This window comes from Microcebus murinus, chromosome 5 (assembly GCF_040939455.1).
Source record: "Microcebus murinus isolate Inina chromosome 5, M.murinus_Inina_mat1.0, whole genome shotgun sequence".
In the NCBI taxonomy this organism is placed as follows: domain Eukaryota; kingdom Metazoa; phylum Chordata; class Mammalia; order Primates; family Cheirogaleidae; genus Microcebus; species Microcebus murinus.
This window is the reverse complement of record NC_134108.1, coordinates 93,362,150-93,474,465: the sequence shown is the minus strand read 5'-3', so window position 1 is coordinate 93,474,465 and position 112,316 is coordinate 93,362,150. Positions and strand designations below refer to the sequence as shown.

Sequence of the window (112,316 nt, the reverse complement as noted above, 5' to 3'; positions counted from 1 at the left end):
AGAGAATTCTTCCTGCTTGACTGCCTTCAAATTGCAACATGGGCCTCTTTCTGCCTTCAGACTCAACCTGAAACATTAATTCTTCCTGGGTCTCCAGCCTGCTGGCCTTCAGACTGGAGCAACACCATCAGTTCCCTGGTTCTCAGGCCTTTGGATTTGGATTGGAATTACACCCTCAGCTCTCCTGGGTCTCCAGCTTGCCAACTCACCCTGCAGATCTTGGGACTTGTCAGCCTCTGTAATTGTGAGCCAGTTCCTTGTACTAATAAATCTTTGTCTCTCTCTCTATATATATATACAAATACACACACACACACGCATCCTATTGGTTCTCCTTCTCTGGAGAACCCTGACTAATACAGACATAGAATGATTAAAAGCAGGAAGGAGGAATGATGGCATTTCCTACAAGCGTCATTTGGGGTGTTGGAAATGAGCACACATTATTGCTGTTGCTGCTAGCCAACCGCCTCACCACTACCCATCTCTCCACCTCAGTATTGTAGGGAAATATTCCATATGTGTTTCAAACTGTGGTTCTAGGCCCATTAGTAGACCTGCATTAAAAAAAAAAGAAATATAATAGAAAATATCAGTGCGGTACTAAGGGTATGTTTTTTTTTTTTTTTCATGAAGCTTCTGTTTCAACTGAGCCTGTATTTATTGGATCATGATGTATAATAAAACGTATTTGTTGGTGTGGGCTGTAGTAAAAAAAAAAAAAAGAGAGAGAGATTTAATAAACATTCCTTTTAGAGATCCTGGCTTTGATATAGGAGGGAAAGAGTAATAGCAGTTACTGGTTCTCTAATGAGCTATGACTGGCTTTTTAGAACCAAGGCTGCTCTTTGGTTGAAGTCAGCCACCAAGTTCATCTTTAAAAATGCTATCTCTGCCAGGCGCAGTGGCTCACGCCTGTAATCCTAGCACTCTGGGAGGCTGAGGTGGGCAGATCCCTCAAGGTCAGGAGTTCGAGACCAACCTGAGTAAGAGCAAGACCCCCATCTCTACTAAAAATAGAAGAAATTAATTGGCCAACTAAAAATATATATAGAAAAATCTAGCCGGGCATGGTGGCGCATGCCTATAGTCCCAGCTACTCAGGAGGCTGAGGCAGAAGGATTGCTTGAGCCCAGGAGTTTGAGGTTGCTGTTAGCTAGGCTGACGCCACGGCACTCTAGCCTGGGCAAGAGACTGAGACTCTGTCTCAAAAAAATAAAAATATAAATAAAAATGCTATCTCAAATTCCTCCCTGCCACCCAAAAGGTGGCATGAATGAGGAAAGAGTGATAAGGGATCCAGCATGCCTGGGCCCTCTCAGAACTGCTGGGGAACTTCCCTTGGCTTCCCCTTCCCTAATGAGCTAAGCTACCTCCAGCTTATTAAAAGGGTTATAAATGTATTATGTTGACCCCTTTTCTGCTCTAGGCTATTATTGTAAGAACCTATGTTTTATTTTACTCCCATTCATAACCATTTTTTTAAAGTCTCATTTTCAAGTCCAGATGCTCCTTGACTCACAACAGGGTCACATCCTGATAAACCCATCGTAGGTCAAAAATATCACAAGTCAAAAATGTATTCGATACCCTGATAAACCCATTGCAAAGTAGAAAAATCATTAAGCTCAACCACTGGAAGTTGGGGACCATCTGTATTTATGCTATTTAATTATTTTTTTAGAGACAGGGTCCCACTCTGCTGCTCAGGCTGGGGTGCAGTGGGGCAATCATAGCTCACTGCAGCCTTGAACTCCTAGGCTCAAGTGATCCTCCTGCCTCAGCTTCCTGAGTAACTAGAACTACAGGTACGTGCCACTATTTTAGAAATGGAGTCTTGCTATGTTGCCCAGGCTAGTCTTGAACTCCTGGCCTCAAGCTGTCCTCCTACCTTGGCCTCCCAAAGCGCCAAAGTGGATTACAGGTGTGAGCCGCCATGCCTGGCCAAGAGTGTCTTGTGTTTAAGTTTATTTCAGTCTAAAAATTACTAAACTCTCTCCTGCCTGCCCCAGGCTTAGAAGCCTGTAGTGAAGTGTGTGTGTTAGGGCAGATATAGTGGGCTGTTTCCTCTTTCCTTTTGTCTTCTGCTCCCTTTGTCCCTATTCGGCCACGTCGCTGTCTCTAGCCCTTGTAGGCTCTGGGAAAGGTTAATGGGTAGAAGCCAGAGAAAAAGGCAAAGTCTTATTTCTGTAGCCGGTAATGTCATAATCTGGGTGGGGCTCTCTGAGTGATATATGCCCAAAAGCTGCCTTTTTCTCTCCCTTAAAGCACTCTTTTTTTTGTGAGTGTTTAGAAAAACACTTTTCCACAGGGAACCCAGTGTACCATTCTTAAATGTGGATGGTCCAGTCTCCTCCTGACTGCCCCACCTCTAATAGTGTGCCCCACCCCTCAAGTTCCTTCTAACCCTCTCAGGAGGTCCTCTTGGATGGGGGCCCTTTCAGGTCCACACACCCTTCCAGGGTGTGCAGTCGACGTGCCCAGTGTTCTCACCCACATAGCTCTCTGGGCCATGCAGTTAGGCAGCTCAATCCCTTTCCTTGAGACTCACTTTAGCTGAGAACTAGGCATCCCAAGTCTTGTGCTGTCCAAACTCTGGGAGCCACGTGTCAAGTCCAAGTCTGTTATAGCACCCCCTCACTTACCTTGCAGAGCCACGGCACTCTGACTGCCCCTTTCAAGAAATCCACACTCACCAATATTTTCTTCGTCACCCCTGCCTCCCATGGAAGAGTGGCTTCGGGACCCTCCTCCACAGATCTTTCACAAATCTGCAGCAATCGGCAGCATGTAGAGATACTTGCCAATTTTTGTCCTCAGCCCAAACGGAGAATTAGGAAAGTCTCATTTAATATACTCTTACCCACCCTTTGAAAGCCAAGTGCTCATAGCCCTTTTAACTTCGGTTCTGACCACTGATCTTTTATTTTCCTATGTCTTTTCCACAAGACTAAATATAGATATCTTTCTATTGACTATAATGGGGACCAGTATTAAAAAGTCAGCCCCACTGTAATTGTTAGCAGTGTCTCAGAGAGAGCTCTCTTGAATGAGTTTGGCTCTATTCACACCTGTTCCTTAGGCTTGCTGCCTGCCCCTCACCATGCATCCCTTTCAATTTTACCCAAGATTGAGAAAATGAGAGCTGACAGCACCATCACCAGGTATAAAAGCAACTTCATGAAAGACCAAAGCCAGCAGGTCATCTATGTGGTATCCGTGCACTCACCACTCACCTGAGAGTTTATATGTAATACATGGCAGCAAGTGTAGGAACCAGAGCAAGTCAGAGCAGGTCACTTTCCCTACTAACATCCTAACTGGCAGTGTAGCCATTAGATGCCACTAACTGCTTATGCTATAGTCACAGCTGGCAGACATCTGGAGTCCGGGACTCAGGTGGTGGAAGACAGCTTAGCCTGCAGCAAGCAATACTGTAGTAGGCAGAAATGACCGTCACTTCAAATTGGCCACCAGGGAGTTAGAGAGAGAATGAATTAGCATTACCTATTAGTGTTTGCAGTGGAGACGCACTGGTAGCTGCAGCTATCAGATCTAACTGAAGGACTTGTCTAAGGCTCTTCAGGGTGACTTATGGCTCCAGGGCTAGTAAAATCTGCCTTGTGGGTGAAGACTGGCTGTTGCCTGAGCCACTACTCAGAGCCCTGGGCCTGTACCCTGTCTGCACCACCAGGGGGCCTTGAAAATACCTTTAAGGTGTGTCAAACCCATGATCTATCCGCATTGAGGTATTTGGGACCAACAGACACAGACTTCTCTAAATGTTTCCAGAGAATCAAGGGTCACTTGGGTAAGTGACTCTTGAATATCCTGCTGGCACATGAGTATGATCAGGTTCATTAAACAAATAAGATCAATTTATTGAGGGCTGTATATGAACTTAACATTCAATATCTCTAAGTTTTACCACCACCATGCCCTGCAAAACAAAAATAAAACCCCTATGTGTCGCAGATAAGCAAACAGGCTCGGAAAGATTCGCTGCTCCGGGTCACCTACCCAAGTGTGCACCAAAACCTTCCCTCCGTTAGTACCACTCACCTTCACCGCAAGTAAATGTTCCCTCTTTAATTCCCACACCCTGTGAGTGTCGTTGGTTAACTGTCACCTGTAACTGCACTCATCTCTTGAGCTCTCTCCAAATATGGTTCCGGAAATGCAGCAGACAGCTATGGGCAAGCAGGCCATCTAAGTGACACCAGCAATCCCCACTGCCTGCCATCGTTATAATATTTAGATGTGTTACGGTCAACAACGCATTTGGTGGCTTTACACACAAACTAACCCCATCTCCTCCAAGCCAAATGACTCCACGGTGGAGCAGGCATCGAGGAGGATGCGCTTCTTTCTGGAGCTTCCTAACCACAAACTTCACGCTAAGAAAACCCCTTTTCCCACTTTACTGTTACAGAGTCAAATAAAAACATTGCATATGACTATCCAGCACTTGATGTAACTGACCCTCCACCTTTAATTCCAATTCCCTAATCCACATCACCACATTTCTATCTCAAGATCTGTAAGAAATGACTATGAAAAATATTAGACACAGAACTGATGCAAACTCATTTTTCAAGTGGAACCAAACATAAGCATCCCGATTAAAAAGCACTACTGTATAAAAGCTTGTCAAGGAATTACATCAGAGACAATTATTCTGATAATTCTATGCCTTTTATTCAGTTATTTCAGAAAATATTTGATCATTTGTTTCAAAATGTACATTTAAAAAATCCATACAAAATTGCAGTTTGTTTTTAAAACCAGACAGAAAACAGTGGAAAAATGATTTGTGAAAAAAAGTTCTCCCAAAGTAAAAAGACATCCCTCCCCCCCCCTCAACCCTTTTACATGAAAGCATAAATATGGCAGGTACAAATTTTCCTTGAGTTCCTTGTTGTAATTTGGTCCATAACATGAACAGGCTAAAGTAGAAAAACACAGAGACAATCTGTCCACATTTGCATTATGAGTTGCTCAGGGCACCAGCAGCCTCAGCTCACCCTTCAGATGTTTATTAAACAGAGGAACTGAAATATGAGGTTTACAGTCTCATCACATACACACTCAAGGAAACGGTGCTTCTATCACAGCCAGGTCCTATCAGGTGAACAGGGCTATCCACCTGTGGCTGATTCTCAGGAAAAAAAAAAAAATCTCCTTCCTCTCCACGTGAACAAGCAGCTCTGGAATGCTTTCAGGCAGAGTGACAGTGATGTCATGGGCATCACTACAGATCTTACTCCTGCACACTGACTTATGCCCCATCATAAGGATGGGTTTTTCCTCTTCAATAGAATTAAAAAAAAAAAAAAGAAATACATGGACTTCTAAGATGATGCTACATGTTCTACAAGAGTGCCACAGAAACCCACCCAGGGCCACGAGAATGACAGCAACAAAAGCAAAGTGGCTGACATTTCTTCTGTAAAGGGATGACGACTACCCCTCCCGTGGGTCCCATCTCTCCCCCACTCGCAGGGAAAACTGTCAGGGACAGAAAGGCCTGTGGAAGAGACCACCGGCTGGGAGAGTTATTGCACAACCCGGTAGAGTGAGGAAAAGGCAGGCAGGCAAAGGGGCAGGGGCAGAGGGTTGCTGCTACTAACACAAGGTAACACTGAATCAGGAGCTCACACAGGTCTGCAACAGCCAGACTAGACCACCTGTCGAATGCGTCAGCTACGAGTTAACACTCAAGACTGGGAAGTAAAAGTAAACACCTTTATCGTAGAAACTTTGGGTTGAATGGGAAGCAGAACAGATCGGAAGAGGGTCATGGTTATGTATTCGATCTGGGATGGAGGGGGACTGGAAGAGCAGGGTTTGCCGTGTGGGGCCAGAGGCACAAGGGTGAGATGGGGTGTCAGGGGGGTGGTGGTTCTGGAAGTCTCTGAGCTTCCCTAATAGGAACGAGGCACAGGTGTCTGCGGTTGGGCCACCTCACCGGCTCCTACAGCCACCAGCAGGCCACAAGAGAACTGACACACGAGGGAGAAACCGGGAACAACACTGAGAACACTCCAGACCCTAATGCAACGGGAAGGGGAGGGTGTCAGAAACGAATGAGGCAAAACTGTCACGATCCGCGTCCCTTTTATATGTAACCGTACTGAGGTGTGGTGTCCTCAGCTGCATATGACAAACAGCTCTAGAGCCCTGGCGGCTGGGGGCTGGCCGCGAAGCACAAGCGAAGACCACACGGCAGAGTAAGGCACTTACTATACACACACGTGCACGCACACACAAAGGATCTGCTCAGGACAAAAACTCTGTGGAGCAAAAGGCCGCAGGGAGCCTGCAAATCCGAATGCTTTTCTTCTTCACAGCTCTGCTTAATCCGGGCACCTCCGCACGGGAGTGAGGCAGCCCTCCCTGGGGAGGAGCGGCCTTTCTCAGCCCTTGGGGAGGTGCCAGGGGTAGGGCAAGGAGGGAGAAGCCGGTAAAGTCTCCCTCACGGGGACAACCGCGGGCCAGAGAGGGATTGGGACTGCATTCAGGCCTCCAAGTCATCGACAATGTCCTAATGCTCCAGTAACCCCCGCAGCCCTCTCCTGCCACAAGGCTGCACGCAGAAGGCCGCAGGCGGGAGGAAGAACGGCAGGGCGGTCTGTCGTCCAGACTCCCAGGCTCTCAGCACTCTCCCCGGTGACCGAGAACAGAGCCTCAGAGGATCAAGGAAGGAAGCCCGTTCACCTGGGACACGGAGGCCCAGCTATGTCCAGACTCCCCCACTTCCTCTCACACCAGGCCCAGGAAACCCAGACTGTGGAGGCCGAAGCACATGAAGGAAGCCCAAACCCAGGCCTCCCCCAAGCCGCTTCTGACTAAAGCCACCGGGGAACACAGCTGTTACGTCGGGAGGGGACGCGCTCTCTGACCCTGCCTCTTAATTCACTGCTTCGGAAAAAAAAAAAAAAGGTCAAAGGGGGTATTGAGGAAGGAGGTCCCAGAAGCAAGCGCAGAAGCACACACCTGTCCCAGGCAGCAGAGGTGTTTAAGGTGCCTGGGATGCTAGTCATGACAAGCACCTGTGAGGGGACCATAGCACAGACGCCTATGTTGGCTTCTCGGATGTTGGGAAGTCCAGCCTAGGGACAAGAACAGACAAGGTTCTCAGCAGCCGCATAGGTCCGGTGGCCCCGGCCCGCGCCAGGTGAGAAGTGACTCACACGGGGAGCGGCGGCAACTCCCCTCCTGGCTCGGCCCGCTCCCCTTTCGCCCAGAACCATCCCCTGCCTTCAAGAGGAACACATGAAACCTATTAATAGTGCGGCTGGCAGAGCCTGGAAGGTAAAAATAGCTTTCCCAGCACTGAAGCTCGGAGGAGGGGGCCCGGCGGCACGGGACTCCCCCGTCCGGCAGGGCAGCCTCCCTGTCCTGCCACTGCCACCTGTGGCCTCCCCACACGCGCCGGCCGGCCGGGGATGTCTCGAGGCCGCAGGTGCTGAGGTAGGTTACATCTCTTCTCCTGCGCTTGGCGAACGGTGCTGAGCCGGCCTCTCAGACTCGGAAGAGTATGGCAAGGGCCTTCGTAAGTGGCCTGGCACTTTGGGGACAGGCGCTCATGCATGAAACAGAAGAAAGTAGCCAAAGTCACCTAAATTAGAACAAGCGGGCCCAACAGGCTCACAGGCTGACGTGGACCTGCTTCAGCTCTGGCAACGTGGTTCGCGTCAACCTGCCAAAGACCTGGCTCTGCTGTGAGACAAATGTGCCCGAGAGGCTGGTCGGGAGGTGACAAAGGAGCCCTATCTACCACTTAACCCCACACAGAATGTCCCTGAAGCCCAGGCTAGTGAGATGCCAGCCTTACTCATGGTCTCAGGGTTTTTTTTGTTGTTGTTCTGTTTCGTTTTTTTACATAGGACAAACCCTGAACACACCCTGGTCCACTGAGAAGCAGAGCCGGCCTAAGCCCGCCCCAGACACTGGCTTGGTGGGATCACACCCAAGGCACAATATACTGGCAGCACTGGAAGCCTGCAGACTTAGGAACACGAAGCCAGGTCGTCTATGGCACCCATAGAGGTGTCCTGGGACACAGCCACGAAAACCTACACACGAGAACCGAGGCTGCTTGAGGGCAAGACGTCAGCGGCTTTGCTCACCACCTGCCCCGCGCCCGGCACATGGCGAGCACACGGTACGTGCCTGGGAGAGGGAGAGGCCTCCGGCAGGAAGCAGGTGAGGCCCAGCCAATGACACAGCCGAGAGGGGACCCAGGCTAACGGGGGAGCAAGGTGGGCTTAGTAGGCTGTTGGCTGAACATTCCTTCCATTAGCAGATCCCAGGCAGGGGAGGGAGTACGATCTCAACGTCAGCCTGTGTCAGGGCTGTGTGACTGAAATGGCCGAGTGGTTTGGTTCCTGATCTGCTCTGCTGTGTTGATACCAAGCTACGAGCTACCCCTTTCCCCAAAGTTCTGCCCTGCCGCCTAGAGAACTGTCAGAGAAGGAGAGGGAGGGATGGGAGAAACGCGCATGTTCGCAAACACTGTCCCACTCCCTAAGGGAAATCAAAAGAGGCCCAGGGTATTTCTTCCCACTTCTGCAACCTTACCTTGGACAGAGAGATGGTCTGCAATGGTCTTAGGAAACAAATCCCTCAGTTGCTGGAAAGTTAAAAAATTTATCTATGACGTAAGAGGGAGTTGCTTTGATGAAAAGATTCATTTCCTCCCTTTTTGGATAAAAATCCAAGGTTTGGTTTCTACTGGACGCCAGAAAGAGGACGGGTACACCAATGACACTAGCATTCCCGTGCCCGCCAAGAACGGCTCCCCTTCGCCTCAGCTCAGAGTTCCGAGGTTCTTAACCAGGACCTTTTAAAGTCTACCCCCCTTCTGCAAGTCCTTTCAAGGCACCATAAGGACTCGGAGGCCTTGTCTTCAGGGGGAAAGGAGGGGAAAAGATGTGTTTGGGAGGGGGGCAAAAAGACTCCTATCATCTAGCTAGCAGAGTGACCCGGAGTCAGTCCTGGCTTCGCGCCTTCCAAGATGCTAGAGGTGCGCTCGACAAACACCAGCAAATGACAAAAACGATTCCAAAGAACACTCAGCTGGTGAGGCCAGAGTGAGAATAGCCCAGGCGACCGCCCCCGTGATTGATACCGGGGGCTGTCACGGGGCTGGAGCCCTTGGGGCTTAGTGTTTCCGCAGCTAGAGACGGCGGGGCCAAGGCAGCGAGCTTGGCCCCAGACGGGGCGGCCGGTTCGGAGCTCAGGCCCAGCGCTGTCTCTCTGGCAGGCCTGCGCACCGCCGCCGTTTGGTTTGGTTTTGCATGCTGGTGAACGGCTGAGAAAGCAACTACAGCTGGGGCAGCTGAAGAAAGGCCTCGGTGGACTTCCCCGTCGTCCTTTCTGCCGCCATGACCTTTTCTAGAAGAGCTGCTGCTCACGCGCTTTGCTCTCGCTCCCCACGGCGGGCAGACCTGTCCTCCTTCGGCGCTTCCCCCCAACAGAGCAGCAGCCAGCAGGGCTGGTTGCCGGTCCCTGCCCGGCCGTGGCAAGTCACGAGACCCAACGGAGTCAACGCCGTCCTTCTGGATCCAGTCGAGTTGTCAGGTCCCAAGGCCAAATGCCTTGGCGTCTGCAGCCAGCGGCGGCTGCCGCGCCTGGCGACGGGCGGAACTGGCATCTCGGATCTCGCCGGCTAATCAGCACCAAGGAGACGACGATCCGGGACGGCAGGGTGCTCTCCTCTTCCTGCCCCTCCACAAGGGGACACCGAGGCACCTGCCACTGGGCCCCAGCTGGAGGCTCCTTGGCACGAGGCTTCCAGACGGACAGGTCCCGGGGCCTGACGGACAGGACTGCAATCTCAGCTCCCTCCCGCCGTAAAAATCAGACACGGAAAAATTGCACGACCGGGTGAAACGAGAAAGTGAAAGAGAAAGCAGCAGCCATGAAGGAAGAGAAAGAAGAGGCAAAGAGACAGACGGCCTTGAGAACCCGGGCTTCTAGGAGGCCCAGCTCAGGGCAGGGCTGAGGACTCGAGGTGGCCCGAGGGAGGGAAAGAGAAAGAGTTTTGGCTTTATTGAGAATGGCGTACGGACGAAGAAGAGACAGCCAGGAAGCAAGAAGAAGAAACCCCTCACTGAGAGACGGGCCTCTGCCATTGAGACGAGCACCAGGAGCAGGAGGGCGGAGGCAGGGAGGGGCCGGGGCTCCTTGTCCCCTGCTGCACCCCCACCAGGAGGATTCCTGTTCTCAGCACTTTGGCCTTAAGGAGACTTGAGTTTCTTAGTCCGTGGGGAGGTTCCATTCTCTGCCTTCACCACTCCATTTTCGTGGTAACCTGGGAGGTGGAGAGAGACAAACACATGTGGCGTTCCCATGCAACGGCGGCAGCAGCGGGGAGGTGGGCGGGCAGGCAGCCCTGCCTCTGCTCGGGGACAAGCCGGGGGGACACTGGGCCACAGCTCCCACAGCACAGGAAGGCCAGCAGGCAGCTCCCGGTCAGTTCCTGCTTTCCCCAGTGTCCTGGACAGGTGGCCTTGTTTGAGGGGCTCGGGCTCTGTCCTTCAGCAGGAGGGGCCTGGGGGCGGCACACAGGAAAACTGAGAAGCAGGGAGGGGCCTGCCCGCCCGGGCCCGAGGCTGGGGCTGCACGCCCACTCAGCTCACTCACAGCCGCCAGTACCCCCAGTTCCTCTCGGGCCCCTGCAGGGCACCAGCCCATTTCAGTAACTCCCAGGAACGGTGGCAACAGAAGCAACAGGGTACACGAGGCTACGGGGACAAGGCCTCACTCAGATGCCTGACACCCATCTGGCAGAAAAATTGTGCTCTCTTTCCATTGTTGTTAAAAATACCTCCGCGTGCTTTCTCAAAGCCGAAGAGGTGCGTGCGGCTGCAGCCTCATGCCCTGCACCTCCCCCGCCAGCCAGGCCCGACTCCTCGTCACACCCAGTGGCGCACGTGTCTGATTCAGACACACATGAGCCCTTGCCAAGCAGGTGGCTGCCTGCAGGAAGGCAGGTGAGTCAAAGAACAGAGCCTGGTGCAGACAGGACCGGCAGGCGGGACCGACAGCGCAGGGCTGGCAGTGCCTGGGCACTTGGAGGGGGCAGGTGTGTGCAGGGGCCAGAGGAGAAGTGGGTGTCCCAGGCTGCTGCCCACCTAGCCCTGCGGCACCGTGAGTCACTCCTGAAGGCAGAGGAGGAGCCAGCAGGCTGGGAGGCAGGGGCAGGCTGGGATACGGAGCAAAGGGCAGGTGAGGACAGAGCGGCTGTGCAGCACGGAGAACGGGCGCCAGCAGCAGCAGCAGCAGAACTTGGCCGGGGTCCAGAAGCCACCCTGAGGACATGTTTCCCGCCAGAGCTCCCCACCCAGCCACTGCCCTGCCCCGCAGTGGCCAGGGCTCCCAGCCGAGTCAGGGCCAGTCCCGCCCACCATCTGTCCCTGGCCCACACCCAGCCACGTGCCAGTCAGAGAGCCAGGAGCCCCAGGCCCGGGAAGGAGCTGGGGAGGAGGAGCCCGCAGGACTGGTCTGGGGAGCATCCGAGGAGGAGAGGAGCCTGGCTCCTCCCCGCCCGTCCCAGACAGACCTCGCCTGGCTCTGCTCTCTGCCAAGGGCCCTGGCACTCACCACATTCCCTCTTGACGGGCCTGGCTGGTAGTCTGGGGGCAGCTGGGACTCTCCGCTTGGCGCTCTGCTCGTTCCAGTATTCCCGCCAGTGCCGCAGCTGGGAGTGGATGAAGCGCCACATGAGCCAGGCCTGGGCGGCACACACCAGCAGCAGCACGCACAGCCTGCGGGTGGGGGCAGGGAGGTGGGCTTGAGGATGGGCTCATGGCCTTGGGGGACCAGGGCCCGGGACCCTGCTGCTGTGTGGCCCATCATCTTGGGCCTCCCCACCACCATCGCCAGGAAGAAGAGCGTGAGCTTCGGCCAGTCTCTAGCTCTAGCACACTTCAGGTGTGGGGACGAGACGGGCCAGGGAGACACGAAGGAAATGGCGACAGGCGTGCGTCCGGCTCCTCGCCACGCTACTCCCGTGCTGAGGGAGGGGTCCTTTGTGTGTGTCTCCTCTGTGTCCACAGCACAGAGCAAAGCTGAGGCGAGCCCCACAGATACTGGTGGAATTCAAATGAACTGCAGCACGGTGTAGCTGGAATAATTCCCGGAGAGTGGCTTCTCACCTAGCTTGTCCCTTAAAAGCAGAACCACCCCAGACAAGTCACCCTCCCGGGCCTGTGGGCCTTAAAGAATCATCATGGCTTCCTCACTATCTTCCTCACCCGGAGGGAGGGCTCTGGGAACATGGTTTTAAAGAGCCCACGTGTGGCTGTAACAATCAACTGAGGCACTGGACGTGACACCTTGGTGACACCACAAAGCACTGATGAATGTAAAGGAATTTGCACTTGGCACGAGCCCCGGACTGCAGTCTGAGCACACCGGGGCCAGAAGTGAAGATGGCCTTGAAGGAAGAAGGCTGGTACCTCTTCTCTCCTCGGGCCTCGTGCCCAGAGATTTCCAGCCAAACATCAACATGCGGGAGGCTCAGACGCCCGCCACCTCCTGACCTTCTTCGGGAGTCGCGCCAAGTTCAGGGGGCTCCGGGCAGGGCTCGGGGAGCCCTGACCAACCACCTCGGGCTTCTGCCCATCAACTCACCGGCAAGGCAAAGTGTTGAAGTTCCCTTTCTCGGGGTCAAAGGCCTGGTTCTCCATGCGAGCCAGTCCGAAGCCGATGGCCAGCACGGCGAGGGTGAGGATGAAGAGGCGGGTGACCCCAAACACGGCAGCCCAGGCGTTGAATCTGCTCAATGGCAGGAGAGAAAGTCAGCCTTTAGGGCCCTTGGAGGAACCTTCACCCACTTCAGAAGGGACCCCAAATGGGAAGAGGATTCGAGGGTGGCATTGGAGAGTGCATGAGGGATGAGACAGCTAGAATAATATGCTCCAGGAAAAAAAAAAAATAGGGCACCGCCTGCAGGTGAGCGGGCAGTGTGCACCCAGGGAGGGACCCTCCGACCTCCAGGCCTCTGGGGAGGCCGCTGCCCAGGCCAGGGCAGGCCAGCTTCCTGCAGCCCCACTTACAGCTTCTCGTTGTTTTCATCTGCGAAGTAGAAGAGTCGAGCCATGTGGAAGAGGAACTCAGTCGAGTACTGCAGCAACAGCAAGATCAGGCCCAGGCGGCTGAGGCTGGGGGGAAAAGACTGGCCTTACACTCCCCCCAAGATGCCACGCAGGTGCCCCTGCACCTGGGCTCAGGCTGTCCCCTGTGCCTGGGCTCTGCTTTCCCCTCCCACTTTCCCTGGCTGGCCCTGTGTCGCCCTTTAGGATGCAGTTTAGCTGTCACTCCCTTCGGAATTTTCCTAGTATGACCCACTGGCCTTTTACCTGTCCTGTCTGGGTCAGGTGCCCCCTGCCTACTCCCATAGTGAACCTGGCTTAGGCTCTTGGCAGCGCTTAGCACCACCTAGGTTGGGACCAAGCACAGAAAAGTGCTCATGGCAAGTCTTCTGAGCTTGGAATATAGAACTATGACGTGTTCCTACTTGTACACTCTCCCCTGCACGTGACACATGAGCACCCCACTCAAGGGCAGAGCTGGCACCACGACGCAGCCTTCGACCCTCAGAGACCCATGTAGGACTGAAGCTGCTACGAGCCTCCAGAGACAGAGAACAGAGCTGAGCACTCCCTCCCTCCCTGCCTCTATTAATCCGAGTCAGTCGCTCTCCCGGGACGCCTGCTGGGAGAACCTAGGAGACAAGCGCCACCGGATCTCCAGGCACTTTAGCAAAAAGCTATATATAGCAAGTGCTCAAAATGCCAGGCGAGAGAAAGTGAAGTACAAGGTGTTCCCCTGCACCACATGGATAAGGCTCAGGAAAAGTCCAAGTTATCAATGGCATAGCTCATGCATCAAGATGCTTCTTTTCCTAAGAGACTCTCAAGGCCAAACACTACAGCAACTCTTTCCACTTCTAGAACCACCGAGAAGCAACTTACTCTCCATTTCGTTATAAACCAAAGGGAAGGGAATTCCAGAGTCACAAGCTCTAGTGGCACATGCCACTGGACACCTCAAGGCAGGAGCCAGCCTGGGGATACCTGCAACCCCCAAAGCCGCAATTCAAAGGCCAACATCCATCGGAAGTCTTCTCGGGTTAAAGAAGTCACCCTTCTGGGTTCCCATAGCAGGTGACAGACACCTGCCTACCCCACTAAACTGTCCTTTCTTAGGTCTGTAACTGTCTCGCCCACCTAGGCTGAGAATGAACCACTGAAGGTAAAGGAATCGTCCATTATCCATCTCCGTTTTCCCAAGTCTTAGCACGGTACTCGGCACACGTGGGGTGCCCAGTAAATGCCTGCCAAGCAAATGCCTGTGTGGATAACTGCATGGACGTAAAAGGGCAAGGAAGTCTGGCTGGCTCCAGGTCGCACTCACTTTAAGAGGTATGCTCCAGCGATGTGCACCAGGTACAGGCAGATGTACTGGAGCTGGCGGGGGATTTCCTCCTGAAAACAAGAGAAACGCACGGTAAAGCTGCTCCTTCTCCAACCGGAGATGCGGGAACAGAGGGGACACGTGCAGGGGGTGCGAGAGGAGGCCGAGCCAGCCTACCCTCCTCAGGGCTGGGCTGCTGCAACACACGGTCCCATGTCACACCGTGCACCGGGCCACTGAAAATTTCAAGGGCATTCAGGTCCACTCCTGGATTCTAGCAGCTTCGGGGCTGGTGTCAGAGCGCGAGGATTGGGTTGAGAAAGAAGGGACAGGCACTGGGGAAGAGGGCTTTGGAAATAATTCAGAGGGAAACTATAAAGAAGTTTTTTTAAAGATGGCAGGGATGGCAAAACCCTTCTCTATCCAGAAGATGAGAGTTAGATTTCCCCCTCAGAGCCACATGCCTGGCGGAGGCGGCAGGCGAGAGACTGACACTGGTGGCCTGCCCTCACGGGGTCGACGGGGCGCTTCTCCAGGGGCTGACTGAGCAATTTACTCAACAGCCCGCAACACGTTCCCATCACAACCCGCCACTCGGTGCTTCCAGAGGAGAGGGAGGGGAGGAACCATCGGGAAAAGCAGGAGGGGAGTGGAAACGAACGAATGGCCTCCCAGAGTGGGAAGGAGAAGTGAGCACTCACCTTCCGTACCTTCTGGAAGTACAGCTCAGGCAGCGCGTGCAGCCAGTAGGCCAGCTGGCACAGGTAGAAAAACTTCACCTGGAAGCTGGAGACAGGGTGGCGGGTCACATGGGCAGGACAGAGAAAAATGCCGAGCACAGGAGGGAAAGGCACAGGCCACTCCGTGTGGGACAAGCTGGGCCAGGAGTGAGGGAGTGAGCCCAGCAATCACCCACCCTGAGCCCGGGGACCCTGGCTTCCCTCCTGGCCTGTGCCCTTGCTCCACATACAAGACCGGCTGAAGGGACATAGCAAGTCCAGGGATAGACACAAAAATGGCTAAAAGAGTGCCAAGAAGGGCTTCTTCAACCTCCAAGAAGGAGCTGATTACAGAGCACTGTTGACAGAGATGGTGGCCACGAAATATGCTAAGAAGCAATGAATGGCTCTAAGTAGCTAGGGCACCATCTAACTCAGCTCAGCATCCTTTGCCATTGTTGCTCTTAAAGGTCTTAGAAAGGCAAAGGGTGGCCTCCTGAGGGAGATGGGCCCAGGTGTCACCCTCCTGGCATCCTGGCAGCACCAAGAGAGGCAGGGGACGCCGCCTCTGACAGGGCTCGGCCACGGCTGGCCGGAGGGAGGATGTGCGTGAACGTAAGTGGGTTGCTGAGATGGTACAGAGCCCCGAGGACTTTATGGAGATGTTCTGCTTCTCTATCTGTCTCACGCAGTTTAGGGACCTCTGTGGCAAGAGTCAGTACAGATGACATCTCATCTGGGGCTTCTCCAGTCAAGCATGCTGGGAGAAAGTGGCTCCCAGACCAGCCTGCCATGCACGACACCTTGCCCCAGTAGGCTCAGGGAACGATCCTGTCCTCAGGCCAGCTGGCCCACCGTGGTCTGGCCACATTCTGGGACGGGAAGACAGTGGGCCAGCTCGTTCCTCCCTGGGGACTGAGTCATGAGAGTACTCACGGGAGGTACACATGCGGGTAGTCTTCCCAGAGGCTCCTCGGGTTCGTTAAGTATCCTTCCTGTGGCGGGGAAGAAGACAGACCACTCAGAGATGTGGACAGGACACCCACAGGGGCCCTGGGACCAGTCCGGGGGTCAGGGACACACCCAGCCCCCAACGGCTAGAAAGAGAAAAGGAACAGGAAGTGTGAAAATGAAGGACCCTTCTGCATGGGACTCCCTGGTGCTTGGCTAGTTTCTTTATTGTAGAGTCATGTTGGAGTAGGAAGAGCCGTGCTCTGGGGTCAGAAGACCTGTGTCTGAATGTGAGTCCAACACGTACTAGGTGCATCCTCTGAGCACGGTAATTAGTCTCCCTACGCTTCAGTTGGCTCATCTATAAAATGAGGATAAAAATACCTATTGTCACAAAGTTATTGCTGGAAATGAATGTGATAGTTTATTTGACAGTGTCTAGTACTGTGCCTGGCATGCAGAAAATGCTTGCAGGATGTATAAGCAAATAGACTCTAGAATCATCACCCACTGCAAAAATGGGAAAGACTTAGTTTGGCTTTTCTCATTACCATGAATAAAAGGAATCGCAGGGCCTCAAAGGCCTCACTGTGCACCTGGACTCTGATACCTGTCACACTGCATCATTGCCAGTCACCTCCATTACTCTGCAACTGCATTCACACCACCATCTTGTCCTTCCCTGCCTTAGATCTCTAGTGTCTAGTGCAACGCCTTGTACATGGTGACGGAGGTACCCTAAAAACCCTCCCATCACAAAACATCCAGAAATGCTAGATGGAATCCAACAAATATTGTTTTAAATGCAAAGCCTGCTCACAATAAGAAAGGGAAACCCCCTGGGGCCCAAAGGGAGAGAAGCCCAAAGCCAGAGCAGTAAGGTGACACAGTAGCAGCCCAGAAGGTGCTACTCCCGGGGCCCACGTGGGAACAGAAGATGATGCCTTGGGTGGTGGAACCTAAGACCTTGTATAAAATCAGGACCCTTGAAAGGCTACAGTCTTGAAGAAGGGGTAGACTAGAATGTATTCGCTGACCAACACAGGAGAGTGAAGATGTCTGCTCAGCCTGTGCTTGGGGTAAAAACAAAATCATATACCCTAAAAAACAGCAACCTCATATTCACCCAGAGCTTGGAGTTCAACTACCTACCACCTGTGTGGTCCAGGAAAGAGCAAGCTAAGAAATTAGTATTAGTAGTGTTGTGGGCCAGTGATACTCTAGGGCAGGCATCCTCAAACTACGGCCCTTGGGCCACATGTGGGTGTTTTTGCCCGTTTGTTTTTTTTACTTCAAAATAAGATATGTGCAGTGTGCATAGGAATATGTTCATAGTTGTTTTTTTTTTTTTAACTATAGTCCGGCCCTCCAATGGTCTGAGGGACAGTGAACTGGCCCCCTGTTTAAAAAGTTTGAGGACCCCTACTCTAGGGATATACCCTCATCCAGATGTATAGGATTCCCATAGATAAAACCTTGCAAAAGATGAATTTACAATCCAAGATTACAAGACACGGGAAGACACAATCCACTATAAGCAAGATCAGCTGACACTATAAGAGTCCAGTAAAAATTTGTTGGTTGAATAAATGAATGAAGGATGAATGCTTTAGGCAATTTCTCTCTTCTGAAGAAAAGGTTCCTATTTGTCACTTGGAGAAGGCAGAGGTTAGATTAGTATGACTTCATTTTAAGAAACAGGGAAATGAAGGCATTGACAGGAAAGATCTCCTGAAAGGAGATGGTTTTCCAGTAGCACAGCTGAAATCTGAGCGGGACCACCAATCTCCTGGTCCAATAACTTCAGGCCAGCTTGCGTCAGTAAAGCAGAAAATCGACTGCAGTGGTGGCTTTGATGAAAAGGCTGAGAACCTCACACGGCCACACTGTGGTTGAGGGCAGGGGTTCTGCAGTGCTCAGGAAAAGGAGAAAGCCAACACATCTTGGTGAGAAGCAGTCTAGATCACTGTCTACCGGATCTTTCAGTTTTATTTCCCAGTGAGGGCTGATCCACCCACCTTAGAGTCACTAAATGACCTTTGCCATGTCAGTATGCATTTTATAGGTACAGTCCACAGCCCAAATCCCATAACCCTGGGCTTCCATCAGCGAGACGACCTGACTGATGGGTTCAATCAGACACTGCGTAGTCATGGAAACTTAGACTGGAAGGAAAAGGTGTCAACTTCAAACCTGTATGGCCTCATCTCTAGTCCCACTAGCGCTGCCCTCCTCCCTTGGCAGCACACAGATTGAGGTGCAGAGGTGGAAGGCTCTGGTGGTAGCGGTGAGCTCCTCCAAACACCTTCCCCCTGCCACTCCCACGCCTGCCTCCGCCAGATCTCTGGCTCGAGGCTGCTCATTCCAGGGAAGTCAGAGAGGCGAGAATGTCTCTTCCTGGAGGAAGCAGCACCGTAGTTAGCACAAAAAAAAAAATGGTACTTCTGGGACTGAGGTGGGAGAGGAATTTCTGCCCAAAAAAAGGCCAAGAGAAGCAGTACCGAGAAACGTTGAAAGCCCAGACAATCCTGTGATTTTAAACAGGAACAGTCCTCGGTTTGGCCTCTTTACTTAGGAGACAAAGAGGTCAGAACTTGGAAGCCAGTAAGCAAAGAAAACTCCCCAGAAAAATGCTGCCTGCTTGCGAATGTCTAGTCCCCTGGGACTGGGGGAGGCGGGGGTGGAGGGGGAGAGCGGGGGAGCCAGAGGAAAAGTGACTCACTACTCTGAGAACAGCCTTTTCCAGACCTCTGTCCAGGCAGCTGTCTTCGGGCAGACCGGGGTCAGGGCACCCTGAGCTGGGGCACGCAAAGCACCTGAGTTCACAGGGGGCCGGGTGTGGCCCAGGGAGCACCTGGAACCCACCCTGAATCCCATCCACCGACAGGCCTCGGCAGATGGTGTGGAGGAGCTTTGGAAATCCTTTGTTCTCTTCTGATCCTACAAATCGACCCACGAGCTCAGCAAGGCCTGGACAAGCTGGAAACATCCCTCCTGTTTCCCCAGCAGCCTTCCTTTCTCGTGCACAAAGAAAGAGAGCCACAAACCCAGCAGAATTCAGATACCACACAGCGGCCGGCTACCTAGATTCAGACACACCTTATGTCCTCTGTCCATCAGAAACAACCATGCACTCAAAATCTGCTCTAAAGCAACTAGTCTGTTGGTAGAAACCAGTCCTCGTACAGGGACCAGCATTAAAGACCGGTCCTCTGTTGGGTTCTCACTGAGCAGTGGATTTTAGGTTCCAAAATATGAAGTCCGACATCTCAAGGAAGTCAGATAGGGGAGACCAAACGCCCACCCACCCTGCTGTCTCCAGTGGAGTTTTTCCCCCCTAAACAGTGAATAGTAGATCAAAGGTAGATTAAAAGTTGGAAGTTGACATTCTTACAAAACTATTGGTTGGTCCAGCCACACTCCCATCACTGTATCTGTGTGTATACAGGGGACATCCGAACCAAACACCAAAATAAAACTGGTATTTCTGGTGGGAGGGATCTGGGGTAGATGTTTGCTTTTTTTTTTTCTTTTCTTTTTTAAGACAGAGTCTCACTTTGTTGCCCAGGCTAGAGTGAGTGCCGTGGCTTCAGCCTAGCTCACAGCAACCTTAAACTCCTGGGCTCAAGCAATCCTCCTGCCTCAGCCTCCCAAGTAGCTGGGACTACAGGCATGTGCCACCATGCCCGCTTAAGTTTTTTTTCTATATATATTAGTTTTGCCAGTTAATTTCTTTCTATTTATAGTAGAGACGGGGTCTCACTCTTGCTCAGGCTGGTTTCGAACTCCTGACCTCGAGCAATCCGCCCGCCTCGGCCTCCCAGAGTGCTAGGGTTACAGGCGTGAGCCACCGCGCCCGCCCTGCTTTTTTTTTTTTAACTTCTCTGTACTGTTAGCTTTTTAAAAAAAGGATCCTCTATGATGTTTATAAAAATAATTCATTACTTAAAAAACTGTTGGAGGCTGAAGAAAAGATGCATTTGCAGTCCATTCATTCATTCTCATAGCAAATATTTAGTGAGCATTTAGTACATGCCAGGCACTGTTCTAGGACTACAGCAGCGAGCACGGTGCCTGCTAGCAAGCAGCTCGGGGTCTCCCGGGAGAGACAGACACGGAGCATGTGCACACGAACAGGAAACACACCAGTAACGGGCACAGTGCAGAAAATGCAAATGGGGGCGTTCTCTGAGGAGGTGACATGTAGGTGGAGACTTTGGATGGCAAGAAGGGACTGGCCAGCCATAGGGTGTCAGGGAACAGAGCTCCTGAGCAGAGGAACCGCCAGTGCAAAGCCCAGGAGGCAGGGACAGCCAGGAGTGTGAGAGGAGCAGAGGTAGAACGGGGGCTGCAGCCAGCCAGGTGAGATTGCAAGGCTGGCAGGGCCCAGACAGCGAGCAAGGAGGAAAAAAAATGATTTCGGCTATTAAGCCAGGAAATGTGTGGTTTTATTTATGTTTTAAAAAGCTCCATCTGGCTGAGCAGAAAATGGACTGGGGTGGGAGGGTGCAAGAGTGGAAACAGCCTCCTTTTGGGAAAAAAGATACTTCGTGGCCCAGGCAAGAGATGCTGGTGGCTTGGACTACAGGTCAGGGTTTCTCAGCCTTGGTGCTAGGGACACCTGGGGCCAGATCGTGTTTTGTTGTGGGGTTTGTCCTGTGCATTATAGGACATTTAGTAGCATCCCCAGCCTCTACACACTAGATGATAGCAGCATAGTGCCAAATGTGGGGTTTGTCCTGTGCATTATAGGACATTTAGTAGCATCCTCAGCCTCTACACACTAGATGACAGCAGCATAGTGCCAAATGTCCCCTGGGGAGCAAAATCTCCCCAGGTGGAGGGCCACCGGGCTGGGGGAAATAGCACGGGCAGAAAGTGGCAGGCAGACGCTCAATGTGTTTCGGAGGTAGAGCTGCCAGCCCCGCTGATGAACGGACTGACTTCGGGGGGGAGAGAAACAGGAATCATGAAATATTTGCATTATAACAGAAAAATATGATTAAAAAAAAATCAGCTATTTTTACTCCTTTTACAGAACTCCCTCTCTTTTTTTCCATCCACTTTCCTCCCAGGCAGAATGGTGCAGCTGGAGGGGGTGAGGACAGGAGTCAAATGGTGTGATCGGAAGCTGGTGTCCCGGGAGCCTCCCGGGGTCCCCTGGTCCCTGTTTCCTGTGTGTCTGTCGAGTGGGGGACCGGCTCTCCCCAGAGTGAAAGACTGTTGCACGCTTCCCAAGAAAGGTCTACGTGCTCTGGCCAACTCGCATCATCACTGTCAAGTCCTTGAAGGACCAGAGAAGTGACTGGAGCAGTGAGCGTTTCCCACTCTGGACAGGGGGGTTAAGTCACTTGGCCCTGGCCTCCGAATCTGGTGGCCATGTGTCGCAGCTGGGGTGGAATGTCCGGGGGCGAGGGTGAAAGGGTAAGAGTGATTCAGAGATGAGGCAATGCTTCGCCTGCAAGTTCATGTAGATGTCGCTGGCATCCTGAGACCATTCATTCTGCCTCAGAGCAGCGTAGGGCTCCCGAGGTGGGAATGAGCCCGAGATCAGGGGCTGGGAGAGAGGCCGGAAACCCAGGAGTACAGAGCGGTGTGCGCCCCAAGCAGTGGCGGGGACAAGTACTCACACTGTGTAAGTCCCCCCTCCCAGGGACGGTGTACCGAGGTCCCCCTGTTTGAGGGGACAGAGAAGTCTAGGTCCCTCGTTTCAAATTCCTAGTGTTCTGCTTAGGAAAACTGTTCTGCGATAAAATGATAACAGGAGTAAAAGCGATATCCAAAAGGACATGCTGACCCCTGCTCTGGGAATACAGACTCGATGTTCAGCTCTGGAGACAGACAGTTCCTCACGACGAGAGAACCCGTCACTGTCCCTGAGCGAAGACGAAGAAGGTGAGGGGTCTGCAGTGGGCCGAGAAGGGAATCTCACAGAGGTCACGGGGTTGCCCAGTTCTCCAAGCCCAGGGCCTAGATTTCCCCCGGGACCAGGCGGCAGAAGAGGTGCTCCAGGTGGGGGTGGGTGCTAATTAAACGCTTCCTAGCAGGACAGGCAGGGTCTTGTTACAGCGAACCCCAAAGGACCGTCCGCATTCCTTTGTACAAAGGAATTTTGCTGTATCAAAGGTTGCCTGACATAAGAGTCCTATTGTGTAGGAAGGGGAGGTAGATAAATCAGAGCTCCGGTCCTGCAGGCGTTTGTTGGAGCGGCAGCGACTCTCACCGGATCTGATGCGTGGACAGGGCACGGCTGGCCTTGTCTATGGAAGGCCAAGGCAGTAAAACAGAACGTGCGCTGGACTGGAACCAGACCCCCGAGTCCAAGCTATCCCTGCTACCTCAAAACCCCGTGACCAGGGTCACACTGCAAAATTTGAGCTTGGAACTCTTTATAACATGGGTAGCAGAATGAACTGAACGTTTATCTTATGGTATAGTGACTGTAGAAAGAACTTGTAAAACAATACAGTGTCATGTAGACACAGGGCATCGTTATTGCAGTATCGCCTAATAATTATAACAAGTGTTTACTGTTGGACAAGACGACTCTCTCTGGCTATAAAATAGCATCTATACCATTTGACCTCTCCCTGCAATACCATGAGGATACAAAAATAGTTCCAATTTCTAAGAAACTGAAGGTTCTAAGAAATGTGCTCCTTTCTCTTTTTTTTCCCACCTGCTAAGCCCTTCCCAGTCATTTTATCCACAATCCAAGAGAGACCTGCCTCTCGGCCCGGGCTCCCCGACCCCCTCAGCTGCCCGCAGGCTTGCTCACCGTCACCACCACGTAGAAGCACCAAATCACCGAGCTGAGATGAAACATGACCAGCTGTCCAGATTCATTGAACTTGCTGTGTTTGACCTTGGAGAGATGAAGCCGTTTGCTGATTTTCTAAAGAATAGAGAAAGCCCCTTATGTTAATGTATGACTATATCCATGCCCGGCAGATTTCAAGCTACTGTTTTGTCCCCACAAAAGGGCTGAACATCGTTGGAAGGTTGAAGCCAGCCATAATCTAGGTTTATTTAATGTACGCCGACTGTGTGCACATAGAAGTTAATTTAAGGCAAGCATTTTTAAAAAGCGGCAAGATGAATATCTTTAGCTTATGTGCAAAGAAAACAGCCCCCAATCATGCTGTGTGTGACAGACCCATAAGGACACTGTCTCGTCATATTTCCGACAGCTTTTTCCTCGTGCAAGAAGTCCTGCTGTCCCATGTGCTGTTCAGAGAAGGCTGAGAGAGGGGGCAGAAACTAAAGCGTGGTGAGGGAAGTCCAGTCAACAGGACCAAACAGGAGATGTAAACTAGGGGACCAAACGGACTCAGGGCTGCAGTTTCCTCCAAGGTCCTCGGAGGACCTCCACCCAGGGCATCTCCCCAGCTTCGGGTTTCAGAATCAGGGCGGGTCACTTACGTCTAGTATGTACTCCTGAACCACAGCGTGCAAGATGATGGCAATGAAGATGTAGAACAAGATTGTCACCAGGTCCTTCGGGCCGTAGTGGTAGTGCACGGTCTCGCCATCTGAGGAGGCAATCAGAGTCCGTCAGCGTCCCGGGGTGTGGGGAGCAGAAGATGCCAAGGCATGCCACACATCTGCTGTAGCGCTACACTTGGAAGGTTTTGGCCCCAGAATCCTCTGTCCAACCTCTGGTCCCCTTCCTCAGGAAGCATCGACTGGGAGGCTGGGGAGAAGCAAGCGCACCGCTGTACCATGATGACAGTGTGTCTCCCAAGTCGGGGCTAGGGGCCCTGACAGTGGTTAGGGGCCAGGGATCAGAGATAACCAGTCATCATCCCTGGCTCCATCACTCCCCGACTGGGCGACTACGGATAAGTGACTAACTTCTCTGGGCCTCAATCTCCTCCCCTGTAAAACGAGACTCTAGTTACACGTCAATGAGAAGGCACAGCTTAAGGGTTAAGAGTGTGGACCCAGGCCGGGCGCGGTGGCTCACGCCTGTGATCCTAGCACTCTGGGAGGCCGAGGCGGAGGACTGCTCAAGGTCAGGAGTTCGAGACCAGCCTGAGCAAGAAGCTTGAGATTCCCATCTCTGCTAAAAAAAAATAGAAATAAATTAGCTGGACAACTAAAAATATATAGAAAAAAACTAGCCGGGCATGGTGGCGCATGCCTGTAGTTCCAGCTTCTCGGGAGGCTGAGGCAGGAGGATCTCTTGAGCCCAGGAGTTTGAGGTTGCTGTGAGCTAGGCTGATGCCACGGCACTCTAGCCCGGGCAACAGAGTAAGACTCTTGTCTCAAATAAATAAATAAATAAAAAAGTGTGGATGCAGAAGCTGGACTGCCTGAATTTGTATCACAGCTCTGTCCTTTACTTCCTATGTGACTTTGAGGCACCTCTACGTTGTGATCTCTCTGTGCCTCAGTTTCCTCATCTGAGTTCCTGTATCATAGGGCTATTGTGAAAATTAGATGAATTAATAAACACAAAATGCTTAGAACAGGGTCTGGCACACAGTAAGTATTTGCTATTATTTTTGCTACAGGGATTTGCTATTATTTTTGTTGTTGGGCTATTGTGAGGAATAAATGAGATAATTTGCCTATCCCAGTGCCTATGACTTTATAGTAAAGCATGCAAGAAATGGTGGTGTACTGCAAGACTATTCAATATTATAGTCATAAATTAGACAGAATCCCAGATACAGAAATCTCATGACCCTCTACTGCTGTTGCCTCCTTCTCCACGGCCAGAGGGGAACCTGCACCCCGATCTGGTTGGCAGGCGGCAGGGCTGCAGGGGCCTGGCAGACGCCTGCCTGGGCCTGGGCTGCTCTGCAAACCACCCCTCCCCCAGGCACGCTGGCTGCCTTTCCAGCTGAGCTGCTCTCGCCCTGAGTCACACACGCGTGAGTCATCTCTGTGCTGGGATGCGTTTACCAGAAGGTAGGCCAGGGGTGGTTTGTTTCAGGGTGGCCAGGGAACACAGTGCATCTGACTGGGTCACTCTGGGAGTCACCCCTCACCTCGGCCCCCCTGGACCGGGAGACTGTGGAGCGTGGGGCAGTGGTGAGCGGGCAGGAGGAGGTGGCGAGGACAGAGAGAACATGAACTTTGAAACCAGACAGACTTTCCTTTTTCCTCTCCCTCCGCCTTTGCATAAAGACCTTACTCTGTGAGAGGCCCTGGGCTAGCTGTTGAAACAGGGAGATAAAAGACCTGCCCCTGGCTGCAAAGCATGCAGCACAGCAGGGAGACAGAACAAACAGTCAAGGATTACACCACAGTCAGGCTGGAGCCCCCCAGAGGTGAGCGCAGAGAGTGGGCAGGTGGAGCCTGACTCTGGCTGAGCAGGAGGTGCGGGGTGACGGGTCAGGCCGGCCTCAGAACTCGGGGAGAGGCCGGGCAGTCGGGGGCAACCCGGGCAGAGCGGGCAGCATTCAGCCAGGATGCAGGGAATGGGGCTGGGGTGCCGGGGTTGGCGGGGCAGGTAGTCATGGCAGGTGACGAGGCTGTTGCTGATGGCCTTGCGAGCCATGTGGAAGGGTGTGGACTTTATCCTGAAGGCAATGTGGAAAACATCGAAGAACTCAAACTAAACAGGAAAATGATGAAATCTGTGTTTTGGAAAGTTTTCTCCGGCAACAGTGGACACACTTGGAGGTGAGGACACCAGTCAGGAAGCCAGCCCCGCGAGCCAGGTGAGGAGCCTCGGGGCCTGCACTGGGGCAGGAACTGATAACCCAGCCACAGACCCACCCGGACCCAAGGAAGGACTGAGATCTCGGAGGAGAAGACAGGAAGGTGAGGAGAAGGACGAGGGACCCAGCCTCCGACTCCTCTCTACCGCCTGTGAAGCTGGGATACTTTCTTTGCTTTCTTCATAAAGGAGGATCAAAGGAGACTAATTAGATGGTAGCATATTTTGAAGCTATAAAATAACTAAACACATGCAAAGTTTCATCATCAAGGCCATCATCATTAGGCAAAATGGGATTTGGACTCAACCAACCAAGCACGGTCCAAGAATCAGTGAAATAACACCTGTCAAGACTTATTATCCATCTTAAAGCCCTTTGAAGGTCACTTGCCATTTTTTTTTTTTTTTACCCCAGATACGATGGGGTCCCAAGAGAGGTGACCATAGCCTTAAGTCCTTCTTGACATAAGAATGAATGTGTGAGTAAATCCATTCTGTGTTCCTTCGCTGTTGAGTGCAGCAAGCACATGTGTTCATCAGCCAACAAACCATGTGCAGGGTTCTGTTCTGGGGCTGGGGAGATGGCCGTGAGCCATGTGGGCACAGCCCCGGCCTGCCTGGAGCTCAGCAGGTCCACATCAAATCCTCATCTACTTAAAACCAGTGGCCAAAGAATAACAGCTCAACAACAACAACAACAAAAACCAAGCAACTTAATTAAAAAATGGGCAAAGGTCTTGAATGGATCTTCCTCCAAAGAAGAACTCAAATGGCCAAAAAGGACATGGAAAGATGCTAATCATGAGGCAGATGCTAATCAAAACCACAATGACTTATCTCCACACACCCATTAGGATGGCTACCATAAAGGAAAACAGAAAAACACGGAAAATAACAACTGTTACAGAGGATGTGGCAAAACTGCAGCCTTTCTTTGTGCATTGCTGGTGGGAATGTACAATAGTACAGCCGCTATATAAAACAGTACGCTGGTGCCTCAAAAACTTAAAAATGGAATTACCATATAACCCAGCCATTCTACCTCCTGGTATACACTGAAAAGAATTGAGAGCAGGATCTCAGGGAAATATCTGTACCTCCACATTTGCAGCAGCACTATTCACAACAGCCAAAAGGTGGGAGCACCCCAGTGTACACAGACTGGTGAATAAACAAACCAAATGTGGTCTATACACACAATGCAATATTATTCAGCCTTAAAAGGAAGAAAACTCTGGCATACGCTACAACATGAACCTTGATGAGGACATTACACTAAGCGAAATGAGTCAGTCGCAAAAAGACAAATACTAAATGATTCCACTTACATGAGTTACCTAGAGCAGCCAAATGTATAGAGACAGAAAGTAGAAGGGTGGTGGCCAGGGGCTGGGGGTCGGGGGAAATGGAGAAATTGCCGTTTAATGGGTACTAAGTTTTCAGTTTCGCAGGATGGAAAAAGTACAGGAGGTTGGCTGTACGATAAGGCGAATGTACTTATTAACACTACTGAACTATATACGCTTCCAGCGGTTGAGACGGTACATCTTACGGGTATTTTATCACAATTTTAAAAGCAACAACAAATAACCCAGCACCCGGATGTGACAATGCTCTGAAGTGGACCGAAGACTGGTGGAAGAACCGGGAGGTTGGGATCCTACAGAGGCAGGAGGTCAGGAAGGGCCTTACGGTGACGGCAGGACGTGTGGAATATGTCCTAAAGGCAGTGAAAGCTCCGGGAGGAACTTGGTCACATAGTTATAAAGATCTGTCTTCCTGCCACATGGAGAAGGGGTTAGAGGAGCAAGGGTGGAAGCCTGGGGAGAGCAGTTAGGCGGCGCCGTGGGTGTTCCGGGAGAGGGGGCATGGCGGGTGTCCTGCCCCAGGACAGCGGCAGAGCGAAGGAGAGAAGACAAATGCACCGCGTGGATTTGGGCGAGGGGATCAGAAGACCCAGGACCGGCTGGGGGCATGATTCTCAAGTTCCTTCTGTAATCTAATCTGGTATTCTGTAGCCCTCCTTCAGAGTTTCGGCATTCTTCAACGTGCATTATCTTGTTTGATCCCTGTAAACATCTCATGAGATAAACATCCAAGCAAAGTGGATGAGGAAACAGCATTCAGAGAGCTAAGCGACAGGGTCCATTGCTGGGGTTTCCTAGTTTCTGGGGCCCCAGCCCGGCCACCAAATGCTACCTCGAGGTCAACAGCACTCCTCACCCCACCCCGTCAGCTTTATGACTGGTACTATGCCACCCTTTGGATCTCTTTCTCCTATAATTGTAACGAACATCATCGTACACAAATACTCAAAAGCTGTACCCCAATTTACACAAATTCTCTCTATTGCTTCCCCCTCCTCATCTGCTATCTTCCTACTTTGGATCACAGCAGGGAAGTAAACTGGGGTGGTCTTTTCTGTTTTCCATAGAGCTATGCACGTTTGTGTTCTTCTAGGCACCTATAAACAAAAATCACTGATGCTTTCGATTTTTTTTTTCTTTTTAAACTGTTGGCTCACCAATTCTTATCAAAACCCTCTCAATGCCCAAGAGAGAGCTCCTACTCCTTAGGGTCACTCCTGTCTTGCATGGACCTTCAAAAAGAACAGCAACAGTTTGGTAATAACCTATTACAATTGTTTAGAAGTATTAAGTTCAGCACGTCTCTAGGCTGTTAGACCAGAGAGGTGACTCAGACTGCGAGTCACAGCAAAATGCCTTCAGGGACCAGGTGGGTAACACACGTGAGCCCAGGGGTCCAGGTGCTTTAAGATACATTCTTCTTTCAAGGCAGAATTTTTTCTTCTTCTTTTTTTTTTTTTTGAGACAGAGTCTCGCTTTGTTGCCCAGGCTAGAGTGAGTGCCGTGGCGTCAGCCTAGCTCACAGCAACCTCACACTCCTGGGCTCAAGCGATCCTGCTGCCTCAGCCTCCCGAGTAGCTGGGACTACAGGCATGTGCCACCATGCCTGGCTAATTTTTTCTATATATATTAGTTGGCCAATTAATTTCTTTCTATTTATAGTAGAGACGGGTCTCGCTCTTACTCAGGCTGGTTTCGAACTCCTGCCCTCGAGCAATGGGCCTGCCTCGGCCTCCCAGAGTGCTAGGATTACAGGCATGACCCACTGCGCCTGGCCACTGAGACAGAATCTCACTGTGTTACCCGGCTAGAGTGCTGTGGCGTCAGCCTAGCTCACAGCAGCCTCAAACTCCTGGGCTCAAGCAATCCTGCCTCAGCCTCCCCAGTAGCTGGGACTACAGACATGCGCCACCATGCCCAGCTAGTTTTTTCTATATATTTTAGCTGTCCAATTAATTTCTTTCTATTTTTAGTAGAGACGGGGTCTCGCTCTTGCTCATGCTGGTCTCGAACTCCTGATCTTGAGCGATCTTCCTGCCTCGGCCTCCCAGAGTGCTAGGATTGCAGGCGTGAGCCACCACGCCTGGCCAAAATGCAGAATTAAGCAGGTAATATTCTTCACTTCCACAGGTAAATACGCTTCCAGTTGTGCACTGCCCTCAGGGTCTACCTTGCACATCTCCACTGTGAGAAACAAGTTCAAGAAACATCCACTTTCTTTTTAACCTCACTAAAGGAAATACAACAACTAAAACTGGGATAAACAGTGAGTGACAAGGAGCTTCAGTGTCAGGGGCACACTAGAGGTAAGAAACAACTGTGGAAAACTCTAGAGCATACGTGTCCCGTAGGGTTAAGGTAGGGAGCGGGGAAGCAGCGGCTCCCCAGCCACTATGGCCCCAGGAGAGGTGCATGCAGCCCAGTGTGGCCACATGCCCGGTATTTCAAAAGCAAAGAGAGAAATCTTTACACAAAATCATCTGATTCTAAAATGCGGGTGACTAATTCAAAATTTGTAAAAGCCCTGTGTGAGCCAACACCAAAGCAGCCAAAGAAAACACATGTGCAGGCCAACTCTGACCACGGGCCGCCCGTTTGCAACCTCCAACCTACACGACCCCTGACCCCTTTCCAACACCAATATTCTAGGAGTCTTCTGCCCATACAGCCCCGTGGAGCATGTCCACGTGCTCTAGGGTAGGAATGCTTCTAGTTTTCGAAGAAAGCACCTTCAATAATGACCTTCCCAGTGTACACGGGCTATCCCACCTCCCATTGAAAGTGACCCTTGCTTTGCTTATCTGTGATCACAGTTTAAAAAGAGACCTGGAAAATAAATAAATAAATAAGAAGCCCGGAAAAATCAATAAGAGTGTCGGTTGTTTTGACAACCTCGGTTAGCAGCTGTCCGTTTTTGGGAGTCACATTCTCCTTGACCTCTGTTTTGTTTCCTATGACTAATAGATATTTTCCTGTTTCCTTCTGATGTCACCTGTAAGCAGCTTCTCCTGTGTGCCTTTGCATTTTTCCAACACTGTCCGGATACTACCGTGCAGTCTGTGACATCCTCTGCATGACCTGAGCCAGTGTCCATGCGTTACTGCCATCCCATCTGCTCTGAAGACTCTAGAGTTTGGGGCATCTGCCCATGAAGCTACCTCCTTTGCCCAAAAAACTTGCTGTTTAAAGAGCACCACTATACTCCTTGGCTCTTCTTTCTCTCCCAGTTTCTTTCCTAATTCCTGCAAATCTGGATTTGCAAAACTTACTTCTATTGGTTTCTGTGCTTACAGCCAACTCTGTTTTCACATTATTTTGATGTTTTTACACTATATATAAAATCCAGAACTTAAGATATGAAAAAAACTGGCCTAAACAAAATCAAGAGGCAAATGATCACCTGGGGGGAAATATTTACAATTCAGATCAAAGACAATGGGGTACCCTTCCTAATATGTAAAAAGCTCCTAGAATTTGAGGATAAAAAGGTTTTTAAAAACTCTGCAGAAAAATGGGCAAAGGCTATAAACAGATAATTCACAGAAAAAAAGAAACACAGATGGCCCTTATACATTTAAAAAGATGCTCAGCTTTTCACAGAAGAAAGATGCAAATTAAAACTACACTGAAATACCATTTTATACCTATCAGATTGGCAAAAATCCAAGGCTTGACAATATACTCCTGCTGAGGCTGTGTGGGGAAGCAGACTCTCTCCTACACGCTGCTGGTGGGAATGCAAAACAGTACCACCTCTTTGGAGGGCAATCTGGCAATTTCTATTGAGATTACAAATGCACCAACCCTTTGATGCAGCAATTCTACTTCCAGGAATTTATCCTGTGGCTGGTACCTACCACTATCAAAATGACACGTGTACAAGGTTATGCACTACAGTGCTGTTTTTCCAGACTAAACTAATGGAAACAACCCGAGATGTTCTCATCTACAAGGAACTGGTAAATAAACTGTCGTTATAATACACCAGGTTTACTCAACGTCAGCATCGCCTGTGAGGTTGGAAATGCACATTCCTGGGCCCTACCCAGGCCTGCTAGATCAGACACCTGGAGTAGGGGACCCAGGAATCCGGGTAACAACAAACACTTCCAGGTGATTCTGACCCTGCTAAAATTTTAAAAGCACTGATGAAAAATGGAGCTGCTTAAAAACACTAGCAGGAAATGAAATCAAGCAAGGGTAAAACTAATCGGGAGGCTCAGGAATGAGAACAGTGGCACCTTTGAGGGGGGCATTGACTGGAGGAGCTCAGGGAAGCTGGGGTGCTGTACCTTGATCCCAGCTTTGGCTGCATGAATGTGCACATATGTAAAAATCCACCAATGTGTGCATTTGACTGCATGTGTTATACCTCAATATAATATCTGAAGAAATGATGCCTTCTACATATTGACATGAGATAATGTCCAGGATACATTATTTAGTGGAAAAGAGGCAAGGTACAGAAGAGAACATATAGCATTCCATTTCTTATGTAAGAAAGGGAGGGAAAGAAAAATGTGTACTTGTATTTGCATAAAGCAACGCTGGAAGGGCAAGAAAGAAATTCCAAAAGGGGACCCAAGAATGATTGCCCACAGGGGTGGAGGTGTGAAGGGAAGGGACAGGGTGGGAACAAGACTCTCACTCCACAGCCAAGGCCTGGAAGGGGCATGAAGAAGCCGGGAAGCGGGAAATGCTGTTATCTTGGTCTAGGCTCACCTTGATCTAGGTTAGATCTGTACAGACCATCTGTTTTTTTGTACACATTTATATTTGAAGCATGTGAGCGTATTTTCTATTAAAAAAATAACTTTTTAAATGAATAAATCTCCAAATTCTTCCCGCTTTCTTTGGATAAATAAAACAAAGTGGTGTCTTCTCCACCTTGTTGATCTGTTTTTTCTTCCATGGGGGTATGAAAAAAATAGGAAGCTCATTTCTGGAGCTGCCACTTGCCTAGCATGTGACCCTGGGCCTCTCTGCCTCATTACTCCTTCTAGACAATGGGGATAAAACCATCCACCTTTCCTTCACAAAGCTATAGGAACAAAACAGATAAGTGACTAATAAGCTATAAAGTGCTATGCAAATAGATGAACTCATTACGACCATCTCTAGCAGAAAGGATCAGAAGCTAAAGGAAGAGAAGAGTCACTTGCTCTGGGCCATGCACTGCTCTGAGCACGTCTCACAGTGACATCATTTACTCCTCCCAGCGATCCTGGTATTAATCCTGTTTACTGGCAGGGCAGCTGAGGCTCAGAGACAAGCAGTCCCTGTGCTCCCGGGACCTGGAGCTAGTTAGGAGTGGGGCCAGGCAGGGCTCTACCACGCTGCCGATGCCAGGAGCCAAGCCCATCGTCTACCCACCAGGCTTCTCTGCTTCCTTGACTCCCCTTCAAACCACACACAGGATGCATTTGTTAAAGCCTGAAGGCCTGTCCTACCTCCTGAGGTGGCCAGGAAAAGACAGCCACAGGACCAGCATGGGACACGCAGCCCCAAAGGGCAACATTGTGACCTCCAGCCCTGCCCCATCTCCCCAGGACGCTCCCTCTCTGGCCTCCCAACCTGGAAGACATGGCCAGGGGCACTTTCACTACAAGTACCACCGAGGTTCTCAGACACATGAGTGTGCACAATACCCTGTTATGGGTTGAACTGCTCCCCACCACTACAAAAAAAAAAAAAGATACGTTGGAGCCCTAACCCCTAGTACCTGATAATGTGATCTTATTTGAGGATAAAGTCTTTTTTTCTTTTTTTGAGACAGAATCTCACTCTACTGCCCAGGCTATAGTGCCGTGGCATCAGCCTAGCTCACAGCAACCTCAAACTCCTGAGCTCAAGCTATCCTCTTGCCTCAGCCTCCCAAGTAGCTGGGACTACAGGCATGAGCCACCATGCCCGGCTGATTCTATATATATATATGTATTTTTTTTTTAGTTGGCCAATTAATTTATTTCTATTTTTAGTAAAGACAGGGTCTCATTCTTGCTCAGGCTGGTCTTGAACTCCTGAGCTCAAGCAATCCTCCTGTCTCAGCCTCCCGAGTAGCTGGGACTACAGGCATGAGCCACCATGCCTGGCTAATTGTATATATATATATATATTTTTTTTTTTAGTTGGCCAATTAATTTATTTCTATTTTTAGTAGAGACAGGTCTCATTCTTGCTCAGGCTGGTTCTGAACTCCTGACCTCAAGCAATCCGCCCGCCTCGGCCTCCCAGAGTGCTAGGATTACAGGCGTGAGCCACCACACCCAGCCGAGGATAGAGTCTTTACAGAGATAAACGAAACTGAGGTCATGAGGCTGGGACCCGTTCCAATATGACTGGTGGCCTTATAAAAAGGGAGAAATTTTGGACACAGAGACAGAAACACACAGAAGGAGACACAGGGAGAAGCCGGCCATCCGCAGGCTGAAGGGAGAGACCTAGAACAGATCCTTCCCTCACAGCCCTCAGAAGGAACCAACCCTGCGTACTCCTTGATTTCAGATTTCTGGGCCTCCAGAACTGCGAGAGACAACGCATTTCTGTCGTTTCAGCCACCCAGCGCGTGGCACTTTGCCGTGGCAGCCCTACCACACGAACACACACACACACCGAGAGAATTACAGATCTAACCGACAGATCTTCAGAGGTACCATTTGAACCATGTAATGCGTGTTTTGGAATCCATTTTCTCCAGTTTTACAGTAAGGCAGAAAGGCAAAAGGCATTTTTACGACGCTAAAAAGATGTAGCAAAGATGAGAAAAGAGTGAAAGAGAATTCGGTAAGAGAAGCTCCTAGCTTCTGAACTGTTTCCATGACGCACCACTCCTTTTTGTAAGGCTGCAACCCTCCCTGTGGCCTTGAATAAAGAAATATAACAAGAATTCCTGGATGCCAGGCGCATACCGCAGAGTCCACTGTCATTTACCGATCTGTAGCTTCTCCAGGAGGCTGCCACACGGGGAGAACGCATACAGCTGGGGTAAGGCGTGAACTTGTTTTCTTTTATTACTCATTGAGAGCCACAGAGGAAAAATAATCCCTCAGGGATCAAATGCAAAAAAAAAAAATCTAAAATTAGGGCTTTTTAAAAAAATACTTGCCTAAAAATAGCCATTTCAGCAAACCCATTATTAAATTAAGGACAAAAAATTATTTCAGTAAGAATGATTGATTAGGGAAAAAAATGATCTTAGCTAGATAGGAGAAAAGATTTGATCAGGTGAAATTCAAGTAAAAAGGTGGTGTGGGGCCAGCGGAGGGGGAGGAGCAAAGACTGGAAGAGAAAAGGGGCTCAGCTCAGCAGTTTGAAGACCTGGGTGTGCAGGCTCTGGCCACCATTCCCACTGATCGCAGGCCTCTGGTGGGTCAACAATGAGCCACAGCAACTCCACGGTTCTGCTCATTCAGATCTCTAGAAGCTCCACACCGAATGGGGTAAATTCCCTGGGGCATGACTGGGAATTACACAAAGTCAAGCTGAGGCTGGAAGGGGACGCTTCCAGGTTGCATGGATGTGCTCCGTGTGTGAACACATTGACTCACTGAGCCGAACACTGAGGATCTCTCCACCTGCTGCACATCCGTTACACTCCATAAGTTTAATAAGTTTTAGTTTTTGAAAGACAAATCTGGGGCTAGCAACAAGTCCTAGGACAGAGGCTCCCCATGCTTTTTTAGATGGCCAACCAATATGTCAGGGACACTGGGGGCTCTGGTTTATTTTTCTCCTATTCTTACAGACAGGACGTTCGGGCCAGAGGGGCTCCTGGTGGCTGTTTGGCCCCACGGGGCCAGGACAGAGCCAAGTCTCTGCCTCCCTGGTTGGGACCCCCCTCTATCCACCACCCTTTAGGCACACTCAGCCTTTCTAAAGCGTTCTGGGCCCTGGTGCTGCACGGGGTGTTAGCAGCCAGAACCATCTTTTGCCCTTACTGCTGCACCCTTAGAAACATTAATCAGCTCTTCAAGCCACAGGTCCCTTGGCTGTAAAAGGATCAGGCCATACTAGATAAGTGTCAAGTCTCCTCCAGCTACATGGGCCCCGGCTCCAGGTTAGGTAGCTTTCATCTGTAATCGAGTACGCTTCCATCTCCCAACCCACTGCTGCCCACCTGTCTTTTCCTTTTCTTGTCCCCCATGAGCTCATCTTACAAACAGGGGCTCGGTTTGATATGTGATGCCAATCTTTCAAGTCTATGACACAAGCAGGAGACAACACCCATTCCTGACGACCAGCAAAGGGAACAAGAACCACTTTGAGCCCCTGGACAAAAGCCTTCGGCTGAATGAGGCTTTAAAACCATCTGTCTGAGACTGTTTATATGGGCAGCATATCTCATCCTAGAAGGGGCTGGGAGAACAATGGGCGAGCTATGGTATAGGAGGCTCCCAGGCTTTTCATCTCTGGCTGCAAAAATCCAACAAAGCAGACGGCAGTAATAAAACCAACCGGGATTCACAGCGCCAGGGGATGGATCCTTGTCGCCTTTGATCCCTGCAAAACAGACCCTTCTCTTGAAGAGGTCCCTGAACCTCAGCCTCTAGGTGGGCGGCAACAGGCGACATCAGGAACGTTCAGATTTAGGAACGTCAACGCTGCCTTGTCGCCTTACGAACACGTGTGTACACGACCTCTCACGGAGCTGCAGCCCCAGCTGGAAACCAGCTCTAGCCAGTGAAACTCCCCACCCCACCCCCGCCCCTCCCCAGACCAGATGTTCATAGAAAAACCAAAACCCGAAGAGGACAGAAAGATGCAAATGTGTCACTGGGTTTAGGGGTTTTGCGATCTAACCTCTGAGGCTGCAAGCGCAGGATTATTTGAAAGCCTAACTGAAGCCTTTCACCCACCTAACTTAAAGCTGTGCTTTCTCCGGCTTTGATAGGCACAGGAATCAGCTGAGGATCTTGCTAAAATGTAGGTTTTGATGCAGGAGGTGTGTGGTGGGGCCAGAGAGCCTGTATTTCTAACAGGGTCCCAAGTGGTGCCAATGGCATTAGTCTCTGGCTAATGAGCAGCAAGCACTTGGGCGGACGCCTAGAGCTTCCCGTCTCAGGAACCGCGGGAGTTTAGGGGGTGACCATCGCCCTCAATTTTGCAGATAGCGGATGGAGACTCAGACGTTAAGCAGGTTTGCCCAGTACAAATTAGTAGCCCCCAAATCCTTGTGAATAAATGCTTAGCCCGTTTGGGCTCACCTGTTCTAGACGAGAAAGGAAGTCAGCAGGCCTTGAGTCTGCCTGGGGGAAGAATCAAGCTTCCATCATTTTCTGACCTTGTATAAGTCTACATATTTCTGACCCTAATCCTAGATACTTTGTGCTATTTTAATCAGAAAGAAAACTCAAGAGTGGCTAATAGTAAGACCAGAAAACTGATATTTTATTCCATGCCAGAGCTGGGAAGGGTGTATGGTTGCTAGATAAGATATGGGGGGAGTAGTTAAATTTGAATTTCAGATAAACAATGAATAATTTTCTAGTATAATTCGGTGCCATGCATAATTTGAGAATACTTATACTAAAAAATAAATAAATAAATAAAAGCATTCATTCATTGCTTAACTAAGGATCGAACTGGCAATCCTGGATTTGTATTTGCGAAGTCTAGCAACCCTAACAGGATGGCAGGTAGGGAGAAGGGGAGAAGGGAGTTGGCAAAAAGGAATATTTCTTGCTTCATCACTGCTGACCTTCAAGAAAGCCACAAGGACGCCGGTGGGGCAGGCGTCCCACCAGCAGGCACAGACTGATCGCTGCCCTTCCATGTCCATCTCTCTCAATGGAGCTTAATTTTCTTAGCTAGCTGATTATAATGAAACAAAATCACAAATTTAAAGCTGGTGTTAGCAGCTGAATTGTGCCCCTTGCCTAATTCGTATGTTGATGTCCTGACTCCCAGCCTCTCAGAATGGGACCTTATTTGGAAACAGGGTCTTTGCAGAGGTAACAGCTAGTTCAGATGAAGTCACAGTGGAAGTGGGATGGGCCTCTAATCCAACATGACTGTGTCCTTATAAAATAGAGAACTCTGGACACGGGGACTGACATGCACACAGAGGCCATGTGAAGACTGGCCGTGTGGTGCCGTACACCAGGGAACTACCAGAGCCAGGAGAGAAGCCTGCAGCACACGCTTCCCCCTCCCTGCTGGCACCATGATTCCAGACTTCCAGCCTCTGGAACTGCAGGACAATACATTTCTGTTGTCTAAGCTACTCGGTTGGTGGTACTTTCGTTACAACAGCTCTAGGACACTAATACTAGCAGCTGGGATGAAGGGATAGAGAAGAAGAGGAGGGAGTTGCAGGACAATGAGGCAGCAGGGAAAAGCCCCATCCATATCACCTATTAGCGACATCCCTTAGAACTCAGAAACCTCAGCTGAGAAGACACAGGGATTGAGAAATGACAAAGCACTTTGTATGAAAACAGTCACTGCTCTACTAAAATTCGATTGTAAATGTTGAGCTGAGCAAGTCACACATTATTGAAAGGAGAAACCTCAGAAGTCAGAATTTACCCTGGTTACACAAAAAAGGATACATTTCCAAGAGCAGAATATCATCTAAAGAGATTTTTCAAGAGGGTTTTAAAAATCACAACCTTAACAGACCTTGTTATTGTCAAGTGTTTTTTCCCATGAGAAGTCTGCTTTCCTCCAGTCTTTACAAACCAAACATTACCATATTGGGTTAGTGATTAAGGAGCTCGAAACAAAATTAAGCAGGCTATTCTGATTTCGTTGTCTCGGTTTTTTTTGCTTGTCATATTTCGAATAGCCCCAAATGGCAAGATTTAAATAAAAGATAGGCTATTTCATAATACTTTGTCCTCACTTTCTACAGTAACTGAAACCCCCTCAATTTAGCATGGACTTGAATGTACCTTTACCTTTAGCCAGGCCTGTCCTGGGCCTGAAGGAGGAGTCCAGGAGCAGAATTCCACAGTCCTACCCTGGGAAAACGCCAAACCTAGTTGGCTGCAGTCATGCTGGCCCACGTTCAGCTGCCAGAACACACTGAGGTGTCTGTTTCTCACCTGACAGCCTTTGCACATGCTGATCCCCTGTGCCCGGAATGTTCTTCCCTCCACCCTGATCCTTTCCATGCCCACAGCACAACACAACCCTCCACGCACTCAGCTCAAAAGTCACCTCCTCGGAAACCTCTGCTGTCACCGCCCTTTCATTTCTCCTCATCACATAATCTTGTACGTTCCCTCCACCACCCTATCACAGCTGTAATTACTAACTGTTTACTTGTTTACTATCTGCCCCTCCCTAATAACGGTAAGCAAGGTTCCTGAAGTCAGAGATCAGACGAGTTCTGTAAACGACACCCAGGCCCCGGCCCACAACAGGCACACAAATATTTGTCAAGATCGATCAATTAATTAATTAAACAAATGAAGGCTTGATATGATTGACAGGGGCACATGCCAAGACACAGTGGGAGCTCCCAGTGCCCAGAGGCTCTGAGCTCAGTCCGCAAGCGCGCAGTCTACGCTTGGCATCCTGATCGGGAGACAGATGCTGGGGGACATCACCGGTCTGCTCATGTCTCTGGGAAAGTTTCAAACTCAAAAAAAAAAATCAACCCTCTGATCACGATCTGGCTTCACGAACAGGCCCTTCCTGTAATAAAAGGATGTCCAGTCGCGTGCACATCGACTGTTGGGGTCCCCAGGATGACACTTTCTCATGGTAAATTAATAAAGCAGCGTTGTCACGATCTGGTGTCCCGTGTAAGTTGACTTCGGGGAGAAGTGTAATGATAACACCAGCACAATGTTTGACGTGATAACTGGCGATTTCTTGTATATATTCATAAACTGGCATTCTGACATTAAAACAAGAGAAAGCCTGTGCATTTTATATTTACAAAAAAAACTAAAAACCTTAGGATTTATGGATCATAAGTATTAGATGACACAGGGTACTTTGGCAGTACGTACATAAAACCTTTAAAATGTATGTACTACTTAATCCAGAAATCCTACTAACAGGAATTTATCCTAAGAAAATAATCAAAAATGAATATAAAAATTTAGCCATAAGAATGTTCACTGGAATACTATTTATAATAAAAACCAGAAACTTAAAAATCCAAATAGGTTAATTAAAAAATGTGTGGTAATCCCTATTAGGAAATACTCTGCAGCTTTTCACAATGTCTTGTATAATAATTGATGACATCATGATATTCTAATAGCAAAAAAATGTATATTATGAATCAATACCCCAAAATGTTTTAACTATAGTTTTTGCTGGGTGGTGGAGTCATGTGTGATTATTTTCCTATATTTTTTTCTGTGTTTTATAATTTTTCTCTAAGAATTATGAATCGCTTATATAAATATATTTTTTAAAAATAAATTTTAACTAGTTACAAAAGGATAAACACTATATAATTTCACTTATATGAGGTACCTAGGGTAGACAAATTCATAGAGACAGAAAACAGACTGGAGGTTGCCAGGGGCTGGGGCTGGGGCAGGGGATGGGGAGTTAGTGCCCAGTGGGTACAGAGTTTCAGTTCTGCAAGATGGAAGAGTTCCAGAGAAGGATGGTGGAGATGATAGCACCACAATGCTAATGCATTTAATGCCACCAAACTGTACACTTAAAAATGGCTAAGATGGCCAATTTTATCTTATTGCATATTTTACAATTTTAAAAAACTAAAAAAAAACAAAAAACTTAAACCAGTAAATCATAAATATAGCTGGATCTAGAGATGACTCAGTTATTAGGATTTTCAAGAGACAGAAGTAAATCAGCCTACATTTGACCTTGGACCACAGGGCACTGAGCCACATCATCCGTGGCATCCACCAGTGTGGAGTGTGCCACTAGATAAATAGCCATCTGCCTGTTTTCTGACTACTGGTGCTGACCTCGTGTTTCCTGGGTCACCTCCAGTCTCTTCCTTCATGGCCTAGAGTTTTCTTCCTCTCTTGCCCATGTTTGACTCTCAGATGAAGAAACTGAATTGGCTGCCCCAGAGGCATGGCTTTCCTGGAGCCTGGCCACAGTGACTGCAGGGGACAGGTGGGCCCAGAAGAGATCTGTGGCTATGTCCTCCATGGGCCACAGGTTCAGGGACTTGCTCCCAGAGCCTTTCAGCTAGTAGCTGGTGGAGCCAAAGAGAAGAATTCTACCTTAAACTCAAGACGACTGACCTCTCTAAAAGAAGACCTCCAAAGAATGAAGAGGAAAACTAAATCCAGCAAACGAAATCCTTCCTTTGTTCATCAAGAAGGCACCCAGGGCTTTGCCACTGAGAAAGGAGGGATGCCTGGGTCCTGGGGGTGGGGCCTGAGAACCCCATGGCTGCAGACCCACTGTCCAAGGGCTGGACGTGGCCTGCAGGTGTGTTGGTTTGGCCCACACTGTGTTGGTCTGCACAATGTTTGCAAAACTTCTGTTAGTTGCAACACTGAAAAATCAGGGTATTTCTACCTAAAGAGATTTTTTTTTCAATTCTCTTAGGGAAAAAAAAATGAAAGCTCTTAGCCACACTGAGATTACTTATGTGACAACAACAGGCTGGAGGTGAGCAGAGGCTACCCTTTAGATGGGCCCTCTCCCCAGTCCAGTCCCACTATTTACCTACCTGGCCCTGCTGTTTCTGGAGTCATAGCCCCTCAACTGGACTGGGAAGTGCTTGGGAGGAGCATGTGGTACCTGGCGTGATGCTAGCTGGGGCCCCCTGTGAGGTCTTGGAAATACTCAGTGACTGCAGCCAGCCTACGGCGTCAGAGTGAGGGTCTGGCGTTCAGGGTCAGGAGTAAACACCAGGTACAGACATGAGTCCAGTGTCTGTCCCCCGGCCAGGTTTCCACGCACCATCAAAATGCAACATCTGGGCCGGACGCAGTGGCTCACGCCTGTAATCCTAGCACTCTGGGAGGCCGAGGCAGGCGGATCGCTCCAGGTCAGGAGTTCGAAACCAGCCTGAGCAAGAGCGAGACCCTGTCTCTACTATAAATAGAAAGAAATGAATTGGCCAACTAATATATATAGAAAAAGTTAGCCGGGCATGGTGGCGCATGCCTGTAGTCCCAGCTACTTGGGAGGCTGAGGCAGGAGGATTGCTTAAGCCCAGGAGTTTGAGGTTGCTGTGAGCTAGGCTGGCACCAGGGCACTCACTCTAGCCTAGGCAACAAAGCGAGACTCTGTCTCAAAAAAAAATAAAAATAAAAAAAAATAAAAATAAAAATAAAAATAAAATGCAACATCTGGCTGGGCATGGTGGCTCACGCCTGTAATCCTAGCACTCTGGGAGGCCAAGGCGGGCAGATCATTTGAGCTCAGGAGTTCGAGACCAGCCTGAGCAAGAGCGAGACCCCGTCTCTACTAAGCAAATAGAAAGAAATTAGCTAGACAACTAAATATATATATATATATATATATATATATATATATATATATATAAAATTAGCCAGGCATGGTGGCGCATGCCTGTAGTCCCAGCTACTGGGAGGCTGAGGCAGGAGGATCACCTGAGCCCAGGAGTTTGAGGTTGCTGTGAGCTAGGCTGACACCACGGCACTCTAGCGCAGGAAACAGAGTGAGACTCTGTCCCCCACCCCCCCCCAAAAAAAATGCAACATCCTATCCATTCTCCTCATTAAAAATTTTAAAAAGGAAGCTATACTCTTGAGAATGGATCCACGGCCATGACGCCTTGTGTCCTGTCTCCCACAGAAGACAACACTAGATGCCTTGGGACAGAAGTCAGAGCCACGTGAAGCACCCTGTGGTGCGTGGTTTCCTTCACTAGGGAACACAGGAAAGCTCCCAGCCATCAGCGCTGATCGCTGCTGTCTCAGCGGTGGGGGGTGCTGGACACTGAGCTAAAATATCTGAAAAGAGCACATGTTTACAGGGGAAAGGGCATTTTTCCAAGTTCTTCAGGGTTAACAGGGCCAGGGGGAGGTCAAGACCAGTGATTTCTTACCTGCTGTAGGCAAACTAACGTTATACTGAGGTAAAATAAATAGGAAGGCAGTCTTGGCTGTGACCTGTAAAACAAAGGGGAAAAGTTCCAGTTTAACTTTCGGCCACATCAAAAGAAACAGGCAGAGCCTGCCACCAGCCTCCAGACCCTTTACATCTCAGACCCGCCGGCCTCTGCGGTGAAGGCTTTTACATAATATGCAGAGTTAACACCGGGTGTTTTGTTCCATTTTTCTTTAATGACATACCTCCCAATACCTGCACTAAAAACAAACAAGAAAATGACCCTGGGCCCCAGGTGGTATCTAGACTGGCTACTCACTGCAGATGGGATCAAACCAGTTGTGCTTGGGCAGAATGAGAGCTCACAAGGGCAGGGTATAAATCTGGCCACCATTCATTCATTCATTCATTCATTCACTCATTCATTCAGGTATTTATTAATTTAGTTCTGTCTACCCAGCAATTATGGAAGATGGAAACTAACAGATGGAGCTTAGGACCTAACTGAGGTTTCCCCAGCAGTTTGGTTGCCCACACGTTGGACAGAAGCCCCAAAAGTCTATACCTGAGCTTCAGAAACAGAGAACTCCAGCTGCTAATTTCACATCTACCCTACAAGTGGGGCACAGGGCAAGACATGACACCCCACACTGCTGATTTGTTTGTTTCCAAAGCTGTCTTTAAAATCTTAGTTGTGTTATGGAAAAAACTGTGGTTGCCACCTGGTTATTAATAGCCAAATCAGTACTGTGACACTTTAGCCAGCAGAGGACAAGTCACAAAACGAGGATATGTGGCTGGGCGTGGTGGCTCACGCCTGTAATCCTGGCACTTTGGAAGGCTGAGGCGACAAGATTGCTTGAGGCCAGGAGGTTGAGTCCAGCCTGAGCAAGAGCAAGTCCCCATCTCTACAAAAAAAAATACAAAAATTAGCTGGGCGTGGTGCCACGCACCTGTAGTCCCGGTACTCGGGAGGCTGAGGTGGGAGGATCGCTGGAGCCCAGGACTTGGAGGTTGCAGTGAGCTACGATGATGCCACTGCACTCTAGCCCAGGCGACACAGCAAGACCTTCCTTGTCCCAGAAAACAAACAAAAATCCACGGAGATGTGAAGCTTGGACTCCTGAATCGACTACCTGGGTTCAAACGCTGGCTCTGCCATTTCCTTAGCCATGTAACCATGAGCAAGTAATCTTACACCCTAAGTCTCAGTCTCCTTGTCCATAAACTCAGGGGCATTTGCAACATCCTAGCTGTTCTGGGTACTACAGAGTCGGGTGGCACTGTCCCAGCATTGCCGAAAGCTCCCCAGGTGTTTCCAGCGTGCACCTGGGCCTGAGAACCACCAGCCACACTCTTCTGAGATGCACATGAGGCCAGGTGAAGAGGAGGCCCAGAACCAGGCCTTTCTCAAGAGGCCTCAGGTGACAGACACCTCATCAATACGAAGTGCTGGCTCTCCCCCAAACACAGAGGTTTAAAGGATGCACACATGTGGGCAGGGGGACAAAGACGCCGGGCCATGGCAGAGGCAGCATGGAAACAAGGGAATGACACATCACAGACTCCTTGTGTCACTTGGATGTGCCAGCAAGAGGCTCCTGTCCTCGGCCTACCCTCTAGGGACAACCCTCCTCCGTAGAGCAAACCCCTCCCCAGTCAACAAGACCTAGTGCTCTGCAGCGGGTGTCCTTTCCTCTTTGTACGTATGCGGGACGCACCGCGAGCCTTCTCGTGCGTGTGCGCTACTGCCTTAGGCGTGTTCTATCAAGCTCGCGGGGAAGACCCCAAATGAGACTAGGTATGAGAAGAAGCTCCTGAAAACACCGAGCCCAGGCCAGCCGAGGTGGCTCACGCCTGTAATCCTAGCACTCTGGGAGGCCAAGGTGGGAGGATCGCTCAAGGTCAGGAGTTCGAGACCAGCCTGAGCAAGAGCAAGACCCCCATCTCTACTAAAAACAGAAAGAAATTAATGGGCCGGCTAAAAACATATAGAAAAAATTAGCCGGGCATGATGGCGCATGCCTGTAGTCCCAGCTACTCTACTCGGGAGGCTGAGGCAGGAGGATCGCTTGAGTCCAGGAGTTCAAGGTTGCTGTGAGCTAGGTTGATGCCACGGCACTCTAGCCCGGGCAACAGAGTGAGACTTTGTCCCAAAAAACAAAACAAAAACACCGAGCCCTATTCAAATATATAGGTCTGTCCTAATCCCCACCTCACAACCTTATCACTTTGGTCTTCAAGACCATGATCAGCGTTACTGACCTGCCTTCCAGTGCTTGGTGCCGGCCAAAACACTCTACTTGCCGCTTCCTTTTGGGGGGTTTAGCCCCTCTCACGTTGTGTGGTGCTGCTCCCATACTCTCCCCTGACCACAGTTCTAATTATCAGAATCTCACTCACCCTCCACCACCCACCTCCCCGGCAACCTCCTCCTCCGAGAAGCCTTCCCTAACTGCTCACGGGCACGACCTCTTCTCCCTGGGGGCACTCTGCCCATGCCCTGCCGTGCTGCCATCTCCATGTTCTTTTTTTTCTCTCTCTCTCTTTTTTTAATTTCATCATATTATGGGTGTACAAATGTTGTTAAGGTTACATGTATTGCCCTTGCCTCCCATCCCCCCTTCAAGTCTCTGCTTCAAGCGTGTCCATTCCCAAGACGGTGCATATCTCACTCACTAAGTGTGTAAATACCCATCCCCTCCTCCCCTCCCACCTGCCCCACACCCGATAAATGTTTTGGTTTTGGGTTTTTCTTTTTACAATTTGGTTGCATTTTATATCTTTGCTTCTCCCTAGGAAGGGTTAGAGGCATGCCCTTCCCCTCCACAATGCTCACCACATCCCTCAGATGTGGGTCTACCCCCCCTAAGCCCCGAATCCCTGGTGAACACCACCACCCTTTGAGCACCACAGTGTTAATCGGTCAGTACCAATTTGATGGCGAGTACATGTGGAGCCCATTTTCCTGATCTTGTGTTGCCTCACCTTGGATAATGGGCTTAAGCTCAATCCAGGATAGTATAACCCAGGCGTCCTCAAACTACGGCCCCGCGGGCCACATGCAGGTGTTTTTGCCCCTTTGTTTTTTTACTTCAAAATAAGATGTGTGCAGTGTGCATGGGAATTTGTTCATAGTTTTTTTTAAACAATAGTCCGGCCCTCCATTGGTCTGAGGGACAGTGAACTGGCCCCCTGTTTAAAAAGTCTGAGGACCCCTGGTAAGCGGCGCTACTGTGTGTGGTTCTCAGCAGGCTCCACCCTCCCCAAAGGCAGGGACTGCGCTGTCGTCTGGCGCACCCGTGTGTGCCCTCTCAAGTCACTCCCCAGATGCACACAGCAGGTGCTCAATCACTGCTCCTGAATAACGTCAAAGGTCACAGGGCGAGTCTGCTCCTCTCAACTGTACCTGCCCCCACTCTCTACTGGGGGCCGCGCTCGGTGCTGTCACTAGAGCCGTCCTCTGTCACCGACAGCCTCCTCTGCCAGACCCATCCACCTGCCAGACCACCTGCATCCGGGCCCTGGCCACCGCGGCCACGTGGCTCTCCCGCTCTGCACTCTGCTCACAGTGGCCAGTCCCGGCCCCACCACCTAACTGTCTACACCGCCCCCTCGGCTCCGTTGACGGCAAGCCTTGCCTTCTCAGACTGAGACGTCTGCGGGGACCGATCAGAGGAAACGAGAGAAAGGAAGGGCAGAGGAGAAAGGCAGGCAAGAAGGAAAATGTTTTCCAACAGTCTACACGGCCCCGGCACGTGTCTCCCACTTGCTGTCATCGGGAACGCGCTTGTCCTTCAAGACCGTGGGGGTGCGGCGAGCCTCTGCGGGCTGTCTGGACTCCGCTCTCCCCTTCCAACAGCACCACGGCCTCTCCCCGCGGTCTCCCCATCTGGTGACCGACCCCCTGCCTCCTGGGAGGAACAAGGGGATAAAACCTTCCTCTCAAGACAGAAGCCCAGCCAACGGGACCCCCTCCTCTGGGTCCTGGGTCAGGGTGGCAACGAGGAGGTGCTGGTCAGTGCCGTGTGCCCAGCCAGAGTCTGGAGCCCTGCCGTGGTCCCTGCCCCCGGCCCTGGAGCACCCACGGGTCTTCAGCTTCCCACCAACCGTGTGAGTCCCCAGGCAGCCTCCAATGCTAAGACACATTATTCTTCAGTTGTGAGGAGCAGCTACTGTGTTTCTCCAAAAATAAGACTGACCCATAAAATAAGCCCTAGCAGGATTTCTAAGCATTTGCGCAATAGAAGGCCTACCCCCAAAATAAGACCCAGTGATGGGCGTGGCTACGCGGCACATCTGCACAACCCATGCATTTTGGCTCGGAGCGGTAAAGAAGAGGAGCAGCCCTTCTCATCTGCCCCATGAGAGCTCCATTGCTCGACATGAGAGATTGGGGCCCATGGTTCTAAAGGAAATAGAGTCGCAAGAAATTCAGGATGGAATTCTGGGTTTGGAGAGTTAGGATGATGTTCTAGAAGAAGACGACTTAACTATATATGATTAAATGTAGATTGTTGTACCGTACTTAAAAAAAATAACACATCCCCTGATAATAAGCCCTAGGGCAGGGGTCCTCAAACTTTTTAAACAGGGGGCCAGTTCACTGTCCCTCAGACTGTGGGAGAGTGCGCACTGTGGGCCGGGGACGAGTCGGCTGCTAAGTAGGACAGGCAGCGGCGGCAAAAACACCCGGAGGGCCGGATAAATGTGCTAGGCGTCCCTGCATGTGGCCCTCGTTTGAGGATGCCTGCCCTAGGGTGCCTTCTTGAGGAAAAATAAATATAAGGCCCTGTCTTATTTTGGGGGAAACACAGTAGTGCTCCACCTGCTGCATGTGAGAATCCCCGGGCCACACCCTAGCCACTGAAACCAGACCCTTCGGGGCATCCGCATTTTGTCAAGCTATGTCAATACTATGTCCCATAGCATTCCAGTGCCCAGCCAAATCTAGAACCATCATACTTTTTTTTTTTAGAGGAAGATAAGACTTTTAGGCCAGGAGCGGTGGCTCACGCCTGTAATCCGAGCACTCTGGGAGGCCGAGGCAGGCTGATTGCTCAAGGTCAGGAGTTCGAAACCAGCCTGAGCAAGAGCAAGACCCCTGTCTCTACCATAAATAGAAAGAAATTAATTGGCCAACTAATATATATAGAAAAAATTAGCCAGGCCTGGTGGCGCATGCCTGTAGTCCCAGCTACTCGGGAGGCTGAGGCAGCAGGATCGCTTGAGCCCAGGAGTTTGAGGTTGCTGTGAGCTAGGCTGATGCCATGGCACTCACTCTAGCCTGGGCAACAAAGCGAGACTCTGTCTCAAAAAAAAAAGATAAGACGTTTGGTATGTGGGCTCTACATACACATATTCTTGCCCCAGCCCTATATATACAGTCAATTCTCGTTACTGCAGTTACATCCTGCAAAGTCACTGCAAACACACTAACCTGTCACTCCTAGGAGACAGATACACAGGGTTAGGTTCCTATAAGCCTCTGGCCATATTTTCGTCAACAGGTCAATACATAACCTTGTTTTAAAATGTGCATTTCTGCTTAAAGACACTTTATTTAATACACATTGTGGATTCATTAACACTGAACTCACGCCCAATAGCACTGAGACTCATGGCTGAGCTAGGCTTATCTAACACCGTGTTTTCTCCATTGAGGCATATCGCAGCCTTCCCTCACACGGGAATACTCGGCAGCACTTCTGCACTATAGTTGGGGGCCATTTTAAAGAATGAGATCACCAAAAAAAAAAAAAAAAAAGCATAAAAAAAATGCAAAAAAAAAATAAAAAATAAGGCACTAAACGGACTGTGAAAGGACACTTGTTTACAGGATGAGAGCTGGAGCCAGAAGGCAGAGTGTCGCCTAGTTCGACCTCAGCCGGGAAACAGGCATGTTGGGTGACTCAAAAGTTTTTGCTGCTCTGCACACGTCTGCAAGTGACCCTGAAAGCTGAGTATTGATTTGGGGACTGCAAATAAATAAGTAAGGGAATTCACAAAAAAAACAACGAAATCCACAAATGATAAGAATAGACTATATTAGGGCAAGTCTGAATGCCAGCACTATGAGCACCAAGATTTTTTTCTTTTTTAACACCTTCATTTACATGCCATAAAATTCACCCATTTTAAGCGTACAGTTCTAAAGGGTTTACCTTTATCTCTAAGCTGTCTCTTCCTGCGTGGGAATGTGAGCAATGGGGAAGTGGGGACCTTACCTACACCTTGAGTACCTTTGATCAACAGCCTCAAACAGTGCTCAGTAAACACTTGTTAAATGACCACAGTGACCGAGCAGGAGAGCCATGCTGTGCTCAGCTATCTGATCCTGGGCTCACATTTATTCTTCTGAACATGTCCTCCCTCTCCCAGAGCTGGGCACGTAGTAGGTATCTCATAAATGCCTATTTCATGAACTCATACTGAAAGCAGCTGTAATATTTAGCGACCATGGATGAACGTATAACACGTTCTCCAAACACGATTCTGACAGAACAGGATCTAGGACCTTAATTAAGGTAGTGGCAGCAGAAACCATTCTAAAATGTGCACCTTTCTTTGTAAACGGCCACGCTTGCTCCCGCCTTAACCATATTTCAGCAAGATGGTGTCGCTGTCCCTGGTTTATAGACGAAACACCTGAATTGGGGGCACAGAGAGGTAAAGCTGCCTCCCGGGACCTCACAACTATACAAGCACAAAAGGCAACATTCAACTGGATTTTTTTAAAAGCTTGCAAAAAACAAACTTGGAAGGCACACAATACTGCACATAAAATAGAACAGTAACATAAAATGGAAACAGGAGAGGACAAAACAAATACATATATTGAAGGCAAATGGAAGGAGTAAGGAATGAGGCTGATCCACAAAAATGCATTCCAGGAAGTTCTACTCATTGGCTGAAGGTGGCCAGAAATCTGGCTGTAAGCTTTTCCACAGTCATGTGAAAAAGGAAGGAGCGATCGGCTCCTGGATTCACTATATCCATTAATTTAAAAAGCAAAAACCACTAGTCCAACAGAGCAATCCTACTTCTTCAACATAAAAAAAACACTCTCTTTGCCTTAAAAGATCCTTCAACACCCCAAATCTTCGCCCCATGACCTTCTCCCGACCTCAGACCAGGGCTGAAACCACTAACAAGCCCCTCTCTGCAAGGTTGAGTTCCTGCAGCACAGAAGGCTGAGAAACAGGAGCCTATTAAAAATGTCATTCCAATTATTTCTCATTCCTCTAAGGCTGTTTATAGGAAACATTATTGAGTTTAATAGCATTTTAAATGCCAAGCTCAGTGGGTAAAAGGTTAAAAGTGACAATGTGCTAATACACTAATGCAAAGGGAGAACACTAAATTACGTAAGAGGGGCCACATCATGCATACACACACACACACACACACACACACACACACACACACACACACAGTGCTTCATTAAATTTTTAACTAAAACAGGGCATCAAAGACAAAGGCGGGGACCTTGAGCAAGCTTGCATAGCCATAACAAACCAAAACTGTTTCACATGCCATGTTCTATCAGGGGTACATGAACCTGAGCTCTTGGTTACAACTAGACCAAGGATGCAAGTGAAACATCTGCTTCCAGCCGGTGAAATAGCTGCTTCTAGCTAAGCGCTGTGGACACAGATTCCAGTCCCAGGTGTGCAGTGGACCAGCCAGGTGACCTTGGGCAAGGCAGTTCACCTCTCTGGACCCCAGTCTCCTCATTGATTAACAACAATAACAACAGGGACAGTTAATGTTCTTGTGTGCTTACTCAGTGCCACTCATGGTTCCAAGGGCTTTGCATACATTTATCTCAGGTAATTCTCACAATGACCCTACAAGGCAGGTATTAATTATGTCCCTATTTTACAGATAGGTCAAAGGAGGTGGTCAGAATGAATGTCGTTAAAGGTGCTCCCTACCCTCAGCCTCAAAAGGCTATCACTTCCCTATTCCGCTTGGTTTCCAATGCCCAAAACACAGCCGTACACTGACAAACTTGCTGAAAGTTCCTTCTGAGAGTTTAAAATATAGTGTTGCTTCTCCGCCTTGTGCAGATGAGGCCCAGGCATCATCCATGTCTGACAGAGCAAGAAAGTAAGGCCTCTCGGGTCAACCCAGCACCTGCCAGCCGCACGCACTGCGAACACCTGGGCCTCTGAACACGCGGATCCGTTCTCCTTTCACTGCAAGCCGCTAGCTGGGCAGCAAAGATAAAAGAGAAGAACTGCAATGCAAGCAGTCACAGAGCTTCTCTTTTAAGTATTAAACCCTTTGGTTCTGTTTACTCTGTTTTCTTCTTGGCAGACACATCCCTGCACTCGCTGTCACTTGGAAGGAGCCATGTGGGCAGACCCGCCACCTGGGACAGGATAGGGGACAGGGCCTCACTTGAGGGCTAATTTTCACAGAAGCAGCTCAGCTCCAAACCACTTCTGTCCCATGACACCACCCCTCCCACCTAAGGCGTACGTCTCACAGTGGACCGGGAGGACACTCATCTTTTTCTTCCTTAGAAACACAGGATAGGCCGGGCGCGGTGGCTCACGCCTGTAATCCTAGCACTCTGGGAGGCCGAGGCGGGCGGATTGCTCGAGGTCAGGAGTTCGAGACCAGCCTGAGCAAGAGCAAGACCCTGTCTCTACTATAAATAGAAAGAAATTAATTGGCCAACTACTATACATAGAAAAAATTAGCCGAGCCTGGTGGCGCATGCCTGTAGTCCCAGCTACTCGGGAGGCTGAGGCAGGAGGATCGCTTGAGCCCAGGAGTTTGAGGTTGCTGTGAGCTAGGCTGACGCCACGGCACTCACTCTAGCCTGGGCAACAAAGTGAGACTCTATCTCAAAAAAAAAAAATAAAAGAAACACAGGACAAAGCCAAGTGAAATGTCCCACTGAGGCTGGGAAATGAGGCACTTCAAACTTCCCCTCATACCCCAGCTTGGCCTGTTCTCAGGCAGCCAAAACTCAGGCTTTTTTCCAAAGTTGATTTTGCATCTTTCTGCTGAGACTGTGGATAGGAAAATTTCAGTCAGACAAGAAAACCTAGGAAAGTTACGCCCCATAGGTGGGGAATGGATTTTTTGCTTTTATATATATATATATATATATATATATTTTTTTTTTTTTAATAAAAAAGTCTTTTTGCCTTTTTTTCCTGGAGTGTTTGTGCCCCAAGGTTCTTACTACACAAGAGTCCGTGAGTCCACTGGTCACTTGCATGCACTATGTATGTGGCCGGGACGCAATGGGTGTGGGTTTGCAGCCCCTCTGCCACTCAATAAAAGGCAGATACAGCTGAAACAAAGACACTTTTCACTTTTGCTTTCTGGAAATCTCCATTTCGGAGGACCCGAGGCTGGCTGGGAGGGCCAAGCGCCTGAAACACAGCAGGCAGAGAGTCCTGACAGTGCCTTTCTGTGTGGCTTTTAGCAAACGCCTAGAGATTCTGGTTTTCTCACCTGAAAAACAGCCTTGATACAAGAATCAGGCAGAGCTAAGCACACATAACAGATTCTCTACCAGCCTGTGATCACAATGCTGAATAGATTCACTATTAACAGTCACGATCACAGTTTTGGATTAGATTAAAAACGGACACTGCATTTTTATGAGAAAAACTCATAGTCAGAATAGCCACGATTAAAATTATACTACTTGGTTTACTATGTTCATCAGTTCAAAAGTCTAAACTTTATAGTGGGATAAAGAAGAATTTAGAAAGAGTCACATAAAGAGTTTTAAAAATCTTTGAAGATGGGCTTTTTAAAAAAGATACATACGACGCTGGAATTTGCCATGCTATCCATCCTCAGTTTGCAAAGTTAATTAAGTACTGAAAAACAGGAGGTGGCCTAGAGCCAGCCCTTCCCCAATTCCTTTATTAAGAAGACTGAATATTTACATAACCCAGGATTGCAAGATTGAACCTGACCTACTATGTGTCTTACAGATAGCTTTATATAAAAATATCTGCTTGCATGAAAAAAAATGCATTCCTTCTCTGAAAGCCTTAATATATATAGTATGTATGTATATATATATATATATATATATACATATACCTTCATTCTCCACCCCCCAAAAAGAACCCTGGATAGATATTTTTAATACTCACTACTTGATTATATGCTTCACTCTCCTTTATATACCCCTCACCCCCAGCCCACATGTCTTTTCCCCTTATTTGGATAGCATAACATATTCATAAACCATTCCTCATGGAAGTTAAAAACTACATAAAAATTTTAAATTGCTCAGGCAAAACAATTTTTAAGAATATCTTAAAACTTATTTCTCCTGCACCACATGGCAGAGTTTAGATTACTGGTTGCATCTGGATGTTAGTAAAACACACACATTGGTCAGAACAAAATATTTTTCCTTTTGGCCAAAAGCCATCCGTTCAGATACAATATCATCGTTAAAATAAATCAAAAGTCAAAACACACAAAAAAGAAAAGGTTATAGAGTGTAGAATTTTAAGTTGCAAGTGGTTTTTGGAGAGTTAAGATTAGGTAACATTTTAGATTTGACGGCAGAAAAGGAACCACCCTCACCAATATATCACAGTGTCATTTTAGCTCCAGTTTTAAAAGAAGTTTTAGCTCCACAAGGCAGAAAGCAAGAAGAGAAGGGGTCATTCTAATCTTACAGATGTGTTGTGACAGCCAATCACTGTTGCCGCTCATCGTAGGCAAGCAACAAGCGTGGGTGCCGGGGAGAATCATCCCCAAGGAACTTCTGGCATTTCCTGGTATTCGGGGAAATAAAGAATTATTCAAGGGCTCCCCAGACCCAGGGGAGCTGGACCAGGCGGGGCCCAGGTGTATCTGCCTTCATGGGCTTGTTTGCACTTAGGGGAGGCGAGAGTCAGCAGACAGTGATCTACTGTGACCATAATTTACATTATTCCGTGCCACCTGGAAGGTTCCCTGATCAAAACGCCAGCATGCTGACACCCACGTTTTGACTGGACAGCTAGGCATGTGGCTTAGAACTTGAAGGAAAATGGTCCTTGAGTCCACAGGGAGGGGGCAGAGTGAAAGCCATCTATCTCCAAAGGCCATACACCAGGCCAGGGAGCAAGGGCTGCCACGATGCTCACAGGAAGCTCTGGCACTCCCCTGGCCTCTGTGCAGGGGCATTGTAAAGAGAGGCCGTGACCGAACATCAGAGGGAGGCTGGACCTCCACCCATCGTTAAATGGGGTGAACTGGGGCTGGAAGGCTAATATGCAAGTTTTGAAAATGTGAGATGCTGTGATCTCTGCTGCCCCAGTTTCCATGCCGCCCCTACTGCCCTGAGAGGGGGTGTCAGGGAAAGAGGCTGAACAGCAGGTCCCCTGGAGTTGGCCACGGTGCTGTTCCAGTAGCTTGAGAAGAAGTCAAGGCCGGGCTGGGGAGCTCTGCCGTGTGGGTCCTGGTTCTGAGTCCCCTTCATTCCCTACCACTTTCTGTGTTTCAACAGCGCAGCCCCCTCCTCTGGGGCGCTGGCATTCGAGCCCATTTTGCTTGAGTCTGCAAAGACCTGCCAAAAAACCACCTACAGGAGGGAACCCGACAAAAGCAGAAGAAATTAATGATGATGGTTCGATTCGAGCGACTTAAACCAAGGCCAGGAATGTTAATGAAAAACATCCAGGGCTCAGACATCCCTGTTTGTCAGCAAATAACACTCACAAAGGGATATTCAGAATCATCTTCAAAGCAGAGAAGGAAAATAACAACATAAAAGGCAAGAAGAGCTCCCAGAAAAATGTGCTACAGACGAACGGAAAATACAAACCTAACGCCAAAGGCATGGCTTCAGGTAAACACTACCCACGCTCTGCCAAAAACCAGTTCCCCCCAATACCCTAAACCAAATAATGCCTGGGCAAATGTTTATATTTAAATGCTACAATCTAAGATCTCTCTTCCCCCTCCCCTACCCCACACAAACAGATATAGTTATAAACATGACTATGAAATCTCATTACACTAACTTGAAAGTGGTATTTTTAACTAAAAAGATTTGGGCATTTTTCTCAGCCCTGCTACACCAGCCTGCATCACAAGCTCTTGGAGTCCCAGGAGTCTGACCGTGGCCTCACACAGGGTCACAGCAGCTCAGGAAGAAAACCAAACATCAGAGGGGAGGCTGGACCCCAGACTGAACCCATAGCCGGTCTCCGGACTCTGACGGGAGACGTCAGGAACCCTCACCCAAGGCTGAATGTGCAACACCCCACACTTGCTTAACCAATCCAGGCCTTGGAGCGAGGTCCAGGAGTCCAAGTGTCACCCACCCAGGCCTCTTCAGCAAGTCTGCTTCAGGGGGAGACAAGAAGAGACAGAAATGGCCTGGAACAGCAATGACCTTAAACTTTCGCCAAGAAGCACAGATAATCTGCCTGCAAGACAATCACACAGTGAGAGCCTATGGAAGGGAGGACACAGACACACACACGTAAAGGGGGAGGGAAAGGGGAAAGAATCTCCCCTGCCAAGGCCTTGCAGGAGCAGGGGCAGACGGGGAGCCACTGCCATGCCCCCCCCCCCCACTGCACACACACTGAGGCTGGAACCAAGACCATGGCCACGCAGAAGGCAGGTTAAGGAACTACCCTCAGATGCGGTTTCTACCCTCTCCCCAAACATCAGAGAGAAGCTGGACCTCCACCCACCATTAACCGGGGTGAACTGGGGCTGGAAGGCTAATATGCAAGTTTTGAAAATGTGAGATGCTGTGATCTCTGCTGCCCCAGTTTCCATGCCGCCCCTACTGCCTTGAGAGGGGGTGTCAGGGAAAGAGGCTGAACGGCGGGTCCCCTGGGGTTGGCCACGGTGCTGTTCCAGTAGCTTGAGAAGAAGTCAAGGCCGGGCTGGGGAGCTCTGCCGTGTGGGTCCTGGTTCTGAGTCCCCTTCGTTCCCTACCACTTTCCCAGTCCTCTTTCAAGCACTGGGGAACACGACAGATCCATCTTCCTAAAATCCCACAGGCCCTGTTCGTGGTCCTCCGTGGCTCCTTATTGACCAGGAGAAAATCAGGGCCCCCGCCTGACATTCCAGGACTGCACAGGTGGCCCCCCGTGGCTTTTCAAGCCTTGTTGGCCCCCTCAACTCCCAGACACAGGGACGCTGCCCAAACCCCCCACAGGCCCTGCCCCAAACGCCACCCCAGGCAGGAAAGGCAATACCCAAATCTGCGGCCCAGTCCGACAAATCAGTGGGCAGAGAATAATTTACAACACAACAAAGGCATCATTATCTGGGGGCACATACAGGCAGTTCAGGACACCAGAGGAGGGGCCCCTGACAGATGTCACGCAAGGACCAAGGCCACCCCCACAAGGTCGTGCCTGAAGGGAGGAACAGGCAAAAAGGAGGTGGGAAGGGCGCTGCAGGCAGGGGACCTGCACCACGAAGGCCGAGGGGGGGGGAATATGACTCCCGGGGAAACGCAGGGTTTGCGTGCGGAAGGTGATGAATGTTGGCAGGAGGCAGGTCCTAGGAAGGGCCCTTTATGGCTGGTGTAAAAGCTGAACTTTATCCCACACGTGAGAGGTAGCCACTGAGGATCCTTAAGCAGGGGACCGCACAATGCACTTCCATCGCGGAGAGCTCACCACGCTCCCTGTGTGCAAAAGGCTGCAGAGGCAGAGAGCTGGACTAAGGTGGTGGCGACAGAGGGGAACAGACCTGCAACAGCGATGGCCAATTTTCAGAAAACTTGATGGCGCGATAAATTCAGGTGAGGGAATGAATGGTCAAGGGGATGCTCGGGTCTTGTTCGGGAAACGGGCACACAAACGTGCTAGACGTGACGACAGCTATTCACAGGGTGCTGTGGATGACTTGGGGTGGGAGGGTGAGGACGTGGCTGAGAACGCACGGTCAGCGAGTCCAGAGCAAGACCAGAGGGGGCCCAGGAGCCCAGAGAGGAGTGTGCTCCAGGGAGGCAGCTCAGCACCGAGAGAAGCTCCAGGGAGGACCAGTCCACCCAGGACGGCCATGGGGGTGACACCAAGGCAGGGTCTTTACTTTGTTTTCCGATGGGTCCCAAGTACCTGCAACGGTGCTCGGCACATAGTGGGGCTCAATAAGTATTTGCGGAATGAATGAATGCATGAAGTATCCATCAGATTCGGGAACCAGAAGGTCACTGGTAAATAAATGCTCGTAGTCAACACTGGAGGGGAGGAGGGGCAGAAGCTGGTGTGCGTGGGGAAGTGTGGAGACACAGTGTGGACGGCTTGTTCTGCAGGAAAGCAAAGAGACTGGGAGCTAGACGGGAGTGGACAGTCAGGGAGGCATAGGAGAAACCCAATTCCTGTGGTGTGCAGAAAGACGGCAGAGAGAAGCATAGTTGGATGTGCAAAAAAGGAAGGGGAGGCTGGACGGAAATATCTCCTTGGAATTACACCAGTCTATTAATTAGGGGTATTTTTTAAGAAAATGAGATCCAAAATCTCGGAGAGGGATGTCCAAGGGGAGCCCTGGCCCTGGGCAGCTCCCCAGTGGAACACCCCCCCACCCAGTTCCCCAAGACCCAAGCTGCCTCTGCAGTTCTGACACTTGTCTCGATACATACACTAGGCGTGGAGTCCCCCTGCACGAACAAATACTGCTTGAATTAATGCAATTCAGAGGAGGGGAGGAAAACGGGAAGTTGAAGAGGAATATGAAGATTTGAGAGGAGACAGGGAAAAAAATCAATATCCCTTTCCCAATTATGTTTGCAAAGGAGCTAGGATATTTTCTGCTATCTATTTAATCAATTCTTCTGAACCAATGCTGCACTGCCACTCTCAGCAGCTGGGACTTTACTTTCATTCATTTCTCAAGAGGGAGAGGCCAGGCCACCTGGATAGACTTACAAGGGATGACTGTTCTGTGGGTTCCCAGGGGGAGAATTGTCAGGGTGCCAGAGGGGTGGAGGGCCACCAGGAGGCCTCTGGTTTCCTATGGGTCTGTCAGCCTTTACTGCCTCTGGCTGGACTGATCAGGTTCAAAATCAGAACAGGCAGATAAGCACCTGGCCATGGGCCAGGGTCCACACTCTAGCCGGCAGTGACTGCCACCACAGCCCCGGGGCAATTCCAGAGCTTCCTCCTCGATCTTACAATGGCCACGCCAGGTTTTCTAAACACATGTGTCAAGGAAAGCATTAGATATGTGTGTGTGCGTGTGTGTGTGTGTGTGTGTGTTTGGGTGTGCTGGTGAAACACTTTCACATTCCAAGAACATGTCTTTGTTTAGCACTGTCTCTAGAAAAATGAAACTAAAAAAAAATATTAATCAAGTCTTCAATCACAAAATATTTACTGAGTACATGCTCTGGGCAAGGGACAGGAGGCGCAAAAAATTACAAGACCCACCTCTCTCCCTCAAAGGCTCAGAGACCAACATTAGGAACTAGGCTATCAATCTATTGGATTCCCTTATCTTAGGGACGATAACACTAACCACTCCTTTTTGAACATTTACGGTAAGCCAGACAATTTTAAAGCACTTTACATAATTACCTCCAATAATCCTCAAACCCTGTGAGGAGAAACAGTGACATCTAACATGTGGGATCTTATGAAATGCCAGGCACTGCGCTAACCACCAAACAGGGATCACCTCATCTAACCTCTGACTCCATAAGCAGCTACTACATTACGACTATGAATATTTACTGAGCCCCCACCACCCGCCAGGCACTGCTCTGAACACTTGCAGAAACCATCTCATTTAATCCTCCCAGACACCCTAATGTACAGAAAAAGTGAGGCTCAGTAGTAAGTTTAAGAAACCCGCCCAAAGCCACATGGCTAATTAGACCCAGATGTGGGAATGGAACCCAAGATCCATCCGACTGTAATGTCTGGACTCCTAACCACTATGCTACCTGAACCACGTGCCTAAAATCTAATGATCAAATCAAAACTTGGACACAGGAAGAATAAGTTTTAAGATGAGAAAAGATGTCATAGATCAGGACATGGTCAGGCAAAGGCCAAGTTGCAGGCTCCTCTCCTTCCTCAAGAGCACAGAACGTGTCTTCATTCCTCTCCACGCACAAAGGAGGGACTCAATAGCAGCTGGTGTGCTCTGGGTTTGGAGGAGATTTGTGGATCTCCTCCAGGAAGACTTCTGGGAGGAAGTAAGCAGAGCCAGAAAGATATTCAGAAAATGGATGAGCAGAGAGGAGGGCTGAGGGTCAGAACAGAGCCATTATGGTGCTCAGACAGCACCAGCAGAGGCCTGGAGATAGAGGTACTAACACGGAGCCATGGTGACTCTGGGGGACTGTCCACCGTGTGGTCCAACTCCAGATCTCGGCTGTCCCCATTTGTTCCAAACAAGCCAGTCTAAAGCGAGAAGAGGAAAGGAAATCTGGCCCTCAGACCCCTTACAGCTTTTATTCATCCATTCATTTCTGCCTTCTTTCCTTCTAAAAGCTACTCAGAATCAAATGTCTTTGTCTCCTGAGTTCACCCATGGGGACGTTATCTAGTCCAGCACTGTGCGCGTTTCAAAGCCTTGCTTCCCAAAAATGACTCAAGCCAAGATAAAGAAATGATTGCATCCCTCAAAGTAAAGGAGGCAACACTGCAACATAAAATTCTGAACTCTTTCTTTCCACCCACAAAACCCCCGAACGCTGTCCCATATTCCAAAATTCACCAATTAAATTTTATCAATTACCTAATGGACAAGCGAATCTGAGCTCCACCAAGTGAAACTGTCAAGGAAGCAATTTCCTGTTGGACACAGATATTCAAAGACTAGTGGGTAATTGGACACGGTGATTAGAATCCCATTTATGCTAAAGTAGAAACTGCTCTCAGTCCCTGAGGGCTGAGTGTGCAAAGCAGTGGGCTAAGAGAAGGAAATGGGTTTAAGTGGTACTTGAGTAGTATCTGAAGCAGCCACAAAAGATGGACTTGGAGGCATTTTAATGTGCTGCCACTTTAAGAAGCAAGGCCGATTCTGGTCTCAAGAGAAATCAGGGCAATAAGTATTTAATAGCTTAAAGTAGATGTGTTACACTATTTAGTTTATTACAATCAGGAAAAGTCTGTCCAAAGATCCTGTTGTCAGAGACCGCAGCAATGCAGAAACGTCAGTTTAGCTTTGCCACCTTTTCTGATTTGATTGCCTGTCACCACATGTGAGGCAGGATTCAAATGGCAGGTAGAATAGAATATGTTAAGTTCTACAGGCCTGGGCCAGGCGCCGTGGCTCACGCCTGTAACCCTAGCACTCTGGGAGGCCGGAGCGGGAGGATTGCTTGAGGCCAGGAGTTCGAGACCAGTCTGAGCAAGAGCAAGACCCCCATTCTCTATAAAAAATACAAAAATCAGGTGGGCATAGTGCCATGCGCCTGTAACCTGTAGTCCCAGCTACTGGAGAGGCTGAGGCAGGAGGATCGCTTGAGCCCAGGAGTTTGAGGTCCCTGTGAGCTAGACTGACACCACGGCACTCTACCCTAGGCAACAGAGCAAGACTTTGTCTCAAAAAAAAAAAGTTCTACTGGTCTGGATAATTCTCCACTCTCCTCCACTCTCCCAGAACAGAAAGCTTGACCTTTATGGCCAGCACATCAACGGGCTTCAGGCTCTCTCCCCTGCACTAGAGGGCCCTGGTGAGGGACAGGGGTCTTCACTACCTGGCTCCCTCCCTGCCAGGCGCTCTGGCAGTGACCACATCCCCTATCAAAGGTCCAGCCCTTCCCCCTCAACCAGACCCATCACGGCTATTCTCTCTCTCTCTCTTTCCCTTCCATCTTAGTCCTATAACCGCTCCATCCCCGGCTCCTTCGGGCTTAGGGGTATCCCCCCAGGGCCCTGCAGTGCTTTGCCGTGCCTTACAAACCATTCCCCTGGTCCAGTCCACACCCTTGTTAGCAGCGTCTTCAAGAACCGCTCTTCCATCACCCCATCTGTTTCCTGTTGGGACCCTGAGTGATGTAGCTACACTCCTCAAACAAAAGGCCTCACACTGACACCACATGACAATAATTAACTTTGTCAATGTAACCACTGGCAAGCAGGACACTTTAAATCAGCAAAATTCTCTTACACACGCGTGCGCGCACACACACACACACACTGGTACCGTCCCTCATGAAGCCAGCGGGAGGCACACAAACAGCCACCCTGTAAGGGCCACCTAAGTGCACAATGACCTAAGGTGTCGTGACCGGCGTCAGAAGCATTTTTCTTTGTGCAGGACACCCCGGACTGGCTTCTCACAGACTCTGATCGAGACAGAACAGCACTGCGGATCAGCACCCTTCTGCGTGTTTCGGGAGGGGCTGGGGAGGTGAATGCCGGATCTTGAGGACACCAGTGACCTCAGGCTGCAGCGACGGACCCCGGTCCTGGCTTAATGGACACTCGACCACATCGCTTTTATTATTATTTTGGAAAATCGCACCCACTATGAACGGGGACTGGATTTATACTGCCGAATAACGTCTGTTAAACAACGTCCGATCTGCTCCAGTACAGAAGTCAAAGGGTTTTTACCTTGACGTGCTCGCAGTGCACACAAAGCACGCTTGCACGGGGCAGGGATTACCGGGAGTCCCTAGCTATTTACTTCCCTTTTACAAAGGGATTCCTTTCCCTTTGACTTTTTTCAGGATAGAGCAGCTATGGGAGGGAGGGTGGGCATGCAGGGGTGAGGGAAGGAGGGAAAGTCTGCAAACAAACGGGCCACTCATCTCTGGGATGTCTTTCTACCTCTTCCTACAGCTGAGTAGCTCTGGGGCAAGTTGTCTGCCAAGCTTCCCAGCCCGTGTAAACACTCTGGCACCAGCTGGGGTTTGGAATCTGCTGAGTCTCTGCCAGCTGGCGACCTGGAGGAGGGTCAGATTAAAGGAATGCATAATGAGAAAGGGGTGGGAGACAGAGGCTGTATTTACACAGAGGGGGTCTGCAGGGGTCAGTACGGGCGGGAGCTGGCCAAAGGGGGATCTGGAAGTGGAAAAATACGAAAGGGAAGAGGAGGGGGTTTCGATGTGCACAAGCACACGCCCCGCCCGAAAGGCCCAAGGTTGTTATGTTCATTTATTTATTTATTTATTTATTTATTTATTTATTTATTTATTTATTTATTTATTTATTTATTTATTTTTCCTTTTAAAAACTGACTGCTTTGTCCGGGTCTCGGTCCCCCGCGGCATCTCCCAAACCGACGACACGCAGCCCTTTGAAAAGTTCACAGCTGGCCGCTCGAGAAGGCTCAGCATGATGGGACAACACGGACACTTGATCCTCTGCGATCCCAATTTGGGAACGTTAACACGGAAACCCAAGCCACGTGCTGACAAGCAGGCCCTGGGCCACGCTTGCCCGGCAAGAGGGGAGGGCGCAGACAGCCAGCAGCCCCAGGCGGCCACCCCAGCCAGCTTCCAGCCTCAGAGAGACCCCAGGCTCCCCCGCGCAAAGCCTGGAGGGCAGCGCCTCAGAGGGGACAGTCCACTGGATAAGAGCAGCAGGCTACTCGGCCCTTGCCCTACCCTGCAGAGAGGGCAAGGGGGACAAGAACAGACTGGAATCTGTTGACTATTTGGTGGCCGCCACACCCGCTGGGAAGGCCACCTGCAGCCCTACTGAAATCCCTGCAGATATCTAAAGCTCAAGCGTCTCTTTTCTCTCTCTCTCTCTCTCCCTTCTCCACCTATATCACTAGAGAGGAAGCAGCAGCACAGACTAGCAGAGGCAGAAAAAAAAACCATGGTGAGGAGGCAAGAGACCAGTTCTCTGGCCGTTCAGCCACAAACCACATCGGTGTTCTTATCTTTTAAAGCAGCGGTCCCCAACCTTTTAGGCACCAGGGACTGGCTTCACAGAAGACAGTTTTTCCATGGGGTGGGGGGTCGTGAGGAGGAGCTCGGGCGACAACAACGAGCAACCCATGGGGAGCGGCTGCAAACCCAGATGAAGCCTCACACCCGCGGCTCGCCTCCTGCTGCGCGCCCCCTTCCTAAGTTTCCTGGGAGACAATTTGTCCACAGCCGGGGAGGGGGGCGGAGCTCTACGGCCTGGTCCCCAACAGGCCACGGACCGGTACCAGTCTGTGGCTCGGGGAGTTGGGGAGCACAGTTTTAAAGGATGTCCTCTGAAGTCCTTTTGTTTCCACGGATTGTTCCACATGCTTCTGGGGCATGGATTCAGCTCCAGGCCCCAGGGTTCATGCCTCGGTGGCTCCTGGTCTTAGAAATCCCAGCTACAGCCACCACCTCTATTCCAGTGACACTCAACCCTACTTTTCCTACTCAGATCTTTCTCCTGGTAGAGAGCCCTGCATCTTTACCAACATGCCAAGCCTGCTGCCCGGGACGCGTCCCTGTAGTTGCCCATGGCCCAGGCTGCAGTCAAGAATTCCTCACTTTCCCTTAGAGACCCCTGTTGGCTTTTTCCTTTGCTATTTTATTATATCCATTATTTCTACTCCCAATGCCGCCTAAGGAGCTTCATACCGTCATTTCTTACCAGCCTGTAGAAGAAGCTTCTAACCGGATTCTCTGCCTCAGGACTCAATCCCCCTTCCTCCCCTCTAACCATCCTGGCTAGAACAGCCAGGAATATATACGCACACATACAGACGTAAGCATACATGCATGCAAGCACACACAGACAGCCCCTCCTGCAGATCTCCACTTATCTGGCATTCCTGGATCTCCTTCCCTCTCTACCCTCGATTATCACAACTCCCCAAACAAACTCAGTACAATAGCCCTGGAGGTCCGAAAGGATATTCTGAAAATATTGTTCCATGCAATACTCCTCAAGATCAACAAATATGTTTGGTGCAGAAATATAATACTCATTACTACTATATTCAAGGCTCTGACAAGTCCTGTAATAAAGAAATATAGCCTAGCCTTTCCCAAGCCCATCTGGCCCAGGAACGACTTCTGTAGCATTATACCTGTTATCTGCTTTCTTTGATTCTCTGAATGCCTTTTCTTGCCTAGAATGCTGGCCCTCTGTTCTGCTTTCCGTTTGTTCCTCCGTCTTGACTCTGCTTTGAGGGCCGGCTCTGGCCTCACCTCCTCTGATAGCCTTCTCCCCATCCCACCATCAGCCCCCATGGCTGCCTCCTTCCCTCAGCCTGAAGCCCTCAGCTGCCTGCACCTTCCTGTTGAGACATACAATGGTTAAGAGCTTGGCTTTTGAATTCAGAAAAGACAAAGACCTGTGTTAAAATCGCAACTCGGCTCTCACTAACAACTCGGCTCTCACTAACACTGAAACGGAGCTGTTTGGTTTGCTCAGTGTAGACAGAGATAGAATCCATAAAGAAGATTGTCGAGAGCATTAGTGGGATTAGAAGCACAAGGCCTTGCATGTCACTGGCATTCAATAAAGCAACAATTAGTCATTCTTCTTTTTATCATTGCTTTGTCATTTATCATTTTCTGTGTTCTCCTGCTCCTCCTACATAAACCTGGATTAACAAATGTGTGTTGATGAGGCAACCACCACCACCACCAGCTCCGTCTTCCCCAGACAGCAGGCAGAGGCACTCCTTGGGCAGGAAAGTAGTCCCATCAGCCCAAGCTATCAGCCCTGAGCAAGAGGACACCCATCCAAAGAGTCAAGGCAATCAAGTCCTACAACTCCATGGACCCCCTGAACTTGGCCCCCCTGCCATCAGCCGTTTGCTTATACACCCCAGAAAGGGATATTGAGGGAGAAGGGCAGGGCACCCCACTTTGGTTTTGGAAATCCAAGTGACCAGGTCTCACCCAAAAGTAGACAGCCCCACCACGGGGCAGCAACAGGCTGCTGTGTTGGCATTTACATCTTAAATTTTCCATTGCTGCTTTTAAACATTTAAATGTTCATCATCACAGGCCATTGCATTCACGTGCTTTTGTGCAGTTAACACCTGGAAAAGAGAAGCTACGTTTCCACTTCCGGTCAATCTTGACCTGAGTTTCTCCTGATGCTTTTGTATGGGCTTCTCTGAAATGCCCCTGTGTTCACCCTCTCAGCCACTCTTCAAAAGGCTTCTGAAAAGCAAAGCTTTATGGACAGCAGGTGGGAATGGCATCTCTCTACAACGACTGGGGCTGTGGGCTTCTTTTTCCAGCCTTCCTCCTCTGCCCTCCTGACCTCTTCCCTGTCCCCCAGCCCCCAGCCCTGACCCGAGGTCTGGCCTCTCCCTCCCCTCCCTGCCAAGCAGGAGGCTCTGTCACCAATCCAAACTTCCCCGTCGTCCCGCTTCCAAAATGAAACAGCTTTAATGCGCCTTCTTCTGATCCTCAAAATGATATACATTTCATTGAAATAAATATATATATGAGTAGATGGATGTAAGCGTGAAGAAAAAAAAAATCTAAATTACTTGAAATTCTACCACACAGAGAAAATCACTGATACTATTTTGATGATCATGCTTATATTAATAGACATCTTTCTACAAAAATAAAACAAATCCAAACTTTCACGGAAAAAGGCCCACACAATATGGCATTCTGTAATCTGTAATCTGCTTTTTTAAAAAAAAAAAAAAAAAAAAAACATAACCATATGTTTTGGACATCATTCTATGACACTGCATAAAGATTTATGTCACCATTTTAAAGTGATCTAACCAATTCCTTACTGGTAGGCATTTAGGAACAACCTCATCTTTTAAAAATGCCAACACTTCAAAATATTTGGATATACTATTGAGTGGGGGGAAAAGATTGGAATTCAGTCTGTGCATTTTGATTACAACTAGGAAGAACTATAGCATCTGGGCATAAGAACAGAGTAGAAATTAAGTCAATTGTGCTAAGTGGAAGAACTACAGGAAATCTCTTTATAAAAGTGGTATTTAGACAAAAAAGAAAGTCCTTCAACAAAAGTTAACTTGTAAAATGAAAAAAAAAAAAAAACCCATTATTTTAAAAGAATGTTATGATGGTGAGGTCATGCTGGGGTATAAAATATTTCAAGCAGCTGATCTCCATTGAATTTAACCTCACAGTTTTCTTCCCAGTGGGAGGAAGAGACAGGAGTATGGAAGCCATAAGATCTAGGAAAAGGTGAAGGGGAATTCTGGGACTTGAGGGAGGGCATTCATGGACAGTGCCATGGGCTGGGGTCTCAGGCGCACAGGCTCCAGATCAGAAGCGGTTCCAAGCCCACCGGGCAGAAACCCTCAGCAAACTGACCCGACCTGTACATCTCTTAACAGTCTGGTGGCCCAGGCAGCAATGTTTGAGCATAAAAGGTGTTTCTGGCGAGGAATGGATATACCAGGAGGTACAGGCTGCCCATAACCTGTAATATGAAAATTAAAGGCACAGAAAATGGCTGCTTAATGACAGCAGCAATATTTATGGAATGAATTAATTACTATTCAGGGACTACCAACAATTAACATCAATTGAGTCCTTCCTTACATCAGGCTCTGTAAAAATGCTGTGCGTGCATTATTAACTCACTTGATCCTTTCAAAAACCTACCATGGTAGGTACATTTTCATCCCCATTTTACTGACAAGAAAACTGGGGCACAGTTAAGTAGCTTAACAAGTCATCTAGTTCAGGGAAGGAGCTGGTAAAGAATCAGGCCATTTGAATTCCAAGCCTGCACTCACACTCAATGCACAGTACCGCGTTCATAAGCCCAACACAACGTGGCAATGTGACGTGGAGAATCAGGGTGCAAATCCAGACAAAGAAAGCAACCAAGCCTCAAACGTGCAGTCCTTCTTTCTGGGCAAGGAGAGCCTGGGAGTTAATCATCATAATAAACCTTCTCTGTTAAGGAGCTCTACGTGCCGTACGAGAATGCCATGACCATCCTTCTCTTTCAAGAGGTCTCCATGGAAATGCACACAACCAAATGAGACCTGGAGCCAGTTCTCTCCAATCTGTTTAGCTTTACGCATGCCCCTAGTCTGGGACTTCGGCCATGTCACCACGGTCATTTTTTAGTTGTGAAGTAGAGAAAAGGCACTTAGGAATAATCACACAAGTCATTCCCGGAGGAAGCTGAGCTTGCAAGCTAAAGGACAGTATATTTAGCTTAAACATGACGGCTGGAGGTCTAGGATACTATATTTGGGCAAACTATTGATTTGGGGTTTGGTGAAGTTCTGGTTTTGGCAGGAGTGCCTTCCTCCTGCCCTGTTCCCCGCCCCAGGCCACGTGGGCTCAGCCACAGATCACAGCTCTCACTCAGGCAAGAGCTGCAAGCTGGGTCTCCCCAGGACTCTGGAGAGCAGAGGTGGCACAATTCCTCCAGGGAGTAAAGGGGGTGGGAGACACAATCAGCAAGTAGCCAAACAGGAAGCCAGAGGAGAAGCAGCCCTGGTGTACTAGATGGTAACAAGGTTCCTTCCTAAGGCACGATGACCTCCAAGTCCAGTCTATAGGAGCCCCTCCCCACCCTGGCTGTTTTGAGCTGTCACCACTGGTTCTCCTACCCACCTTTGCCATTAGACTGAGCAGGGAGTATGTCTTAATCATCTCAGATTAGGTGCTCCATAGTTGTTTGTGGAATGAATTGAAAAGATTTATAGAGATTGGTTGCACAATGTGAATGCACTTAACACTACTTAACTGTACACTTACAAATGGGTAAGATGGTAGCTTAATGCTATGTACATTTCACACAATTTTTTAAAGGACACAGTAATGGCATGTAATACAGCAAGGGGAGGGTAGCACTCAGATACTTCTAATATTCACCGAATGAAATTTGATGGAGTCTAGGTTGAATAAATTGAGTTCAAGAAGTATGGGAGGGTTAATTAGGTAACTTATCAACAGTGAGCCATGATTTACTACGACAAATAAGTCACAAAGAGATGGCAAATATGACCCTTCTGTTACGCTCTTCCATATGTCCTAAAACAAGAAGATTCAATAAAATGTGTAAGTGGCCAGAGATGTGGCCCCAAATACATGCAAGAAATCACACTCCATTAATTCCAATGAATATTCTTCTTCACACACGTCCAACCCCAGACCTCAGAGCTGACACTTATTCATTGAGAGAGAGAGAGAGAGAGAGAGAGAGAGAGAGAGAGAAATAGAAGGTTGTTCATGAGCCTGTGCCTTCTTCCCTTGTGTTTCCTTACAGGATGGGAAGGTGGTGTTTTGCAAAGTGAGATCATAGGAATGTTACTACACATTACTTGAGAAGAGATGGTCACACGGGTCCCAAGAAATGGTGGACACTACTTCAGTAAGTTTATGCTCTGTGAACCTCCCCAAAACGGGGGCATGGTAGGAAGAGTTTCACATACCTCTCTGGCCCAGAACCTCCCAGCCCCCCACTGCTAACCCCAGGTATTTCCATAACCTCAAATCCATATCAGGAAACATCAGTGTCGCAGACATAATGGATTACTTGGAATAACACCCTGAGTTCAGATTCTGGCTCCCCAATTTACTAGCCGTGTGACCTCAGGAAGTGACTTTAATTCTCTCAGCCTCAGTTTCCTTCTCTTTAAAATGCAGTGCAAGGCTCAGGCTGTGAAGTCAGACACATGGAGCTCTGAATTCTGGCTCTGGCATTTCTGAGCAGTGGGAGTCTGCTCAGGTTACTCGGTCTTTCTAAACCTCAGTTCACTCATCTATAAAATGGGAGTAATCTACCTCACAGGCTAACTGTGAGGACTGAATGAAGGCATACAGCTCAAGTGCTCATCACAGTGCTCAGCACAAAGTAGGTGCTCAATGCACAATGCACATTTGTTATCTTTCAGTCTATTCACTGTGAAATGCTACATAAATGCTACCCATTCTTTAAGGCCCAAACCAAGTCCCATTCTTCTTTCACGAAGATTCCCTGATTGCTGGAATCTAAAAGCTCTCTCACCTCTACATTTATGGTTTGTAAAACTACTATGTTTATCAAAAATGTACTGGCATTTAGTCATATGCCTAGGCGTAGTGTTAATATCCCACGTTGCTATCTAGTGTTTCAGATAGAATTCTTGTCTCAAGAATTTTTCCAAAATAGAATTTTGGGAAGTTAAATCAATTTAAAAGCTGCACACGTACTGCATAAAATTTTAAAAAGCGAAACATATAAAGTTGAAGGCGAAAGTCTTCTACAACCTACCCCCCAGAGAGATAATCAGTACTGACAGTCTGCTATATGTGATCTTTCCAGGGTTTGCCCGTGCATATACAAATGTAACTTTTTCATTAAAATGAGCTCATCCTATACATACTAATCTGTAACCTATTTTTCTCTTCATGCACCAATCCATGTCAACAGGTAAAGATGAACCTCATCCTCTTTTAAACAGCTATAGAGTATTCCATTGTATGGCTGTACCATGCTTTACCTCATCAGCTCAGTGTAATTTGATATTTACATTGTCTCCAGTGGATGCTGACGTCAGGGCAAGCGCCGTGTTCTGTGTGTTTTGGCATCTCCATGGAGTTAGCACAGCGGGAAGCATTCAGTGTATTCTGTCGTATGAACTCTGACAACACTTGCCTCTGAGTCACAGGGGATTACTGGCTCACAAGCCATCAAACATAACTCTTAATAACACGCTGCTGCGTGAAGCCAGAGAGCAGCATTCGTAACACCGGCCCGGAGATAAAACTCTCAAAAAGACAAGCCGTTCAATATTTTTTTCAGGGCTGGCTCCTTGCCTATATTAAAATTACTTAATGACCCAGCAATTCCACTCCTAGGTATCTACCCAAGAGAACTGAAAACATGATATCCACACAAAAACTTGTTTTCTGGGTTTTGTTTTGTTTTATATCAGAATATTATGGGGGCACAAACGTTTTGGTTACATAAATTGCTTCTGTACCATTTGTGTCGAGGTTAGAAGTGTGTGCCCTTCCCCCAGATTAGTGTGCATTGTACCTGGTTAGGCCACACAAAAACTTGTGCATAAATGATCAGAGCACCATTGTTCATTTTGCCAAAAGGTAGAAACGACCTAAATGCCCAACCACTGGTGAATGAGTAAACAAAATATGGTATCTCCATACAACGAAATATAATTCCGCCATAAAAAGAAACGAAGTACTGATACATGCTACAACATTGATGAACCTTGAAAACATCATGCTAAGTGAAAGAAGCCAGGCACAAAAGACAACATATTGTAAGACTCCATTTACTAGAAAGGTCCAGAATAGGCAAGTCTACAGACAGAAAGTAGATCAGTGGCTGCCAGGGTGGGGGTGGGGGTGGAGGGAGCCATGAGAAATGAATGGAACAGGTTTCTCTGGGGGATGATGGAAATATTCTGGAATCAGATAACAGTGATATTGTAAAGCATGTTAAGAATCACTGAACTGTATACTTTAAAATGGTAAATTTTAGGGTATGTGAGTTATACCTCAAATTAAAATGCAAAAAAAAAAAATTCTTTGAAAATGGGTTATCAGTTGGTAACTCTACCACTCATTTACTGGAAAAAAAAAAAAAAAAAACTGCATGAGAAGTACCAGAATGCCAAGTGCTGTGCTGGGCATTAGCGACTCTATGGCCAGCAGCCCCTCCTGTCCTGCAGAGGAACGAGGTTGCACGTGCCAGAGCTGGGCTCATCAGGGTCATGAAAACGGAAGCACAGGGAACTTAGAGAGCTGAGGCAGGAGCCAGCCACTGCCCTGCCCAGGGATAAGGGAAGACTTTCCAGAAAAAGTGGGCTGCACCTGAGGAATGAGGAACAGCTGGCCAAGTGACCCGAGGGAGGGTGTCCCGAGGGAAGAACCTGCATGAAGGGCAAGAGGCATGAGAAATGCCATAGAGGGGCTGAAACACAATCAGAGGAAAGAGCCCCATTAGCCAAAGGTGCAGAACAGTGTCATTTTAAAAATGCAACACGTTGGACACCCTAAAAATCTCTGGGGCATAATAAAGGAAAAAAAAATTTTAAAAATGAAAAAAAAATTTTTTTTTAAATACAACACGTATTTTGATTTGATTTGATTCCTGCTATACACCAGGCACTGTGCTAGGTGCTGAGAATACAACAGAGAACAAAGCGAATGCAACCACTGGTAGGATTTTCAGTACATAACCGTATATTTTCATGGGTACATCATAAATAGTCTATGGCTAACTGCTCCACTGATGTGAACATGGTATTTTAAAAGGGCAAGGGCAATTTGTCAATTTCTATCAAAAATACAAACGCAGTTTTTACACTCTGACCCAACCATCTCACTTCTGGGAAAATATCTTACAAGATATGCCCGTATAGGAACAAAATGACATTTGCACCAAGATATTCACCGCAGTATTATTTATAAGAGCAGAAGTCTGGAAACAACCCAAGTGTCCATCAAAAGGGAACCGGTTAAATGAATTAAAGCGAACCTGCACAATGGAAGACTAGGCGACCTTTCATAAGAAAAAGGAAATTCTCTGTGAACTGACACGGAAAGATCTCCCAGATATTTTGCTAATTGAAAGGGCAAGGTGCAAAAGTGTAAATAAATACACTCCCTCTTGTGTAAGAAAGGAGACAGGACTATAAACAGATAGAAAGAAATATATATATTTTATTGATAGCTGCTTATATTTGCATAAATAAGCCTGACCAGAAAGATACACAAAACTAAAAAAACTGGCTAGTTGAAGGCTGGAGGGGGGAGCCAGATGACAACAGGTGGTGGAGAAAGACACTTCTCAATATATTCTTTTTTACATGGTTTTTGATTTTTCAGACATGTGAATGTATCACCAAATAGTACCTATTCCAAAAAAAAAAATTGTTTTAAGCTTTAAAAGGCTGAGATTATAGGTTCTCTATCTGTATGCACATGTCAAAGTAGCCAGCATTCCTAATGTGCTCACCAGCATCTCTTACTTGTTCCCTGAGAACCCAGAAGGAACAATATGGATAAAAGGCTTCGAATGATCACACGCGGCAGAAAGGCAACTCAAGACACATGCTACTCTGTGTGGACAAAGGACCATCCCTGATAAAGTCACACCATCTATATGGTGGGTGCAGAAGTGCTGGGGACATGGAGAAAACAGGAAACTTCTTCCTTGGGGTGGGGGGAGCTCGCCGCAAATGCACAGAGCCATGCCTGGCCCTACTGCTGGGGACCTTCCTGATAGAAATCTGAGTTATCCCCATGCTCAGAAATCTTCAATGGCTCCCTATTACCTAAGCTGAGGACCAAATCCAAACTTCTGGACAAGGGCCTCCCTGGCCTGACCCTGCCAGCCAGTCCAGCCTCATCTTCTACTGATTTCTCCCTTAATCCCAAAGCTCCCACTCTGGCAATACAGAGCCACTTGCCACACCCCATGTGCCACTCTCTGCCTGGCACGCCCTCTCCCCAGCACATCGGCCTGGCCAATGCCACTCGGACCTCAAGGCCCAGCCCAGACTTCTCCTTTTAGAAATGAACTGTCTTTACCCCTCCCGGTTATGCTCCCTTCCTTGACGTGCACACTTGTACCTTGTGCACACGAGAGCAACAGTGACACTGTCACCTCCCTAAGGACGCTCAGCTCTGGGTCGGCAGAATCTTCGCCTTTTCTCATCTTTTATCCCTAGCCCAACACCGCTGCTTGGCAGAGAGCAAAAGCTCGGTCCAGGTCCGGTGAAATGAATAAACAAGAGAAAGACAGAGGTGGGCAGAAAGGAGGAATGAACTCTCTTAGGGCAGAGGGGCTGGGACAGCATTCTGAGCAGGTGGGCCTTAAAGGAGAAATCGAAGTTAGTAGAATGAAAAGGGGATCGGGAAGATTTGGGGGGCCAGGGGGTACCTGAGAAAAGACAGAGAAGCACGAAAAAGAAGTGAAGGCTGAAGAAGCACAGGTAGGTAGGTTGGACCGCAATGAGGGGTCAGGGCACGGGTGAGGCCTGAGGAAGGTGCAGAGTCCAGAACAAGGGCAGGTCAGACTGGGGGGAGCCCGAGGCCAGGCCAGGCAGCCCCGCCTTCAGGAGGGCAGCCTGGACAGAGTCTCAGTAGGGGATGCTCAGCTCTGCGCCTGAGGACAATTCGTGGAAGAAGGACCAGAGGAGACGAGAGGCTGGGGGCTGAATGAGGACCTGCTGCAGCCATTCAGAGAGGGATATCAAGTGTCTGAGCTCAGGCCACAGAGCATCAGGGCGAGAGGACACCTGAGAGCAACTCAGGAGGTAAAACCGACGGGCTCGGTGAGTGGAGGCGGGGCACAAGGGAGTGGCAAGTGACGGCTGTGGCTTTCTGCTCCAGTGTCCGCACTCGCTAAAGTCCCCTCTCCTGGAGACTACACAGGCCACAGTACTGCGTGACGGCGGCAGTGGGGAAGCCAGTAAAATCGTGGTGTCCCCAACGGGCCTTGGGAAGAAGACCTCTAGATGCTCAACTATTGTGCTGGAAATCAGACATGGGGAAGATCTCACCACACCTGTTTCTAGGGGGCTGGTCAAGAGTCAAGAGATGAGCGGCTGGTCCTCCTCACGCTGTCAAGCACACTTCAAAAAATTCTTTACTGACACCCCCATCAGGGACTCCCAGCTGCAAGACATAGGTAGACCCCAGTATATAGTGGGTGCTGAGTAACTTTTTTTTTTTTTTTTTTGAGACAGTGTCTCACTCTGTTGCCTGGGCTAGAGTGCCGTGTCGTCAGCCTAGCTCACAGCAACCTCAAACTCCTGGGCTCAAGCGATCCTCCTGCCTCAGCCTCCCGAGTAGCTGGGACTACAGGCATGCGCCACCATGCCCGGCTAATTTTTCCTATATAGTTTTAGTTGGCCAATTAATCTCTTTCTATTTTTAGTAGAGACAGGGATCTCGCTCTTGCTCAGGCTGGTTTCGAACTCCTGACCTTGAGCAATCCTCCCGCCTCGGCCTCCCAGAGTGCTAGGATTACAGGCGTGAGCCACCATGCCCGGCCTGAATAACTTTTTTGAATGAATGCTACACACAGGGCATGCCCACATCCCTCTGTTCACAGACCACACCACACCCCTCCCCACCCCCAACCTCCACAGAGGAGCTTCCCACTGCCTCCGCCTCTGCTGAGCCCTGGAACAAAAGCAGCTTCCTTAGGTAAGGCCACGGTACTTTCATGCAAGCCTCTTCATGGCTTATTTAGCTAAAAAAACAAAAGGTGGAGGGAAAAGATGTTCTAACTCACTGAGGCTCTACCTTTTAAAAAAAACCAGAAGTCCTGTTAGATGCCAACAAATATGCTTCTAATAAGTTCCAAAGGACACTTCGGTGAAAAAGTCGTGCAGAGGCAACACGAGACAGTGAAACAGGATGACGGTCACGCTCAAGGGCAACGCCGACATGAAGCACGCTTCGGGGTTATAATAAGTTCTAGGGGAAAGCTGTTTCTGTCTCCCGGCTTTAACTGCCCTTGCCTGCTCCACACAACTGCCTCGCTGCTGGCCCGGGTCAGCAAATGAAATGCAAGGGAAAGACAGCTGGGACAGACCTTACAGTGTCTGAAGTCTCAATCAACACCAGAGAGAGTTCAGGTGTGTGGGTCCTGCCCGCTCCTCGGGGCTTACTTCCTGGGTGGGGGGGTCGAGACTGAAATTTCCCCAGGTGGAAGTTCTCACGGGAACTGGCGCCCCTGCCTGCGGACCCGACTCCCCATCTCTAATCTCCTCCTCTAAACCACTCCCAGATGGTCTCCAGAGCGGCCTCGTCACATCACCGTCCTCCCTACAACTCTTCAGAGGCTGCCCATTGCCTCCAGGATAAAGTCTGGCCCCTGCGGCATGCCCTAAGGGGCCCCTGGTGCTCTGGCCCCACCTCCCCTTTTGTCTCCTGTGCCCCACTTTGCCCCACGTCCAGAGCATCCTCTGATGCTCCACACCAGCTCACCTCTGTCTACACAAGGACGCACTAAGCCGGGAGCTTAGTGGGAGCCCCCTCCCACCAATGTTCCCAAAGCATCCCCTTTAGTATAGCGGTCCCCAACATTTTTGGCACCAGGGACTGGTTTCATGGAAGACAATTTTTCCACGGACGGGGTGTGGGGTGTGGTGGGTGGGGTGGGGGTGATGCGCCGCACCCCAGGAGTTGGGGACCACAGCTCTACTAAACCACTACTCACCACTGTGTGCTAGACCAGAAGACCAACATGGCAGCTCAACTGGAGCACTCATCATCGTCAAGTGACAACACTTGTCTCCTTTAATCTGTCTCCCTTACTAGATGCTAAGTTGCTTGTGATTAGACAATATGTCCTTTCCCTCTGTGTTCCCAACATCCAGAACATGGCTCACACAAAAGCACTGGTCGACCAGCATTTGCAGAATAAGGGGCAAGACTCACAACCCTTGGGCCACATGAACAACAACCCAACTGGTGGGACTGAGAGGCCAACAACATCGGTCAAGTCATACTTGGCTCCGCTACAGCTGCAGGTAAAGGTGTGGTACGTGGTCAGTGACAATCTGGCAAGGCCATAACCGTTATGCCTGGAGGTACCTGGACCACAGAAGGGGACCCCAGAATCTCAGGGAAGAGTTGACAAGAAGCATCGCATTCTCTTCTTTCTGAAGCTCCAATAATCAGCAAAGTAGAAGGAGGTGTGTCAACAAATATGTTAGCTGGCTTCCTTCTTTTAGATCTCAGTGTCCAGCACAGAGTAGGTGTCCTTGTGGAATGATTTTCTTTTTTTTTTTAAATCAAATGGCTGGATGGTTGAATAGGGTTGAATGAGGATATTTCCCAGGCTGGGTGATAAGAATGCCAAAAATGTTTCTTTTACATTTCAAGGGTATTAAAATGTACTGCACAGCAGACCCACTTTGCTTTTTACTTCTAGGCTATAATACTGTAGCTCTCCGGAAATTTCTGGGGATAAATCAGTCTGGATAGCCAACTTTTTCTTATTGTCACAGATCTGGGCTTAAAACTTTGACATAAATCACTGTGGATGAATATCTTTCTAAAAATCTATATGAGCATACCTTTAGTTTCTCATGGAGCTACAGGATCATCATTATGATCAAGTATAGTGCTGTACTCTCTAGTTAATAACCTCAAAATCTACTGAAGCTGTTTGCTCATATACTAAATGATACCAGGTATTCATGTGTTTTTTTTTTTTCATTTCTTATAATGAATAACCTACCTCCCAGCTGCCAGCTACTAACAGTCTACCTACCCTAGCCTCCTCTTCTCTCATTTTCTTACTTTTTCTTCTCCTATAAGCTTGGGAAACAGAATACAAGCTCCATATAACTGCATGTGAGTACATGTAGGTGGGCTTTGAACAGCGGCCTGAGGGCTGGCCTGGGTGCAGAGAACATGGCATCATGACCCAGGGTTGCGGCCTTATCATCGGGCTGCTCCAACCTGCATCCTATTTCTCAGCTATGTCCCAAACGGATGTGGCAGCCACAAAGAGGAAATCTACAGAGGCAAGGTATCACGCCAATACTTTCTGAATGTCGTAACAATAAATAACATGGATTGGGCTCTTACCCTATACCAAGCCCTCTCCTAAGTGCTGTATTTATTACCAATATTTCCAATCCTCCCTGCAACTCTATGATGTATTATCATCCCCATTTCACTGATGAGGAAACTGAGGCACAGAGAGGTTAAATAATCTGCCTAGATGGCACTGCTAGGAGGCAGAAAAGCAGAATTCAAACTCAGGCAGTCTCAATCGAAGGCCATGACCCTGACCACTGCAATCCATGGTCTCTGATGGTTTCCTAACGCAGCCACAACACGATGCTCTCTTACTATTTATTACTACAAAAACAAAAAAGAAAACTCGTAAAGCAATGTGCAAACCACCAGGATACAACAGAACTTTCTAAATAACCAAAACGTTCTATATCCACACGACTGAGCCCTTGAAATGTGGCTCGTGGAACAAACTGAGAAACCGAATTTTTTATTTCATTTTTTATTTTAATGAATTTACATTTAAACAGCCAAATGTAGCTAACAGCTACCGCACTGGATGGCACAGGTGTGAGCTGTCAAAAATTGCGATATGTCAAACAATGACGGATAATTCCTACTTGAAACTAGGCTTCAAAAGAATGTGATTATTAAGTACAGATGCATCTCCATACAACACTTTCTTCCTCTCCTGTGTTGCTTTTAACCCATCCCCATTATTCTGAAGCAGGAAGCATGCCATTTTTGGTCAGCGTAGGTGAAGAGGCCAGCGAGAGCAAGTGGGAACTTACAGAACTAACAGGATTAATTAGAGCTCTGTTGGGGGCGTGGTGGCAGATCATAGGTCAGGTTCAGACACTAGGGTCACCCTATTGATCTGAAAATAATAACAGTAATAATAATGAGCCACAGATGTGCCTATGTGATGAGCTTATCACTGAATATGGAAACACTCTCTCAAGCCCAGGGTCCCAGACCACACTCGGGACTGGCGTGATACAACCTCACTTAGAAGAGCAGAGGGCATGAGCCACGCTGCCGGGGTTAGGGACACCCTCTTGCTCTTCCCAGGTCTCCTGGTCAGCCCTGGAGAGGCCACAGGGCCTCTGGCATGAAAGTGACAAAGCCAAGCCCAGACAAACATTTCTTTCTCATATATGGATTTTCTCCTTCCCCACCATGGGTTTTGCTAAGTCATATTCCATTGCCAAACCCAAATTTAGGCTAGAACCTGATTTCGACACAAATAAGAAATGAAGTCAAGATCAGAAACTGAGCCCACTAACCTAACAGAGGCACAAAGTTACTCTAGTTACTATTCCCAAATCTATATGGTTGGGGGGAAGGTGCCTCCTCTCCTCTCCTCCCCATTTCTGATGGGCAACTTAAGTTTTACACACATGGCCCAGCCCTATTCTACACGCCTGTGGTATGAACGCATGACTGAGCTACCGAACAGTTGACATCTACCAAGCAAGTGAGGTCCAGAGTCGCGAAGGGCCTTGCATGGGCCACACAGCTACTTAATGGAAGGATCCAGGCCTGGTCCTCGCCCCTTCTACTGCACGCCTGCCTGCCGCAGGCCCTCCGTGGGCACCAGCCATAGCTCACACCTCGAGGACTCTGGAAGAGGAGCACATGTTCTATCTAGCCTTCATGCCCAAACAGCTATTAAAAAAATAATAATAATGAACTACCACCCGTTCCTTTTCACTTCAACTTCCCTCTTCCAAGCAGTCACAAAATCCATACAAACAAGTTATTCCTTGCCCATCGAGGTCAAAAGTTGATCCAGTGCAAAGTCAGACTACAAACTAAAAACACACTCTAGACTCCAGAAGCATCGGGTCTGAAAAGTTCCAATTCTGCTCCAACTTCTGAGGAATTCTTCTCTGCAGGAAACCAGGCATTGTGAAGCAGGCCCTGCGACTTCCTGCACGACTCCAGGAATTGCTGGAGGGAAGGCCTGTTTATCCCAGGATTGCTCCATCAGGTCAAGAGCTCCCAGACTGCTCTCAGTTCTCAGGAGAGAAGCTGATAATACATCCCCAGCACGTCTAGCCCTAAGCCTAAGCCACGTTCCCACTGACCCTCAGTGCTTTCTCTCCATCAGCACCGCCCAGCACACTGACCAGGCCATCAACCCCTGCTGACCAACTAGCATGGTCCTGGGCATTCCTTGCAGCAAGGGGGTGGAGGTCAACCGAGGAAATGGGTGCAATTGCCTAAACCATGCAACTATTTGTCCTGAGGTGGGTACATCCTTCTCCCTCCCCAAAGCTGTGGAAGTCTTCATAATGGTGGTAGACCACTCAACGGTCTTTTTTTAAAATTCTCTGTAAAAAGAAAAAAATGAAACACTCCCTAAGAGAGAGTATTTACATCTTTATAAAAAAAAAAAAGATGAAGGAACAAACGGATGAAACTAGCAATACTGTGTCCTTGCAAAATTCAGGAGCTTTAAAGAAGTTCTCTCCCTATTTTTAAACGCAGGGCACCTGCGGCTCAGAGAATTTTTGATTACACCTTTCCCACCGCAGGTATGATCACCATCTCTATCAACTCAAAAGGAACCTTACGGATCGTGCTGGGGTTTGACACTTAAAGTCTTAAGAAACCATATGGAAGAGTTTTCCCAACTCAGTATAAGCCTCCCAGTACTAGAAATTGCACTTGCAAATATATATACGCGTGCACGCACGCGCACACACACACACACTCTCTCTCTCCCTGCGCTGGACTGAATGTTTGTGTCTCCCCCAAATTCCTATGGTGAAATCCTCATCCTCAATGTGATGGTATTAGGAGTGGAGCCTTTGGGGGGTGATTAGGTCATGGGGCTATAGCCCTCATTAATGGGATTAGTGCCCTTATAAAAGAGACCCATGAGATCTCTCTCTCTCTCTCTCTCTTTCTCTCTCTCTCTCTCTCTCTCTCTCTCTCTCTCTCTCTCTCTCTCGCTTTCGCTCCCCCACCCCCCACATTCTGCCATGTGAAGACAGAGAGAGGAGATGACCATCTATGTCTAAGAACCAGGAAGTAGACCTTCACCAGACACCAAATCTGCCAGCACCTTGATCTTGGACTTGCCTAACCTTCAAAACTGTGAGAAATGCATGTGGGTTGCTTAAGCCACCAAATCTAAGGTATTTCTGTTATAGCAGCCCAAACAGACTACCTTTAAGCAGCATTGTACGTATAAGGGTACCAGCTGTGCCTCATAAGGTGTCTAGGCGTGACCGCCACTCTTCTCTGAATATTGAACACCAAACATGCAGGGTGTGATGTCTCAGTTTAATAAACCGCCCTTCCACCAAGAGCAATGGCTGGAGGTTGAGGCCCACCGAGCTGGGGTCGCCCCAGCCACTCACATCAAGTTCAAGGCCCGATTCCTATCCACAAGTAGTGTACCAGCTTTAAGCCACCACACTGTGACCTCTTTGAGGACAAGGACCCGACCTGTTCATCTCTGCCCTCCCAGAGCTCAACACAGGCACACAGCAGGTACTCGGGCACTCCATAAACAGCTGCCAGACCAAAGAACGTAGCACTCCATTTCAAGACGTCTGCACATACACTGGCATTCAAAGGTAGAGTCTAGAATTCCAGTGGGCAGAGGTGTAGAAGACACAACAGACATGAGTCAAAAGACATGGGTTGAAGCCTCTGTTTTGCCAAAAATTCACTCTACTGTCGTGGGCAAATCTCCCAGCTTCAGGGGTCTTATTTTCTTCTTTTGAAGAGAAACACAGTAGAGGACTTCTTAGGTTTCCCCTAAAGCAGGCGTCCTCAAACTACGGCCCGCGGGCCACATGCGGGCGTTTTTGCCTGTTTGTTTTTTTCCTTCAAAATAAGGTATGTGCACAGTGTGCATAGGAATTTGTTCATAGTGTTTTTTTTTTTTTTAAACTATAGTCCGGCTCTCCAGTGGTCTGAGGGACAGTGAACTGGCCCCCTGTTTAAAAAGTTTGAGGACCCCTGCCCTAAAGTCTTAAACTTGCAAAATATGATATGCCCTTGAGCTGTGGCTATAATATTAACTTGATGATACAGGCAGTGAAGATACAACAGCCAGAAGCATCTTTTCTTACACCAATGTTGGGTAGCAGCAAGCAGTAACTTTAATAGTAGGGGAAGCTTCTACCCATTTGCTTCTACCCATATGTTCACATGACACACACACACACACACACATTTGGGTCCTCCCTGTACCCTCTTTCAGGGAGATGCAAATTGCAATGATTGTTCCAGGCAGAAAAGCCTCCGAGTGGAACAAGGACCCACAGACATTTCTTTCAGGTAATAAACAGATTCCATTCAGACAAAGAAAAATAAAGCAGCCCGTGGCTACATTCCATAGACGCCCCATTTGTGGAAGCATCAAGGCTGAGCTCTAAATGCGAGCCAGACGTTGCAGAATTCTTATTTTGGCTCCGACTCTAACTCGGAGTGGATGGTGGCTGGCCAAGCCTCTCCTCTAGAAGCCAGGCTCCGGATGGGTATGACAACCTCCATAAACCATCCCGATTACAGGGTGAGGCTAGTCAAGCATTTCGCAGATGCAAAGGGCTGCCAACCCCTCCAGACAGACGAGGGAAGCCGGCAAGAGGCAACGTGGCTGGGCGGAGAGAGCCACGGAGCAGCCCCTCTGCTAACGGTAGGCTCCTACAAACTCACCAGAGGGCTCCAAAGGCCTCAAGCCCCCCCACTCATAATCTGGCTCCATCTCCCCTGCTGAAAAGCAAGCACTCTCTGCAAGACTCACTTGCAAAGCTCTGTAAACCACACAGTTTAACGTGCAACGTCAACCAGCTGTGACTACATTAGGTTTGGTTCTCCTGTACTATGGGACATTTGAGACAGTCAGGGTATATCAGGGCAAAGTAATAGAATGTATAAAAGATAAAGGTCTTCTCAGGAAATAAGAGGAGCTGTTCAGGAACCATGTTAGTAGTTACACTGTTTTCTTTTTCTTTTTCCCTTTCTTTAACCATTAGGTACCAGTGGATACCAGATACACAGAGCTGGATAAAAAGGTTAAGAGATACTATCAGTAAAGTTTCCCACCAAAGCCTGCTATTAGTGCTCTCGCTGATTAGAAAGCACTTCTATAGTTTGGGAACTCTAATCCGCTCTTATCAACCCTCCGGCTTCGTCATTTATCAGGGTGGGAATGAGAGGTACATCAGCTATGCCCAGAGTGATTTCTGGGGCCCCTGCCCACGAAGCAGCAGATCAGAAAGGAGCTCATGCCTGCCAGAGTGAAGCTTTCGCCATAGCAACACATGTTATTCTACAAACAGTCAGGACTAAGGCGCTCTGTTGTGACCGGTCTGGACAGTGCCCCCAAGAAATGAGCGACTGAGGGTTCAGACAACAGAGCCAGCGAGAGAAGGGTGGTACCTATTTAACTTGCGGGGCTGTCTCCTTGTGGTTCTTACTTCCCTGCAAAGCAGACGGTGGCAGCCCTAAGACCCGCCGGTACCCACGGCCCATGTTCTGATAAGAGGGATGTCGCAGGGAAAGCAGATTTGCTCTGTGGAGCAGCCACACCACAAGGTTCTGTGGGAAGGGAGGGTGCTGGGGTAGAGATCGGTCCATCTGGACAATAGATGGCGAGCACTGGGGCACTCGGGGGAAAGGTCTCCATCTCAAAACGTGTCATCTCTACAACAAAATGCAGTCAGGATGCCCAGTGAGTGGAAGGCTAACTCACAGACCCAACACGAAGCCGACAGCAATAGTCATCAGCGGAGTTGTTGAGACCATCTATTAAGTACCCACGTGCTGGGTATTTCTAACGCCACTTTTCTGAATATAACATTTTTGCCGAGGAAAAAAATAGGAATGACCAGTGTGTCCTTACATCCCATAGGATAGGGTTACATCTGAGGCTTGGCCAGCAGAAAAATGCAGCTGCAAATTTTTGCTCTGCTGCTCAAATCACTGAGCCATGCACGTAGAAATGTAGAAATCCAACCACAGCACAAGGGTGCTCAAGACAATAAGTGACACCTCCTCTCGGTTTCCTCTGACTAACTTCTCTAGAACACCATTCATGGATTACGTCAAAGGCTACAGTGGGAGATTCGTAAAATCAGGAACTATAAAAACAGGCAAACAGGCCAGGCTCGGTGGCTCACACCTGTAATCCTAGCACTCTGAAAGGCAGAGGCGGGAGGATTGCTCAAGGTCAGGAGTTTGAAACCAGCCTGAGCAAGAACGAGACCCCTTCTCTACTAAAAACAGAAGAAATTAATTGGCCAACTAAAAATATATAGAAAAAAAATTAGCCGGGCACGGTGGCGCATGCCTGTAGTCCCAGCTACTCGGGAGGCTGAGGCAGGAGGATCACCTGAGCCCAGGAGTTTGAGGCTGCTGTGAGCTAGGCTGACGCCACGGCACTCTAGACCGGGCAACAGAGTGAGACTCCGTCTTAAAAAAAAAAAGAAAAAACAGGCAAAGAAACTTCTTAAACAGCTCATGGTAGGTTGGTCAAAGAAAGATGACCCACGTCCACAGATATATGTCTGTGCCATTTATATACATCTTTCTATCAACACAACAGATGCAGAATTGTTTTATGATGCCAACATTTCAGCTTACAATGCCTACAGGTATGTCTGGGAGGATGTGAATTGCTGCCATGGAACCTACGGCCCGGCAGGCTGTGCCACAGTAGGCTCCCACTGCATACACTGCAAACATTTCATCCTGACAACTCAATCACAGCATCAGGAGCAGGGAGAAAAGGTAGAAAAGGTAGATCTGCCACATCTATCTCCAAAACAATTAAAAAGCATAAACCAGCCACTATCAGGAACTCCTCTGGGGCCTAAACCCTTAAGTCATCACAGACCAGACAGAAACCAAACCAACAAATGACAGGCTCAGAATTTTCGAAACATTTCATTGCAGCTGCAGAGACTGTAAATGAGCTTAAAAAAAAAAAAAGTTTCTGTCTCGAAATGACATTTTAAAGGTAGTATATAAATCGCTTCCTCTCTCTTCCATGCACCCCATTTTATTCCTCATTCTCTATTTGCTAAGTTTTTTTCTTCCCCTGCCTGTTTCAGTTGGAAACGTGGCACAGAACGGGACGCTGGAAGGCGAGGGGGGGCTACTTTCAAATCTGACACACACACCCCGACCAGCCGCCCACACCCCGAATGATGGTCAGGCCAGACTCCACCTAAGAAAGGACTGAAGGACCAACAGCTGAGTAGAAAACTCCCCTTGTGCCTCCTCTCCCGAAAGCAGAGTGAAGAAAGAAAAAGCTGGAAAGGAAGGAGGGGGGAAATAAAGTTCCACATTCCTGACATTTTTTAGCCAAGTGCTGTGGCTGCACAGAGCAGCTCCTCTATTCCAGGCAGCCTATATAGGATGGGGAGAAAACCTGGGTGCAGGGAAAAGAACCTGCCCCTGCCTTGGAAACAGGATGGCCCAGAACTAAACTAAAAGTGAGGCCGTGGGGTGGGTGGGGTGGGCTGGGGAGGAGACAGTCCTATTACATGTGTGTTCCCAAATGGAAGTGATCCCAAGGAAAGGAATTTAGGGTCATCGTCTCCCTGGGGACAGAGAACTAATGTCCCGGGGTCCCAGAGGAGGAAAGGAAAGCCCCCTGCATGCTGAAGAGGTGACCAGTGCATCGGGGAGGAGCAAGGCAAGCATGACGTGGAGATGCTAGGGCTGCGGGTGAGGGCTGGGGACAGAGGGACCCAGCTCACTGGCAGAGGCCAGGCAGGGGACGCCAGAGGGAGGAGTGGCCAGGGGGGCCACTCTTTGTGGGAAGAATTACAACTGGGTTTTCCTGGCTCAGCTTCTGAATGAAGGAATCCCAGCCTGGCCCAGGTCAGAACCTCAAGGGCCTAAAGTCCTCTCTCCCTTTCTCCTTTTCCTTCCGCTTGCACCTCCTTCCGTCCTCACTTCTCAGAAGTGTCACATCCCGATCTGCACCGCCCGCCACACCATATGCATCCCTACGTACCCACGCATACCCGCCACGCACCTCCAGGGAGGACCCAGAGGAGCCTGAGTAACATCTAGGAAGTCCTGTGCTAGGTTATGAAGCGACTCCCCCCGTTTTACTGGTAGTTTGTGAAGATGCCCACATTTGTTTCTCTGAGAGTCCTGGATGTATCCAGATGTTTTTGCTCTTTGCCTGGAAGCATCCAGATGTTTTTGCTCTCATTTGGTAGGGGCAGCAGACTTCCACACGCTCCCCCCCTCACCACCACCACCACCACCACCACCACCAGGAATACCTAGCTCTGTGAAGAGTTGGTCAGCAGGTGTAAACAGTGAGGACCTACCACATGCCTAGCACAGAAGAACACAAGACTGGAGGTTTGGGGCAAAGCCCTCCACCTTCCAGACCAGCACAGACTGCCTGTCCCTGTACAAAGCTGCTCCGAGAGGAGGTTATGCCTGCCCTGCTAGCCCTGGGGGTCTGAGAGGTGGTGGGGTTGGTGGGAAGAGGTGGCCCACACGTGTTTCAACCAGGCCCATGCCACACGCTCTAGTCCAACCCTAAGGGAGAGGGGGTGTCGTTCTGTTTGCTTTTCTCACCTTGGGCCTTTCTCCTCCATCAGGTACCCGGAGTAAGAGCTCCTAGCACCGTTCTACTCCCAGAGTGGCGGGTTTCATGCACAGGACTTTCCCCAAGACTAGAGGCCGGGAGGGAAAGAGGAACCAAGCTCAAACGCTGGGCAGCCGTTTCTGAGCAAAGATAAAGCAGGTAGAGCCGCAAACCTCAGCGAATGCTAGAAATACAACAGAGAGAGCCACAGGCTATATAAGAAACTTGGCCGCTGCAGAGCATGTGGCTTTGAGGTTTACAGCTGTCATATGTGTCTTTCCAGCCACACCCTCCAAGACTGGAGACATGGCAGTGGGAGGCCTCTTAGAACAGAGGATGGCAAATAGGCAGCAGGGTCCTGGCTGGGCAAAACAAATTCTCTGTTATTTCGTGGAGCTATTATTACAATAAATAACAACGGGGCTCCAGGAGCAGGAGGCTGGTCTGCATGTTGGCAGGAGACGGTATAGCTTTTTTTGCTGATGGGATCTCAGTTAAACCTTACCATTGCCCCGTGAGAAAGAGGTTTTACGAACCTCTTTAATGACGGGGAAACTGAGACTGCAGGCAGTTTTCAGTCCGACTAGTGACAGAGTATGAACTGGAACACAGGGATGACCCTGCCTTGGAGGAGCCCTATTCATTTGGGATACCACCAGAGAGAACTGTGGGAGTAGGAGGAAAGAGAGAGGGACTGGACTAAAGGAACACTACCAAAACGCGGAGTGGAGACCCAGATCCTCGTCCCAGGTTTATTTCCCACAGACCCCAGCCAGGGACACGCTCACATAGCCAACCCCGACTCAGCCACCACAAGAACGCATCCCCAGCTTGAGGGCAGCTTCACCAGCCAAGTAGGACCCCTGTCATCTCGTAGAGACAGGGAACCAAGAGGCAGAGGGGCAAGGAAGGAGAAATTAGGCACCGAGGAATCCTCCATCTCCAAGGAAGTTTATAAATGGTTACAGCGTCCTAACCCAACCCTGAGAATGTAGATAAGCAACCCTACCCAGAAGGGAGGACAAGGAGATGTCTCAGAGGAGCCAGAGGAGACCATGGTGAGGGCGAGGGGAGTGTCATTCACATATCTCACTTTTGAGACAAGATATACCGCAGCAAACCCATACTCAGTTCCCTCCAGTTCTTCCCACTTTTGAATATCACATCTTTCTCACTCTGCAAGACTAAGGAGTCCTTCCCATCAGCCCCCTTGGATTCTGACCCTTGCTGGCTAACCAAAACTTCCTGTTGTGGGAGGCCTGCACAGGGCACTGCTGTCAGGGTTGGATCCCATCCTCTGCCCCCCCACACCCCTACTCTATAAGAGGATCACCTTTCCCCTAAAAGCAGAAGATACCCCTGTCTGTCTCCTTGCCCCTATAAAGGGGGTGAAGCACCACAGACGGATATTAAGGCACAGTCCACAGATTGATAAAAGGTATCCAAAAACTGGTCCTTTAGGCCAGAACAAAAAAAAAAAAAAAAAAAAAGAGGGAGCAAGAGAAGAGCAGAAGGCCACTGCTGGGATGGGGCCAGGGCCACACGTGAACACCCCAGCACGTTCCAGAGTTGCGGATGCAAACACCCACAAAATCAGATGGGAAGTGGAAAAGGGTCAGGGTTCCTCCCACTGGAAGAGCCCAGAAGAGCTAGTGGTCACCACTGCGGGGGGGTTAGGGGGGTTGTGCAATGACTGCGAGTCTGGGAGTCTCTGGGCTTGGCTCCCGGACGCCAGAAAGGAAACCCCACGCGTCAGGCCAGGGTGGCAGTGCGGCAGTTGGTTCGAGGCCAGGCTTGGGTTTAAGGGCTGCAGAAGGAGCTGCAGGATAAGGTGGGTGCCCAAGGGGGCGGCAGAGCATGGCACGGCTGGCGCGGCGCGGAGCTGGGGGTGCTGCCTGCGCTGACCCGGGCAGGGGCCGGGGGGCACAGCGCACAAAGCAGGGGGGAAGGGGGTACCGTGCACAAAGCCCGGGTGCAGATAACGTACATGGCAGCCAGGTTCCCCAGCCCAGACGAGGACCCCGGGGGGACCTGCAGGGGTACGCCGGGCGGGCGGCGCACGAGAGGGGGCAGTGCCCGTCCCTCCAGCACCCCTCTCCCCAGCCCGTCTCACCTCGAACATAAGCCCGATGAGGACGCAGAGCACCAGGCAGAAGCCGATGTCCGCATGGTTGTGGATGACGAACTCCTGGCTGAAGAGCGGGTAACTTTTCGTCCTCCTGCGGAAAGCCATGGCAGCGGGCGCGCAGCGGCCGGCCGGGCCCGCACCCTGCGCTCACGAGCCGCCGCGCAAACTTCCCCAGCCCCGGCCCGGTCCGCCCGCCGGCCCGCCGCCCGCTCGCCCAGCCGCCCGCCCGCCCAGCGCGGAACAACTTCTGGGCCCCGCCCCCTTCCTCCGCCCGCCCCCGCCCCCGCCGCCCGGAACCGCCTCCGGCCGCGGCCCCCTCCGCACCCGCGGCCCGCACTCGGCGGCGCGCCCCGCCCCCCGCGCGCTTAACCCTCTCGCCGCGGGGCGCGCGCGGGCCGGCCGGGGTCCTGCTCGCCCCGCGCCCGCGCCGCGCCCGGCCGCATTCCCGGCGCCCGGGGCTCGGCCGCCTCCCGCGCCGAGAGAGCAGGCCGGGGGAGGAGGCGGACGCCCGGGCCTGTCCGGACAGGAAGTGGGCCCGGGTTCCCCACTCGTCGCGCCTCGCTCTTTCCTCCGCGGGAAGGGAAGAGCCGGGAGGCCGCGGGCCGGCCCAGGGGCGGGGTGGGCCGGGCGGCCGGGTCTTCCCGGGGTCGCGGGCCCTGGCCCTGTGGCGCTAGGCGCGGCGCGGGCTCGGTGGAGCCGGGGAAGCCGCGGGCCGGCCTTCTCGCTGGCCACAGCGCCCTGCTCGGACGGCAAATGAATGGGTGGTTAATCGAGTATTTACGGAGGAGTTGCCGTGGGCTGGCTAGGCACGGCTCAGGTCGCCCTGAGTGCCCAGCAGACAAAAGACTGGGCCCCGGGGGAGCTCCGTTCCCATGGGGGAAAGTGGGTGGACGACTGCAGCTTTGCCCTCTTCACTTTGGGAATCCTCCTGCTACCCTAAGTTAGTTTTACACGTCTCACCCAAAGTCTACCTGCAATATTCATGGATAGGAAGAAGCGGAAGACTAAACACAGAAGGCTAAAAAAAAGGAACCTTCTCATTGAAAGTTTTCATTTAAGTCTTAAAAGTGCTCCTGGAAGGACAAAAGGTCTTTTTAATAAACTAATTTATATTCGCAAATATTGGATTTAATCCTACCAGTAATGAAGGAGTCAACTAATCACTTTCTAGATGCTCAGAAATGCGAAATGAACAAAGAACTATTTAATTCCCATTCCCTTTATTATTAGGTCCACAGTTACTTCACTTCTAAGTAAATATGATTTCTTAAAACTGTCACAGTGTGGAAATGAGATTGAGACTGGATGGAGTTCCTGAGAAATTTTCCTTCGTAAGTTTGCGCACTTCAGTATTTAGCAGAGTCTTGGGTCTTTAATTTTCTTATCTGACTGTCAAGGAAATGAATAAATCATGCCTGTATTGGGCTAAACCTCATTTAACTTCAAGACTGGCCTGCCTTAACACATTGACTGCCATGTGAGTTGTATTTAATTCATGCTACTTTTGAACCCGAGGCCATGTGAAGCATATGTAGCTCACGTCTCTTCACCTTGGGAGCCCCTTGAACTATTTTGCAAGTTGCATATAACTTTCCCACACAAAACAATAAAAATAAATATTCATTAAATTATGAAGGATCATTTTTTCCAAGTTTTTATTCTATTTTCAGAATAAAACACCATGGCCCCAAGGAAAAAAATTTTTTTCTGGTGTGGCAGTCAATGTGTTAATATGGACCTTAGTCTTGTGAAAAACAAAAAGATCAAGAACTCCGGAGCACCTCAATTTTTCTCTGTGAAGATATGTTAAAATTTCAACCTGCAGCCACATCTATTAGATTGAACCCTATGAGATTGGTTTCCTTATAGGTTAAAACTGTGGAACACCAGTGTATCAGATGGTTGAACCTAACAATTCCCCCATATTTCCCCCTGGCTATTTGTAGAGGGTATTGTGATGGGAATTTCCTGCAAAAGGTAGGATGTTGTCAAGCTCTTTTTTTTTTTTTTTTTTTTTTTGAGACAGAATCTTACTCTGTTGCCCAGACTAGAGTGCTCTGGTGTCAGCCCAGCTCACAGCAACCAAACTCCTGGGCTCAAGCAATCCTTCTGCCTCAGCCTCAGGAGTAGCTGGGACTACAGGCATGTGCCACCATGCCTGGCTAATTTTTTTCTATATATTTTTAGTTGGCCAATTAATTTTTTTCTATTTTTAGTAGAGATGAGATCTCGCTCTTGCTCAGGCTGGTTTTGAACTCTTGACCTCAATCAATCCGACCGCCTCAGCCTCCCAGAGTGCTAGGATTACAGGCGTGAGCCACCACACCCAGCCTAGCTCTTAACATTTAGTTTAGGCAGAGAGTCCTGGGAGAATGGTGAGGTATTGTAACTTCCACGTGTAGAAATGAGAAGCCTAAAGTGAAGGGGATGGATTAGACAGTGCTCATACTGCTGACTGCCAACCCTGGACCCTTTGAAGAACAGTTAAACAATTAGACATAGGGTTCTTAGATGCATGGTTTGAAACCCTGTGAAGGAAGTACTGGATGCCTAACCTCAGCCATCAGAGGCATCTCTAAGTCCTGGTTTCCAAAACCATCTTGAACCTCAAATAGATCTCTTCCCAACCCCTCTCATCCAGTTATAGAGTCCTATGAATTCTTACCTCAAAATCTCTCCCACCAACTCCCATTGCACCATTCTACACATGGCTCATGCTAATTAGCCATGGATCTCCCTGCCTCCAATGTCTCCCCCTTTAATGTCCATTCCATTAGAAGAGTCCATGGAGCACCTACTAAGCGCCAGACACAGTGCTAGTTACTGGGGACAGAAAGATAAGACAAACCATGGTGGTAGTTTTAAAATGCAATGGTGTTATATGCTGAAAAATGCATCATTAGGCAATTTCAATGTTGTGTGAACCTCATAGAGTGTACTTATACAAACCTAGATGGCATAGCCTACTACACACCTAGGCTATATGGCATAGTCTGTTGCTCCTAGGCTACACACCTGTACAGCATGTTACTGCGCTAAATACTGTAGGCATTTGTAACACAATGATAAGTGTGTGTCTAAACATTTAAAAGGTACAGTAAAAATAAGGTATAAAGGATAAAAAATGGTACACCTCTTTAGGGCACTTACCATGAATGGATCTTGCAGGACTGGAAGTTGCTCTGGGTGAGTCAGTGAGTGAGTGATGAGTGAATATGAAGGCCAAAGACATTACTGTATGCTATGTAGACTTTATAAACACTGTATACTTAAGCTATACTCAATTTATTTAAATTTTTTCTTCAATATTAAATTTATCTTACGTCACTGTAACTTTTACTTTATAAACTTTTAATTTTTTTAACTTTTTGATTCATGTAACACTTAGCTTAAAACACGAACACATTGTACGGGTGTACAAAAATATTTTCCTTCTTTATATCCTATAAGCTTTTTCTATTTAAAAAAATTTTTTACTTTTTAAACTTTTTTGTTAAAAACTAAGACATAAGCACACACATTAGCCTAGGCCTACAGAGGGTCAGGATCATCATCACTGTCTTCTACCTCTACATCTTGTCCCACCTGAGGGTCTTCAGGGGCAATAACACACATGGTGCTGTCATCTCCTATGAGAACAATGCCTTCTTCTGGATACCTCCTGAAGGACCTGCCTGAGGCTGTTTTACAGTTAACTTTTTTTAAAAAAAGTAGAAGGGGTAGCTTCTAAAATAATGACAAAAAGTATAGTATAGTAGATACGTAAGCCAGTAACATAGTCATTTATGATCATTATCAAGTACTATGTCCTGATATAATTATATGTGCTATACTTTTATATCACTGGCAGAACAGTAGGTTAGTTTACACCAGCTTCACAACAAACATGTGAGTAATGTGTTGCGCTGTGACTACAATGTCACTAGGCAATAAGGATTTTTAGCTCCATGATAATCTTATGGGACCACTGTCATTTATGCAGTTCACCATTGACCAAAACTTCGTCATGTGGCATGTGACCGTATGTCCTCAAATTCTTTGGTACTTTTCCCTTCAAGAGGTGGCCATGCATTCCTCTCCCCCGGAGTGTGGGCTAGACTTAGCGGCTGACTTCTAACAAATAGAATATGCCATAAGTGATGGTGTGTAACTTCCAAGATAGGTCATGAAAGGCATTTTAGGTTTTTTCTTTCTCTCCCTTTTGGATCACTTGCCCTGGGGCATGCCAGCTGTCATATTGAGAGGATACTCACAGTCTTATGGAGGGGTCTGCATGGCAGGGAGCTAAAGCCTCCTGCCAACAACCAGCACTAACTTGCCAGGTATGTGAGTGAACCACCTTGGACGGAGATTCTCCGGCCCCAGTCAAGCCCTCAGATGAATGCACAACCCCTCCCCGACCCCTTGACTATGACCCTGAGCCAGAACCCGCCAGGTGAGCTACTCCTAAATTTCTGACCCACACCAACTGTGAGATAATAAACATATACTGTTTTAAGCCACTAAATCTTGTTGTAAGTTGCTATACAGCAAAAGGTAACTTAACACCACACTGCTGGAGCTTATAATATTTTAGAAGAGACAGAGGCATCATTATAATTCAGAGAGAGAATGGTGATTCTAAGAACAATTTGAAATATGTACACTATGAGCACAAAGAAAAGGTAACTTCATTCTGTCTGGGGTATAGGGAAGAGGACATTTGGTCTGCACCTTTACCTTACAGAGATTTTATTGACAGAGAATGCAGAAGAGCAGTGGAAGATGAATTTGGAGGGTTAAGATGGAGCTGGATTGTAACAGATTTTTGAATACCATAATAAGAATTGTCACTTTATTCTGCAAACGATGAATGGGAAGTTTTTAAGCATGACCAGATCTGTCTTTAGAGGAGAACTATCAGTAATATGGAAAATCATTCCAATTTAAACAGAGTGGTGTCAGGGAGACCACTTCGGAAACTGTTATAACAATCCAGTAAAGAAATGAGCACTTCTCAAATGATAGTAGAAATAAGAATAAAAGAGAGATGAATTATTTCAGAAACATTTCAAGGATTCATTAACCGGATTTAGTGACTGACTACATATAAGACTGCGTCAGGGAGTTAAATGAGTCAAAATTTTATCCTGGGATGACAAGATGATGGTGGGACCATTACAAAAGATACATGGAACAAGAGATAAAGAGCAGGTTTAAGAGAGGAGAAGAAGGTGGCCTCATCTGTGAAGAAGCCGAGCCCAAGGATGCATGGAACATCCATGGAACATGCAAACCGACACTTTTGACAATTCAGTCAGAAATTGTTGGATTGGATTTGGGGAAGGAAAATCGGAACTAAAGGTGTTTGTGACTTATCTTCGATGGGACTGTTGAAGTCATCAGTTTAAATAAGTGTTCCTGGGAGAGCGAGAAAAAGCTTGAAGTCAGCAGAATCCTAGTGAACCCCAACACTCAGAAGGGAAGAGGAGAAAGAGGAAAAGATGGGGTGGAGGAAGACAGGACACAAGGATTTCACAGGACAGGTTAGATCCAGCAGGGTGGAATGAGATGAACCCCCTAGATTCAGCCATCATGGCTCTGAGACACCACTTAGCTGAACATTGGAGTAGATTCACCAGTGGGTAGAAGTTGGGGAAAGGAGGTGGGAAGGTAGTCTAGTTTAAAAAAATTTTGTTTTGGTAAGAAAAAGGGAAATGGATGGTGTTTTGAAGGATATGGAGGGTCTAAATAAGGGTCTTTATATTATATTTAATTTTTGAGAGTGGAACATGCTCAGAGACAGAAGAAATACCCAGGAGAGAGAGAGAGAGACAGAGACAGAGAGGGAAATACTGAAAATACTTGAAATACAGGAGATCATTGATGAAACCAAGGAGGAGGCTGGAGGGTACCTCCAAAGACAGGAACAAGAAGGAAAACTCCTCAGAGACAGGGACAGGGACCCACGAATGGGTGTGTATATAGTTACATCTGGAAGTGGAGGAAATAATAACCCCCCACGTTTATATTACACTTTACAGTCGTCCTGTGAGGGAGGCAAGACAGTTATTACCAACCCTGTCTTGTAGCTGTTCTGAGACACATGAATGACCAAGGGCCACATAATTAGTGGGTAGCTGAACCTAGACTCAGACCATCAAGTCAGGCTCTCAGCAGGAGGTTCCCTTTGCTGGACCATGCTACTGGCTGTCTGGGCTTCCTGAAGCTCAGCACTGTCAGGTAAGCACCGTCTGCCCCTCTCTACCTCTCTGATCCTGGAGGCTGATGATTTGGCTACATCAACTTTTTTTTTTTTTTTGGAGACAGAGTCTCACTTTGTTGCCCAGGCTAGAGTGAGTGCCGTGGCGTCAGCCTAGCTCACAGCAACCTCCATCTCCTGGGCTCAAGCGATCCTCCAGCCTCAGCCTCCCGAATAGCTGGGACTACAGGCATGTGCCACCATGCCCGGCTGATTTTTTGTATATATATTTTTAGTTGGTCAATTAATTTCTTTCTATTTTTAGTAGAGACGGGGTCTCGCTCAGGCTGGTTTTGAACTCCTGACCTCGAGCAATCCGCCCGCCTAGGCCTCCCAGAGTGCTAGGATTACAGGCGTGAGCCACCACGCATGGCCACTGCATCAACTCTTAACTAAATTGGGCTATTGCTTCTTTTCAAAACAAACCTTTGTTTCCAACCTATGTGTCTTTGTGGTTTTGTTCCCCTCACCATACCCTTGCTCCACATCCCTTTGCCTAAAAGGTAACTATTATCCTTCAAGATAAAGAATGCCTACCTCTTGCTTCACTAAGCTTCAGGCACTAGTCTGGAGGCATCCACACAGCACGTTTTCTGTACCTCTCGGGTACCCTCCATGAGATGCTGTGATCCTTCAAGGCACGCATCTTACCATCCATAATGGTCATACTCCAACAGTACCGAGCACAAGAGTCTCACATGAGTTCTTATCAAGTGTTGGTTGAATGCATGATTGAAAAGAGATGCTGTTGGTTTGTCGGCTGCGCTAAAATGCCCACCATCCCCAGCTTTGTCTATGTGAAGCACAGCATGCTTTTGTGCTGATGAATCTTTTCCATCAGCTGTCATTTCCCAAAAGTAGAAAATGTATTTTCTCACGTGGCAAGAAGTCTGAAGTTAGTTCATTCTCAGGGGTAAGTAATGCATTAAAGACGAGTGTTACTCTCCTCCCACTTTGGAACTTGGTGTTTGCTTTTGTCTCAGGCTTGTCCCTCCTGTTTACAAAGTGGCTGCGACAGCTCCAGGCATTCTACCCTTTAACAAAGAATAATCCAATCAGCAAGACCCAACTTTCGGGCAAGAAGGGGAGGGACTTTTTGAAGAGTGAAGAAAACTTTCCTAGAAATCCCAGACTTGCCCTCGTGCCTCATTGGGCAGAATTAGATTCCATGGCCATTTCTCAACCAGTTGTTGGCAAACCGAGCTGAATTGGCACAATTAGATTAACTTCACTAAAGATGTATGCTCAGAGGGGCTGAGAATTCCAGCCTCCTTTGAGGTGCCTTAACAAAATAAGAATTCCCACAGCAAGAAAAAGGGAGAATTGGTATGGATTGGGCATCCAGAGTATTTGTGCCATGGTATTTTCAGTATGTTTCACCTTTGATATTTTTGCCTCTTTGCCCCACAGAATCTGACGTGCTTTTGCCCAAAACAAGCCTTTCTTTCTGATTTCTGTACACTAGGCATATGAGCCTTTCAAATGTCACTTGCCTCACAGTGTCTGGGTAAAGGATCGCCAACTTGACAACGTAGAATTGTTTGTGCTCTAGCAGTTGAATATATTATATCAGTCTCAGCAACACCTTTCACCAAAGGATGAGACTCCACAGCTATCAGATCTTCTTACCCCCAACTCCACAAGAGTTTCATGGCAACAGTGGTATACCAAGAAATGGGGAGAGTTGGGAGTGGTCAGACCCTGGGGCAGGCAATAAGGGGTTTTTGTATATCTGTAATGAATTTTAAAGCAATGATACTCCTCCAAATGCAATTTGGTATCCTGGATTTAACACTGGAACAGAAAAAACAATGATGAAATCTAAATAAAATCTGCAGTTTGCTTAATAGTGTTGTACCGATGTTAATTTCGGTATTTTAATAAATGTACCATGCTTATGTAAGCTGGTGAAAGACATATGGGAATTCTCTATATTATTTTTGCAGCTCTCTTATAAAGTTATTTCAAAATAAAAACCTTTTTAAAATGTTAAAATTGACTAAAAATTGATCTGCTTTTTCATTATCACCATGTGCTGGCTATTCTAAACAATGTGAGGGATAAAATACTTTCTCCCCTCCCCCAGATCTTTTGGTCTAAGTTTTAAACAGTTGCAGATAACTGTTAAGTCTCAATAAGTATATGTGAGCTTCAACTTATCATATTTTTGTTCTTTATCTTTTAATAAACATTGCATCCTACCTGCAAGTTAATCCTAGGAACTCTTATATATACTGTCAGCCCCTGATATATGTGGTCTCAGATGTATGTTTTGGTTCGTACCCAGCTAACATCATCTGAGTTTATTAGGGGCATCTGAGTTTATTTCATGTTTCCAAACTGGTACTACAGATTTTTGTGTTTCAACCACAAATTTGAAACAAACAAGGACAGTTCAGTGATTGTAAAGATGAAGAAACAGAACTTAAGTTACTTTAATTCTATCATTCTACGTAACCACTGGAACCTTTTATTTGGGTTTAACATTTAAAACAGTGAAATAGAGTATATGCTGTCATTACCATTATTTGTTTCATGGCAAGGATTTTTTCTGGAATTTTTTTTTTTCATCAAGAGGAGCAAGGTGTTAAAAAATGATCTGCTCCAGGTATCAAATATGCTAAGCAAGACAGTGAGTGGAATTAAGATTCCAGGTAGCAGAAACTACCTTAAAACATTATGTAGCCACTCTGTCACTTTACAGGCAAAGAAAGCAAGGCCCAGAAACTTGCTGTGTATAAGGATTTGATGAATCCGGGCAAGCTCAGGGCCCCTCCCTCCTGGTCTTTTGCTCCCACTATGGTCTCTGAGTCCTATGCCCGCTCTCCTTTAGCAGACAGACAATAACTCAGAAATACGAAGTCCCCTCCCCAGCATCAGCTAGTGACTCAGTGACAGAGTAAGGCGTGGGAACCCGGACTCCTGAGGGCTCCAGGGCTCTAACCACTGCACCCTGTTTCCCCTTTCCATCTCTCATTCAGCCAGAGACAGACTAATTCCAGACGACTAATGAATGTGCCACCTGACTTTCAGATGGAAAGAGGAGATCGTTTTTTAAAAAGGGACACAACTCAACATGAGAAATGAGTAGACTTCCGCCAGAATTCCCACAACCAGAAAAATACTGGAATATAACATTTGGGAAGCCGGGGAACAATTTCAGGCACTGTTTTCCACTGAGTCCTCCAATTTGGGAGGCTCTTTAGATGGAAAGACTATTGGGAATTAAAACTGCCCATAAAAATGCTTATCTTTAGTTTTCCTGTATACAAGAGGAAAGTAATAATTATCAGAGTGGCACCATTATGATGCAGTGGGCTGCCACGTTGAGGAAAAGTTCAATAGAAAGAACTCTGTGGAAAGAAGATTTCTGTGAGCCAAAGCACACCCAAGAGCCCCTGTTACTGCCAGGCCTGTCTTCTCAGAGCATCTCTCTCCTACAATGGGGAGAAACCCAGACACTGTCTTGATGAAATTTAGGCACCTTCCTGTGAGCCCTTGTTTCTGGTCCTTGAAATGCATCTCAACTCTGCTTCTTTGATCACAGCCCAGCATTCAGAAACCATTCATTGTCAATTATCAGGCATGGACAATGCAAGCAAATACCAGGGTTCTGGCTTTAGAGTTCCCTGTCATTGGTTAGGTATACCCTGCTCCCCACTGGACTAGTAATTGGCCTCTTACCACACACTTGTGAGAATGATGGATGAGTGAGTAGATGGGTAGATGGATGGATGGATGAATGGATAGGTAAATGAATGGATGAGTGGGTTAAGGGGTTAGGTGGATGAATGAATGGGTGAACAGATGGTTGGAAAGATGCATGGTTAGATGTCTGGAAAGGTGAATAAGTGGATGGATTAATGGATCGATGTGCAGGAATCTGAACCATTCCATCTTTATGTTGATACCAAGATAATTTCATAAGGAAGAGGCCCCAAGGGGATTCTGCTTCCACTCAGGAGATACATTGAGGACCACAGCTATATTTAGGTTGGGCAGAAGTTTACCTTGGGATAGACTTTAAGGCCCTGAAAAGCAGGAATGATACTTTTTCATCTAGGAGACTTAGTAACCAGCTCATTCTCTGCCCATTGTAGGTGCTGGATGAATACTTGCTGATAAAAATGAATGATGGGCCAGGAGTAGTGGCTCACGCCTGTAATCCTAGCACTCTGGGAGGCCGAGGCAGGAGGATCGCTTGAGCTCAGACATTCGAGACCAGCCTGAGCAAGAGTGAGACTCCCATCTCTACTAAAAATAGAAAAAATTAGCCGGGCATGGTGGCACATGCCTGTAGTCCCAGCTACTCAGGAGGCTGAGGCAGGATGATGGCTTGAGCCCAGGAGTTTGAGGTTGCTGTGAGCTAGGCTGATGCCACGGCACTCTACCCTAGGCATAGAGCGAGACTCTGTCTCAAAAAAAAAAAAAAATGAATGACTTCATAAGCACAAGGACAGCTCCCCCAACCCTTGAAATTCAACCCCACATTCTGATTTGTTGTGCTTATACTCCAACATTAAAATTTCATTCCTTTCTAAATTGATTAGTTATCCACAAGTATCCTTTTATGACATAAAATATTCCTGGATGTTCAAGACATTAAACCCTTTCCATCTGTTGTCTCTCTCGCAGAAATTAGTTGGTCCCATTGCTGTCTCTCTTGATTCTTTTGCTGGTGACACTGGGCATGTGGCAGGTCCAGAGATTTCTCTGTCGGGGCTGAAGGACCCTTGCTGACAAGTGGGAGAGGGCGATTTGCAGTAGGAGCCACCAGTGCTTCGAGAAGGACTCCAGGATTCCTGTCTCTTGTGATCTCTGGAAGCCAGCCCCGCTCCTGATTGGATGGGAATCCCTTGTTTTGTCCCCTGGGTTTCTGCAAGCTGAGCAGGGCACTGAGGTGAGGAAAGAAACGAAGAGAGACGAGGATAGGTGAGAGCAAAAAAGGAAACAGGAGAAGAAGGGAGAGGGTTGTGAGGAGAGAAGAGAGGAAGGAGAAGGATGGGGCGGGGGGTGGTGGGAGAGAGAAAAAATAGAATGTGTTTGCAGCACAATGCCTCTAGTAATAATATTATCATTATCTTGCCTGAACAGATGTGCAAGGACTCCCATCTACTCATTACACAACATGAAAATGGAACACGTCTCTATCAGCCTCATCGGAAATCTTGACAGATGCTGTCAGAAAGTGTGTGCTATTCCTGAGATGTGATTTTTCAATGGTGGGTACTGTACTTCTTGATTAGGGGTACGGAAAAGAGGAAAAGAGAGTCGATTGTATTTTCTTTTGGTTTTATTTTTACCTTTCAAATTTTTCTTTCCAAGGAGGCCTTGCCCTAGACCACGTTGAGCTCCTCGGAATAGCCATGTCAGCACGGCCAGGGGTCTGGGGCTGGCCGGCAGTCTTAAGGTCACTCTAAAGCCCTCTGCCAAGGGTGCATTTCTTTGAAATACCCCCCTCAGGGCTCTCGCCTCCCCTCGCCCCAGCATTATTCATAGCTTCCACGCCCTCTATGCCACTTCGGCCCTGGCTTCAGTGTCCCTGTCTTGCATTGAGACATCTGAAGTGTGTGGTTCAAAGAAAGAACGGGTTTGTTCCCAGCTGAACAAGGCTCAAGGAGCCCAGCAGTGCCAGAGACAGGAGTGGGCACCGTTCGTCTCTGAACTAAAGCCATGCAGTGTGCACGTTCCCCGTGGCAAACACCACCTTTCCCGGGGAAGGCAGCCAAGGCCTGGAGCCCCGTGTAGGAAATCCCCTGTGAGAGCCCCTTCCTGAGCCCTGCAGAAAATGGTCCTTTTCATAGGCTCCGAGTCCCCTTCCTTTCTAGCCGTGAATGCCCACATCACATCCCCCTTCCTGGCCTTCTGCACTCTGTTCTCCTCCCAGTGCCCCCACCCGGGCGCCTCCCTGCTCCCGTGCCTCTTCCCCTTCCCCTCTGCACTTGACGGCTTCCCCAGACCTCAGAAAGCCACTTCCTTCCCCCAGCTCGGCTGCAGACCTCAGAAAGCCACTTCCTTCCCCCAGCTCGGCTGCAGACCCTCCCTCCGTCCGTCCAGCACTCCGAGCCTGGCACATGAAACTTACATGCCATGACCTCACATCTCCAGGGGCTCCTCTGGGTTGAACCGAAATGATTTGTTGACTTTGCCAGATTAGCGAGGGGAGCAAATTCCACAGATGCCTCTGCCCCTAAGTCTCAAAGTTCAGACCTCCAGCCCGACAGCAGGCGGAGGTGAGGGAGGCAGCCCGAGATTGCACAAAGGAATAACCACAATAAGGACGACTCTGTGTGGAGCAATTGCTAGCTGACACGCGATGGTGTAAGACCTTCCCGTGGATTTTCAAATTTAATCCTCCCAGCAATGCTCTGCAGTAGGTACTATCACTAGCCCCTTTTTATAGCCCGGGAAACGGAAGCCCAGAGCTGTTCAGTGACTTGCTCAAGGACCCCCAAGTTAGTAAGAGGCAAACCCAGAGTGTGCCGGGGGTGCTGGAATTTCTGCACCCACCCGGCTGCCTTTCCTGGCACGGCCTGGGGATGGCGGGAGCCCTGGATTCCAGCCCAGCTCTGCTGCTCCGTAGGTCGGTTACTTCAGGTCAGCCACGCTCATTTCCTGAGTCTCTGTTTCCTAATCAGAAAAATTATGGGTTTGGAGGTGATTTCTTACAGCCTTTTCCATATGGTGATGTGATGCTGTGATTTTTTTCCCCCCCTAATTATAAAAGTACTCAGAAAGATCTCCAAATTTTCTGGACTCAGGGCCAACCCCAGGCAAAGGGATAAAAGCAGGAGGCAAAATTGATCGTCGCTGACTCCTAAAGACTCCATCTGTGCAAGTTTTCCCACTGTCCAGATGAAGCCTTTGGTGCAATCCCTACTGCCCCTCAGGGCCCCAGGGCAGAGTCCCGGGGAGGGTGCCAGGAGGGCTTGTCCACCACCTGATGACTCAGAGGACACACACGCTCTGCACATCAGGATGAGTAAACCTGAGCTCCTCCTTAAAACAAAGCTGTCCTTTGAGTGTGTCCTAATTTGTAACGGGGATGAACGCGCTAACCAGTACCAGTCAAAGGCGACTCCAGCAGTTACTGCATTCCGGCTGTCTTGGGCAAGACGGAAGTGATCCGTCATGCTTTGATATGAGATGGAGTCATAAATACTGCTTTAGATAACGGGCATATGGTCAGAGACACCAGCATCGAGCTTCCCTGCAAGAAGCCTTCAGTGACTGCCCATTGCCTGCTGCAGGAAGTCCACAGCTTCAAGGAGCTCCACAAGCACCTTCTCTCACTGTCCCACCTTGGCCTCTGCCTTCCTTAGGAAGTCATGAGCAACCATCCCCTACCCCACCCCACCCCTGCCAACTCTGACTGAGCCAGCAGCGTCTCAAGCGTTAGCCCTCATATCGGTGGAAAATTTGTATCATTCTATTTGGTTGATTCTAAGATGCACCCTTTTTTTCATCTTAAAGTCTTCCTCATTTAACATTGAAGTTACAATCAAAGGCATGTCATTGTTTCTTTGACAGCACTTTTTCTTCCTTTAGTGGTTTGCAAAATGCTGGTGCATCTCAGATTGATGAAATACAGGAAGTAGTGTTCTCCAGATTTGAGCTCTGGAAGCTCAGCCAGAGGCTAGGAACCCATGTGGCCCTTCTCGGGGTCTTTTCCTCCCAATTGGAACTGGGTCCTGGTGTAAAGGGTTGATCTGTGGGAGCCTGTGTAGTTTGAACTCTAGTTTTAACCATAGTGCTATTCAGTGTTTAATGACTAGCTCTATCTGAACAGAGGATGGCTAAAAATAGCTGGCTTTTCTATCCTGGTGCTCACCTGCCAATCCTTAACTGTGGGTTCCCAAACCTTCATCCATATGCCCTCATTTCTTATTTCATGATTACTTGACAATAACTCAGGGAACTTGGCCTGTCACCCAATCATTCCCAGGGGATAATCCCTAATTGGTCTAAGCCATATATAGTTCTCTCAGGCTCCTTTACTAGTAGTGGCTGTAAGGGTGTGCGTGTGTATTAGTTTTCTATCGCTGCTGTAACAAATTACTACAACTTTCGCTCAAAACAACACAAATGTGTTTTCTTACGGTTGTGTGGGTCAGAAATGTATTATGGGCCTCACCTGCTAAAATCAAAGTGTCCATAGGGCTGTGTTCTTTTCTGGAGGCTCAAGGGGAGAATCAGTTTCCTTGTTCTTTCCGGTATTGGCAGATTTAGTTCCTTGCAGCTGTAGGACTGAAGTTCCTGTTTCCTTCTTGGCTGTCAGCCAGGGGCCTCTATTAGCTCCTACTGGCCCCTCTTTGGTTTTTACACACAAGACACTGCATGTCAGAACCAGTAACAAATCCCCCTCAAGATGCCATCTCCCTTAACCAGCTGGGCTGATGTGATTAGATGGGGCATACCAGATAATCCAGGAGAACCTTCCCATGTTCATGCCCTTAATCACACCTGCAAAGTCCCTTTTGCCACGTAAGGTAACATAGTCACAGGTTCCAGGGCACTGCAGTGTGAACACCTTTGAAGGCACTATTCCGCCTCCTGGGGTATGCGGCCCATTCCGGCCAATGAGATGTAAAGGGAAATGCGCTGAACTTTGGGGAAAGGATTTTGCTCTCTCATTAAAAAGGGAGACATTGAGGAGGTTTGCCCCACGGCTATCCACTTTGATTGAGGTAGTGTGAGCTGCCACAGGCCTCAACTCCAAGAATATAGGGTGACATGCTAAGAATAGCAGCAGTAAGTGTACCAGAGTGAAAAGATAGAAAGAGCTTGGCCTTTTTATGACAATGTTTAGCTACCGAACGCTAGAACCACTACTTCCAGGCTTCTTGTGAGATACTTCAGTATCTTTATTGTTTAAGCCCCTGTTAGTCAATTATTCTGTTACTTGCAGCTAAACTCATCCTAGCTGAAATTCAATCCCTTCATTATTGGTCCATTCCAATAATGCCTTGATATGCTACTTGGTGATTTGTTTGCCTGTCCTACCTAGTATCTTGGTCCTCCCCGAGTACTGGTACACACCTCCTCCCCAAACTTTTGCCTATTTAACCAAGGTCCTGACTTCCTGCCTAGTTCCTGCTGGCCCCCTCTTTAGGGGTTGGGCAAGGCCCCTATATTTCCAGCTGTGACTGGGGGTTAGTCTTGGATGAACAGCTCTCCTTAGCCCATGATACTGCCTGCAGATTGTACCTCCTGGTGGATATGATTGTCTGAATTATGCCTGAACTCGAGGCCCTTCAAACACGATAACCTGGACTGTTGTCTGCCTAAGAGCAGTTCAATCAACTCCGCCCTGTCCCATCCACTTGCACCATTTCCCTCTCTGTTCATCCTGCATTTCCAGGGTCACAGCCTACTACACTCTGTCCATCTTGATGCCCTTAGTGCTGTATCTTAATATCCAGATATACCACACGGCTGGCCATTCTCTGATGACCTCTTTCACTTTCATGCTTCTCCACGATTTCTCATGCTGCTCCCCCAGATGGTAATGCCCTCTCTACACTCTTACATCTTTGCCATTAAATCCTTGTGGCAATCTGGTGAGGAGGTGCTATTATTCCCAGTTTTCAGATGATTAAGGAACATTAGAATCCTAGCACTCTGGGAGGCCGAGGCGGGCGATTCGCTCCAGGTCAGGAGTTCGAAACCAGCCTGAGCAAGAGCGAGACCCTCGTCTCTATTATAAATAGAAAGAAATTAATTGGCCAACTAATATATAGAGAAAAAATTAGCTGGGCATGGTGGAGAATGCCTGTAGTCCCAGCTACTCGGGAGGCTGAGGCAGCAGGATCGCTTGAGCCCAGAAGTTTGAGGTTGCTGTGAGCTAGGCTGACGCCACGGCACTCACTCTAGCCTGGGCAACAAATCGAGACTCTTTCTCAAAAAAAAAAAAAAAGAAAGAAAAGGAACATTAGGTAACTCATTCAGGGTGGCATGGCTAGGGAGTGGCAGGCTGGGATGCTAACACAGGTCTGTCTCTCTGACTTCAAGGCCCATGTCCTTTTCCTCTCATGTGTGGCATTTTGGAGACAGTGCCCCCCTCATGACTTGAAGGCCTTGTTTCCCTCTCTGCATTACAAGCAGCTTGAGGGCAGGTATTATCCTTTACTGCCCGCTAGAGTCGGTGGCGTGCTAGTAAATCGTTAATAACTCACGCTTGGAGGGGGTTGGGGCAAGCCCTGGTTTATACCTTTCTGAGTCCCATGGTGCAAATGCTTCCATCCGGCTGAGTTCAAGCTACCAGTGTGACAGCGCCAGACAAGGAATTGGGAAGAGAAGGGCAGTGGCACATGATTGTATGGCATTTCCACCACACAGATACATAATCCATGTGAACAGACTCGAGAGCACAGGTAATAGTAAAATGTAGTGAAATAATTAGGAAGCGATGAGTTGGGGTAATTGTTACCTTTGTTTTAAATCTGATTTGTTCCATTGTAATTTTATGTAACTTAATCTTTAATAATTGTCATATGTAACAGTCAGCTTGCAAATTTTCTGAAAAATCTAAAAATTAGGTTTGAGCTGGCTCTAGCACACCGCTATTAGATCTATTATAATGCTTTGCTTTTAATAGGCGTGGAATGGCGGTGAGGATGCTAATAAAAAGAACATGATTATCCACTTATGAGCTTTGAATGCAGCTGGTAACCCAGATTTCAGGATTCTTTCCCTACGTCTGAGACTTTCTTAGTTCTATCCCTCATACTTAACAGAAGGCCAAACAAATAAAAATAGTTGAGGGTGGAGACCAAAGAATAGCCAAGGCTCCAACTAAGGGCTGTGAATACTGAACTCTGCCCAGGGTCAGGGCGGGGCCCTATGACTGCTTTTAGTTCAAAACTGTCCTCCGCAATTGGGCTGGAGCAAACCTCTGAGCTATAACTGTCTTCTCTCCTCGCCTCTTCCTGACCACGCCCACAGCAAGAGAAGTGGGGAAGAAAAAGCACCAGTCATATTATTATTCTAGTACATTCCAGAAGGGACAGCCTTCCAGGAACTGGGGAGCCGAGAAAAAAGTAAAACGTAGCTTGCAGCCTCCCAAGGGCACCAAAATGTCCTGCACTTCGTCTGTCTTAACCTTTTGCTATGGGTGCCGTGCCGATCTTCACGGAAACTGGGGTGGGCAGGCCCAGCTTAGGGAGCGAGGGACAGCTGGTGAATCAGCTGTGTTGCATCACAGTCAGCACTATCCCTGTCGCAGTTCAGGGATTGTTCCATATATGGACTCTGGCTCAGGGCATGGCAGTCCCGCTGATTTGCATCAGGGTTCCCCTAAAATTGCATCTCGGGATGAGGTCATGGTTACCAGCAAAAGGGAGACCCCAGAAAGGCTGGTCAGCATGAAGAAATCAGGCCCAGGCCGGGCGCAGTGGCTCACGCCTGTAATCCTAGCACTCTGGGAGGCCGAGGCGGGCGGATTGCTCGAGGTCAGGAGTTCGAAACCAGCCTGAGCAAGAGCGAGACCCCATCTCTACTATAAATAGAAAGAAATTAATTGACCAACTACTATACATAGAAAAAATTAGCCGGGCATGGTGGCGCATGCCTGTAGTCCCAGCTACTTGGGAGGCTGAGGCAGGAGGATTGCTTGAGCCCAGGAGTTTGAGGTTGCTGTGCGCTAGGCTGACGCCACGGCACTCACTCTAGCCTGAGCAACAAAGTGAGACTCTGTCCCAAAAAAAAAAAAGAAAAAGAAATCAGGCCCAACTGGCGTGGGTTGGTAAGGAACTGCAACTGGCGTGGCTTGGTAAGGAAAAGGTGGCAGAAGGAGGGTGCAGTCCCTTTGCAGCGACACCGCAGTGCCTGGGACCCTGGGGCAGAGCCTGAGAAAGCTGCAGGAGTGACTCTCAGCAGCGGTTGCAAGGGACCAAGGGACGGGGCACAGCAGAGGACCAGCCCCGTTCTGCAGACTCCATCCTGCCTCACTCTGGCCTGGGGCTGCAGGAGCTCTTCCCTGTAGACTCACGCTTGGTTGGACGAGAGGAACTTTTTCAGATGTGAGAGGCAGTGGCTCTGAGTGTTGTCGAAGGTGGCTATGATGTGGCTGAAGTTGTAGTTGGGGACAGTCCGGCTCTTAGTGATTCTGAGGGCGAGGTGGGTTCGCCCAGGTAGAACACAGTTAGTTAACCTCCATCCCCGCCCATGGGTTCAGGCAGGGTGACAGCGCTGGGGCCGTGGGAATCTAGGGGAGAAGGAGAGGAAAGAGGGATAGAGGAATCATCTGGGAAAGCGGCTTTTAATACATGGCCAATAAACTGGATCCAATTTGTAAAGATTAAACAACTTTTTTTTGTCGTTTCAGCCATTTGCTTGCTTTAACTTTTCTTTTCTTTTCTTTTCTTTTTTTTTAAAGGACCAGCTTGAACCATTTCAGGACACTTCTCTCTCTGTGTGTACCTCTTGATTTGGTTCAAAAGACCGGAACGATGGAATACTCTCTTGCAGTAAGAACGAACTGCTCGATATGCAAAACACAGACAAATCTCACAAACATAACGTGGAGCAAAAGAAGCCAGACACAAAAGAGTACTGTGAAATCCCATTTATATCAAGCTCTGAAACAGGCAACCCCAATCTGTGATGTTAGAAGTCAGGATAGTGGTTCCTTTGTTGGCCCTTTGCGGCTGGGAGGGTCTGGCGAGATCCAGGGGTGCTGGCAATGTACTAACTCTTTGTCTGGGTGCTGCTGACACCAATGTGGACACATGGAGCTGCCCATTTATGATCTTGTGCACATTTCTGTATGCATGCTATATTTCAATCAAAAGTCTCCAAAAAAAAAAGATGGAAGAAAGAAAGAACCAGAATGTAATCTTGTGAAATCAGTGGTCAAGAAGAGTGAATTCCTGCATGCCAACCAGAAATAAGCCTCTGAGGGTCAGTGAGGCAGAATAGCAGTGCCACAGGGCTAAGAGTCAGGGCTAACCTGATTTCCAGGCCTGCTTCTGTTATTCGCTGGGGAAAGGGTGTTGGGAACTTAGCTCCACTCAACTCATAACAGCCAGTGAGTAAAGAAAAGGCTTCAGGAAAATCTAAAGTCGTTCTCCAATCCAGGCCTTGCCAGAAAAGGTTAAGGATCCCACTCGAAGACCAAACACCAAGAGACTCAGATAAGTAGTAATAATCTCATGTTTGTATAATGCTTCCCACGCCCAAAGCGCTTTTGTAATCATGACACCGTTTGAGCCTTTCAGTGAGAAGAGTAGGAAGGCAGGCCCTGGGTCCAAACTGCCTGGGTTGGAACCCTAGCTCCAGCTGTTAATAGCTGCCTGACCCTGCGCTTGTCACCTCTGTGCCTCAGTTTCCTCATCTGCAAAACAGGGATGTGGTGAGGATTAAATGTATCAACATGCCGGGCGCGGTGGCTCACGCCTGTAATCCTAGCACTCTGGGAGGCCGAGGCGGGCGGATTGCTCGAGGTTGGGAGTTCGAAACCATCCTGAGCGAGACCCCGTCTCTACTAAAAATAGAAAGAAATTAATTGACCAACTAAAAATATATATACAAAAAACTAGCCGGGCATGGTGGCACATGCCTGTAGTCCCAGCTACTTGGGAGGCTGAGGCAGGAGGATCGTTTGAGCCCAGGAGTTTGAGGTTGCTGTGGGCTAGGCTGACGCCACGGCACTCACTCTAGCCTGGGCAACAAAAGTGAGACTCTGTCTCAAAAAAAAAAAAAAAAAAAAATGTATCAACATGAAGAGAACTTACAACGGTGTCTGCCACATGGTGAGCATTTGATAAACATTAGTTACAAGAAGAACAAAAAGCCAGATAGTGCTATCTATATTTTACAATTGTAGAAACTGAGGCTCACAAGGCTGTTCCAAGGCTAATTCACTGCAGATCCAGAACTGAAACCCAGGCCTTCTGGGTTATAACTGACTTGTTAGGTCATCTGGGATGACTTACTGTCCATTTTCATATAATCATAGTAACAACGATACCTTTTACTGAGCATTCACTAAGTACCAGGCATTGTGCTAAGTGGTTTACATATAGCACCTCATTTAATCCTCATAATAATCAATGAATCAGGTATTGTAATCCCTATTTTTAAAAACAAAAATTTTTTTGAGCCAGGCTAGAATGCAGTGGCATCATCATAGCTCACTGCAACCTCAAACTCCTGGGCTCAAGCGATCTTCCTGCCTCAGCCTCCCACATAGCTGGGACTACCACTGCCACCACGCCTGGCTAATTTTTCTGTTTTTTGTGAAGACGGAGTCTCGCTTTTGCTCAGGCTGGTCTCCAACTCCTGACCTCAAATAACCCTCCCACTTCAGCCTCCCAGAGTGCTAGGATTACAGATGTGAGCCACTGCACCCGGCCTTGTCATCCCCATTTTAAAGGCAGACAAATTGAGGCCTAAAAATCCAGAGAGGCAAAGCTGGATCACCCAGCTAGCGATGGGGGAGCCAAGATGTCGAATGCAGCTCTCTGCAACTCCAGCAGCTGAGTTTCCAGCCGCGCATGTCCCCTAACCTCTGGAAAGAAGCAGATCGCTGTAGCTGCTTACTTGATGAAGGAATGGGGGTTACCAGGGCGATTCGCAAGTTCCCCAAGTTCAGGCAAAGCCCTTCCTATCCATCCTCCACCCTTCGTCTCCCTGCACTGGGCACTGGACCTTCATAGTTGTCCCGTAGGCTCCCGCAGAAGGATTTGCAAGCAGTGTCCAAGAGCGTAAGAAGCCAGGCCCGGCAGTGGCAAGGTACCGGATGAGTGAGTGCCTAATGACCCAGGCCAGAGCTGGGGGCCTGCGGGTTTGCCAACGGTGTCAGTGGTGCCAAAGAGATAGGGGAGGACCCAATGCCAGGGCACAGAGGGAGCCGCGGTGCCTGGGCACACTGGCTTTGCGACGGCTCTCAAGTTCGCAAGAAGAAAATGAATGAAGGGAGAGGAGAATGACACTTCACACAGGGGCAGCTAGTCCTGGAAGGGGGACGCTGCTCCTCGCAGATGGCTTCGGGTGGCTGCCTGGGAACATCTGCCTGGTTTGAGATTTCAAGTGAAAAGGCCTAATCGAAGCAGCCTCTTGGCAGGCTCTGCCTGGGCCAGTCTGACTCTGATGTTTGCTCCGACGCCCACACATAGTTGTGGCTGGCAGCCCAGGCCCGACACGACTGTTTTGACTCCTGTCGTTTCTTTTTTTTTCTACTTCTGTGAGCCCAGGGACCTTGATCCTAGCTCACCAAATTAGAGGTGGTCACCGATCTGCACGCCCTGCCTGTGCCGGCCTACCTGCTGGGCCCCTGCTAGGCAGCGAAGGGTACAGGAACCCTTCGAGGGTTCAGCAGCAAAGAGGCAGGTCTGGAGGCGGAGGCGGGGGTGGGGGTGCACCGTGGCTCTTTCCCAGTGGACTTTAAAGGGGCCTTTTGTGACTCTCTCTCTCTTGTCCTCCACTGGGTGAATGATTTACTATGGTTTAAGGGGCCGCCAACACAGTGGCTCTGACCCTGGGGGGTGGACTTTGAGGGGGAGGCGAAAGAAAGAGTTGACCTCTACCTTTGACTTCCGCTGGAGCGCCCCACAACTCCCAGGGGATTTGGAAGGCAACACATTTAGAGCTTTCCCGAAAGAATCTGGAGTCCCAGCTTGACCGAGAGGTGTTTACTTCCATGGAGGTGGGATTTTTATTGCCAGTTTCAACATCAAGTAGGTGCGAAAGCCGTGTAAAAAGGCCGACAATCGGTACCACCTGAGGGAGGCCAGAAAGAGCCCCCACCGGGTCAGTGCTTCACAGACTGGGGTGCACACTCAGGAAGCACCTGGGGACCTTGCACAGCACAGGCTCTTCACCAGCAGGCCTGGGGTGCAGCCCGAGACAGCCTGTGTTTGCAACATGTTTCTGCCATAGAAAGATCACTCTGGAAAACACGGCTAAAGGCAAATTTTATCATTTCTTTTCACTTTTCTATATGTCCCAAACTTTCTGCAAATGAACCCATCTCGTTTTTATCTTTCCAAAGGCTAAACTTGAGACATCCTATACCGTTGAAGTTCACAGGTCTTTCTTCTCCCTGGTGCTAGCTGCACCAGAGTGGAATCTTCGACATCTAAGGGCCGATGCTGTATAGACAGGTACGGGTATGCTCTGCAGGTAACTGAACTTTAGGGGTCGTCGGGGGAGGCCCAGAATCTTCTTGTGTTGAGGAGACCAAGCCGGCAGGACAGGACGGTGTTGAATTGCTGTCTGGCATTGAAGGAAGGCTAGAGAAAGCCTATGAGGGACACCCAGTCTCTGCCTCCGAGGTCATGCTGACCACTTGCTGGCTTAAGTCTGATTTATTTTAGTTTCTGTGTCTGTGAGCAAGGCCAATTTGCATGAAAGATGGTCTGGCATCTTGATCCATGCTTATAAATCAATGAGCAGACCTCCTAAATCAATGTACTGCAATCTCATCGTGTAGATGAGAAAAGGCACGTTGCGGGAGGGAGATTGGAGAAGGTGGTAGTAATCAAAGAGACAGGACCTTCATGACCAGTTTCCCATCCCATAGCCTTTCCTGTAAATAAGGGATTCCCAGCCTGCAGAAAGACTAGTGCAGCATGACTTTGGAAAAATACAGTCCTCGTTTATCAGTACCGTGCTTTGTATGCAGTAGATACTCAGTTTTTTTAAATGTTTTTAATATGATTTTTGAATACAATTATTTTCCATGATGGTCTGAACACTCGGCACAGAGCAATTTTAGAAAATTGCCCTCCTTTCCCATGGTAGCAATAAACTTTGCAAAGTGGTTCACACATTATGCAGTCACCCAGTACCTATTCGTTAAATAGGATAAAAGAATATTGAAGCAAAAAGATTAGGGAGGACTGAAACAACAAAACAGACTATAAGAAACAGGAAAAGGGACAACTCTGAAAGTAGCAATATTCTTGTATATTTATACGCATAAAATGGCTACACTGGTTTCAAGCATTTGACGTTTAATATTTGAGGAAATACAATGAAAAAAGGGCTCCCTTCTTAGGTTCCCCCTAGCCGCTGTTCAGGAATGAAGACTGGCCTTGTGTTACTATCTTGGCTGGTCTGTCTGCTGCTTTTGTGCCAGTCCCACCCAGTTTTGAATAGTCTTTATCCTTCATGCTCTGGGCTGCAAAAGTAAACAGAAGCAACATTTGCTGTCTTCATCTGCAGTCTTTATTCTCCTAGGTCTTTTATTCCCTTTTGAGGATGATTCTGCCCACCAGGAGTCCAATATTTTCATGGCTTCCTCATAGAAAAAAAAAAAAAGGAAACTCCTTTATACGCAGGTACAAACAACTAATAACAGTTTAGAGTAGCACTGATAGGTTTTATTCCAGGCCAAACAGTGGCAGACAACATTTTTCTCCTAAGAATCCCTTTGCCTATTTTTGGTCCTTTGTTTACATTGTTAAGATATCTCTGGTTCTCAAAGAACCTCCCCGAGGCTCTCTATTGGCTCGGGGAAGCCCCCCTATTTGCAATCTTGCCCTAACCACTATACCTCTCCCCGTCTCAGTATTCCATCAAAAGTTACCCAACCTTGTTCCAGCTTTCAATATGTTTATCATATATGCACCAATAGGTCCCCTTAATAGTGAGATTAGGGGCGAGTGCATTTTTTGAGATGAGACATCTCCGAATAGCCCAGTGTGAGTGGCCCTGACCTTTTGTCCAGGAGCCCAGTAAAGGTTGGTGACAGAGGCGTTGAGCTGTGGCCAGGATGACGATAGTCTTCCCTCAATTCCAAACCCCTTCCTCGGGCCCTGCGACCTGCTAGCAGTTTTGGAGGATCAAGTTGCTCCATAAGTAAAGCGGGTGGGATAAAAACACAAGGTCGGTCACCGCCATTTAGGCATGTTTGCACTGTCTACTTCTGATCCGAGGCTCCTGGCTCAGCAAACTGAGACTTGACCAGTTCCATTTTCCTTGCAGTGGATTCTGCACATGCTCAGTCAAGTACAGCCCCTGACCACCTTGCCAATGGGAAGTGGGCTCTGCAGCACATCGGAGAGCCAGCAGACCAGACGTGAGGCTCGGGCACTCCCTTCCCTTAGCAAGAACCAGCCCTGAGTTCCCCGCAAGTCCGGCTTACCTGACCACACCATTGTCCTGTGGCAGAACTCTATAATTGATTATGGAAAGCAGTCTGCCAGAGAGAAAAGCAGCTGGGAAGATTCGGGGACATCCTGACTTCTGGAGTGTGCTAGGATCAGCAGCTAATGAAGACAGCCGCTTCACGCCTCTGCTGTCTCGGGCAGCAGGAGCTGAAGTTCTCAGACCCAGGTCAAGCTAGTAACAACTTGAGAAGAGAACCCTTTGCACACAGGGGGAAAGTCTGGCATCTTTGTTTTGCTAGGCTGTAGTGTTCTCTGAGTCAGAGCTGCAAAACCCCTAGTTTGGAGTATAGGCCGGGGGCCTGATCAGGAGCTTGAGCTACGGTGTGTTGCACGCCCTTTGGAACTCTCCAGGGGATCTTCTTAGCCAACAGCCACCCAGCTCTAATTCATTCTTAGCCCACTTAAGACTGCTGACGGGAAGGAGCTTCTCAGTTTAACTGAGGATATTAAATAGGGGCAATCAGAGAAATATGTCCCTGGAATGTGTGTGGGGGTTGGGGGGGACAGGGTATACCACTTACTTTCTTATCTGAGAGCAGATGTGGTTGGATCAAAAAAGACTCCAGGAAGGGTAAGTTACATGTAAACATAAACCTGACTGGTTTACCTATCTTGAGAGGCCATATAACATAGTGGTTAAACCCACAGACTTTGGCATCAGCCAGATCTGGGTTCAAATCCCAGCTGTACTTGCTGTGTGGTCTTGGACAAGTTACTTAACTTCTCTGGACCTCAGTTCTCTTACCTAAAAGATGGAGATGATGATAGTAATAGTACCTTTTCAAAACAGTTTTTGAGCCGGGTGCGGTGGCTCACGCCTGTAATCCTAGCACTCTGGGAGGCTGAGGCGGGCGGATTGCTCGAGGTCAGAAGTTCGAAACCAGCCTGAGCAAGAGCGAGACCCCGTCTCTACTATAAATAGAAAGAAATTAATTGGCCAACTAATATATATAGAAAATTAGCCGGGCATGGTGGCGCATGCCTGTAGTCCCAGCTACTCGGGAGGCTGAGGCAGCAGGATTGCTTGAGCCCAGGAGTTTGAGGTTGCTGTGAGCTAGGCTGACACCACGGCACTCACTCTAGCCTGGGCAACAAGCGAGACTCTGTCTCAAAAAAAACAGACAAACAAACAAAAAAAACAGTTTTTGTAAGGATTAAATGAGCAGATGCTATCAAAGTGGGTAGAACAGTGCATTATTTCATAAGTGCTCAGTGTCAGCTAAAATCTTTGGTTTTTGTAAAAGTCAGGTTTATTGAGGTACATTTTACAAACAATAAAATCCATCCCTCTTAGTGTACAGTTCTAGGAGTTTTAATAAACACATGTGATCATGTGACCACCATCACAATCAAGATGCAGAAAGTTCTATCATCTCAGAAAGTTCCTTTGTGCCCCTTTGTTATTAAACCCTCTTCCCACCCCTAGCCCTGGCTAACCACTGGTCTTGTTTCTGTCCCTGTCATTTTGTCTTTTTTCTAGAGTGCCATATAAATGGAATCACACAGACCCTGGCAAAAAGCTCATCATTTTTAAAGGCTGATGTATATTTGGCATCTAATAAATTTCTAAGTGCATTTAGAGAATCAAGTTAGAATATTTACCTTGGTTCAGATGATGTATTTCCTGTTGACTTATAGAAGAGGTATAATATTTTTGGAATGCCTCCTGATTTAATTTCTTCATGGGTACATGTGTCTTTCTCATATGCTGTCACTATCCACCAGTCGTTAAGTCTCAACCTTGAGGCTAGAGTTGGCAGGGAGGAGGCTAGGACACAGTGAAAATCTCAGGTAGTCAGAGAAAGGGGAAAGGAAAGTTCCTCTTCTTACTAAACAGTGGGA

At 48.7% G+C, this 112,316-nt stretch overlaps 1 protein-coding gene and 1 long non-coding RNA gene across 2 annotated transcripts; one reads left to right on the top strand and one right to left on the bottom strand.

The window, feature by feature from the left end:
• Positions 1–4,673: 4,673 nt before the first annotated feature.
• TRAM2 (translocation associated membrane protein 2) lies at positions 4,674–86,359 on the bottom strand. Its single transcript, XM_012760852.3, has 11 exons — positions 86,106–86,359; positions 42,103–42,166; positions 23,520–23,629; positions 22,876–22,992; positions 16,083–16,141; positions 15,129–15,213; positions 14,428–14,498; positions 13,068–13,172; positions 12,643–12,786; positions 11,611–11,774; positions 4,674–10,318 (listed from the first exon to the last, which is right to left on the bottom strand). Exons 1-11 carry the CDS (start codon positions 86,223–86,225, stop codon positions 10,245–10,247), a joined length of 1,113 nt encoding a protein of 370 aa, XP_012616306.2. The 5' UTR covers positions 86,226–86,359; the 3' UTR covers positions 4,674–10,244.
• Positions 85,753–105,137, top strand: LOC105869189 (uncharacterized). Its single transcript, XR_001153039.3, has 4 exons — positions 85,753–85,823; positions 96,997–97,261; positions 97,456–97,583; positions 104,738–105,137. It is a non-coding gene; the product is annotated as an uncharacterized LOC105869189 (long non-coding RNA).
• The last annotated feature ends 7,179 nt before the right edge of the window (positions 105,138–112,316 follow it).

Excerpts from the sequence above, each read along its gene's own strand:
- TRAM2 (XM_012760852.3), bottom strand. The coding sequence starts at position 86,225 with ATGGCTTTCCGCAGGAGGACGAAAAGTTACCCGCTCTTCAGCCAGGAG. Across the intron at positions 23,630-42,102 it reads CGTTAGTTTGCCTACAGCAG|ATGGCGAGACCGTGCACTAC; the intron begins GTAAGAAATCAC and ends TTGCCTCCTCAG. Across the intron at positions 13,173-14,427 it reads GCTGGAGCATACCTCTTAAA|CCTCAGCCGCCTGGGCCTGA; the intron begins GTGAGTGCGACC and ends TTTTCCCCCCAG.